The following is a 144,179-nucleotide window of genomic DNA, read 5'->3' on the forward strand; positions in this document are numbered from 1 at the left end:
TCTATTCTCTATGTTCTTGACTCTACTTCTGTTTCACAGACAGATTCATTTGGATCATAGTTTAGAGTTCTCATATACGTGACATCCTAGGGTATTTGTCTTTCTCTTTCTGACTTACTTCAAAACAATGCTTCTTTAAAACAAACACTAGCCTCTCCCAGATGTCACAGTGGGTAAGTGATTAGGTTTCACAGATTAATAGGTAGCTACGCATATGCATGCAGTCCAGAAATGTGCCAGAAGGGGAAGTTCCAAACCAGATAGAGAAAGGCAGTGGACCTTTTCTCTAAAAGGGAATGCAAACAGCCAAGGCTCTTGATACCCCATGAAGCATCAGAGATGGGGAGAATGGAAAAAGATTTTCTTTCTGGGGTTCGCTGCCAACACAATGAGCCCCTGACACCAGCTGCTTTGATTCAAAGCAGACATTCACTCTGCACTAGCTAAACTATGGACTTTGGGGGGAAGCCGCCAGAGCTAGCAGCCTGCTTTCTAATGGAAATGTTTGAACTGGGACAGTAAATTCTGAGAGTCCCCAAAAGCTGGTAACCCAAACAGCAAAAATAGAAAGACTATCTATTCATTTGAAAGTGCTTTAAAGATGAATTCCTGACTTGTGGAAGTTACTTTTCTTTCTTTTTTTCTTATTTTAATAAGCTGCTTCAGCAGCAGTGTTTCTTTTTTTTTTTTAGTAGCTCAGTCATGTCTGACTCTTTGCGACCCCATGGATTGGCTCCTCCATCCACGGGATTTTCCAGGCAAGAGTACTGGAGTGGGTTGCCATTTCCTTCTCCAAGCAGTGTTTCTTATTCAAGTATTTTCTAAAGCAAGCAAGGCTATAGATAAGGCTACTATAGTAGAAGAGGCAGACGCCAATCCAAACAGAAGTGTACATCTTTAGGATGTCTGAAGTCTCTAAAAACTTGGTTGGTCATGGGAGCCAGAAATACAGGAGACATACACTAAGAATGTGTTGAAACGACAGGCCTCATCTAAGTTTCTCTTGAGAGTGAAGAACATATTTTCCACAGGAAGTCCAAGGCAAGGAGGACCCACAGCATTAACCTGCATACTGGATTTAAAGAAGCAATCAAGCACAGACAGTCATTTCTAATTCCCAGATGTTCCCTACTTTTTTGAGAAGTAGTTTCTCAGATGGGAGCACCGGCTCAAGATTGTTTAAGCTAGTGTGGCTGGAGGGACGATGTACCCAGCATTGATTCTGGTGGGGATCTGAATTCCAGATACTCTTGTCTATTTTACCCTGAATCTGAACTGTGAACTCTTCTTCAGCCCAGTAACCTAATAGCTAATTCGCATTTTCTGCCTTTGCGTGACAATCCTGACCCCAGTTAAATGGGCGTTAGTGCTTCAGGTGTGGTGGTGCTCGGTCACTCATTGTGTCCCACCCTTTGTAAGCCCATGGACTGCAGCCCACCAGGCTCCTCTGTCCATGGGGTTTCCCAGGCAAGCATACTGGAGCGGGTGGCCATGCTCTTCTCCCGGGGATCTCCCTGACCCAGGGATCAAGCCCACGCCTCCAGTGTTTCCTGCATTGGCAGGTGGAGTCTTCACCCCTGCACCACCAGGAAAGCCTGCTTCTTGTGCCTTCATATTGTCTTTTCTCTGCATGTGTCTGTTTCTCTTCACATAGTGTATTTTTTTTCATCAGTACACCAGGAATACTGAATTAGCGGTTCATCCTATACCAATGTGGCTTCATCTTAATCAGTGACCCCTGCAATGACTCTATTTCCAAATAAGATCACACTCTGAGGGGCTTGGACTTCAACATATGAATTTCGGGGAGAGCCTAATTCAACCCATAACACTACATAGAGTTCTATCACAAAGCACTCATTTAAATACATTGAAATGCTCTCAGCAAAGAACTATAAAAATAAGAAGAAAGGAAAAACACAATTTGAATAATCTGGGCAGTTTTGCCCACTATTTTACAATACATTATGCTACCCAGGGGAGACTGAGATGGAAGATGAGATTCTGCTGTTCACTCAGTCAGATGCAATTTCCTTTAACCTCTTGGGAACTCAGCATGAAGTCACTCAGAATATGATCTAGTGTTTAAAAATACGTATTTGATAATATGTGATATTTTCCCTAGAGGCTGGCTTTATTATTTCACTTTGGATGAGAGGCTATTTCGTATTTTGCTGGGCTGCTCTAGTTTGCTCTACAGGGATGGTAGGAAAATGCTTTTATACTTCATTGAATTCTTTCACTTTTACCTAGACTGCCCCCTCCATCCCTCTCTCACTTCAGCCATAACTAAACAAATAAGCAAAGGTGGAAAGCTCTCAGCTTTTCAGTGAAACAAAGAGGGAGTGAAAATGGAAAAAAAGGATACAAAAAATGAAAAACCTTAAAGCAAGTGTAAGGCTCTATAGGCTATATGACACAGTCTTTTGTCTTCCTGCTTACCCAGACTAAATAAAAATGTCAAAAACTAGGGGAATGTGGTGGCGTGAATGGCTGCCCCCCCCCCCAAGAGATATGTCCACATCCTAATCCCCAGAACAAGTAAATGTCACCTTATTTGGAAAAAGGATCTTAGTAGATGTAATTAAGTTAAAGACCTCGAGGTGAAGAGATTACCTGGATTATCTGGGTGGGTCCTAAATCCAGTGATAAGTGTCTTTATAAATACCACCCTTATGGCAGAAAGCAAAGAAGAACTAAAGAGCCTCTTGATTGAAAGCAAAAGGTGAAAAAACTGGTTTAAAACTCAACATTCAAAAAACTAAGATCATGGCATCCGGTCCCATCACTTCATGACAAATACATGGGGAAACAATGGAAACAGTGACAGACTTTATTTTTCTGGGCTCCAAAATCACTGCCCATGGTGACTGCAGCCATGAAATTAAAAGATGCTTGCTCCTTGGAAGAAAAGCTATGACCAACCTAGACAGCATATTAAAAAGGACAGACATTACTTTGCTGACGAAGTTCTCCCTAGTCAAAGCTATGGTTTTTCCAGTAGTCATGTATGGATGTGAGAGTTGGACCATAAAGAATTGATGCCGAAGAATTGATGCTTTTGAATTGTGGTGTTGGAGACTATTGAGAGTCCCTTGGACTGCAAGGAGATCCAACCAGTCCATCCTAAAGGAAATCAGTCCTGAATATTCATTGGAAGGACTGATGATGAAGCTGAAACTCCAAAGCTGAAACTTCGGTCACCTGATGTGAAGAACTGACTCATTTGAAAAGACCCTGATGCTGGGAAAGACTGAAGGCATGAGGAGAAGGGGACGGCAGAGGATGAGATGGTTGGATGGCATCACCAACTTGATGGACATGAGTTTGAGCAAGCTCATGGGAGTTGGTGATGGACAGGGAAGCCTGGCAAGCTGCAGCCCATGGGGTGGCAAAGAGTCGGACACGACTGAGCGACGAAACTAACTAACAGAGGATTTCCCTGATGGTCCAGTGGTTAAAACTGAGCCTTTCAACGCAAGGAGTGCAGGTTTGAGCCCTGGCTGGGGAACTAAGATCCCACATGACTCAGGGCCAAAAAACCAAAACAGAAAACAGAAACAGTATTTTAACAAATTCGATAAAGACTTTAAAAATGGTCCACATCAAAAAAATTTTTAAATCTTCTTAAAAAAAAAAAAAAGACACGCGGGAGATTGGAAGATACAGAGAAGAAAAGGTGGAGGCAGAAATGCAAGTGAGGTTGTCACAAACTAAGGAAGCCAGAGAATGCCAACAGCCACCATGAACTGGACGAGGGAGGGAAGGACTCCCCTCCAGAACCTCTAGAGGGAGCACACACAGCCCTGACAACATGCCGATTTCAGACATCTGCTCTCCAGACCCCTGAGAGGCTGCATTTCTGTTGTGGTAAGCCACCTAGTTTGTGATCATGTATAAGGGCAGCCATGGGCTTCCCAGGTGGTGCTGATGGTAAAGAACCCGCCTGCCGATGCAGGAGACACAGGAGACGTGGGTTCGATCCCTGGGTAGGGAAGATCCCCTGGAGGAGAGCATAGCAACTCATCCAGTATTCTTGTCTGGAGAATCTCACGGGCAGAGGAGCCTGGTGAGCTACAATCCATAGAATTGCAAAAAGTCAGACACGACTGAAGTGACTTAGCATGCTCGCATGCACATAACGGCAGCCGAGGAAGCTAATACAGGGAGTAAAAGGATGGAAGGGACAAAATGGACTTAATAGAATCAGTGTCAAAGCCCAGAGTCTAGGAAATCCCTATCTTCCACACCCCACTCACCAAGCCAGCAAGAGCCATACACACCAAGCGTGTGTATCCCGTGTCTAGAAGTTTTCTCAGCCATCTTTCTCCTTACTACTTGGAGAGGCTCACAGCAGTCAGTAAATAACTTGCCAATGTCAGTATGAATAACGCCTGTTTGTTTTACCCACAGAGTTTGCTTAGCCTGCAACTGATCCACCCTGCTGGCAGACCGGTAATGAAGTAACAAAGGTCAGGAGGCAAAGCGTCTGCTCCAGGAGGAGGTGAAACCACACAAAAGCAGCTCCGGACGGTCTAGGGAGCAAGACAGCTGGAAGCATTCTACCAAAAACAGCTATGCTGCTGTTAGCTCCAGCAGGGTACCTGGTGCCACCAGACCCTGGGCCTTTGAGGTTTCTGCAGAATAGTTAGGTGGCTTCTTCACTTTCCCCACTGCTGGTTGGAATTCAAAATTTTCAAGGCTGAGAAGTCAGTTTCCTGCTGCCCATCTGCTTGCCAGCCCCGAAACTTTATTGATCTCGTCTCCACGGCTGTTCTGTTTGTTCTAAAGCCTTTTAAAAAGTATCTTTAAAATTCCTTTATCATCATTCTAGAAGGATGGAGGAGGGAGGGATAGAGAGAAGGAAGCAATGAGGGAAGGAGGAAGGGAGAGAGGTTAAAGTTAATGGATACGTTTAATCTTCCATCTTTAACTAGAATGATGCAAATTTTTCATCTGAAGATGTGTACCTTGATTCAGTTCTGGAAGATTCTTAGCTATTATCTCTTCAAATCTTGCTTCTCTGCTGAGTTGTTTTTTCTCTTCCTACAGTAACAAGTCACATAAACATAGCAGCTTAAGACAATGCAAATTTATTATCTCATAGTTCTGTAGGTCGGAAGTCCAAGTGGGCTCTGCTGTCAAAATCAAGGTGTCAGCAGTCTGAGTTTTTACCTGGAGGTAAGAAAATAGAGGAAGAAATCTGCTTCCTCGTCCATTTCAGTTGTCGGCAGGCACTCAGGTCCCCGTTCCTGGGGCTGAGGTTCACGGGTCCCTGCGGGCTGTTAGCCTCCTTCAGCTCTCCTGGGATCCCCGCACTCATCACATGCATGCACCCACCATCCTCAGACCACCAACAGCTGTCAAGTCCTGTTCACACCTGTTTGCTTTTAAGGGTTTGTGCAAATACATTGGGCCCACCTGAAAAATTTAGGACAATCTGCCTATTTTTAGGCTTTTAACAACCTTAATTACATCTGTAAATTCCCTCTTGCCAAATAATATAACATATTCATAGGTACCAGAAATTTGGGTGTGGACATCTTTGGTGGGAAGGTCTGTCTGCCATAGCTGCTATTCCCTGCTGTGCCTCTTTATAGAGTCTCTCAAGTTAGTATTTGTATTTCTTAATTGTGTTCTAAATATATTTGTCTGCAAAGAAATGGGTTCTAGGTAAATTCTCTGATTCTTTTAACTATAATCTACATTTCATTCCACTTAATAATGTAAAGTTTTTGATGACTATAATTTTAATTTCCAGATTTTCTGACTGCTTCCCTCTCATATGCATCTGTTCTTGTTTCATTTAACAATTCTTGTTCTTTCTAATGGAAGTTACTTCTTCCGTCTATCTAGACCAGTGGCTCTCAACCGGGAGTGGTTTTGCCTCCCAGGGGACAGTCGGCAGTATCTGGAGAGATCTTTGATTGTCACAACTTGGTGGGTGGTACTGGCATCTCGTGGACGGAAGCCAGGAATGCTACTCAACATTTCTACAGCGCCTAGGACAGGCCCTCTGAAACAAAGAATTATTCAGCCCAAAATGTCCAAAACGCCAACGTTGAAAAACTTGGATCCAGATCACCTTACATATATGCATTTTTAAAGCTTCATCAGCCTCTTTCATCTAGAGAGAATTCATGGGTTTTTGAATTTTTATTTATTTATTTATTGTTGGCTGTGCTGGGTCTTGGCTGCTGTGCAGACTTTTCTCTAGTTGCGGCGCGTGAGGGCTGCTCTCTAGCTGCTGTTTGCGCTTCTCACGGAGGTGGCTTCTCCTGCCGGGGAGCACGGGCTCGAGGCTTCAACAGCCAGGGCACACGGGCTCCGTGGCTGCATCTCCCAGGCTCCCGAGCACAGCCTCAACAGTTGTCACACATGGGCTTAGCTGCTCTGGGGTATGTGGAATCTTCCTGGATCGGGGATTGACCCATGTCTCTTGCCCTGGCAGACAGATTCTTTACCACTGAGCTACCAGGGAAACCCAAGAATTCATGTTTTGATGTTTTATTTTGTTGGCTTTGTTAGCATCAGATTTCTTGATTGTTTTTGGTTGGCAAGCTCATTTTCAGTGAAAGGTTCTTCTTCTCTGGGGCTTCCCTGGTAGTTCAGCTGGTAAAGAGTCCACCTGCAATGCAGGAGACTGACCCCTTCTGGATTCCTGGGTCAGGAAGTTCCCCCAGAGAAGGGATAGGCTACCCACTCCAGTATTCATGGGCTTCCCTGGTGGCTCAGATGGTAAAGAATCTGCCTGCAATTTGGGTCCGATCTAGCTCTACCTCCTCCTAATTATCAATTTTGAAGGTAGGCCTACCAGGATCGACCCCCAATTCAGGGCTCCCGTCCCCTGGTGATTTGGGGAGAGCCCACAGCAAGCTCAGTTTCTACTTCCTTCTGCTTCCCTAGCCCTGTTGCTCCCCTAAAGCCTAGGACCTGGGTGGCAAGCAGCAACAACTTTGGGTGTGCACCGGGGACCCTGACCTCAGTCCAACAGTGAACTTGCTCTGGTCTTCCATATTACCTGGAGCAAAACTGGCCTATAACTTCAGTATCCCACTTAACTTTTAAAATTTCTTTGGCTTTGGTTCTTACATTTTCTAACTGCTATGCATGTGGGACAAAGAGCTATCTGGACTGGATGGCCACTGCATAGTCATTTTGCTGTGATTTTAAAAAAATATTTGTTTTTCAGGAAAAAAAATGTATTTAAAGGTACATCTTCAAGACAACAAAAGCCATCTACAGAGCCTAACTCACTTCCTCTTAGACATGCTACAAAACAACTTTTAAAGCATGCTGGAAGGCAGACAAGACACAACAGAAACGGCTAAAACAATACACGAACGGGTACAAAGTATTCACACCCACAAAGCAGTTAGGTAATATGCAAAGACAATGCATTTTCAGAATGAAAGTCCTACTTGCCAGAGCAGTAATCAGAAAGGAGAAAATTAGCTCGTCTCTGATCATCTAGAAGTTTTCACGCGAGAAACAGAATTCCACAATTTGACCATGTGTTTTCTGTTTATGAACAAGCTCTCTAAACCGAGTTGATTTGAATTTAATTCCATTCACAAATGTTTATTGCGGTTAGTGCCAGAGAAACATAACTGAGTAAAATAATCTCTGACTTCAGGAATTCACAACTGGGGACGGCAGGGAGAGACATACAAACAAATAATTACGTTTTGACGGGATGAGTTATAACTCACGGGATCAAAACATCATGATGTTACATCATCACAGCGGGTTGAGTATATTATAAGGGTCTACACATCTGGGCATGGGTGTGGGAGCAACAGTTAATTGTGTTAGGTGGCTGACACGGAAAGTTGCAATTGTGCCTGTCGTTGGAGATCAGGCGAAGGCGTCCCCCGAACGGGTGAAGGCTAATTCGCGGCAGGGACCAGGGCTGGGCAGGATTTTGACCCCGCGCCGAGAAGGTCAAGCAAGGCACGCGATCGACTTGGAGGAGTCCTATCGCCGGCAGCCGCTGAGGTTAGGGGTTCGCCGGCAGCCAGGGGGCGCCGCGGCCTCGCGCCGTGCGGGCCGTTGCGTTTCCGGGCACCGGGGCCCAGCGCCGCCATCCCGGTCGGGCGCGTCCCCGCTGCGCGCGGCGAAACGTCGGCCGCTCCCGTTACCGAGGCAACCGCGGCACCTCCTCCGCGCCGGCCCTGATCGTCTCTCCGCGCCATTTTCAAACTGTCCTAGCTCCGGAGCCGGTGTCTGGGCGGAAGGAGCCAGCGAGGGAGGCGAGGCGCGAGAGGAGATGCGACCGCAGGCGGAGGGAGCGGCGGCCGGGGCTGCGGGTGAGCGCGGCGCGGGGCGGGAGGGCTGGGCAGGGCGGCGCCTCCGCCTCCCGGGCCGTCCCCGCGGGCCGGGCCCGGGCGCTGCCGGGAGGGAGGCCGCGCGGCCTCGGGAGGAAGCGGGCCCCGGGCGGGCGGGGCGCGGAGCCCTGTCGCCTCGCCGCGGACACCCCCTTCCCTTCAGCTCCCGACAGCGGAACTGCGGCCCGGAGGTCGGCCTGGGGTTGCCAGGGCTCCCGGGTCCTCCGGCCCCGCTCGCCGCGCGTCTGTGCGGTTCCAGCAGATCCGCCTCCTACCGACTGATGGGTTGATTTAAAAGTTAAAATACCCTTTCGTATAAGAATCATACAGGCTCTTTGTAAAACAAAAGTGCCCCAAAGCCTAGGACGAGTCATTTATTAACCTTTGTCCGGCACCTTAGTAAACATCCCCTCTTCCACTCTCTACTGTTTTTAGTTCAGTGAGGGAGGATTCGCGAGATAACCTAGTTAATGATGGTTTGGGGTGTTTTGTTTTTCTAGCCCTTGTGCATATATATTATATACACAGGAGACTATACACACACACACACACATGCACAGGATACTTTTGTAAAAATAAGCTGCACTGGCTTTCAGACGTGAGCTCCCTAGAGTTAAGGAAGTGGGTAGTTCCAAACACGTATGCGTGGAGGACCTCCAAACCTTACCTTTTATGTTGTTCTGCTGGAAACTTTCAGTATGGCCGCAGTGTTTGGATGATGTAGAAGGGCGCGTTGTGTTGGTGGTGAAGGACAGCAGCCCATGCATGGGTGGGGAAAGCCTAATACGTGTGTTTTTGTCCTTCCTGAGAGGATTTTAATCTTTTTCATCTGTCGTATGTGTTGATGATTTTTCTTTTTTAATACTCACTCATATTGTCTCTCAGAAGGATGTGAGGATGTATTCTTTCTGGGTAACCAAAGTTGATACCAGACAAAAAGGAGGCATGTTTGAATTGTGAGGCCCTGCTGGTTCTTGGTCTGACAGGTGCACTTCTGACTTCTTCAGGACTTTTTCTAGAACACCTGCATCAGTCAGGTCCCTCTTGTGGAAGGAACCTGGAAAGAGCCTAGCATAGAATGGGGACGTCATTCAGAGAAAAGGCTAACAAGAATGTGAAGAAGGAGAGATTTGTAGGAAGGAGTTATCAAGGAGCAGTACTCACTTAGGAGTCGTCTAGTAAGTTGAGGCGGCATAATGCAGAAACCTGAGCGCTGGGTCAGGACTCAGGAGACCTGACTGCCCACCTACTTGGTGACCTTGTGATTTAGAAAAAGTTACTGTCTCTAGGCAGCCTTTCCTCATCTTTGAATGTGGAGGGTGTCCTTGACCTTTTTTCCCTCATTGTAGTTGTGAGGATCAAATTTTGCATATATTCATATCCATGCATGTTTTATATAAATTGTGAAAAGCAATACAGATGTAAAACAAAGTTTTTGTTTGATTTAGAAATATGAGTACCAGGACCACATTTACCTGGCAAAGGTTAGAAAAGAGAGCATGTTTTTTTAAAGAAGTGATCTTTGGATAACTCCATTTTAGGGCAGTTTGATAGATGATATATTCATAGATATTTAAAAAGACAAGGATAAAAAGATGTCCAGAGATACTTACATATTGGGGTCTTTCTTTTTTAATCTCAGTAAACTTTACATATGCTATTTGAAAAGCTTTGATAAATGTATACATTGGTGTGATGTCTGTCCCCATTACCACAATATTTTCATTACCTAAGAAAACTCCCTCATGCCCTTCCAGTCAGGCTCCAACTACCCCCATCACCCTAGGTGACAGCTGTTATGATTTCTATGTACATAGTTTAATTTTGCTTGTTTTGAACTTCATATAATTGTGGCTTCTATTGCTCAGATGTTTTTAAATTCATCCATACTTGTTGACAGGTACCAGTTTTGTTTTATTCTTGAGTGATATTACATTGTTTAAGTATAGTGTCCTTATCCTTCTTCTGTATAGTTTGTTTCCAGTTTGAAGCTATTATGAATAAAGATGCTTCAAATATTCTTGTAGAGTCTCTTTATAGATGTTTATTTTCATTTTCTTGAGTAAATACCTTGGAGTAGAATTACACAGTCATAGGCTAGAAGTATGTTTAACTTTATAAGAAACTGCCACGCTTTTTAATTTATTTTTAATTGGGGGATAATTGCTTTACAGTTTGTGTTGGCTTTTGCTATACAACAGCGTTAATCAGTTATGAGGACTTATATATCCTGTCCCTCTTGAGCCTCCCTCCCACAGACTTTTTCCACAGTGATTTCACACTCCTGTAGCAGTGTGAAAATTCCTGTTACTCGAAGTCCTTGAAGACATTTAGTATTGTACCTTTAATTTTAGCCATTCTAGTATGGACAAAATTATATTTCATTGTGGTTTTAATTTGTATTTCTCTGATGTGGTGTTAAGCATCTTTTCATATGATTGTTCTCATTCAGATATCTTTTGCAAATCTTAGCCTTGCATTTCTTATTGGGGTATATTTATTATTGAATTGTAAGGGTTCTTTCTGTATTTTATGTACAAATCCTTTGTTAGATATTATGAATATGTTTCTCCTACTCTTTTAAGTTTTTTGTTTTGTCAAATAAAAGGATATATTTTGATGAGCAGACATTTTTAATTTGAAGAAATCCAATTTATCAAGTTTCTCTTTTATATTTAAAAGAAAAACTTAAAAGAGGCTTCTCTAAGTATTCTCTGCCTGTCTCAGGCTTGGAAAAATATTCTTCTTTCTTTTATCTAGAGGTTTTATTGTTTTAACTTCTGTGTATTAAGTTTATGAGGGGATATTTATTTTAATGCAGCAACATGGATATCATTAGCATTGGATTTAAATCAATCTAAATATTCTAGAGAGCTGTCTGCCTGAAAAGAAACAAAAGAAATAATTGCTTCATGCTAAAAGAACCTTTTTTTAAAACAATAAACAATAATAATAACTGATAATAGAATGATGTTTCACTCTTTTCTTATAGGATTTTAATTTTTGGAAGTGAATAAACCTAGTTTGGAACACAAGATGACTACAGCTGCAGAAAGAAAGTATCTTAATATTAGGAAAAGATTGGATCAGTTGGGATACCGCCAGACTTTGACAGTGGACTGTTTACCTTTGGTGGAAAAACTTTTCAGGTAAAGATGGAAACACTACTGCAAACTTGTGTGACCCTGAATCCCATTTATCTAGTTTCTTGTTGAGCTTCGTGCTTTAGTACAGAAATGGGTAGACTTTTAAAGTCCTTAAATCGTCTGAAGCTTCTCTCTTCTCCACGTCGCAAAACTCCAGGGTCACCGTGCACTCTATACTGTTTAGAGTAAATGTTTCTGAGGGTTTTGTCTGTGAGTAAAAGTACAGTTTTTAATGTGATTTTCTGATCTAGTTAGGAGTTCTATAGCTGCTCTATTCACTGGTTTTTATTTTATTGAAATGCAGTTGACATGGTATTATGTTAGTTACTGATCTCTAATTGCTACACATTTATAATGCTTCTCTAAGGTGGTTGATGATGACTTTAGCTGTTAACATGTTAATTTAACTGGAAGATTCTTTGTGATTTTTTCTTTTCCACATAAATCCTATTACTGTGATTTGAGACTAACTAGAGCAGAGAAATGGTCTAGGAAGTTTTTGCAGTAGGACTGTAAGTGATAATGATGAAAAGAAGAGAGTGGATGAAAGATACTTTGTGGTCTCTAGTATGGCCTCCAGAATCCTTCATGATCTAGTTCTGGGTCAGCAATTCAGAATTATAGGGTGGGAGTATGTTTAACTTTCCAAGAAACTGACACACATTTTCCCCAGTGATTTTACATTCCCTTCATCTTCCCTGCACCAATCTCCTGAAGCTCCTGAACACATTTCACTCTCGCCCTTGGTCTCTCCGTATGCTGTTCTATCTGCCTGTAAAGTCTCTTTCTCCTCTCCTTCCTGCTTTGTCTTTATGCTCAGTTAGCTATATGGCCTGCAGCTCTCTGTCACATATACTGCACGTTACCTTAGCTGTTATTATTGTTGGAGATTTGTTTTACCTTCCCATTAGAATGCAGACTTCCAAGAAACTAGAGACTGACTGTTTCACCGCCATACCTAGGACAGGCTGAACACAAGGTCGGCACTGAAATATTTATTGAGTTTATCACATAGTACCGTAACTTTTGACAAATTGTTAGTAGGATATAAGCTCCATGTCAGTGGGTTCCCTACCATGTTCCCTGCCCACTAAATGTTGATGTAGTGAATATTCTGTTCATCTGTGTTCTTAGAGATAGGTAACTGATCCATGTTTGTTGCATCCCTGACACTCAGCATGTAGCAGGCATTCAGTAAGTGTTAAATGACCAAGTAAGGTTCACAGATTCCACAGGATCAGGTGACTAATTAGACATGGGGGGTGAGTGAGACCAGGTTTAAAGATGGTTCTGCCTATGTGTATATGTTTTATAACTTAATTACGACAGGAAAGTTTTGAGACCTTCCTAGTACCTTGAAAGACCTCTAGTGTTTGTTTTTGTATGTTAGATTTTCGATTTGATAGCATGTTAGTATTAACATTTAAGTCCTTTTAGAAGTCTGTTTTTAGTTATTAAAAGTTAATAGAATGTTTCCTTGTATTTGCATTTTCCGTTCTTTAATATCAGTGATCTAGTTCATACAACAGAAAGTCTTCGGAAATCAAAATTATCTGCTGTGAAAGCTGAAAAAGAGAGTGCCAATTTTGATTTTGTATTGGAACCTTATAAACTTGAAAATGCAAGGTTGAGTAAAGAAAATAATGAATTATACCTGGAATTAATGAAACTGAGAGAACAATCAGGTCAACATATTAAAGGTAAATTTTTGTGACTTTTGAAATTTTTGCCCTTTTCATTTTATATATGGGAAATCCTACTCCACCTTTGAAACTATTGATTAGAAAATGTGATAGTCTTCCTACTGATAGTTCCTGAAATATTGTAGGGTGTGTTGAAGAGTTTCCAAAAGAAAAATAAATTTGCGTTCCACAACTATATTCATCTTCACTGAATGTGGATTACATTTTTAGAATTAAAATTGCTGTAATGGTGGTGGTGTGCGTTCAGTTGTGTTTGACTCTTTGTGAACCTGTGAACCGTAACCCACCAATCTCCTCTGTCCATGGAATTTTCCAGGCAAGAATACTGGAGTGGGTTGCCTTTTACCTCACCAGGGGATCTTCCCAACCCAGGGATTGAACCCGCGTCTCTTGTGTCTCCTGCGTTGGCAGGCAGATTCTTTACCAACTGTGGCACCTGGGAAGCCCACAAGTTGCTGTAGAAAATATTATATGCTGGTACTGAAGAAAAATTTTCTTGTAACAACTTCTGTGTTTCTGAGAAAAAGTTGTATGTCTATTGTTCTGATTCTTTTATACCCTGTTTTTGATCTGGAAGATAGAATGATTTCAGAGGTACTAGGCAAAGGGTAAATTATGTGGCTAACTTATAAAATCTTCTTGTATTTAGTAGAAAGCCCTGGCTAATACTTGGCATGAATTGATAATCCCTTAGCTTCATATCCATTTTATTGGATCAAAAGCTCATATTAGTCTTATCACAGAAGAAAAAGATAATTCCTTTTTGTGCTTAGTGACTTATTTGCAGTTTTGTTAATCGTGGTAGAAAAGTTACAACCTTCTAACAAAGCATATAAGAATCAGGTGGAGCCTTTCAAATTATTGTGGCTTTTTTTGTTTTATGAAATGGAAGAACTTCTTGATGTATAAAATGCTCTTTAAATCTTTTTCCTTTTAAGAGTTGAAAACCACGTTGAAAAAGTGCGCACGTGAAACAGCTGATCTGAAATTTCTAAATAATCAGTATGTTCATAAACTCAAACTTATGGAGAAAGAAAGCAAAGCTAAGAACGAAAAAATTCAACAGCTTCAAGAAAAGAACTTGCAAGCTGTAGTTCAAACTCCAGGTGAGTCTGTTCCCTCTCAAAACAGATCATATACGTCTAATCTTTTAAAGATGTTAAACTGTTGACTGAAATGGGACTTTGGGTATTCATGCTTTAGACTTTAGTACTTGAAAAGATGTATTTGGATAGTCACAAAACCTTTAAAATTGATTTCTGAAGACCCAGCTTATATTCTATACATGTGCTTAGAAACTTATATAACAGTAAACTTCTCAGGTATAAGTAGTCTATCCTCAGTGCCTAGGGTTTTATTTCCTTTATTATTAATTTGAATTCTTTTTTCTATTATTATTATCATCATTATTAATTATAAAAATAATTCCTACTCTAAAGACTTTGAAAATGATATACTTTGTTGTTTCTTAGTTTATTTTGGTCTTCTTAGCCTTATGCTCAGTAGTTATCAGAGGAGAAAAAAGAAATGATGGGGCATATGCAGCGTTAGTGGTTGTCCAGGCTCAAAGTTGATGGAAGAACCTCCAGTAGTAGTAACCAGATCATGGAGGTGTCTGAACCATGAGATTAAGGTCATGGAAGTAAATGAGGTGAAGGCAGGTGCTGAATTATGAGACTTGGTAGAGACTGAGGGATTAAAGAACATGGTGAGGACCAGTAGTAATTTGGTCAGAATGAAGGTTGCCTCAGAAGAGAGTTGAAGATCTGGAAGCTGGCTCAGTTCTATCTGGTAACACAGTCCAGGCTTAATCATGTTACTATGTGTCTGTAGCTGAGTGAAGAAGAGACTCTGAGAATTGAAGAACTGCAAACTGGGCCAGGATCAGGGAGGAATCCGTGGGACTTGAAATGGCAGAAAATAAGCTGGGCGAGCAAGGACCATGAGCCAAAGGCAGAAAAGATGCGGAAATGTGGGGGAAGATCTCAGAAGTAACTAAAAGATTAAGAGAACTAAAAAAGGAGGATAATTAGATTTTCTGAGAAAAGAGTGGGCCTAAATCAAGGGTGATTTAGAGATGTAATCTCTAAAATTTAGTGATGGATAAATTTAGTAAACTTGGGATGTAGAGGAATTTCCAAGTTTCTGTTTGAAGTGAATGAGTGGATGAGTGAGGATATTAATACTATTTCTTTCTTTTTTTTTTGGCTGCACCATGGGGCATGTGGGATGTTAGTTCCTTAACCAGGGATCAAACCTGCGCCCCTAGTCTTAACCACAAGACCACCAAGGATGTCCTGGTACTATTTCTTAAGATAGGGAATATGGAAAAGAGAACAGAAGTCCACCGTCTACAAAGGGCTTGCTGAGTATGTTATATCCACGGGACATTCACATTGAAACTCCTAGTATGCAGTGGAATATGTAGATCTGTCCTCAGAAATATGGTCCTAGATGGAGAGTCACATTTGGAAATCATTGGAATATCCTGAGAACTGAAGCTTTGAATGTGGTAGGAGTTAGCTAGTGAGATTATGTAGATTGCAAAGAGAGGAGAACCAAAGACAGACCCTAGGAAATTGTCTTTTAAGGCACAGATGGAAGAAGAGGGTCTCTGAGAGAAACTGAGAAGGATCAGCCAAGGAGGAAAACCAGGAGATGAGGGAAGAAGAAAGTGGTTTGCGTGTTCAGGTGTGTAACTACAAGCAGGTCACCTAAATACTCTTGACCTGGTTTCTTCATCCTCAAAACAAGAGGTTAGGAGTATAGCAAACTTGTTAGGATTCTGAGGAAGACAGAGTTGTGGGTTGTGTTTGTTCTTTGTGAGGGTCAGTTAGTTTTTCAAGTACGTGTCTAATCTTGGCCAGGTACTGGAAAAGGTGAATTATCCTTGTGGTTTGGACCCACATGGGATATATCTAGCCATTAAAAGAAATTACTCCTGCTGGTTTTAAGGATAATTAAGAAAATTCCCCATTAATTCAGGATACATATTCTGCTATATACTGATTTTGATTCTTAAAGTTTCAGTTATCTGCTCCTTTCAGTTATCTTGCTTAATAAACATGTTTATTTTAGCTATCATTGCCTTGAAGCTTCTCATTTGACAGTTTTCTGCTGGTGATGACTTCTTGAGCTCTGTTATGTACCACAAGGCACACTCAACTTTTAGTCTTGCCAGAGTTTGGTCCCCATCTCATGAAGGGACAGATTAAATCTGGGCATGTATACCAAGCATGCAGAAAATAAAGGTTGCTTTCTAACCATGTGTTGTTGAGGTTTGCAGAAATGAGTTGTTCAGTTAAAGATCAGGTAGGTATTTATGTGTAAGGGAGAAAACATTTGGCCTGGCTCTTATGTAATAAGAGCCAGACACATACTTTATAACAAAAAGGCTAGCCTTCTGAAGTATTTAATTCTAAGACTGTTTTGTTTTCAGTTTTTTGAAATACACATTTGCTTTTTTTTTAGGTGGCAAGAAAAGAAATATTGCTTTCAGGCGCCAGCGCATGCAGATTGATGAACCAGTCCCTCCCTCTGAAATCACTTCATATCCGGTTCCTCAGCCAGATGACCCTTACATCGCAGACCTCCTGCACGTGGCTGATGACAGGTGCATTAAAGAATCCTCTGTTGGCGTTAGTCACCTCATCACTTGGTTAGCCCTAAGTTTCTTGATAGTAGGGTTTTGTCTTCTTAACTAGCCTGTCTCTGGTGTGCAGCATAGAACTTTGCACAAGCATCCAGTAAATGCTTTCTGAATATATTCTGAATATTGAAGGTTTTCACTTGTTTTTAAATTTGATTTCAAGTAAATCATATATCTGAGGTTCCTGTCCATATTTGCTTTAAAACAATTTAGTGCCACCTAGAGCCTATTTCAGTAGAGTTGCTTTGACATTCAGCTTTATCACCCAAGTAAATCTTCTACAGACTCTGTGTTAGTTCAGATTTTTCTCAAATGCCAGTAGCAGAGTAGACTTGTAACTGGCTGTGAAAGTCTTGCTTCATGATTCTCTAGGTCTGTATATTGGTGTTTCCTTAACTTGGAATCAGGTGTAAATTCTATTTTAATTCTAATTTCAATAAACTCTTTGGAAAAGGCTATCTAAGTGTTCTCGGGATGTAAAGATGCAACTTTTGAGAAACTTACAACCCGGTAAGAAGGTGAGACAAGGGGAAATACACAAAATGCCATTAAGAACATGTTAGAAGGTGCAGAGGAGTAGGAGAGCGCTAGTGATAGCCTCTCGGGTCTCGGCTGCAGAAGCAGTTTAAGTGCAGAATACACTAGTGGGAATGGCTGGTGCAGCTGGCTTTTTACTTGTAGATAATTTAGACAATATGAGAGAGTTTTCTACTTTATTATTAACCTCTATAGCAATTAAAAAAAAAAAAGACATTGGTTGGGGGACTTATTAGGGTCTTTAGCTCAGTTATTCTCACACAATGTTATGTACCTGTATTTATACACTTACTTGACTTTACCCATGAAATAGTTTGGTTTTGTTTTTCTGGTACTTATAAATTAGGACTTAGACAATATGTTAATATTATTTACTGAGTTTTAGATGGCTCCGTATGTATTCGATTCAATGGACATGAACTTGGGCAAATTCTGGGAGGTGGTGAGGAACAGTGAGGCCTGGGATGCTGCAGTCCATGGGGTCGCAAAGAGTTGGACACAACTTAGTGACTGGACAACAACACGTGTATCATTTTTCTGTCTCTTTCTTTGCCTTAACATTCTTCTTTTCTATCAAGCCGTCATAGGTAGCGTTAGTCTCTTGATTATCTTATTTGTTTTACTTTGCACATGCACTGTATTTAGAGTCACTCATGCATATATGAGTGCGGTTGCATACATACTGCTCTCCTCCTCCTAGGTTAGTGGGTGGTGTTGGTTCTAGTAATACTAACAGCAGGTACAAGCAGTGTTCAGCTGTATTCTGCCTATCCTATGGAAAATGTCTCTTAAAATTAAACCTGGCTTCAGGCTTTATTTTTCCAGTATGAAAGTGATTATGTCCTGTTTTGTTAATGCTTGGCAAAGTTTGATGTAGTACAGTACATTTAGGCATTCATACAATTCAGATGATTTAGACAAATCTTGATTCTCTTGGAATTAACAAGTTCCAGGAAAGAATAGTGTTTTTTTTTGCTGTAGTTATCTGGAAAATTGGTATTTCTCAGTATTTTTCTTCTCTCTAAGACTGCAAGATAGTTTGTTAGAAAATACAGGGTCATGTGGGGTCAGAAAACATTTAGTCCCTTATTTCACTTAATAGTATTGTGAGTTTTAGACTTGATGCTTAGTTCCCTGAACCTAAGAATTGGCAACAGTACCCAGAAGAATTTGTCTTAAGGATCAAAATGCAGTAGGAGACATAATGATTCTGAGTTTCAGATTATTTACCACTCAGTTTTGTATCTGTTCTTACAAAATTAAATCTCTAAGATGATGTAGTCTGTGCTGTGGCCTGGGAACCCTTTGGCCCAGCACCTCCTACCTCACTGAGAAACAAAAAGTTGAGGGTTTTTAAAAGGCATCTAATTTCACTTTTGTAATTTTGTATTTCTTATCAAAAATATATTGACATTACTTATAAATGTGTTTCAGAATTCAAGAACTTCAACAGGAAGTCTGCCAGTTACAAGAGAAGTTAGCAATGATGGAAAGTGGACTGAGAGATTATAACAAGCAGGTAGGATTTTTTATTTATCTAGTTGGGATTGAGGTGAGTGTGCTGTGACTGTAAATAGAATTGGGTTATGTTTAATATTTCTGATACCTGAGTTTTTAATACAGCTTTTCTTTTTAGTAAATTCGTTAGTAGAATTAATAGATGGATTGGCTTAGATGGCTTCAGAGCCTTCAGTCCATTCCCTGCACTATGCATTGAGGTGAATAATAGTTTTTTTTTTTTTTTAAGGTGAATCATCTATCTCCCCAAATATTATAACCATATTAACTGTTTCCATCTCAAGAGGTATTTTATTGAAGTGTATTATGCTTTATAATAGTATTTTTAAAAACTTGTTTTACCCTTTCTGTAGATTTTATCATTTTGAGTATGTCTTTGAAAGTTACTCTTCCGAGTGGCCACGCTTGTTGAATGTTTTCTCTATAAGCACTGGTGCTCCGTAAAGAAGCAAGGGAGTGAACAGATTCAGGGTTACATGAAAACTTTCTCTATAAGCACCAGGACCCCATAAGACGGTTTTCTAAAGAAGCAAGGGAGTGAATAGATTCGGGGTTACATGAAAACTTTGAACAACCTTTGTTCTTTTCTACTTTCTTTTTGTGTCTTGGCTAAATTCTGATTTGGGTAATTATAGGCTTTCTTTCTTAATATGCTTACTGAAGTTTAAATCAGGTAACATGTTTTTCATATTCTGCACATAACTACGTTTTTTTGGAGTGAAGAAATCTGCACATACCAATATAGATGTAACCTATGTATTGGTATAAGTGTTAAGTTTATAAAGTACTTTGAAGATCACTTGGATAAATGGAGTTAAAAGGAATTGTAGTAATGTCATCCAAAAAACTTACTTTACGGAGAGATGTTGAACATATCAAATATGCATATGAGATGAATATTAATTGATATTTTTCAATTTATATTCAGTCATTCTTTCATCACTTTTTTTTTCTAAGTACTTTATGAACATAAACTGACCAGTCTTTATTGTCTTCATGAGGTGGCTGAGGCATTTGAAGAAAATAGCCTGACCGTTCTGATTGAAATCACCAGTTTCATGTGGTTATCAGTCTTGATTGAGTCTGCTCTATCAGTTTTTTTTTTTTGGTGGGAGTTTGTTCTGTTCTCAGCATATATTCCAGATTTTACAGTTCTCTTCAAGCTCTTTCATGGCCCTATAACACCCTCCTTCTCAGGACATCAGCTTCTTTTTCATTTTCCTATCTCTACCTTTCAAATGAGCAATATTCACAGATTCTCCTTAAGACTTAATGGGTAGGATGGTATTCTTCCTGTTTTGTGCACTTGGCCCCATTCCCTCTCTTCTCCTTAGGATATTGCTTTAATCAGTTATTCTTTAACAAACTTATATGGCCATTTTAATGGCTATACATTTTTTCAGTACTGTGAGGAGATGCTTTTATCATCATCACTAATACCCCTTAAAAAATCTTTTAATTCCCTTTCTCCTCTTGCTAACTAAGGCCTTCTCCTTCATGCATATTTCTCTGAAAGTGAAAGTGAAGTCGCTCAGTCATGTCCGACTCTTTGCGACCCCATGACGGTAGCCTACCAGGCTCCGTGGTCCTTGGGATTTTCCAGGCAAGAATACTGGAGTGGGCTGCCATTTCCTTCTCCAGGGGATCTTCCCAACCCCGGGATCGAACCCGGGTCTCCTGCATTGCAGACAGACGCTTTACTGTCTGAGCCAGTCTAAAGGGTGTCTTATTCTTCTTTCTCTACTTCTTCACTTCCTATTCACTTCTTAACCTTCTGTTGGCCTCTGTCCCCCACTGTATAAGTTGGTCTAGTTACTGTTACCATTGACATTAGTTGCTGCATCCAGAAGGATACTTTTAAGTCTTCATTTTCATGACTCACTCTGCAGTATTTGACATTATTGATCATTTCTCTTTGAAACTCTTCTGTGGCTTCATTTTCTTTTTGTTTTCCTTTTCTTGCCTTTTTTTTTTTTAGCCTCTTATAATATCGTCTTTGCTCTTTTGTCTGCCTGCTCCCTAAAATATCACCAATCCCCAAGATTCTTTGACTTCTCCTCTCCATGTTTTCTCAGATAGTCTCATCTACTCTCTTAGTTTATTACCTGAATATTGATGACTCCCCAGTCTCTCAGGCTGACACTTCTCTGCTGAGTTCCATTCTGATATGCCCAGCTTGACACTGGCATTTCCATTTGGATGAATGCTGTGTGTTCACATATGCCTAGTGCTGAACTTTCCAGCTTCTGTCTGACATTTGTTTCTCCTCCTATATTCTCAACTTTGGTTGGAAGCTTCAGCATCCACCCAAGCCAGTGTTCTGTAGTCTTTATATGTCTCATTCTCTGCCTGTCACATACCACTTGCCAAGTTCTATCAGTTCTTAAACTTATGTATTCTGTTCTGTCCTGTCCCACTGTTTCTTAGGCTCTAATCATTTCTCATATATTCCTACAGTGGGTCTGCTTGCTTCTGGTCCTATTCTTATCACATTCACCCTTTAGTCCTGAGTAATATTTCTCCCTAGTAAAGTATACAGAGCTTATCATAATTAGTTCCCGCCTAATTCTTTGGCCTCATCTCCAACTATTAATTCCCCTTGCGTGTTGTAATTCAGTCACACTGAGTCACTTCTGCTCCCTTAAACATAGCGTGTTGCCTGTGCTTCTTTGTCACTGCCTGTAATATCCCTCCTTTCTTCTCTGCCTAGCATATTTTATAACTTTTTTGGACTTATTTGTTCCCTTGACTACTTTGGTACTATATACCTGTTTCTATTATTGTATCATTGAACAACATATTAAAGCAATTATTGGTTTACTTTATTGCTTTTCCTGTAAAGCTGTGTGTTCCTGAAAGTAAGGGATCATGTTTTATTCATCTTTGTGTATTTAGAACTGTGCTCAATAATTGTTTGTTAAATTGAATACTTGGTTTTTGTTTTCAATTTTTTTTAAAAGAAAACCAAAGTTTGAAAGTGTGTGTGTTTTTCTAGATTCTTGGATGTGAATTCATGGTTGGTAGTGATGTTTTTGATTGTATGTCTGTTTTTTTCTATGTAATAGATCGCGAAGCAAATTCATTCTGGCCTTATATCCTTTTTAATAATGAGTTTCAGTAGCAAATCACTTTCCTTTTTGTTTTATATTCATTTGTTTATCTCCCATTTATCTCACCAGGCACTGAAGTAGTTCAAACTCAGTTCCAGGACTTAGTTTCTTTTTGTATAAACATTGCCTAATCTTAAAGGAGGGAAAAAACAGAACGTAAAATTAGAAAGAATCTCTTCAATGAAAATACTTATGAAACCTGTGTTGACAATTCTTAGGTTGAGATTTTCTGTGTATATTTTTGCTCTGCGTAAATGGATCTCATAATACCATTTATGTGTCAGTAACATATATGAATGTTAATCTTTTGTGTACATTGTGGGACATAAGAAAAATGGAAATATATTCAAATAAACATTTGTGCAGTGTTAATCATTTCAGTTCAAAACCATATCTTTAAAAATGATAGCACAACTTTATGTTTTCAGATTGAACTTAGAGAACGAGAGATAGAACGACTGTCGATTGCATTGGATGGGGGTCGCTCCTCTGATATCCTTTCTCTGGAGACTAGAAATAAAGCCAATGAAAAGCTTATTGCTCATTTAAATATTCAGGTAACGACTTTTATGATTATTTCACTGAGTGTATAAAGTTGTAAGTGTTTTTAACAGTCTTTGGGTTTGTAAAGGTGGAAGGGTTTTTTATTTGGGTATTATCTACAGCAGAAAAAATTTCATAGAGTCAGAGTATCCAAAATTGGGTACAGCTGTTGAAAAATCCTGTTTTTATATTTAATGAGGTGTAGGAATTGATATACCACAGTATTACGTGTTTAAAAGAAGAGAATAAACTATAGGTAAAAAGTAATCCTCAATTTGCTTTAAAAATTATGTATATACATTCAGAGAGAGAAAACACTAGAACTACGCCAAAATACACTAATAAAGGTTTATCTTTGTGTGGTGAGATAGTCTTCTTTATGATTTTCTCCATTTTCAAAATTTTTATTTCTTTTATAATATTACAAATATTATTTTTAAAAATAAATATAAAAAGTAAACATACAGTTTTTATTTAACTACGTAGTGGTTTGCCTTGCCATGCATTTGACCTAAGAGTGAAAGAACAAGAGACTTCGTGAAACATGACAAATGACCTTTAGAAATTTTTTTTTGACTGAAGCACAGCTGAGTCACTGTGTGTTACTCTCTGGCATGCAGCAAGTGACTCAGTTATCCGTATTGTATCTGTGTTATTTTTCATATTCTTTTCCATTGTGTCTCTTTGTTTTTAACTGCACTGGGTCTCCTGTGCTGCACGTGGGCTTTGGTTCCAACGGCCGGGGCGACTCTAGGCAGCACACAGGCATCTTGCGGAGGCGGCTTCTCTTCTTGCCAAGCTTGAGCTCCAGGGCCCAGTCTTTAGCAGTTGCAGCGGGTGGGCTCGGTAGTTGCATTTTTTCAGGCTTAGTTGCCCCGTGGCCTGTGGGATCCTAGTTGCTGGATGAGGGGTTGAGCTAATGTCCCCTGCTTTGGCAGCGGGATTCCTAACTACTGGACCACTAGGGAAGTCCTTCCATTATGTTTTATTACATGTTAGTGAATATAGTTCCCTGTGCTATATGGTAGGCCCTTGTTTATTTTATATACAAGAGTTTGTATCTGCTGATCCCAAACTCCTAATTTATCCCTCCCCAATCCCCTCTCCCCTTTGGTACCCATAAATTTGTTTTCTGTGTCTTCGAGTCTGTTTCTGTTTTGTAAGTAAGTTCATTTGTATTCTTTTTATTCCACACATAAGTGATATCACCTGGTATTTGTCTTCTTTCTGACTTCATTTAGTATGATAATCTCTAGGTCCGCCCATGTGTCTGTAAATGACTTTATTCCCTTCTTTTTATGGCTGAATAATACTCTGTTGTGTGCGCGTGCACACACACACACTACATCATCTTTATCCATTCATCTGTCAAGGACATCAGGTTGTTTCCATAGGATCTTTAGAAATTTAGATATCACTGCTGCCTGGACTGCAGCCAGAGTAGATTAAGTCCCAAATATTAGCATAGCTCTTGAGCAGTGCTGTTCAGTAGAAATAGGCACATACGTCATTTAAAATTTCCTAGTAGTCTGATTAAAAAAAGTAAAAACAAAACAAGTGAAATTAATTTTAATAATGTATCTACTTAAATATATCCAAAATGTTATCATTTCAACATGTAGTCGCTGTTGCCAAATATCATTGGCATATTGTCCTATTTTTTTGTACTGAGTCTTTGGACTCCTCTTTGTATTTATAGCACACCTCTGGACTAGCCACGTTTTAAGTGCTTCGCAGCCATGTGCAGACGCTAGTGGCTGCTGTATGGGACCGCACTCCAGACTGATATCATCATAGTGGTAATCTTGTCGTATATTTAGAGCTCTATATTGGGAAAAGGTTCACACAGATTTCTTACTTATCCTTTCCTTCCATGCTTGAAAACTGAAGACATATATATATTTTTACGAAACCACTCATCAGCAGTTTTACAAATCAAAACAATATAAATTTGAAAATGTAAAATAGCTGGAGTTTTAAGTTTCAGTATTTTAAAAAACACAGTATTTTGAAGTATTTTGAAAGTTCAGTATTTGATAATTTTCCAATTTATTGACTTATGAATTACAAATTCCATTTAGGTTGACTTTCTTCAGCAAGCTAATAAAGACCTGGAAAAGCATATACAAGAGCTTATGGAAACCAAGGAGACAGTAACATCTGAAGTTGTTAATTTAAGTAACAAAAATGAAAAACTCTGCCAGGAATTAACTGAAATAGACCAGTTAGCACAGCAGTTGGAAAGACATAAAGAAGAAGTGCTCAAGACTGCCGACAAAGAACTGGAGGAAGCAAAGGTACGGCTGTGGGGGCGCGCGTTAATTCCCCTAGAGCGGCGGGAGCTTGAGTCCTTTTGATGTCCCGTCCAGGTCTTTTGGTTTGTTTTGTAGTTCAAGCTTTTTTAAAGTGTTATTTACATGCTCTACATGTTTGCACTTTCTCCAGTTGTTCGCGTGTCTTTCTGAAGCACATCTATTCTTATGGCAATTCTCCAGATTCCTTCCTCTTTTCACTCAAGATTTTCATCTGTCCTTTCTCTGCATTATGAGCAGGCTTCTGAAGTTTGTCCTCTAGGTCATTATGTGCTCATGAACCCTTTAAAGGTATTTTTTGAAATTATGTATGTCCTTGCACATTTTTAAGTTGGTAGCTAACATTTTTCATCTTTAAATAGATGCAAAGGATGTAATTTCTAATCAGTTGTAAACATTGAGCTCTTAAAATTGTCATATTGTTCTTATAAATATAGCCAGTAGAATCCAAATGACCCTTCTTGAAATCCCCACAAAATTGTATCTTATTGTAACATATTTTATGCTTGAATATCTTTTTATGATAACTATCAAATGTCTGTGCAATTAAAAACATACATGAATTGAAATTTTTTTAATTTAAAAATGTCCTGTGACTGTAAGGTTCTGAATGTTAGCATTTTCCTGTAAAAAGTGTTATCATTATAATTATTAGTAGTCAATGGATCAAAGTGACAGATGTAGCACAAATGTTGGTAACTTATCAGATAAAGAAGTAAAATTGTGCTGAAAATACAACTTTTAGTAAGATATAATGGGAGAAAATAGCATCTTAATAAAAGGCTTTGACCAGCCCCAACATTTCAGGTGTTGTCTGGTACTTCAGAAGTTTTTTATATGTAGAGATATTATAGTATGAAATTAGAAGCTTGCCTTTCTTTTGAAAAGTGGGCAAAAGGCAATTGTGGGAGGGTAGGTGGGAAAGAAGAATTCACATGATACCTAGACCACAGGTTTTCAGGTAGATAATTTTTAAGAAAGATATTTGCAAATTAAGAATCCAGATATTGATTCTGTAAAACTGTACGTATATGATAGTTTTGCATAATACTTGGATAATCTTTATATTATCCCAAGTATGAGTATAACCTATTAATAGTTTTAAGGTCACTACTTTACATCAAACTAAAATGAATTAATCTTATACAGTGTCATCGCCATTAATTAGTAGAATAGAAAGAAACTACGTCAACATAATAAAGGCCATATATGAAAAGCCCACAGCTAACATCATACCCAGTGGTGAAAGACTGAAACCTTTTCCTCTAAGATGAGAAACAAGACTAGGATGTCCATTCTCTCTACTTCTGTTCACATAGTACTAGAAGTCTTGGCCAGAGGAATTAGGCGAGAAAAAGAAGTAAAAGGCATTCAAATTGGAAATAAAGAAGTAAAATTTTGTTTCCAGATGAGATGATATTATGTGCAGAAAACCCTAAAGATGCCAATAAAAAAAAAAACAGAACTAATAAATTCAGCAAACTTGCAGGATACAAAATCATTGCATAGGAATCTGGGTGCATTTCTATATTAAAATCCAAAAAGAAAATTAAGAAAATAATCCTGTTTACAATAGCATCAAAAAGAATAAAGATCTTAGGGATAAACTTAACCAAGGAGGCAAAAGACTTATATACTGAAAACTATAAAACACTGCTGAAGGAATTTAGAGACAAAAATAAATGGAAAGATATCCTATGTTCATGGATTGGAAGACTTTATTGTTTGAATGTCCCCACTACCCAAAATAATCTGCAGATTCAGTGTGATCCCTCTCCAAATCCCAGGGATGTTTTTTTTACAAAAATAGGAAAAAATCCAAAAATTCATATGGATCTCAAGGGACTCAGAATAGCCAAAACAACCTTGAAAATGAAGAAAACATAATTAGTGCAATTTTAAAAAATTGTTTATTTTACCAGTCTTAGTTGGCACGTGGGATCAAGTTCCCTGACCAGGGATCAAACCTGGGCCCCCTGTGTTGGGAGCATGGAGTCTTAGCCATTGGGCCACCAGGGAAGTCTCGATTAGTGCAGTTTTAATTTTGCTTTTGTGACTTTGGTTTCTTTGCAGTATTTCTGTATCTCATTGCTCTCCTTTTCTACTTTCTTTGCATGTTCTCTCATGTGTGCACAGCATACTGAACAGTTTCACATGTCACATGGGCAGTAGTCGAGGATGACAACTTGGCTGAGTAAAAGATTCCTGTTAGGTCATAATATTTTAACCTTGGCATTCAGCACTGTTAGTTGCCATTAAGAGGGTCCAGGTTGATCGTCTCCTGGATGAGGGCATGGCAACCCTCTTCAGTATTCTTGCCTGGAGAATTCCATGGACAGAGGAGCGTGGCGGGCTGCAGTCCCTGGGGTAGCCAAGAGCTGGACACAGCTGAGCGCTGAGCACAAGCCCAGGTTGATAGTAGTGGGTGCTGGAAGAGCAAATAGGGTCGGAAAGCCAGGAAATGACAGGGCCGTAAGAGGAATCCTAAACAGCAAGGCTCAAGAAAAGTCCTACAAGTACACAGACAGAAGATTTTCAGGTGGCTCTCTTGTTGCACATGTCACAAATAGGTCCCTATAAGCATTCAGGATACCAGAAATTAAAGAGAAAGCTAAACTTTGTGTCCTCTTCATGGAAACTGAGGCCTAGAGCTGGCTGAAGCTTTGGCTCTCACTGATGGCAGGGAACATGAATTACTCAAAAATGACTTGGCCTCATCTTCACTGTCACCTAGCGTTAAGTATTCTTGACTTTTAGGTCTGTACCTAATAAGCTTTTTATTCCTAGAAAGAGATTAAAAAAAACCTTTCTGAAATGCGGAATCTTGAAGAAACAATGGGAAAACTTCAACTGGTGAGTAGGTTTTGTATTGAATTGCTAGAATTTTCATTAAAAATTTTATGTTTTATTTTACATTTTTTTGCTAAATATAATTTATCTATCATATTTACTGTTTTAAGTGTACAGCGGTTTTGGTTTAGATGCAAAGTAGTGCAGCCATCACTACTAATTCCAGAACATTTTAATCACTCCAAAAAGAAACCTCGTACCCATTAGCAGTCAGTCCTCATTTTCCTCTGCTCAACCTCTGACAGCAGCTAATCTGCTTTCTGTCTCTGTAATCTATAATTTGCCTATTCTAGATATTCTATGTAAATGAAATTATACAATATGTAAACCTTTTATGTGTGATTTACACTTAACCCATTGTTTTCAATGTTCATGCATATCATAGCATGTATCATTACTTCTTTTTTATGGCCAGTAATATCCCATTGTATTATATATTTGGTTTTTTATATTATTTTTATATTATTATTTTATATTTATATTATTTATATTTCTAGAAATTAAAGTTTATTGTAATAGAGTTGATTTACAATGTTGTGTTAGTTTTAGATACACAGCAAAGTGAGTGAGTTATAATATACATATATTCACTCTTTTTTACAGATTCTTTTATGTATAGAGGCCATTACAGAGTATTCAGTAGAGTTCCTTGAGCTATACAGGGGGTCCTTATTAATTTCCTATTTTACTTATAGCAGTGTGTATATACAGGGGGTCCTTATTAATTTCCTATTTTACATATAGCAGTATGTACATGTCACGCCCAGTCTCCACTTTATGCCTCTCCCTGCTCACCCCCGGCTAACCGTCGGTTTGTTTACTGCATCTATAACTGTATATCTGTTTTGTAGGTAAATTCATTTGTACCCATTGTTTAGATTCCATAAATAAGCGATACCATATGATATTTGTCTTTCTCTGACTTATTTCAGTCAGTATGTATATTTGTATACTTTTTTAACCTCATATATAGTAGGTAGCAAGTTACACTCAAATTTGGAAAGCCTGTTAGGAATTTTATATTACTTAAATGACTTCATGACTCGTCATTTTACTAATATTAAAAGTAAAAACTGATAATTACTTGATAAAATTGTTGACCTTTATTAAAAAGAACTCAGTTTTCTTTTAATTATTTTGCTTGGAAGTACAAACCATCTTACTAGTCATATTGTTCATTCTGGTGGTCTTCAAATGAGACAACTAGTAATCATCCCAGCATAAACCTGGATGTAGCCTAACCTAGATATAATCTTATAGCCTAGAACCGGCAGAAAGAATGTCTTGTGTACAAGTAGAAATTCCTAGGTAGTCACCTGATAGATTATTGAGACTTTTTTAATAGCCTGCTAAATTGGATGAGTCTCCATTAATGTTGGAAACAAAGACTAATACTACCTTCCAAGTTTTCTCATTACTACACTCTTTTTACAGTCTAGTAGTAATACTCTGTGGCAGTCATGAGGCAAATTAAAAAGTGAAGCCTTTTGTGATACACTGGCTCATAGTAGGTGTTCAGATACTTAACTGGTTTTTCACTGTGTTATGTTCATTATGAACAGCGTATCACAATGACTCTTCTATCCAACTACTTTATCAGGTAGTCAGTTCAGCTGAACACTGAATAATTAGCTAAACCTGCTAGATGTTGTCCACTTTTGAGTTTCATAGACACGTAAAATTGTCCCATGAAGTCAGGAAACATAAAGTAGATGTTTTGATGATGTTTTCACTATAGTGTAAGCTCTGTGAGGACAGGGAATTTTGCTGTTTGTTCACTGCTGTTTGTAATGCACACTGTTTGCAGTTGTATGTGATTTATAATATTGTCTCAGAACTGTGACCAAGTTTCAATATTGTAGCCTGACAGCAAGATGTAGTTACTTTCTGACCTTTCTTATTTTTTCCATTGGTATTACATTTTATGTATTTTTAAGATAAATGCTAACAGTATTATTAGCTAACATTTATTAAGTACTTGCCATGTCTTAGACACTGTACAGAGTGTTTCACACTCATAGAATCATCCATAGATGGATCTGTAGATGAATCATTCATAGATGACTCCTCGGTGTCCAGGTGCTGGTCTTACCCCCACTGTGTAGGTGAAACTGAGAATAACCCCGTACTTATGTATACCTGTGGTGGTCTCAGAGCACCTTTGGCACTTACGTATACCTGTGGTGGTCTCAGAGCACCGTCTTCGCTTACGTATAACCGTGGTGGTCTCAGAGCACCGTCTTCATGTACATATACCGGTGGTGGTCTCAGAGCACCGTCTTCGCTTACGTGTACCCGTGGTGGTCTCAGAGCACCGTCTTCGCTTACGTATACCCGTGGTGGTCTCAGAGCACCGTCTTTGCTTACGTATACCCTTGGTGGTCTCAGAGCACCGTCTTCATGTACACATACCCGTGGTGGTCTCAGAGCACCGTCTTCGCTTACGTATACCCGTGGTGGTCTCAGAGCACCGTCTTCGCTTACGTATACCCTTGGTGGTCTCAGAGCACCGTCTTCATGTACATATACCGGTGGTGGTCTCAGAGCACCGTCTTCATGTACTTATACCGGTGGTGGTCTCAGAGCACCGTCTGTGCTTATGTATACCTGTGGTCTCAGAGCACTGTCTTTACTTTTGCTTTTCTTTAAACATAAAAACGCTTTAAAATTTTTTATTGAGCAAGTCATATTCACTTTTTTGAAAGACAATATGCTAAACAAATTAAAAGAAAATAAAATCCAATAATTCTATTACTTTAGAAGGGAGCACTGTTGAGTTTGGGTTTTATGATGCTTTTAGCCTCAATTGAGAATTAACTTTAATTGAAATGGTATATATTCGACTGACTAAAAGTGTGTGTATGTGAATTACTCTTAAATAAGTGTGCTTTCATGTTTTGTAAAGTTTCTAGAAATCTTAATTTTAGTGTTAAAATTTTCAGGAATTAAGCTTATGTCATAAAGAAAAGGAGAGGCTGAATGATGAACTCCTTATAAAATCAGACCTGGAAACTGTTGTTCATCAGCTTGAACAAGAAAAGCAAAGACTTAACAAAAAAATTGAAAGTTTTGCAGTTACAGGTAAAATATAAAATGTTAATAACTTAAGAAGTGTGATTTCCTCTTAATGTTTTATTTTGAGTAGTAGATGATGTTTCTTTTTCATTCATTCATTCAATAAATATTTGTCGAGTGTTTGCAGTGTATCAGAAACCAGACTAGGCACTGAGATACAGTAGAAAATCTCTCTCCTTCAAGGACCTTACAGGAACCTTTTATATTCTGACTAGTTGGTACCGGGAACCCCAGTTGAATATTTTCCAATGAAAATTTATATTTCTTTGAGACACAGGATAATAGAATTAAGACTATGAGGAAGACCATTATGAAATAGTGGGGAATTGAAGTACAGAATCTTTTTAAGTAAATGCAGTTTTATCACCTTCAGGTACACACACACATGCACACACTTACATACTTGAAATAGGCTAACTTTCTGCCAGGTACCTTATCCTAAATGAATTGGTTTAAGGAACATGTAAGAATTCATTCATTCATTCATTTGACAAATGTTTATGAGCCTGTAGTTCTGGGATGTATAAAGATAAACAAGATACACAGGCCCACTGCTCTTGTGGAGGCTTTAATCTAGTTAGGGAGACAAACTGGTAGCACATAAGTGAAGGAATTAATTTCAGATGGTAAGGGTATTAAATAAAATGGGAGGGTATGCTAGAGATCATCTGATCAAAGGGCTTAGTGCTGGACACCAAGCCATATGACAGTCTGGGGCAATCTTCCAGGTAGAGGGGATGGCAAGTGCAGAATCCTGGTGCCGTCAAACTCCGTGTGTCTGAGGAAGTGAAGGAAAGCCAGCGTGCTGTTTTAAGAAGATGCTGTACCCTAGGCTTCTCAGCGTCCATGGGGATAATCTATCTGACCCCTTGTCTGCTTAACCAGCTGTTAAGCAGCATGTTCCTTAATGTTGCTTCAGCTTCCCTATCTCTGTGGTTAAGATGGCACCTAACCCAAAAGGTTGTTATGAGGATTAAATGAGTTCATATATTGTTAAAGTGCTTAGGCCTACATATGAAAGTTTGCAATTTTACTTCCTTTCATGCTATCTCTATCTTGCCGTTTTAGCATAATCTTTCAGATACCTGAAACTCTCTTGTTTCTTTGTGTTTTGAATGCATCCTCCTACCCAAAATCCAGCCGTAGATCAGCTAAAACATTTACATGTGAGCAGCTAAGCGCTGCTTGCCTGTGCCCCAGTTGAGTTCAGTTCAGTCACTCAGTCGTAGCCTACTCTTTGCGACCCCATGGACTGCAGCACGCCAGGCTTCCCTGTCCACTCCACCTCCCAGAGTTTACTCAAACTCATGTCCATTGAGTCAGTGGTGCCATCCAGCCATCTCATCCTCTGTCGTCCCCTTCTTCTCCTGCCTTCAGTCTTTCCCAGCATCAGGGTCTTTTCCAATTAGTCAGTTCTTCGCATCAAGTGGCCAAAGAAGGCCAGCTTCAGCATCAGTCCTTCCAATGAACACCCAGGACCGATCTCCTTTAGGATGGACTGGTTGGATCTCCTTGCAGTCCAAGGGACTCTCAAGAGTCTTCTCCAACACCACAGTTCAAAAGCATCAATTCTTCAGCACTCAGCTTTCTTTTTAGTCCAACTCTCACACCCATACATAACTACTGGAAAAGCCATAGCTTTGACTAAATGGACCTTTGTTGGCAAAGTAATGTCTCTGCTTTTTAATATGCTGTCTAGGTTGGTCATAAATTTTCTTCCTAGGAGCAAGCGTGTGCCCCAGACAGTAGCAATAGCACTAGAAGTTACATGGCCCCGAACCACAGCGCCCCCTTCAGTGAGGTATGGAGATCTTACTCTATATTCCTTACTGCTTGATCTCCTCCCATTCTCCGGGAACATGTTCAAGTGTTTTTCATTCTCAGTAAACCCATTCTGAGTAGATGATCTTACCTCCAGTTTTTCTATAAGAACAGAAGCCATCAGGGAGGCATTCCACGTTTCCTGTCCCCAGCTCTTGAACCTGTCCATCCTTATCTTCCCTGTTAGAGTGGGGCCATTTGGCTTTTATGATAGGCCACTGCCTCCATCTGTTCTCTAGGTCCCATTCTCTCTCACTCTAAAATGCTACATATTATCTCTTTTTGATAACGGTAACCTTTGTACTGTTTTTTCCCCAATGGTATTCAAACATGCTTTTCCCTTTTCCCATTCTAAAGCAAAAACTGTGGCCCATCCCTATCTAGCTACTCTTTCCTCCTCATTATAGCTTTTACATCTTGAAGAGTCATTCATCCCTGCTTTTCTGCTTGATCACCTTCTGTCCTTTAGCACCTCTACTGCTGCTAAGTTGCTTCAGTCATGTCTGACTCTGTGTGACCCCATAGGCAGCAGCCCACCAGGCTTCTCTGTCCACGGAATTCTCCAGGCAAGAATACTGGGGTGGGTTGCCATTTCCTTCTTCATTTAGCACCTCAGTCCACTCCAGTTTGCTTCTGTCCTCTACTTCACCAGTACAACTGCTCTCGTTAAGGTCACCAGTCACCTCCATTGTGCTAAATACAGTGGACACTTTTCATTCGTCAGTTTATTTGACTTACCGTTTAAGGCATTTGCCCATTCCTTCAGCTTTCTTGCTTTATTAACCTCTCTGGTCACCCCTTAGAATGAATTCTGCTGTTCATCCTCTGGATTGTATTGCATACTGTTCTTTTGTGACTCTTGTCCTGCTACAATTAGAATAATTATTTGACTTTGGACATGTTTTTCATACTGTATTCTTAGCTCATGCTGGACCTACAGTAAATGCTCAATAATTATCTGTCAAATGAATGAAAGAAGATGGTAAGTGAATTGGAATATGTCTTGAAAATCACTTCATGCTTTTGAATTGTAAAGAACATCAGTTAAATTAGATTGAACTATACAAAATTGCCAATATTAGGCAAATTTTGGCTTCCCAGGTGGTCCTAGAGGTGAAGTACCTGCCTGCCAGTGCAGGAGACGTGAATGATGGGGGTTCCATCCCTGGGTTGGTAAGATCCCCTGGAGGAGGGCATGGCTACCCACTCCAGGATTCTTGCCTGGAGAATCCCGTGGACAGAGGAGCCTGGTGGGCTACATACAGACCATGGGGTCGCCTAGAGTCAGACACGACTGAAGCGACTTAGCATGCATGCATGCACAGGCTACTTTTGACTCCTGAAAATGTCATTTCTATGGTAAAAGTTAATAATTGTGCTTGTGTGAGGAAAGACTAGTTGTTCTGTGTATACTATGTTAAATTTAAGCTTCGTGTTAAAGTCACGCATATCATAACCAGTTTTAACAGGTAAATTTTCTTTTAGTGCATTTTCAGGTCATCAGAGAGTAAGTACCATGTGGTAATTTATTGTTCACTGTGTAGTACTGAATAGTACCCAGACTTGTATATGACAAAAGCAGGACTTGACTTATTGGATTTTATTTAAACTTTTAATATTTTTTTTTTAATCTTTTCCTTTCAGCATTTACCTCTTTGATATTTGGCAGTTGTAGGTGATATGCAAAACAGCTAATGATTTTTAGTAGCTTTCATTGTAAAAATTATTGTTATAGTTTATTTGGCTGATTATACATTTTATATGCAACATTGTTTTAAGATTTTATTGCTTTAATTTGCAGAAAGAGAACTTACTGTGGAAATTGAGAGGATGAGACTAGAACACGGAATAAAACGACGAGACAAGTCACCTTCTCGTTTAGATACGTTTCTGAAAGGTATAGAAGATGAACGAGATTTTTATAAGAAAGAACTAGAAAAGCTCCAGCATATAGTACAGCGAAGATCTTGCTCTAGAAGTCATTCTACATGTGAAAAAATTCCAGTATTTAAAACACTAGAAAAGGTAATATCTCTTTGTGAGAGTGTTTGATAAGGCAAAAAAGAGCTTTATGAGCAAACTTTTGGTTTATTATTGTAATAATGTAATGTTATTCATACTTATTTTTAAGAAGTCTTTCTTAATTTCATTTTTGTAGTCTTCTGTGACCTTTTTGTAGTCTGTGACTTTAGGAACACTGCTGTAATTAGGAAAACTACTTAAGAACAAAGTGTAAGGTACTGATTGCTGGAAATTAAGGGAGATTGAATAGCTCATTATATATCTGGGAAGAGTGCAGGGGCATCTGAGCTTCTAGAAACTGGATCCAGGAACTCATGCTGCTGGACACTTCCTCTCTTTCTAATCTTTACTTTTGGTATCATCTGCATTTTCTCTCTTTAAGTAGAATGGCTTTGTCTTCATGGCAGGCTACGTGGCTTCAGGCCATTCCCATCCTTGGACCAGTCAGAAAGGCAGGCCACATTGTACAGACCAGGCATCTTCTATGATAACTGCAACAGGAAGGGGTCAAAAATGGCAGTGAGCACTGGACAGATCATCCCCTTTGTCCAGTCACGTTTGCACTTGATGGTCTAAAGATGTATAAGGTTAACGATGATGAATAAAAACATGTCCTCATTTTAGGTCTTAATTATTTTCAAAATTTTATGACTATCATTTGGGTTATTTAGATTTTTCTTTCTTTCTTTTTTCATTTATTTTTATTAGTTGGAGGCTAATTACTTTACAATATTGTAGTGGTTTTTGCCATACATTGACGTGAATCAGCCATGGATTTACATGTGTTCCCCATCCTGATCTCCCCTCCCACCTCCCTCCCCATCCCGTCCCTCTGGGTCATCACAGTATACCAGCCCTGAGCACTTGTCTCATGCATCCAACCTTGGCTTGCAATCTGTTTCACACTTGATAATATACATGTTTCAGTGCTGTTCTCTCAGATCATCCCACCCTCGCCTTCTCCCTTAGAGTCCAAAAGTCTGTTCTACACATCGGTGTCTCTTTTTCTGTCCTGCATATCGTTACCATCTTTGTAAATTCCATATATATGCATTAGTATACTGTATTGGTCTTTATCTTTCTGGCTTACTTCACTCTGTATAATGGGCTCCAGTTTCATCCATCTCATTAGAACTGATTCAAATGAATTCTTTTTAATGGCTGAGTAATATTCCATTGTGTATATGTACCATAGCTTCCTTATCCATTCATCTGCTGATGGGCATCTAGGTTGCTTCCATGTCCTGGCTATTATAAACAGTGCTGCGATGAACATTGGGGTGCACGTGTCTCTTTCAGATCTGGTTTCCTCAGTGTGTATGCCCAGAAGTGGTATTGCTGGGTCATATGGCAGTTCTATTTCCAGTTTTTTAAGAAATCTCCACACTGTTCTCCATAGTGGCTGTACTAGTTTGCATTCCCACCAACAGTGTAAGAGGGTTCCCTTTTCTCCACACCCTCTCCAGCATTTATTGCTTGTAGACTTTTGGATAGCAGCCATTCTGACTGGCATGTACCCCTTTTGGATAGCAGCCATTCTGACTGGCGTGTACCTCATTGAAGTTTTGATTTGCATTTCTCTGATAATGAGTGATGTTGAGCATCTTTTCATGTGTTTGTTAGCCATCTGTATGTCTTCTTTGGAGAAATGTCTGTTTAGATCTTTGGCCCATTTTTTGATTGGGTCATTTATTTTTCTGGAATTGAGCTGCAGGAGTTGCTTGTGTATTTTTGAGATTAATCCTTTGTCTGTTTCTTCATTTGCTATTATTTTCTCCCATTCTGAAGTGTGTCTTTTCACTTTGCTTATAGTTTCCTTTGTTGTGCAAAAGCTTTTAAGTTTAATTAGGTCCCATTTGTTTATTTTTGCTTTTATTTCCAATATTCTGGGAGGTGGGTCATAAAGGATCTTGCTGTGATTTATATCAGAGAGTGTTTTGCCTAGTTCTCCTCTAGGAGTTTTATAGTTTCTGATCTTACATTTAGATCTTTAATCCATTTTGAGTTTATTTTTGTGTATGGTGTTAGAAAGTGTTCTAGTTTCATTCTTTTACAAGTGGTTGACCAGTTTTCCCAGCACCACTTGTTAAAGAGGTTGTCTTTTTTCCATTGTATACCCTTGCCTCCTTTGTCAAAGATAAGGTGTCCATAGGTATGTGGATATTCATCTCTGGGCTTTCTATTTTGTTCCATTGATCTATATTTCTGTTTGTGCCAGTACCATAGTGTCTTGATGACTCTGGCTTTGTAGTAGAGCCTGAAGTCAGGCAGGTTGATTCCTCCAGTTCCATTCTTCTTTCTCAAGATTGCTTTGGCTATTCGAGGTTTTTTGAATTTCCATACAAATTGTGAAATTATTTGTTCTAGTTCTGTGAAAAATACCATTGGTAGCTTGATAGGGATTGCATTGAATCAATAGATTGCTTTGGGGTAGTATACTCATTTTCACAATATTGATTCTTCCAATCCATGAACACGGTATATTTCTCCATCTGTTTGTGTTCTCTTTGATTTCTTTCATTGGTGTTTTATAGTTTTCTATATATAGGTCTTTCGTTTCTTTAGGCAGATATACTCCTATGTATTTTATTCCTTTTGTTGCAATGGTGAGTGGTATTGTTTCCTTAATTTCTCTTTCTGTTTTCTCATTGGTAGTGTATAGGAATGCAAGGGATTTCTGTGTGTTAATTTTATATCCTGCAACATTACTGTATTTATTGATTAGCTCTAATAATTTTCTGGTAGAGTCTTTAGGGTTTTCTATGTAGAGGATCATGTCATCTGCAAACAGTGAGAGTTTTACTTCTTCTTTTACTATCTGGATTGCTTTTATTTCTTTTTCTGCTCTGATTGCTGTGGCCAACACTTCCAAAACTATATTGAATAGTAATGGTGAGAGTGGGCACCCTTGTCTTGTTCCTGACTTTAAGGGAAATGCTTTCAATTTTCACCATTGAGGATAATGTTTGCTGTGGGTTTGTCATATGTAGCTTTTATTATTATGTTGAGGTATGTTCCTTCTATTCCTGCTTTTTGGAGAATTTTTATCATAAATGGATGTTGAATTTTGTCAAAGGCTTTTTCTGCATCTATTGAGATAATCATATGGTTTTTATCTTTCAATTTGTTAATGTGGTGTATTACATTGATTGATTTGCAGATATTAAAGAATACTTGCATTCCTGGGATAAACACACTTGGTCATGATGTATGATCTTTTTAATATGCTGGTGGGTTCTGTTTGCTAGAATTTTGTTAAGGATTTTTGCATCTATGTTCATCAGTGATATTGGCCTGTAGTTTTCTTTTTTTGTGACATCTTTGTCTGGTTTTGGAATTAGGGTGATGGTGGCCTCATAGAATGAGTTTGGAAGTTTGCCTTCTTCTGCAATTTTCTGGAAGAGTTTGAGTAAGATAGGTGTTAGCTCTTCTCTAAATTTTTGGTAGAATTCAGCTGTGAAGCCATCTGGTCCTGGGCTTTTGTTTGCTGGAAGATTTCTGATTACAGTTTCGATTTCTGTGCTTGTGATGGCTCTGTTAAGATCTTCTATTTCTTCCTGGTTCAGTTTTGGAAAGTTATACTTTTCTAAGAATTTGTCCATTTCTTCCAAGTTGTCCATTTTATTGGCATAGAGCTGCTGGTAGTAGTCTCTTATGATCCTTTGTATTTCAGTGTTGTCTGTTGTGATCTCTCCATTTTCATTTCTAACTTTGTTGATTTGGTTCTTCTTCCTTTGTTTCTTGATGAGTCTGGCTAATGGTTTGTCAATTTTGTTTACCTTTTCAAAAAACCAGCTTTTAGCTTTGTTGACTTTTGCTATGGTCTCTTTAGTTTCTTTTGCATTTATTTCTGCCTTAATTTTTAAGATTTCTTTCCTTCTACTAACCCTGGGGTTCTTCATTTCTTCCTTCTCTGGTTGCTTTAGGTGTAGAGTTAGGTTATTTATTTGACTTTTTTCTTGTTTCTTGAGGTAAGCCTGTAATGCTATGAACCTTCCCCTAGCACTGCTTTTATAGTGTCCAGATTCTTCTTTCTTTTAAACGTTGGAGTTAGTGGATTCCTGGAGGCTTCTATGACCCTCACATTATCTACATACTGGATAAATTAGAGAAGTTGGAAGTACAGTCATTAAAACTCAGGACATTTGATTTTAGACTTGGCTGCATTTACCAACTCTGTCAACTTTTTGTTGAAGATCTTCTGCCTACTGCCAGATGGTTTTGAGACATTTTCTGATTAGACTGTTTTTTAACCTCATTGGCTCGTGGCTGAATTTGATTTAGAGTGTTAGTTTAACCACTGTGCTTTGTTATCTGATAAGAGCACAATGAATTGGTGGGAACATACAGTTAAGTTAATTTATGTGTTCTGAGTTGTTTTTGAAGCTCTGTATATACTTAGGAATCAAGAAAAAGAAATCACTGAATTGATCACCTTCATTGTGTGGGACAGTCTTCTTCAAAAATGTTGATTAGTTTAATCAACTTATTAAGTAGAACTGAGTGGGTAAGTGTCCCAATACTTTTAAATATTGGATTTGTTTGCTTGGTGTGAATTCATGGTTGAAAGGCAAGTTGAGATACGGGTAAGGTACTGGTAAAATTAGGAGGGTCCTTCCCCCCTTCATCTTATTTAATTTCTTGAAATGTTCTAATGATACCTGACATGATTCATTTTGTAAAGTTTAGAAAGTTGGGACCTTGGTAGCATTTTAGAGTCCCAGTAGTAAATTTCAGGCGTGGTAGGGAATAATGGGTGATGTACATGAGTGAAATGGGTGGAGTGTAAGACAGTTGTGAGTGCTGTGAACTAAGGAGTAAATTCCAGCCTAAAACTGGGTGTTTTAAACTTGTTTAGAAACAGTTGTTGGCAGACAGCATAGACCTCTCTCAAGCTCGATTTGGTACAGGCTGTGTTTTCAACCCCTGCTTTTTATAGCAAATTGTTGGGCAGAGTTTCCTGAGATTGCTGCAACTCAGAAAAAATATTGACATTTTTTTGTATCGGTAATTTTTTTTCATTTATTTTTATTAGTTGGAGGCTAATTACTTTACATTATTGTAGTGGTTTTTGCCATACATTGACATGAATCAGTCATGGATTTACATGTGTTCCCCATCCCGATCCCCCCTTCTGCCTCCCTCTCCATCCCATCCCTCTGGGTCTTCCCATTGCACCAGCCCTGAGCACTTGTCTTATGCATCCAACCTGGGCTGGTGATCTGTTTCACCCTTGATAGGATACTTGTTTCAATGCTGTTCTTTCAGAACATCCCACCCTCGCCTTCTCCCTCAGAGTCCCAAAGTCTGTTCTGTACACCTGTGTCTCTTTTTCTGTTTTGCATATAGGGTTATCGTTCTCTGTTGTCTGTGTAGGGACAGCACTGGTCTCTTTGACATTGTACTTACCAGATTTCCAAATGTGAGTTTTGGGTATAGTGTAATGGGAAATGCTTTGGAGTTGAAACCTTATTAGAAGCTTCAACTCCAGACACTGGCTTTATGACCTTAGACAAGTTACCTAACTCATGGAGCCCTGGCTTCCTCATTTGCAAAGTGAGGAATGTATCTACAACCTCTTATGAAGATTACATGACATCATTGTATAAGGGTCCAACATAACATCTAATTCCTAGTAAATGTTTTATTTCTTTATTATTTGCTGGTTTAAAGCACATCTGCTGCTGCTGCTAAGTCACTTCAGTCGTGTCCAACCCTGCGCAACCCCATAGATAGCAGCCCACCAGGCTTCTCCGTCCCTGGGATTCTCCAGGCAGGAACACTGGAGTGGGTTGCCGTTTCCTTCTCCCAAGCACATCAGGTGTAGATAGAAAGTTAGGTTTAATTCAGTAGATGTGTACTGAGAGCATGCTATGAATGTGGCATCCAGGATACAAGATAAAGAAGACCTGTTTCCTATCCTCAGTCTAGCATTGTCGGTATGTGTACATGAGTTTGTGTATGTGTGCATGTGTGTTTAGGAAAAATGGAGTGATAAAAGGGAATTATTAACACACATACATACATACAAGACACATTAAGCGAAGTGGGGAATTCATTCATTTTACTGAATTACATGCTGAGTACTGAAGGTGTGGTGAGAAGGACCTCCTGTATCTCTGAGGGCATTTGCGTTTTAGTGGTGGTGGTGGTTCAGTCTGTAAGTCACGTCTGACTCTCTGCGGCCCCATGGACACCAGGCTTCCCTGTCCTTCACCATCTTCTTGAGCTTTCTCAAACTCATGTCTGTTGAGTCAGTGATGCCATCCAGCCATCTCGTCTTCTGTCGTCCCCTTCTCCTCCTGCCTTCTGACTTTCCCAGCATCAGGGTCTTTTCCAGTGAGTTTGCTTTTCACACCAGGTGGCCAAAGTATTGGAGCTTCAGCTTCAGCATCAGTCCTTCCAATGATTATTCAGGGTTGATTTCCTTTAGAATTGAGTGGTTGGATCTCCTTGCTGTCCAAGGGATTCTCAAGAGTCTTCTCCAGCATCACAATTTGAAAACATCAATTCCTGGGCTCTCAGCCCTCTTTTTGGTCCAACTCTCACATCTGTACATGACTATTGGAAAACTGTAGCTTTGACTATACAGACCTTTGTCAGCGAAGTGATATCTCTCTTTGTAGTACTGTGTCTAGGTTTGTCATAGCTTTTCTTCCAAGGAGCAAACATCTTTTAATTTCATGGCTGCAGTCACCATCCACAGTGATTTTGGAGCCCAAGAAAATAAAATCTCTCACTCTTTCCACTTTCTCTGCATCTATTTGCTATAAAGTGATGGGACCAGATGCCATGATCTTAGTTTATTGAATGTTGAGTTTTAAGCCAGCTTTTTCACTTTGCTCTTTCACCGTCATAAAGAGGCTCTTTAGTTCCTCTTCACTTTCTGCTATTAGGATGGTAACATCTGCATATCTGAGGTTGTTGATATTTCTCCTGGCAGTCTTGATTCCAGCTTGTGAGTCATCCATCCTGGTATTTTGCATGATGTACTCAGCATATAAGTTAAATAAGCAGGGTGACAATATACAAACTTGATGTACTCCTTTCCCAATTTTGAACCAATCCGTTGTTCCATGTCCAGTTCTAACTATTGCTTCCTGACCTGCATACAGGTTTCTCAGTAGACAGGTAAGGTGCTCTGCTACTCCCATCTCTTTAAGAATTTTCCACAGTTTGTTGTGATCCATATGATCCATACAATCAAAGGCTTTAGTACAGTCAGTGAAGCAGATTCTTTTTTTTTTTTTTTTTAATTCTCTTGCTCTTCCTATGACCCAGTGGATGTTGGCAATTTGATCTCTGGTTTTAGTGATAAACGCACGTTAAACACCCAGTTGTGAAAATAACTTTATAATCTCATTTATAGTAAGTATTAATGAGGAAAGAATACAGGAAATATTCAGAATGCTATGAGAGTATATAGAGGGAGATCTAAATTAGGTTGGAGAATCTGGAAGGACTCCTTACAGAGAGTGGTGTTTAAGCTGAGACCTAGATAATAATGAAAACAGACTGTCAAATCCTTATTCATTGAGCTCCCCTTTTCTAAAATCTAGGCATACCACCTCCTTTCTGTAAAAATATTTTTATTTAAATATGGTTAAGGTCATAGGTTTTCTTTTATCGTTATTTAAATGTTAATTAAGTCCTCACCCTAATTGCTTTTATCCTGTAATACAGATACATTTTGTCCTTCAAGGTGTCCAGATAGCTAATCTCATTTATTTTCCCTTGACTTTTCTTGCTTAACCAAGAGGATAACTTATTTCCAAGTGGCAGGTGAAGGATACTTCATGGATATTTACCATTTACCAAGTGTACTTTGGACATGGTATGTGCATAGTAGATATTGAATAACATAGATCAGGATGCTTTCCAATGTAGCAAAATACCAGATTGTCACTATCTGGAGCTTCTGCATATAGTACTTGAACATTAATATGCCATAGACCCCAAGTGTACATTTACCATATTTATTTTCTACAATAACTATGAAGTTAATGGTTTTTTTTTTAAGTTGTACTGAAATAATAGGTATAATTTTGTTTTAGGAATGTTGGAAGTACTTGCTTATTCAGTGAATATCCTAATGTACACCGTCTGGTAGAAATATTTATCTGATTGCAGAAAAAATAGAGCTCACATAGGTTTAGTGCTGGGACAGTTGGGGGCTGGTATGCCTGGGAAATTGATCTTGGATTTAGTCTCAGAAAACACTGAGGAATGTGCTAGGCTGTTAAGTTACTTGTGCTGGGTGAGCAGGTTAGCAGGTATTCACATACCCGCTTGATTCCTCCTGTGGAGAGGGCTATGAACTAGTGATTCCCAGCTCCAAATGAATCAGAATCACTTGGAGGGCTTGATAAACCAGTTACTGGGCCCTGCCCCCATAGTTTCTGATTGAGTAGGTCTGAGATATACCTCAAAATTTGCATGCCTTGCATGTTCCCAGATACTGCATGCTTCCGGTCTGGGGATATACTTGAGTTACAACAGCAGCATAAACAACGGGGGGAGGGGGACACTTGAAGCATCTGATGGGGTCTAATCAAGTAGGATCAGTGGCAGCTGGGTCTCTTGCTGGGAACTCGAAGGCCTGGAAATTTGCCCCAGTATTGCCAGCATTCTCTCTCCTGCTCTCCTTATAGATTAATAATTGTGTTCCTTAATTACATTAAAGGAAGTTGTGTTCTTTTTGTCTGTTAGCATCTTTCAGTCAGTCTCATCATCAGCATCCTTGTGCCAACCATGTGGTGATAATTCTGTCTTGAATTATCTTGAAATAATATTGTCTTGAAATGATAACTTCTGTCTTGAATTATGTTTCAGGGTGATTGCGACTCAGATATCCATCTCGTCACAAGAGAAAGAGACGAACTTCAGCGTATGCTAGAAAGATTTGAAAAGCACATGGTGGATATACAGTCCAATGTTAAATTATTGACAGCAGAAAGAGATAAACTAAGTGTCTTATATAATGAAGTAAGATATTGATTATGTAACACCAGTTAGCTATAATGGAACCAGTATATATCCAGTATATGGACTTTAGGGATATTCCTTCATTGTAGTTTCTACTATCATCCTGTGCCCAAAGCAGAGATTTCTATTGTTTTTTCATATTTATTTTCCCTCTTTTCTAGCCTCTCTATGGGTCAGGTCACTTTGGGATAATTCCCTGTTTCTCAAACTACTGAATGGGTCTTAGCCTGACTCTGAGTCAAGTGTTTGCTTGGGATTCAATCATGTTGGGTTATATGTATCTTCCAGTGGGTAGCACTAACTAATTGGATACATTGAATATTAAGGACTTAGCTTTGAGAGATAGGGAGGGGAAATTCACTAGGTTGAACCAGTTACAAGCCTCAGTTGTCAGAAGGCAAAGTGAGTCTGAGCAAAGCATTGTGTTTATCACCAAACTTTGTTCTCATACCAATCTCCCATGAAATCCTATTGCTATTTTGAGAGGAAGAGAAAGATATGTGAGTTAAAAGGCCAAGTTGAAGGAGCTTTTCTTACTTTTGGAGTTTTTTTGGGATTATGCAGTACATATTGATCTACTTTGTGGGCTTTTCCTGCAGTTGGCTTAGATTTCAGCTTTCTTGGGTCTGCTTACTTTAGTAGTTGTCCATCTGCTATTTGGCTTTCAAAATTTTGTGGTTGGCACTTCTCTCCATCTTCTTGTCTTTTTGTTTTAATTATTACTATTATTGCTTGAATCCTTTTACTCTCATTTTGGTGGCATTCGGGAAGAGAGCAAAAGTAGCATATGTTTAGTTCTCCTTTTTTTAAATGGGAGCATATCCAGTGTTTTTTAATTTATATCTTTTCCTACTTTAAGGCTCAGGAAGAATTATCTGCACTCAGACAAGACTCTGCCCAAACTACAGTCTCCCATAATACTGTCAGTCTCATAGAAAAGGAGAAGGAACTTGCGTTATCTGACTTAAGAAGGATTATGGCAGAAAAGGAAGCTTTAAAAGACAAGTTAAAAGTAAGTAATTAGATTGACTTATTTTTAAAAGGTAAGTTATTGAGGAAAAGGGAGGTCTATTTTTTATGTTTTCCTGTGATATGACTATTTTGAATCTAGATCAGGAGTTGGCAAACCATGGCCCATGAGCCAAATCCAGAACACTGTTTTTATATGGCCAACGTGCTAAGAGTGGTTTTTACATGTTAAAATCATTGAAAAAAATCGAAAGAAGAACATTTCATGACATATGAAAATTGTGAAATTCAGATTTCATTGTTGATAATACTAGTGGGAATGCCCATTTATTTATGTGCTGCAGTGGCAGAGCTGAGTAATTGCAGTAAAAACTGTGTGGTCCACAAAGCCTAAAACATTTATTATCTCTTTCTTTATAGAAAAGAACCAATTCTGATCTCAATAGGCAGCCCCTCATATGGAGGGAGATTTTTTTTTTTTTCCCTTAAAAAAAAGCTTCATTGAGATATTCACATACCATGTAATTTACCCATTTAAAGTGTATAATTCATTAGTTTTTAGTACATCCACAGACTTATTCAGCCATCCCCACAATCACTTTTAGAGCGTGTTCATTATGTCAAAAAGAAACTTGTACCGGTTAGCAATCACTCTTAACATCTCCCATCCTCCTCAGGCCTAGACAACCACTACATTCCATTTCTAGATTTACCTACTCTGGACATTTCATATAAATTGAACCATTCAGTATGTGTTTTTTTGTTTTTGTCTGGCTTCTCTAACTTAGCATAATGTTTTCAAGATCCATCTGTTAGGTCATATGTATCAGTACTTTATTACTTTATATTATGGGGTAACATTCCATTGTATGGATAGGCGACATTTTCTTTATCATTGGGGTGGTTTCTGCTCTTCGGCTGTTACAAATAATGGTGCTGTGAACATTTGTATACAACTTTTTGTGTGGGTATGTTTTCTTTTGCCTTGGATGTATACCCTAGAGTCAACTTTAATCATTTGAGCAACTGCCAAGCTGTTTTTCTAAAGTGTCTGTGCCATTTTTAGTACCACTAGCAGGGGTTAGAGTTCTAATTTCTCTGCATCCTTACCAGTATTTGTTACTGTCTTTTTTGTTATCATCATGCTGGTAGAAGCAGTATCCTTTTTAATTTTGATTTGCATTTCCCCGATGACTAAAGTGTTTATTTTCATATGTTTATTTAGCCACTTATATATCTTCTTTAGAGAAATGTCTATTCAGATCCATTGCTCATTTTTTAAAATTGGATTATCTTACTTAGTTGTAAGAATACTTTCATATATTTTCAATACAAGCCCCTTGTCAGATATATCATTTGCAAATATTTTCCCTCCCTCATTCTGTGGGTTGTCTTCTCATTTTTTTAGTATTGTTATTTGAAGCACAGATATTTTAAACTTTTGGTGAATTCCAATTTATTTTTTTCTTTTGTTTGTGCTTTTGGTGTCATCTCTGGGCAGTATTTTATTTCATAATCTCTCCAAAATGTTAACATACATAAAGCACTTAACAGTGCTCAGTACGTTAAAAGTACTCAATGTTAACTATTATTGTTACTATTATGGAGTCCATAGTTTACCTCCAATAAATATTATTGAATTAATGTTTAGAAATTAGTACCTAAAGTTAAGAATAAGAACTTTTAAGTATTATAAAGGTGGTCTTTATGTCATAGATTTTCAGTTAAAGTTTTGCCCCAACAGAGTACTTTTAGTTTGGATCCTCTGGAAAATTGCCTTCCACAAAGTGCTTTTTTAATAAAAATAAGTGTCACAGTTACCAAATGGAAAACTTCTGTGTAATATGGCAACTTTTAGTACAGGCTTCTGATTTATCCTTTTCCATATCTGTTGAAATGACTAAGGAATGTAAAAGTAGGATAAAAAAGTACAGTAGTACCAAAAACTCAGAAAAAGTGACATTCATATTACCAGACTCTTTCTGGATTACAGGAGGCAGGATTTATGAGTTTAAACAGGTTTTTTACATAAAAACTCAACTAATCCGCTCAGTCATTAAGTCTCCTCTACTAGTTTCCTGTTATTTCACTGCCCAGCCAGTTTTTGAACCCAGACATCGTCACTGAGTCCTCTCTCCCTGAAAACTCCTATCTCTCATTTAATCACAAAGTCCTACTGATGCTACCTCTAATAATAGTTAACACGTGTTACGCCCTTTCCATGTGGGAAACTCTGTTCTTAGTGCGTTTTACGAGGGCTTTGTCAATAAATCTTCACAGTTGCCTTTTCAGTTGGCAATGCCTACAGATGTGGTATCTGGGTTATAGTGAGTTTAAATAATTTGCTGAACCAACAGACACATGAAAAGATGCTCAACATCGCTAATCATCAGAGAAATGAAACTCAAAACCACAATGAGGTATCACTTTATACCGGTCGGAGTGGCTGTTGTCAAAAAGACCACAAATAGCAAATGTTGACAAGGATGTAGAGAAGAGGGAATGCTTGTACACTATTGGTATTGTAAATTCATGTAGCTACTGTGGAAAACAGTTTGAAGATTCCTCAAAAACCTAAAAGTAGATCTATAATAATATATGATCCAGCAATACTACTCCTGGGTATATGCCTGAAGAAAATAAAAAGTCATTTGAAAGATACATGTTCATAGCAGCGTTATTTATAGTTCCCAAGATATAAAAGCAACTGAAGTGTCCATCAGTGAATGAATAAGGAAACTGTAGTATGTATATTCAATGGAGTACCACTTGACCATAAAAAAGAATTAAATTTTGCCATTTGCAACAACACGGGTGGACTTGGAAGGCCTTATGCTTAGTGAGATAAGTCGGAGGAAAACAAATACTGTATGTTATCACTTACATGTGCAATCAGAAAAATGAAACAAGCTAGTGAATGAAACAAACAAATACTGTATGTTATCACTTACATGTGGAATCTAAAAAATGAAACAAGCTAGTCTGAAAGACTCAGACTCACAGATACAGAGAACAAACTAGTGGTTGCTGGTGGGGAGAGGGGTGGGGGGAGGGGCAAGATGGGGAGAGGGGTGGGGGGAGGGGCAAGATGGGGTAGGGAATTCGATTTCCCTGGTTGGCCTGGCTAAGACTGCACTTTCAAAACAGCGGGTGTGGATTCGATCCCTGGTCTGGGATCTAGGATTCTATATGCTGTGATGTGGCCAAATAAAACATTAAAAAAAAAATTTTTTTTTAAGGTACTAATGAGTTTGTTTAAAATAAACAACTACAAGAATATATTGTACAGCACAGCAAATATAGCTGGTATTTTATAATCATAAATGGAGTAAATCTTTAAAAACTGTGAACTATTATGTTGTATACCTAAGACCTATTTTATATTGTGAATTAACTATACCTTAATAAAAAATAGTAATAATGACTTGCCCAAGATTACCCAGCTAATGAAGTCACAAAGACTCTGGCTCCTGAGCTCACAATGGTTTCTCTTGCATCACTTTGCTTGTTTCTATTCCCCTGCTACCATCCTATTTTGGCCATTCTCTCAACTGCACTAGTGTATCAGTGGCCTCTCAAATCTGTATTTTACACTGAAGTCAGAGTCATTGTTCAAAGATGTAAATCTGCTTACTTCACTTCCTGTTTTAAAATCCATTAACTATTCTCAGGGACTTCCATGATTGGCCCTTGCTACATCATGGTCAGGCTTAGCCTTCCCCACTCCCCACCCCTCATTTTCTCAACTCCAGGCTTAATGGACTTTCTCGTGCCCCTGTCTTTAACATAGGCTATTGAAAACTCATTTATCCCTTTCAGTCTCCTCACCTGGCTGATTTCTATTCATCCTTTAAGAGCCAGGTTAAACGTCATTTCCTTACACAGGAAGTGGACTCTGGATCCCTGATTCCCTTCCAATATGTTGCATTCAAGTTCCTTTTCCTACAAAATATTCATGAATTTTATTTTAATATCTTAAGGTTTATCTTTACTAGACTATACTATCTGTGACATCAGAGACTTTATCTGTTTTACTGTATTCCTCACACTTTATTTGGTGCTTGGTATATGATATGTACTTGGTACTGGCTGAATGATTTAGTAAATAAAAGGCCTACAGTAGAGTGACTTCTTCAATGAAATATATAGTCGAAACATCAGACGTCTTAACTTAATTTTAATGAATGGTGGTGAAAGTGTCAGTCGTGTCCAACTCTTTGTGATCCTATGGACTGGAGCCCGCCAGGCTCCTCTGTCCATGTAATTCTCCTGGCAAAGATACTGGAATGGATTGTCATTTCCTTCCCAAGGATCTTCCCGAGCCAGAGATCTGGTTCTCTTGCATTGTAGGCATATAGATTCTTTACCATTTGAGCCACCAGGGAAGCCCATTTTTAATGAATAATATGGATGGAAGTAAGAATTGGCATGAAAAATTCTCACAGAGCACCAACATATCATTTGTCCTGGACTTAGCATCAACAAGAGTCAGATAAGTTAATATAACCAAAAACAACAACACTTGTGTTTATATTATTGACCAGCTCACTCTTGAAACTTTGAACTCTTGCGTCACCCTGTAGTATTCTGTTTTCTGTGTCTTCCTGAGCCCATCTGTTGTTCCTCCTGTGTCTCCTCTCATGAGGGCATACTTCTGGGCTTACTTAATCTGCTGGGTTTTTCCCTTTTTGGTTGTGCTAATGGATTGATCTGTACAAATTTTTATAAATGAACCCGTATCAGTCTGTGGCTTCTGTCACAGTCACACATGGAGGTAGAGTGTAAAAGATGAAGAACTCTTGTTTTTGTTTTCAACCGAAAGCATCATTTTTGTAAAATTTCTAGTGATTTTCTTTCTAAAGCCTTTCTATGTTATAAAAAGACAAAATAGTACTGTAGAATTGCATTGCTTATTTTTGAAAATTTTGTTTTATTATCTGATATGAGTGAACATCGTCTATAAAATTCTCTTACAGCATCTCCAGGAAATGAGTATTTTTGGAAAATCAGAATTAGAGAAAACTATTGAGCATTTGACATGTGTTAATCACCAGGTAATTTATCAAACTGGATTTGGGGTATATTTTGTTGTATGAATGACTGTTTCAATTATATTTTAATGTACTGTATGTTTTTAAAATTACAAAATAATATTTTAGAGAAGCTGTGTATCGGTGACTGACTAGGAGTGTGTACTTTGAAGATTGACTACATGGATTCATATCAATACATCTCTGTCATCTGTTTTCTGTAGGCAAATTTCTTAAACTTTTTATCTGTTAATTTCTTTGTTTGTAAGATAGAAATAGTACTCAAACTTATTTCTTAGAGTTTTTGTGAAAATTAAATGAATTAATACACATCAAGAACCTAGAATATTCACTGCCATATCATAGGCTTTCGTTAAGTGTTAGCTATGATAGTTGTTTACTCATTTGTTTTTTTAAACAAAAAATCATGTAATATAGCCTTAGAATAAAAGTGAAATTCCTTTTCATTCCTTATTGCTCCCACTAAAGATAGGGTTTTTAACAAATTGGTAAGTGTTTTGATAGTCTTCTTTTTTTTCTCACTGTGTTTCCTTTTGACTAGTTTCCTTCTCCATGTCTTCACTGTTTTTATTCATCTACTAATTCTATCATCTGTCTCAACCAACCTTGGGCCAGTTGATTTTTTTTTCCTCTTCCACTTATGTTGTATTTTCCTGCTTCTTTGCATTCCCGGTAATTTTAGATTGGATGTCAGACATTGTCTATTTTATTTTTTTGGTTGCTGGAGAGCTTATATTCCTAGAAACACTCTTGAAGTTTGTTCTAGGATACGGTTAGGTCAGATGGGAGTAGCTTGACCCTTTTTGGTTTTGCTTTTAAGTGGGACTAGAGGAGCATTTAGTTTTGGACTAGTTTTGTTTTACTGCTGAGACCAAATCTTTTTGGGTATACTCGCTGCCTGTTGCCGCATGAATTACGAGGTTTTCAAATGACTGATGGGAAAGAAACTATTGCTGACTTGGCATGAGCCCTCAGTAGTTCCCTCTAATGCTTTGGTGGTTCTTTCCCTGGCCTTGGGTAGCTTTCTGTGGGCTGAGCTTCTGCTCAGCTGAGACTCAGGGGCACCGTTTGTAGATCTCTGGAGCTCTCACTCTATGCTCTGTCCCCTCTAGTATCTGCCCTATAAATTCTAACTGCTCTGGCCTCCCTTGACTCTCAGGCCCATAGTCTGAGTTCAGGGGGCCACCGAGTCCAGCTGGATTCCTTTTCCTGTGTCACACCTAGAAGTTCTTCCAGCGACAAGCTGGAGCAGTGATCGGGCTCGTCTCATTTATCTCATGTCTCTTAGGGGCCACTGTACATCACTGCTTGATGCCCAGTGTCTTGAAAACCATTGTTCCATGTATTTTGCCTAAATTTTTAGTTACTAAGGGTCCCTATCACTCTAGCCTGCCCAGAATCCAAAAGCATGACTTAATAAACTGGAAAATATATCTGAAGTACTAGAAGTCATTGAAAAGAGAGTAGGAGATAGAAAATATAAACCAAGTTTAAAGCCTTAGAGAATAAAGTGAAAGTGTCCAACATTTGTTTAGTCAGAATTCTAGGAGATTAGAATATGGGAGAGGCTGTATTTCATGACATAATAACTGATACTTTTCTAGGTATTATGGGAAACACAGAAATCCTCCAATTCAGAATGCACAGTGAATTACAGTAGCATGACAAATCCCATGCAATATAGATGAAAAGAAAATCCATACCATTTTTATAGCAAGAAATAATACAAGATGCCTGTGTATAATTTTGAAGGATCCTAATAGAAAATATCTTATAACCTTATTAAGACATTAAGATCTTATGGAGTGATGTATCAGGTTTATTAAAAAGGTGACAGATATCATGTTTGTAAAAAAAGGTAAATCCTCCCCAGATTCATCTGTAGAATTGATGTAGTTTCATCTGAAATCCCAAGAACATGATGTGTGTGCGTGTGTGTGAAAATTGACAATAGATTTTAAAATTTACATGGAAGCAGAGAGTCAGGAGTCAAAGAAATTTTAAAGAAGAATACACTGTGGAATTTGTCCTACTAGATATGAAGGCTTTAGAGTTAGTATTTAAAATAGGGTGGTAGTGCTCAGGGATTAAGAGTGATAAAACCAGTAGAAAGCAAACCCACAAATTATAGAAATTTGATATATAGAGGACTCAGATCAGCAGGATAAGAGAGAGTTATTCAGTAACACTGTTTCTGGGATGGGCTTCCTTGGTGGCTCAGCTGGTAAAGAATCCACCTGCAATGTGGGAGACCTGGGTTTGATCCCTGGGTTCAGAAGATCCCTTGGAGAAGGGAATGGCTACCCAGTCCAGTATTCTGGCCTGGAAGATTCCATGGACCTGCAAAGAGTCGAACACACCTGAGCCACTTTCACTTCACTTCACTTGTTTCTGGGACAATTGACTGTTCATATATATGTATTTAAAAAAGGAATTGGATCCTACCTAAAAGATATGCCAGACCCAAAAATCAGTTCAGGGTTACTTGCATCCTTGTGTTCAAGAAATAACTCCAAATTTTAAAAGAAAATACAAGAGAAAATCTTTTTTACCTTAGCAAAATAACAATAGCAGTCATTTATATAGCATTTACTGTGTGTCAGGTAATTTTCTCAACATTTTATATATATTCATATACATATAATTTTAATTCTCACAGCAACTACAAGCAGTAAGTGCTAATATTATCCCTATTTCACAGATGAGGAAAGTGAGGCAAAGGGGAGGCTTGCCGAAGATCACACAGCTAGCAGGTGTCTCATTCCAGAGTGTCTGCTCCTAAACAAGACACAACAAGTTTATTCCTTTAAAGAAAACATAGATAAATAGGACCACATTGACAGGAGTAGCTTCATCAAATAGCTCTAAGTTGAAAAGACAGCCACTAATTAAGAGAACAACTTGCTGTACGTTTAATCTAAAAAAAGCGACAGAAGTTGTGAACTGACACTTCACGGTAGAAGAAATTATGAATGGTTAATAAATATAAAAAGATGTTCTACCTCAAAAATAGAGGAAATGCCAGCTAAAACCAAAGCAAAACCATTTCACATCTTTCAAGTCATCATAAATTAACAAGTTATAGCTAGTTTTATTAGTATGTGAAGCTTCTGGGAGTGCCAACTGGTACCTCTTTGAAGAATAATTTGGCATTGTTCCAGGTTGGCCAGTAGATTACTCTTATTAGTCAACAAATCCATTGAACCCTGAATCAAAGTCAATAAACTATGGCCCCCAGACTAAATCTGGCCTCCAGACTGTTTTTGCAATAAAGTTTTTATTGGAACACAGCGATGCTCATTTGTTAATACGTTGTCTACAGCTTTTTGTGTTATAGTACAGTAGTGGCAATGGACCGTAAGGCTCAGAAAACCTAAAATGTTTGCTCACTGACAGAAAATAGAAAACAATCTAGGTGTCAGTTGTGAGGAACATAGATAAAGAGTGATAAGTCATACAGTGGAGCGTTACAGAGCAACAAAAATGAACAGCAGTAGGCACAGACATCAGCACGCATGAATCTTACAGATATGTTGAAGAGAGCGTGTAGGGGCTTCCTTGGTGGCTCAGGGGTAAAGAACCCTCCAGCCATTGCAGGAGATCCAGGTTTGATTCCCGATCTGGGAAGATCGCAGGGCTGCGGAGCAGCTAAACCTGTGTGCCGCAAGTGTTTGAGCCTGTGCTCCAGAGCCCAGAACGACAACTGCTGAGCCCGTGTGCTGCAGCTGCTAAAGCCCGACGTGCCCTGGAGCCCGTGCCCTGCAGCAAGAGAAGCCACTGCAGTGAGAAGCCCAAGCACCCCAACTGGAGAGCAGCCCCCACTCTGCACAGCTAGAGAAAAGCCCACACAGCAACAAAGACCCAGTACAGCCAGAGATAAATTATTCCTCAAAAGAAGAAGAAAGAAAACATGCCGTATGATTCTTTTATATAGAGTTTCAAAACATGGTCACATAAACTGTATGTTGTTTGGAGATTCATACAGATGTGGTGTGCTGAGGCAAGCAAGAAATGAGAGACACGAGACCCAGGATAGCTGTTTCTGTGGGCAGGGATGAAGGGGTGTGACCGGAGACTGCTCACAGTAGTGTCAGAGGTTCAGGTAGTGTTTTTTAAGCCAGGTGATTCCTGTTTTTAATCTTCACACCTTGCATGTACTTTTGTTTGTAATATAAGAATCTGGAACTTTTAGTGCAATTTTTTTTCCCTTCTCACTTCCCTATCCCACAGATTACCGTCCACAGTGGTTTAACTTCTTTTCCTGGTGTTTACCTCCCTGTTTCTAAATAACTGCTTGTGCTATTTATGGATTTAAGATTATTTAGTGAGTCTCCAGGATGGTAGTTGATCGCTTAGCACTCCCCTATTCTTCCCCCATTAGGTTAACATAGTTTAATTAGATGTTTTACTCTCTTTGATAGTTACTGTCTATATTGCTAAGACTTACCATGGTTTATGACTCAGCCAAGTGGAACAATATTACTCTTGCCTTTTTCCTTGTAGACACTTTCCTAGAGTTACTCATTGCTTTTGTTTTGTTTTGTTTTGTGTTTTGTTACTTTTCTGTTTTTCATTGCTGATTTTTATCACGGACTTTATTTCTGCCACATGCCTTTCAGTATTTTTTGTTTTCAAACCTGTCAGTTCTGGTCCTTTCCCCGCTAAAGACCTTCCTTCTTGAGCTTTCCATCTTCCTGCGTCCTTACGGACTATGTCTCTCCATAGCTGTCCTCGTAAGACTTTCCCTGTCTGCCCCTCCTACGCTGAACCTCATGTTTTCTTCTCTCTTGGTTTGTTCCTTCTTCTGGCACAGTACCTTCTCCAGCAGTTTCCTGAAAGAGAATACATGGGAGGAAATTTTGTTGCTAGTCTATTTGTTTGAAAATGTCTTTATTCAACTTTCAGATTTATGATCTGGCTTAGGCATATGCCAGTCTCAATTGGAGAATTGTTTTCACTAAAAATTTTGAATACTGTCCTTCATTTGTCTTTCAGCTTTCTTTGAGATGTCTGATGCTATTCTGTTACTGAGTCCTTTGTACATGACGTGTTTTTATTTCTGAAAAGCTTTAGGGTTTTCTCTCTTTATCTCCTGTTTTCATTTCTTTGGTAATTTACTATTCTGTTTTCTCTTTCTGAAACTATTATTAGTTGGTTTTTGACTTCCTAAAAAGATCTGATGTTCTTATCCCTTCTTCTTTATTTTCTCTTTGACTTTTTTCTCACTTTCTGGGAGATTGACCCAACTTTATCTTTTAGCCCTTCTATTTATTTTTTGTGTATTTTTGATTTCCAAGAGAACTTTGTAGAAAGAGATAACTGATAGAGGAATAAAGAAGATGTGGCGCACACATACAATGGAATGTTACTCAGTGGTTAACAAGAATGAACAGTGCCATGTGCAGCAGCGTGGATGGGCCTAGAGAGCGTCACACTGCGTACCTGGAATGCCCATGTAGTGGACACTCCCCCACCACTGCATGGCCTCATGTGCTCAGCTTCAGTGCAGTCGGCTGGCCGCTCATTGGTGTTCCTGACTGTGGTCATTGTAGGTCAGTGATACCAACTGGGGTCACTTCTGCCTCCTAAGAGAATTTGGCAATACCTGGAGGATTTTGTCTGTCACAATTAAGGAGGAAAAGTACTTGAATCTAGTAAGCAGAGGGCAGAGATAACTGCTAAACAGCCTACAACGCACAGGACCGCCCCCCGCAACAGAATTATTTAGTGTCAACATCATTAGTTCCTAAGTTCAGAAACTGCTTTAGATTGTATTTTTTTTTTCACTCTGAACCACTATTCTATCTACTCTTTGTCTTTCACAGGTTTTTTTTTTCTTCAGACTTTAAACTTTTTGTTTTATATTGGGGTATACCTGATTAACAGTGTTGTAGTAGTTCCAGTGAACAGGAAAGGACTCAGTCGTATGTATACACGTATCCATTCTCTCCCAAATCCCCCTCCCGTCCAGGCTGGCACAGAGCACTGAGGAGAGTTGCATGTCTATACAATAGGTCCTTGTTGGTTAGCCATTTTGAATATAGCAACATGTACATGACCTTCCCAAACTCCCTAACTATCCCTTCACCCTGGCAGCCATAAGTTTATTTTCTTAGTCTGCAAGTCTCTTTGTGTTTTGTAAGTAAATTCATTTGTATCATTTCTTTTTAGATTCCACATATAAGAGAAATCATACGATATTTCTCCTCTGTCTGACTTACTTAGTATGACACTCTCTCGGTCCATCCATGTTGTTGCAAATGGCATTCGTTCATTCTTTTTAGTGGCTGAGTAATACTCCATTGTATATATGTACCAAATCTTCTTTATTCCTCTATCAGTGGGAATGTAGGTTGCTTCCATGTCTTGGCTATTGTAAACAGTTTTGCAGTGACTATTCCTACAAGTTACTGAAGTCACCGGTTCACCCTTGTTTTCTTTCTTGTTCTCTTTGTCCTTAAGAGTATAATATTTAACCTTTACTGTCATTTTAGCGCTGTTTCTAGAGGAAGAGGAGATAAAAATGTGTGTGGTCAGTCTGCCATCTTAACTGGAAGACTTAAATTTATCACTAGTATTTCTTGGTTTTGAGTTTTATAGATAGATCATTATTACATCTAGAATTTATTTTTGTATATAAAATGAAATAGAAATCTAGCTTATTTTTTGTGTCCAATGAGTGGCTGTCCCAACTCTAGTTTTTAAAGAGTTTATTCTTTTCCCACTTTCTTAAAATGCTGCCTTTTTACAGTTTACATCAGGGATATGTTTGCTTGTCCATATGTGAAATTCATACTGTTTTAATTACAGTGGCTTTTAAATTTATTTTGATATCTCATAAAGCAAGTCTAGCTGCATTCTTAACCACCCCCCCAGTTTTTACTGTTTTTTTCTTAACTTTCTTTTCTCCTAAATAAATTTTAGAATGAAATATAAGTCACTTATCTAGTTTAAAAAGATTTTGTTAGGACTCTTACTGAAATTTCATGGGATTTACAATTATGTTAGGAAATTTTAATTCATCTCCAATACTGTGTTCCCCTTGAGAAACACGGTGTGTCTACATTAAGTCAGGCTGTGTTTTGTGCTCTTTAGGAAAACGTTCACTTTCTTTATACAAGTCTTGTCCATTTTGTGTTTTAGTGATAGTGTTTTCTGTCCTGATTTTTCTTCAATTCAGAACTGTCTACTTTTTTTAGAAATTTTTCCTGCTGGTATTTTCCCTTCCTGCTTCATTGCTGTTATGGACATACTCTTTCCTTCCTTTTTTGTCTTTCCTTTTTTCTTTGGTTTCAGTGATATTGAAGAGGAGAGATAAATGTGTTTACCTGCTCTTACATCTAGAACCTAAAGTGTACACGTGACTTTTAATGTATTTTTAAATAAGTCTAATTTATTTCCTTAGTTTTCTTCCAGAAATATTATTAAAGAGTGCTTAAGGAAAAGAAACTGAGACATATCCCTATTAATTTTTAAAATTATAGCTTGAAAATGAAAAATGTGAATTAAAGTCTAAAATATTTATAATGAAAGAAACAATGGAGTCTTTAGAGAAAAAAGCAAAATTCCAAGCTCAAAAACTTAGCCATGTGGCTGGTGACTCATCTCATCAGAAAACAGAGATGAACTCCCTTAGGTAAGTTTACTGAAGTTTTATTTCACTTCTGAGCATGAGCTTGTGGCTATTTATGGTTCAAAACAGTGGTTTTTGGGCTAAGTCTTTGAAAAGCAGAAGTTCCCAAAGCTGCCCTTATGACAGAATAACTGTGGGAGGCTTTGTACAGTATGGACTGAGGGGCTGACCTTGGGAGGTTTTTTTAACTGTGTGAATTTGGGTAGGTTTTGAGCACCTGTACGTTTAAAGACTCACAGATTGATATGGTTGCAGGCAGATTTTTGCATCTGCCTCCTTCAAACATCTCCCTAACAGATACAGGCATACTTTGTCTTACTGTGCTTCAATTTATTGCTCTTTACCGATGCTGTGTTTTTTACAAATTGAAGGTTTTTAGTAGTCCTGTGTCAAGCCAGTGTATTGGTGACATATTTCCAACAGCATTAGCTCACTGGGTTTCTGTGTCACGTTTTGGTAATTCTTTCAATATTTCCAACTCATTATATTTGTTAATGATGATCTGTCTTCAGTGAGCTTTGACTATTATAGCAGTTCACTGACGGCCCAGACCATGGTTATTATATTTTAGAAATAAAGTTTTTTTTAATTAAGGTATGTGCGTTGTTTTTTCAGATGTAATGCTATTGCACACTTAACAGACTACAGTATAATCTAAACACAGCTTTTATTTTTATTTACTTATTTTTTTAATGGCTTTGAATTTGAATTTTATTTTCTACTGAAGTATAGTTGATTTACAATGCTGTGTTATTTTCTGGTATATAGCAAAGTGATTCAGTGTACAATAAAGTGATTTAGTATATATATATTTATATATATGCACATATATGTTTCATATTCCTTTCTGTTATGGTTTATTATAAGATATTGAATATAGTTCTCTGTGAATATAGGACCTTGTTGTTTATCTATTTTTACATACTAGTTTGTAGGCCCTGGTTGTTTACCTATTTTAAATATACTAGTTTTTACCTGCTAATCCCAAACTCCTAATTTACCCCTCCCTCTTTTCCTTTGGTAGCTATAGTTTCATTTTCTATGTTTGTGAGTCTTAAACATAACTTTTATATGCCCTGAGAAACCAAAAATCCACGTGACTCACTTTATTGCTATATACTCTTTACTGGGGTGGTCTGGAGCCAAATCTACAATATCTCCAAGATATGCCTGTACTTCATATTATTGAGTTGGCCAAAAAGTTCCTTGGGGTTTTCTTGTGATGTCTTATGAAAAACCCTAACCGTTTTGGTCAGCCCAGTATTTGTACTCCGTAGTGTAGAATTGCTAAAATCTTTGCTACCTGTGTCATTGTTAGTCTCATTCTTCTTTCAAAGAAATCTAAAATCAGAATATTTATTACAGAGTCTAAAAGGTGATGTGTCTAAAAAATGGTAAGGAGGTCAGTATGGCCCAGGTAGACTGTATCTACAGGTTGACTCAGGTTATAAAGAACATAAGTATGATAACTAAGAGTGAATGGATTTTACTGTATAAACATGGAGAAAAAACAGAAATTTTTAACCAAGGGGTGACATGAGTAACATTCCTGTTAGGACGTGAACTATGGCAAAAATAGGGAAGGTGGATTCAGAGCCTTAAGAGACTGATGGAGAACACTGGAGACAGTGGACCAGGAGTCAAACAGTGGCAATGAACTTGGAGAACAGTGGCCAGATTTAGGAAACACTTATTACACAAAATCAGAACAAACAATGTAATAAGACCAACAGCTTGCTGTGTTTGTTTAATTAAGGAATACTATTTGGGAAGAACTAAGGTGGAAACTTCTTTCTGCCCCTCTTGTTCCCTTGCAAGGCACTATGTACATCCTAAGATGGAAAGCAGACTAAATGGAATGGCCTCTCATTCTGGTTCATGTCTGTATTCAGAATTTGTTGTTGCTCAGTTGTGTCCAACTCTTTGCAGCCCCATGGACTGCATCATGCCAGGCTTCCCTGTCCTTTACTGTCTCCCAGAATTTACTCAAACTTATGTCCATTGATTTGGTGATGCCATCCAACCATCTCATTCTCTGTCATCCTCTTCTCCTCCTGCCCCCAGTCTTTCCCAGCATCAGGGTCTTTTCCAGTGAGTCAGCTCTTCACATCAGGTGGCCAAAGTATTGGAGCTTCAGCTTCAACATCAGTCATTCCAATGAATATTCAGGGTTGTTTTCCTTCAGAATTGACTGGTTGGTTCTCCTTGCTGTCCAAAGGACTCTCAAGAGTCTTCTCCAACACCACAGTTCAAAAGCATCAATTCCTGGGCACTCAGCCCTCTTTATGGTCCAACTCTCACATGTGTACATGACCACTGGAAAAACCATAGCTTTGACTCTACAGGCTTTTGTCAGCAAAGTGATGTCTCTGCTTTTTAATACACTGTCTAGCTTTGTCATAGCTTTTCTTCCAAGGATCAAGCGTCTTTTAATTTCATGGCTGCAGTCACCATCTGCAGTGATTTTGGAGCCCAAGAAAAGAAAGTCTTTCACTGTTTCCGTTGTTTCCTCATCTATTTGCCGTGAACTTATGGGACTGAATGCCATGATCTTCTTTTTTGAATGTTGAGTTTTAAGCCAGCTTTTTCACTCTCCTCTTTCACCTTTATGAAGGGTCTCTTTAGTTCCTCTTCACTTTCTGCCATTAGGATGGTATCATCTGCATATCTGAAGTTGTTGATATTTCTCCTGGCAATCTTGATTCCAGCTTGTGAGTCATCTAGCTCAGCATTTCTCATGATGGTACTCTTCCTTTAAGTTAAATAAGTAGGGTGACAATATACAGTCTTGATGTACTCCTTTCCCAATTTTGAACCAGCCTCTTGTTCCATGTCCGGTTCTAACTGTTGCTTCTTAACCTGCCTACAGATTTCTCAGAAGACAGGTAAGATGGTCTGGTATTCGGAATATTCAGAATAGGAAGCAGAATTAAAAGCTCACTGGTCAGGATGGTCAGAATCTTGAAGGATGAGGCCATTCTATAAAAACAGGACTTTGCCTTGACTATTGGAAATAGGTTTTAAGAGAAAGAGAGTTGATGATAGAAAACTGAGAAAAGCTTTAAAACTACAAGTAAGCCTCTAGAAAAATACATACAATTAATTTTATTTTTATACTGTATTATTTTTTAGGAAGATGGAATATTTTGAAGAAAAGACATATATAATATAATGCCATTGATTATATTGAAAGAGCTTTAAAATAAGAAATTAAAGAAGCCTTTAAAATAAGCAAATTATTTTTTAAGATCTTTCATTTTTTAAGAGTTATTTCCTCCAGAGATGAATCCCGTTTGTTTTTGTCTGCTGACTCTTCAGGCTAGTAAATGAGCAACTACAGCGGTCGCTTGAGGATTATCAGCACCGACTTAACATGAAAAGAAGTGAACTTGAATCAGCCCAAGCACAAGTTAAAATACTGGAGGAAAAATTAGGTAAGTGTTCTTAAATTTTGTTTTTGCTGATCCTAATTTACTTTGTCTAAGAAACATTTCTTTTCATTTATAGGTAAACTACACCTCAGGATGACTTCGCAGAATGAAGAGGCTCATGTGATGAAAAAGACCATTGGTGTTATTGATAAAGAAAAAGATATCCTTCAGGAGACTGTGGATGAGAAGACAGAAAAGATTGCAAACTTACATGAAAACCTAGCTAGTAAAGTATGTGACTATTAAGTAATATTATCTGCCATCTGAACAGAAAATCTTATTTTATTCTGTTTCATAAATGCAGTTTTTTTTAATTGAAGGATAATTGCTTTACAAGATATACAGTTCTTATTTCATAAGAACCATGTGCGAGTTCCCAAGACCCAGAGCCATCTTTCTAATATGTTTAAATTTCATTTTATCCCAATAATTTGAATTTTTAAAAATTCTATTTCTAGAATACAATTTTATCATATATGATTACAGCAAACTCAAGGAACAATTCAGATTCTTAGAGTCGGTAGAAATATGCCAATATGTGAAATAAGATTGGTACATAGAAATATCTTTACATAGAGGCTTCTTTTATAACATGTTATATGATTGAATTTAAACTATATAAATGTGATAAATTTTAGATATTAACTGGAGATACTTCTACATGAATGGTCTGGAATCTGATATATTTTTATAATTTCTATAGGAAAAAACTATTACTCAGATGAAGATAACAGTCTCAGAGTATGAATCTTCTCTGAAGTAAGTAATTGATGGAATGGCATCCAGCTTTTTAAGAAATTTTCAGTGAATGCAGCATTATCTATTTGGATAGAAGTGTGGCAATAGGAGAATTTCTATTTTCACTTTTCCTATTTTTGTCAGTGGCAGTTATCATTTTCTCAATCTCTTACATGGAAATTGTTATCCTCTAACTTTCTCCCTCTGTCATCGACGTCTAAACAATTATGTCATATTAATTATTCCTTTACATACCTGCTTACTCCTTATTTCTATTGCAGTTAAACTGTGCAGGCCCTAATCATCAAAACTTAGATTACCTCAGCAGCTAGTACTGAATTTATTCCACATCTAAACCTTTTTAAATACTGTTGCAAGATTTTACATTTTGTATCTAGTCTCTCTACTTCAAGAAAAATGGCACCGATTGTATTTCTTTTATATACCCTACGTATTATGTGGGCCTCCGTGGTGGCTCAGCGGTGAAGAATCTGCCTGCAGTGCAGGAGACGCAGGTTCAATCCCTGGGGCGGGACGATGCCCTGGAGAAGGGAATGGCATCCCACTCCAGTGTTCTTGCCTGGAGAATCTCACGGACAGAGGAGCCTGGCAGGCTGTAGTCCATGGGGTCACAAAGAGTCAGACATGACTCAGCAGCAACAGCAGCATATTATATAATAGGAGGGACTTAAAACATTAAATACATATTTACCACTTGAATCATTTGTGTTCTACTAACACTTGAAAATCTTCTGCTTTTACTTTAATTTTATGATGATAAATATATTTTAAGACTTTATTTTCACATAATGATTGGTGGAGATCTAAAATGTCTTCGTCACCTAATTAATCAGTGTCTTAATGCAGTATTTGTCATTTCTTTTTCTGTTTTATTGAAGTATAGTTGATTTACAGTGTTATGTGTTAATTTCTGCTGTACAGGAAAGTGATTCAGTTCTATATGTATGTTCTTTATCATATTCTTTTCCATTATGGTTTACTGTAGGATATTGAATATAGTTCCCTGTGTTACACAGTAGGATCTTGCTGTTTATCCATTCTCTATACATTCGTCTGCGACTGTTACTCCCAAATTCCCAGTCCTTCCCTTCCTACCTCCTCCCACTCAGCAACTACCAGTCTGTTCTCCATGCCTATAAGTCTGCTTCTGTTTCATAAATATGTTCATTGGTGTCATACTTTAGATTCCACATGGAGGTGATATCCCATGATATTTGTCTGTCTATTTCTGACTTATTTCCCTTAGTATCATAATCTCCAGGTCCATCCATGTTGCTGCAAATGGCATTATTTCATTTTTTAAATTGCTGAGTAATATTCTATTGTGTGTGTGTGTATATATATATACACACCCCACATGTTTTTGTCTGTTCACCTGTCTATGGAGAGTTAGGTTGCTCCCATGTCTTGGCTATTGTAAACAGTGCTGCTTTGAACATAGAGGTTCATGTATCTTTTCAAATTATAGTTTTGTCTGGGTATATGCCCAGGAGTAAGATTGCTGGATCATACGATAAGTTTTTTCGAGGAACCTCCATGCTATTTTCAATAGTGGTTGCACCGCTTTAGATTCCCAACAACGATGTGAGAGAATTCTCTTTTCTACACACACTCTCCACTTTTATTATTTGTAGACTTTTTAATGACGGCCGATTCTGACTGGTGTGAGGTGGTACCTCGTTTTAGTTTTGATTTGCATTTCTCTAATAATTAGTAATGTTGAGCCTCTTTTAGTGTGCCTGTTGGTCAGCTGTACTTCTTTGGAGAAATGTCTATTTAGGTTTTCTGCCCATGTTTTGATTGGGTTACTTGATTTTTTTTGGTTGTTATTGAGTTATATGAGCTGTTTGTAGATTTTGGAAATTATGCCCTTGTCAGTTGTATCATTTGCAAATATTTTATCCCAATCCATAGGTTGCATAGTTGTAATTTCTTGCATTCTTAGTATATTTAATTCAGAGTAAAATAGTTTCCTTTTAAATGAACTAAATTTTCCAAAAAGCTTTCTTTGTTATTGCTACCCCACTCATGTAACAGCCACCTAAAGGAAACATTGATTAATCGGGACCGTGAGATAAGCAGCCTCCGGCGCCAGCTTGATGCGGCTCACAAAGAACTTGATGAAGTAGGAAGATCTAAAGAAATGTCTTTTAAGGAAAACAGAAGGTTACAGGATGATCTGGCTACAATGGCAAGAGAAAACCAGGTGTGAGCACAGTGCATAAACTTTGACAGTTTCATAATGCACAGTCTTACAATATAATCAATGTTTGCTAAATTTTAAAGCTCTAAATACTATGTCTTATAAATTTTAATTATATAAATATGAGCAACGAAAGAAATAACTCTTTAGGGAGAATATTGTTTATAAAGGTATTTTAAAATGTGGCTTAGAATACTGTATATTGTAGCAGTAATAAACCATCAGACACCATTGTAGGCTTTGTTGTGAGGAATCCTGAAGCTGGGGGCATGGTGTTCTCTCTGGCAGAAACCATTGTCAGTCTGTTGTACGAGGACCTCAGTATCACTCCCAAGGCAAGGTTGCTGTGTTTTAAAGGCCCATGATAGATTTTAATTATTTGTACTTACTTCCAGTGGCTTAGAGATTACCTACCTATAAGCTAATTAATGAATATTTTAGAATGGCAACTACTGAAAGATATTGGCTTTGTTTGTACTAGTTTTTAAAGGATCATACCAAGAAAACCAGTGATTTTCTTATTTTAAATATTTTACATTTTTAAAATCACTCATTATAGAGCACATTGCTGATATATAAATTTTTAAAAATATTAATCCCTGAGCATAGTTAGCCCTTAGTTTAAGTACCAGATATGTGGTCAGTTATATTGTGGGAGATGTATGGTAATAATTGGTTAAAAAGTCAAGATCAGTCAAAAACACATGTGAAAATAATACTTAGGAACAGTTTTCCTTTTTTCCTACTCTCTCTTAGTCCCCAAATTCAGAAAGAGCTGCTTAAATATAAGTAGAACACATTAGGTGCTACATTCATTTTATACCTGTCTTCAATTTTGTGATTTGTAGCAAATTTCATTGGAATTAGAATCAGCGGTGCAAGAAAAAGAAGAAATGAAGAGTAGAGTTCATAATTACATAACCGAAGTGTCACGATGGGAGAGCTTAATGGCTGCCAAGGTGAGGGAACATTGCTTAGGGTAAAGTTAAGACTGACTTTGTTTTAACTTTTTCATGTTTCTTTGTTCTGTCTCCTCTATTAGATATTAACATATGAAAGTGGAGATCTTGCCTGTTGTCCTTGTGTATTTTCTTACCTGTCCTATTTAGTATAGGATCTGCACAGATAGCTCATGCTTCCTAAATTAAAGCAAAATCCCAATGTGTTGTATGTTTATTACGTGGGTTTTCAGTGAGTGACCATTACTAATTTAGAAACAATTTAACTGTGATTAAACCAGGAAAAAGAAAATCAAGATTTGTTAGATAGATTTCAGATGCTTCATAACCGCGCTGAAGACTGGGAAGTCAAAGCCCATCAAGCTGAGGGAGAAAGCAGCTCAGTTCGACTGGAACTTCTTTCCATAGACACAGAGAGGAGACACCTTCGAGAGAGAGTGGAGCTGCTGGAAAAGGAAATCCAGGAGGTAATGTGTTCACTTTTCTTGTGCAGACATAATTTAGTAAAACAGAAAACATTCAAAGGCACTTTATCAAAATGAGGTTTAAACGTTGATAAAATCAAATTGAACGGTAATCTTTTGTCATTAATTCTTAGAGTACTGGAGTGGGGTGTCATTGCCTTCTCCTATAATTTGCTTAGGAGAGCTCCGTTACTTTTCTATTGCAGTAAAATACACATAACATCAAATCTACCATTTTAAGGGTACCACCGTCCTTCTTCAGAAAGTGTTCATCTTCTCCACCTAAAACTGTACCCATTGAATACTGACTTCCCACTCACTTCCCCCAGCCACTGACAACCACCATTCTACTTTCCTGTGACTTTGCCTATTTCATTTAGCGCTAAGGTTCACTTAAATCTCAAGGTTCACCCATGTTGTGGCATGTGTCAGAATTTCATTTATTTTTAAGGCTGAATAATATCCCATTTTTTGTATATACCACATTTTGTTTATCCATTCATTTGTCAATGAACATTTGGTTTATTTCCATCTTTGGCTATTGAGAATAATGCTGCTATGAACATGGGCATACAGTATCTATTCAGGTCTTTGGTTCCTGTTCTTTAAGATACACCTGGACATTGAATTACTAGGTCATATTATGATTTTTTGTTTGATTTTTTGTGTAACCGCCATACGGGTTTTCACAGGGTCTGTACCATTTTACATCTCTACCTGCAATGTTAGGATTCTGGTTTCTCCACATCTCTACCAATGCTTGTTATTTTCTCTCTGTGTGTCTGTGTGTGGTTTGTTTGTTTTTAATAATAGCCTTCCCAATGGGAGTGAATTCATTTTGGTTTTGACTTGTATTTTCTTAATGATTAATGACGTTGAGCGTACTTTTTGTGCTAATTGGCCATTTGTATATTTTTTTGAAGAAATATCTATTTAAATCCTTTGCTTATTTTTTTAAAATCAAGTTGTTTTTTGTTGTTGTTGAGTTTTAGGAGTTGTTTTTATATTCTAAATATTTCTCCTTTATTAGATACATGACTTGTGAATATTTTCTTCCATATCATGGCTTACATTATCACTCAATAAAGTTTTAAATTTTGATGAAGTCCAATTTATTTTTTTCTTTTTGCCTGTATTTTTGGTGTCATATCTAAGAAATCATTGCTAAATCCAACATCACAAAGCTTTTTCCTTTTTTTTTTCTATGAGTTTTACAGTTTCAGCTTGTATGTTGAGGTCTTTGGTCCATTTTGAGTTAATTTTTATACATGAAATAAGATAAGGTTCCAATTTTATTCTTTTGCATGTGGATTTACACCAACTTTTCCCATAAAGAGAGCCTAATAAAAATCTCTTAGTAAAATTTTGAGTTGAGTTAAAACATAGGAATCCTTAGTAAGTTAGATTGATGTAGAACTGATGGTTGTTGGTTCTCCTTTCATTTTGTTGGTGGAGTATTGTAGTTGGTCTTCATTTTTTAGAAGAAAGTATTGATTACTCGTAGTCTGTAGAATTATGCACCCCCCACCCCCCCAAAGATCAAATATATTTAGGTCCTAGCTCTGAAACCTGTGAATGTGACTTGTGTTTGGAAATGGTGTCTGTGCAGATATAATCAAGTTACAATGAGGTCCTGCTGGGTAGGGTGGACCCTCGTCTGGTAACTGGTGTTACTGGGCAACTCAGACACAGAAGGCCCAGGGGAGAACGCCACATGCAGACAGAGGCAGAGATTGAATGAAGTGTCTGCCAACGCGAGGGACCCACAGACTGCCAGCAGTCACCGTAGCTGGAGAGAGTCTCCCACAGAACCTCTAGAAGGAACCCATCCTGCTGACACCTAGATTTCAGACATGAGACCCCGGAACTGTGAGGGCCTGCGTTTCTGTGTTTAAGCTGGCTAGTCTGTGGTAATTGTCATGGCAGCGTTAGGGAACAAACACAGACTGTGGTGCCAGGAGGTGGGGTGCTGCTCTAACAAACTCCTGAGAAGGGCCTTTGGAATTGGGTAATGGACACATTCTGGAAGGGTTTTGAGTGCCTGATAGAAAAGCCTTGATTACCTTGAAAAGATTGTTCATAGAAAGGTAGACATTAAAGGTGAGGACTCAGAAAAAACAGGAAAGCTATAGATATAACTTCTATTATTTACAAAATATGTAAATCATTATGAATGGAAATTGTCCAGAAATAAGAATGTTTCTTCCACTATGGTCTCAGATGCAGTTGAGGAAGATTTTTGGATGCTGGAGGAAAGGAGATTCTTAGAAAATGGCAGAGGACTTGGCTGAAGTACTGTCTGCTCTTAGGAAAGTAGAACTTAAAAGTGATGAACTTGGATATTTAGTTGAGGAAATTTCCAAGCAAAGTATGAAAGGTGCAGCCTGATTTTTCCTGCTGTTTATAGTAAGATGTGAAGGAAAGAGACAAATTGAGGAAGGAATTGCTAAGCAAGAGAGGAGCCAGGACTCAATGATTTGGAAAAGTTCTAGCCTGTACAGATAGGGTGTTCTGGAGGCAGGGCTGAGACTGTGGCTAGACAACCTCTTGGTGAAGCAATTAGGTGAGTGACGCATAGATCCATCCAGTCACCTCGGCAGAAACACTGCCAGCTTGGGCTGAAAGGGACAGAAATAGGATGATTGAAAGGAAGGCTGAACTTCTTGGATCTTACAAGGAGAAAACAGGTCAGTAGAGTTCCAAAGAATAGCCAGGAGAGATAAGAAAGCCTTCCTCAGCAATCAGTGCAAAGAAATAGAGGAAAACAATAGAAAGACTAGAGATCTCTTCAAGAGAATTAGAGATACCAAGGGAACATTTCACGCAAAGATGGGCTCAATAAAGAACAGAAATGGTATGGACCTAACCGAAGCAGAAGATATTAAGAAGAGGTGGCAAGAATACACAGAAGAACTGTACAAAAAAGATCTTCATGACCCAGATAATCACATGGTGTGATCACTAACCTAAAGCCAGACATCCTGGAATGTGAAGTCAAGTGGGCCTTACGAAGTATCACTATAAACAAAGCTAGTGGAGGTGATGGAATTTCAGTTGAGCTATTTCAAATCCTAAAAGATGATGCTATGAAAGTGCTGCACTCAGTATGCTAGCAAATTTGGAAAACTCAGCAGTGGCCACAGGACTGGAAAAGGTCAGTTTTCATTCCAGTCCCAAAGAAAGGAAATGCCAAAGAATGCTCAAACTACCGCACAGTTGTACTCATCTCACATGCTCCAAGCGAGGCTTCAACAATACGTGAACCATGAACTTCCAGATGTTCAAGCTGGATTTAGAAAAGGCAGAGGAACCAGAGATCAAATTGCCAACATCTGCTGGATCATCGAAAAAGCAAGAGAGTTCCAGAAAAACATGTATTTCTGCTTTATTGACTATGCCAAAGCCTTTGACTGTGTGGATCACAATAAACTGTGAAAAATTCTTCAAGAGATGGGAATACCAGACCACCTGACCCGCCTCTTGAGAAACCTGTATGCAGGTCAGGAAGCAACAGTTAGAACTGGACATGGAACAACAGACTGGTTCCAAATAGGAAAAGGAGTATTTCAAAGCTATATATTGTCACTGTGCTTATTTAACTTATATGCAGAGTATGTCATGAGAAACGCTGGGCTGGAGGAAGCACAAGCTGGAATCAAGATTGCTGGGAGGACTATCAATAACCTCGGATATGAAGAGGGCACCACCCTTATGGCAGGAAGGGTAGAAGAACCAAGAGCCTCTTGATGAAAGTGAAAGAGGAGAGTGAAAAAGTTGGCTTAAAACTCAACATTCAGAACACTAAGATCATGGCATCTGGTCCCATCACTTCATGGCAAGTAGATGGGAAAACAATGGAAACAGTGGCTGACTTTATTTTTCTGGGCTCCAAAATCACTACAGATGGTGACTGCAGCCAGGAAATTAAAAGACACTTACTCCTCGGAAGGAAAGTTATGACCAACCTAGACAGCATATTTAAAAGCAGAGACATTACTTTGCCAACAAAGGTCTGTCTTGTCAAGGCTATGGTTTTTCCAGTGGTCATGTATGTATGTGAGAGTTGGACTCTAAAGAAAGCTGAGCGTCAAAGAATTGATGCTTTTGAACTGTGGTGTTGGAGAAGACTCTTGAGAGTCCCTTGGGCTACAAGGAGATCCAACCAGTCCATCCTAAAGGAGATCTGTCCTGAGTGTTCGTTGTAAGGACTGATGTTGAAGCTGAAATTCCAATACTTTGACCTCCTGATGCAAAGAGCTAACTCATTTGAAAAGACCCTGATCTTGGGAAAGATTGAAGGCGGGAGGAGAAGGGGTCGACAGAGGATGAGATGGTTGAATGGCATCACTGGCTCAATGGACATGAGTTTGGGTGAACTCTTGGAGTTGATGATGGACATGGAGGCCTGGTGTGCTGCAGTCCATGGCGTCGCAAAGAGTTGGACACGACTGAGCAGCTGAAGTGAACTGAACTGAACTGAGTTACGAACCTATGTTCTCCTTCAGGAAAAGGGAAGAATATCTCTGAGAGTGACTGGGAGACCAGCAGGGCTGCTCAAAAGCTGGTGGGGCTGTTGCATTGCCACCGGCCCAGAGGGCATAGGCCCAGGGGACTGGACTGCTTCCTGCTTGACTCTGTAAGGCAGCACCACTGCCATGTGGCCAAGAGGTGTGGCTGCCCTCGCGGGCCCAAAGGACAGAGCATCAAGCTAGAGATCACTCATTTTAGACTTTCAAATCTAATGAAATTTGCCCTGCTTGAGTGCAGACTTATTCTGGACCTACTTACTCCTTCGATTCCTTCTGTTTTCTCCCTTTCTGAATGAGACTATTGTATTTCTGCTCCACCATTGTATTTTAGAGGGAGGGAGGTTGTTTTCTATTGGAGAAGGAAATGGCAGCCCACTCCAGTGTTCTTGCCTGGAGAATCCCAGGAACGGAGGAGCCTGGTGGGCTGCCGTCTATGGGGTCGCACAGAGTCGGACACGACTGACGTGACTCAGCAGCAGCAGCAGTTTGTTTTCTAGCATCACAGATCATGGAGGGAGAGGAATTTTGCCCCAGGATGGACCATTCCCAGAATCTTACCTGTTCTGATTTAGATAAGATTTTGGACTTAAGAGTTGATGCTAGAAATGTTGGTATAGAATGAATGTATTTTGCACATGGGCAGGACTCGTGAATTTGGACAAGCCAGATAATTGCTAGAATTATGTCCCCTCCAAATATATTAAAATCCTAACCACCAGTAGCTGTGAATGTGACATTTTTGGAAATAGGGCCTTTGCAGGTGTAGTCAATTTGAGATGAGGCCATACTGGACTAGGGCAGGCCATAACCCAATGACTGGTATTCTTATGAGACAAGAGAACTCTGGACACAGAATACGCGAGGGAGAGTGCTAATTAAAGATGAAGGCAGAGATCGGAGTGGTGTGTCTGCAAAGCAAGGAACACCGAGGATTGCCAGCAGTCATAGGAGTTTGGAGAAGGGCTTGGAATAGATGGTTCCTCAGAACCTCCAGAAGCCAATTCTGCCAACAGCTGCATTTCAGACTTGTAACCTCCAAAATTGTGTGGGAATAAATTTCTGTTGTTTTAAGCCATCCAGTAATTTGCAGCAGTTTGTTACAACAGTCCTAGGAATCTAATACACTATTTCTATGCTTTTCTCTTATGAGTATGTAACTAAAGCAATGTTTCTCAACCTCCTAATTCTCAGAAGTTATTCTTTACCTCTTTTGTTCTTTGTCATTGTTCCTATCTTATGTGGTATATGAAATTGCCTTATGTATATTTGGGGAAATTTGACTAATTCATTAATATTTGGAAAATCCAAATATTTTTCTGCAACTGTCGAAATATATTAAATCTTCACATCACTGCATTAGATTTTTAATGTTGATGATTTCAGTAAATCTTGTGTAATAATTTAATTTTCAAATGTGGAATTCTTCCTAAATTCTAGAAGTAGAGCTTTATATTTATTTTTATTACTCATTTATTTTATTACTCATTTATTGTAATAATTACTAATTTATTTATTACTCCATTTTAAATATGGATCATTCTAGGAAAAAGGGTCTTATTTCAAATTTTGCTCATTATTTCAGTGATTAAACTCATAAAATTGTATACTATTATTAGTTTAAATTTAATTATGACTTTAGGTATGTAATTTTAAAGCACATTCCATTTTTGAAACTCAAAATTTAACTCAAGGCAATTGAGGAGTGATAAGTATATATGTTATTGATCATTTCAGCTCAGTCACACAGTTGTGTCCGACTCTTTGCGACCCCATGGACTGCAGCATGCCAGGCCTCCATGTCGATCACCAACTCCTGGAGCCTACTCAAACTCATGTCCATTGAGTCGGTGATACCATCCAACCATCTCATCCTCTGTCATCCCCTTCTCCTCCCACCTTCAGTCTTTCCCAGCATCAGGGGCTTTTCAAATGAGTCAGTTCTTCGCATCAGGTGGCCAAAGTATTGGAGTTTCAGCTTCAACATCAGTCCTTCCAATGAATATTCAGGATTGATTTCCTTCAGGATGGACTGGTTGGATCTCCTTGCAGTCCAAGGGACTCAAGAGTCTTCTCCAACAGCACAGTTCAAAAGCATCAATTCTTTGGTGCTCAGCTTTCTTTATAGTCCAACTCTCACATCCATACATGACTACTGAAAAAACCATAGCTTTGACTAGACGGACCTTTGTTAGCAAAGTAATGTCTCTGCTTTTTAACATGCTGTCTAGGTTGGTCATAACTTTCTTCCAAGGAGCAAGCGTCTTTTAATTTCACGGCTGCAATCACCATCTGCAGTGAATTTGGAGCTAAAAAAAATAAAGTCTGTCACAGTTGCTATTGTTTCCCGATCTATTTGCTATGAAGTGATGGGACCAGATGCCAAGATCTTAGTTTTCTGAATGTTGAGTTTTAAGCCAACTCTTTGACTCTCCTCTTTACTTCCATCATTGTTTTAACAAAGAGAGTTTATAAAGGAAAAATTTAACTTCAGAGATCCCTAGGTTCACAATCCTAAAACAATAATTTTCATCTTTGCATCTTTTAGATATAAATGAGATAGTTACCATGATTAATGATTATGCATAATTTATTTTTTAAGCTTTATATAGGCCATCTTTAAATAGCAGAGAACTTCCTGAGTGTATCTTAAAATTGCAAAGTTTTTTAAATTGCAAAAATTGGCTCTTATAGTTTTATAAAGTGACATTGTAGCTATACAGATTCAAACCTTTAAAATTATTGGGTTACTTTAATTTTGTACTTACTTCTTTTCTATTTTCAGCACATGAATGCACATCATGCTTATGAATCTCAGATCTCATCAATGGCAAAAGCTATCTCTAGATTAGAAGAAGAGCTGAGACACCAAGAAGATGAGAAAGCAGCAGTGTTAAATGATTTGTCATCTCTTAGAGAACTTTGTATTAAGCTTGATTCAGGAAAAGATATTATGACCCAACAATTGAATTCCAAAAATCTTGAATTTGAGAGGGTGAGAACTTAAGAAGATTGTCTTGTAGCATACTATTTTATTTAGCCCTACTCTAATTGTTTTACTTTACAATTCACTACCCAATATATTTGTTCCCCTTTAGAGCAGTGACTTCTGACTACAGGAGTTTGACAACTAGATTTGACTGTTAGATTCATTGCCAAGATTTCTTTGGCAAATATGATAATGAAGTTAGGTGCTATTTTGAAGCAGATGGGTACTTACAACATGAGTCTTCTAATTATAGAATAGGAACATATCCCAGTGTATTTTCTCTGTTTAAGACTTATGTGAAGAATTGAGCAGCTTATTCCTCCCTAAGTGGAATATTTTTCCTGATAAAAATTTTACTCTAATTTGAAAGTTGAGTAAGCTGGAACTTTGCATTCCTAAACTGAAGCACTACTTTAAACAACCCAATGTGTATTCTTAAACATGAGTGTTTCTAGTTTTCACTCATTTAGTAGTAACTTTATTTTCAGAGACAGAGAAGCTTCAAAGCTGGTTTGGCTGTGTAATCAGAATATATATATTTAATAAACCAGAAGGGCCTCCTGGCTGATAAAGTGGTCATATTTTAGAGTTTTATGTTAATTACCCTTTCTTGACAAAATAATGCATAGAAAATTATTTGAGGGTTGGGATAGGTCTTATGGTCAAAATAAATCCTAACTAAAAATAACAAAGATTATTGTGAAAATAAGATGTTTTTATTATACTTAATAAGTATTTTAGAATCTTTCATCAGTACCCAGAATAAAGCAACTGATGTGTGTATAGCTCTCCAGATAATATTTCAGAGTAACTCTAAAATTGTATCTTACTTTGTTCTTGTAGGTTGCAATGGAATTAGAAAATACAAAATCAGAGTCAGAGCTGTTAAAAAAACAACTGTCGAGTGAGAGACATACAATTAAAAACCTTGAATCATTGTTGGCGACAAATAGAGATAAAGAATTTCATTCCCATTTAACTTCCCATGAGAAGGATACAGAAATTCAGCTACTTAAAGAGAAGTTGACCCTTTCAGAAAGCAAACTGTAAGTGTCATAAATCAGCTTATGTGAGGGAAGTAGTCTGTCACAAATAATTTTTCAATATGAGTAGTTTTTTGTAGACTTGTAACATAAAGAAAATGATAGAAAAATACTGGAGGAACAAGAAAAATTTGTTTTTCAATTTTTGGGGAGAGGAGGATGGGAGTTGGAACAGTGGTAACAAACCAAAATATTTTGCTTATGTAGCAGCTCCTGTTGGAAATTCAGAAGAAACATCACGTTTGGAGTTGTAATTTGTGTATGTTCACTACAGAAATGGTACCTATGAAAGTGAATGAGTGACCTTTAGAAAAATGTCTACAGTTGAGGAACAAAGAGGAAAATCAGAGAAAGGGAGAGCATTTCAGAATGGGGAGAGTTGGCTGTGTTTCATGCTATGGATTAGGAAAAGAACTTTGAAAAGCGTGAAATTTGACCCTCATAAGTACATGGATTACTTTTTACGAGATTGATGATGGTGGCTTTTTAGGATGGAGAAGTTTGGACATATTTTTGGAAGAGGGAGTGAAACCCAGGATAGATAGTATAAGTAGAATAATTAATTAACTTTATTTATCTGCTTATTTTTGGCTGTGCTGAGTCTTCAGTCCTTTGTGCAGGCTTTCTCTAGCTGTGGCCGGCAGGGCTGCGCCTCCTTGCGGTGCCTGGGCTTACTGCAGTGGTCTCTGAGAGCGCAGGCTCGCGGTGCGCGGGCTGCATCAGTTGTAGCACGTGGGCGCTAGAGCGTTGGCTCAGTGGTTGCGGCACGCAGGCTTAGTTGCTCCGTGACATGTGGGATCTTCCTGGGCCAGGGATTGAACCCATGTCTCCTGCATTGGCAGGCGGATTCGTAGCCACTGCACCACCAGAGAAGTCCCAATAATTAACTTTTAAAAGGAGTCAGAAGTATTACTCTTCCCGAGGTAGGAGTCAAGAAAGAGCCAATAAAAATACTTTACATTTCAGTGTTGCAATTCATGTCTTCTCAAATTTGCATCTCCAGCATTGCTGGAGTGCCTAGCCCATATTAGAAGCTCAGTAAATGTTTGTTTATAAATGAGATGAAAAGAAAACTTCGTGATGGAAATCCTGACGATTATGAAGTTATTGTTGAAAAGTCTCTTTTTATCCTTATATGTCACCTCCATTTGTTTTTATTAATAACAGAAACAAAATTCCATAGTACTTGACTCTAAACAGAGTATCTATTACTTACTTACTTGATTTTTTTAAATTTATTTTTAAGAAATAGTCAAGGCCGGGAAAACACCATGCTCCGGGCTAAAATGGCACAATTACAAACAGATCTTGATGTTCTGAAAAGGCAGATTTCAACTGAAAGATATGAACGGTAAGAAAATATTTTTAACATCGGACAGTGTTTTTATTTATTCCCTATTCTACTCCAAAAAGCCTTTTATATGGCTTATAAATAGCAAACTTTTCTTGGCATTAACATGGAAGATAAATTCCTTTGGTAATTTTTTCTAAAATGGCAATACGTGTTGTATAAGATAATATCCCCATAATAAAACAGCAGAGTAGCAAGTATTGTATAAATAGCTATAGCGTTCCTCAGGGCAAAATCAGGACATTATTTCAAAGGATATAGTTAGGGAATCAACAAAGTAGTAAGGATTCTACAAGAGCCAAAACTTTATGAGCCAACAGGAAATTCTAAATACAAATTATCATATAAGTGATGATCATAAGGGCCGTTAACAAATATATACCATATACTATGTATGTATCCTATTAACTATCTAGTATTGTGCCTATATTATTATTAGAAACTAATGTCACACAAATAGTAAATAGCAGAGCCAAGACTAAAATCTAACTGTAAATCCTGTGTTCTTAATTTTTACAGGGTAGTAATTTTCACACTCACTTGTATTTCAGTTCATTAGCTTTATTATGTTGAAAAATTTAATCTCCAAGTGTTACAAATAGAAATGAGACCTGGTTTAACAGTTAAAATCCAAATCTAATTTGTGAATCAATTTGTCAAGTTAACTTTTCTTCCATTATTCTTTTCTACCATATTAATACCATAGACATGGATTTCATTCTCAAATAGTGGTCAGATTGCTTATTTAGGTCAGCTTTCTGGGTTCTCTAATCTTACTCTTAGCTATTTACATCAAAAATTTTTAAGTCATATGCAATTTAGATTATAGATGAAATTTGCTAGGAAATGAATATTTATGATTTCAAAGAGAGATGAAGCCTAAGATTGCATCTTTGAAAGCAATGTTATTTTCTTGTACTTTAGAAGATGGCATTTCTGAGCGTGCTAAACTGAATGTATATGATGATTTTCATTTGTTAATGACAGTTGAAATTCTCTTCAATTCAAGGGTCCTAAACCAAGCTCTGTATTTCCTTGGGTTAGAGACCCCCTAAATTCCTCTCCTTTTTCTTACCCATGGTCCCCAAGGAAACATCTACCCATGAATCTGTGTCTTTCCTTCTCTTTATCATCCAGCTAGACCATGCATTCTTAAAGAGTCAATATCATTACCACAGGGGACAATATGGATTCTTGGAGGAAGAGGGAATGGCAAAAAAACCTTAGGTGTTACAATGATTTGTGGCCCTCTGAAGGGCCACAGTACATTAACAGTGTATCTGTGTATTAAAATTTGACAGAGGGTAGGACATCTAAGGGGACATCTAAAAATAAATTTTAGGGGATTATAAGGAAAAAAAAGTTTATGAAGCACCTATCTAGGTAGAAATCCTAGATCTTGAAAAGTTCAAGTCAGAAAGTCTAATCCAGGCACTCTGAAAAGCCCACAGTAGAGGTGGCAACATAGTCACTATGCTTTGTGGGACAGACCCAGACATGGGGAAGGAAAGCATAAAAGAAAACATGATTTTACTTCTAACATTTGGGCATTTTGATACAGGAAGAAGGAGGAGTACTAGATTTATGTGCAAGAAGTGGAAGAACTAGGAGCAGTCTGTGTATTCAGAGGAGCTTTGAACAGTCTCTTAAAGTACATATTCCTTTAATTGAAATCTTTTATCCACAACTTAAAAATTATATAAAGACATATGATTTAAATTTAGTAGAAATACAGATTAATTGAATAGAAATTACATAACCTATAGCAGTAACAGAGCCTTTTATTTGTATACCACTTTTTGTTATAATCTCTTGTTTTGTCTTTACTGACAGAGAACGAGCAATTCAAGAGATGCGTCGGCATGGTCTTCGCACGCCACCCCTTAGTTCTACTATGAGGTCTCCTTTGCATTCTCCTGAACATATAAACTGATTATCAGAAAGGTATCTATATAGCACCAAGCACAAGCAAAACTATTAATAATCTCTGGTTATAAAAACTGCAAGAGTTGTTTTCTGAGTCGGTGGGGAAGAGATTGCCTAGAAAGATAGTCGAGAACTTTTGGAAGTAATGGAATGTTGTATAACATGGGTGTATACCATTATAAAGTCTCATTGAACTGAACATTTATAATCCATGCATCTTATTGTATGTATATTATACTTTAATCTAAAAATTAAAGGACAATATGAAATCTCACAGAGTAATATTTGATAAAGTCCCAGACTCAAGGTACAGATAACAGATAGTGGAAGTATAGACAAAGACAGAAAATATTATTTAATATTGAAAGCTAGGACAGATTTTTTTAAGTAAATTATAGTATACATACAGAAATAAATACAGAAAAGTGCTGTGTCATAGTATCTACAGCTGAGTGAATTTTTACAGATTGTACACACCTATGCAACCTGCACTCAGATCAATAAACAAAATATAACCTCTCTTTTGGGCTTCCTTCTGGTCATAATTGGCTCAGACAGTAAACAACCCATGCCTGCAGTGCAGGAGACCTGGGTTCGATCCCTGGGTTGGGAAGATCCCCTGGGGAAGGGAACGGCTACCCACTCTGGTATTGTGGCCTGGAGAATTTCATGGACTATCCATGGGGTCACAGAGAGTCGGACATGACTGAGCAACTTGCACTTCACTGCTGGTTGTGATCCCTGCTCTGAAAGGAACTGTTTTGGTTATTCAAAGCATAAATGCCTTTTCTCTGTTCTGGACATTTTATAAATGAAGTATATTTCTGACTTTTTTTCCTCAACAGTACTTTTGTGAGATTCGTTTATACTGCTGTGTACTTGTAGATGGTTCAGTCTTGTATAATATTCCATTATGCGGACTTACCACAGTCCATTTACTCGTTCTGTTTTTGATGAGCATTTGATTATTTTCAGTTTGGGCTATTATAGATAGAAACATGATGAGCATTCTAGTACCTTATGTTGGTGAACAGATACCATACATTTCTTTGGGGTATACTCTTAGGCATGAAATTGTTAGGTCACACTGGACACACATACGTTCAAGCTTGAGTAGTTTTGGCAAGTCAGTTTTCCAGAGTGATTGTAAAGAGCTGGAGTATATTTGAGGAAGAGTCAAGGTGATGTGCTCATACATTGGACATGGGAATGAAGGGGTCAGATCCAGAGTTTAAAAGGTAGGTAGTCAAGTCTTACCTTGAAGAAATAGTAAAGTCAATCCTCAGTCCTTTTAAAAGTTATTTATTTTTTGGCCTCTTTCAGTAGAAGTATATAGAAAATAATTGTTTCCTTAGTGACTCAGGATCCTCATGACAACATTAGTTATGTTCTATTCTTTAGTATACTGATACCCCAGATTTATCAGTATTTGTGAGGCCTTCATTTAAATGACTTCAGATTGCTGTGCTTTTGTGTTTATTTATTTGATTAAAACATGTGTTTTCTTCTTTCATTTTGAGGACCACTTCCCAGTGCTGGCTGCAATTACCGTGTCCTTAAAACTTCTAAGCCGCTGCATTAATTTGAATGTGATTAGATGGAGCTTCAGCTTTTCATTATAAAGCCTCTTGGCAGTTGTGTCACAAACATTTTTTTGTGCTTGAGTCACAGCTGCATTTTCGATCAAGGGTTGGTAAACTAGGGCCTAGGGGCCAAATCCACCCCACTGGCTATTCTTGTAAATTAAGCTTTATTGGACCAGAGCCATACCCAATTGTTTGCATATTGTCTTAAGATTGCTGTTCCGCAGCGGCAGAATTGAGTATTGTGACAGAGACCCTGGGGCCCAGAGATCTGAAATAATTCTTACTAACTGGCCTTCCACATCATGTAGCCTCTGGAAAACTTATCTGTACACTCATGAGATTATAAGAGTGAAAAAGCAAGTAATTCCCTAGTTTTAAGAAAAGAGGCTTCACTCCAGGGATCTCCACACTATACTTAGAACCACTGATCTAGAACATAGTGGATACCAGCAATCTCTAAAGCTGGGAAGAATTAGAAAACTTTTTTTTAGCTTATGATAAAATATAAATAACATGAACTTCGCCTTCTTAACTATTTTGTAAAGTGTGCAACTCAGTGGCAGTAAATTCACAATGTTATACAATCATCAGATAAAAAAAAAATTTTTATCACCCCAAATAGAAACTCTTTATTGATTAAGCAGTAACTCTCCAGTCCCGTTTTCACTTCCCCTGCCCCGGATTAATCTACTTTCTATATCTAAAAATTAGCCTATTCCATATTTTCATCTAAGTGAATTTATACAGTATTTATCTTTTGCATCGGTCTTATTTCATTTAGGGTAATGTCTTCAAGGTTCATCTGTGTTGTAGCCTGTATCAGAACTTCAATCCTTTCATCCCTAAATAATATTCATTTGTGTTTATTCTACATTTTGTTTTCCATTCATCAGTTGATGGACACATAGGTTGTTTTTACCTCTTAGCTATTCTGAATAATGCTACTGTGAGCATTTGTGTACAAGAGTGTTTTAGTCTGTTTTCATATCTTTGGGAGTACCTGGATTTGCTGGGTCATAAGGTAATTCTATGTTTAACTTTTTGAATACCTGCCAAACTTTTTCCATTTTTTGTTCTAGTAGATGTAGTTCAGAAAACATCTGCAACCATTAACAAATTCCCAAAGTATCCTAGTGATGTTGTTAATTGCTAACACATTTCCATTCATATTTTCTAATGTTGTCACCAAAGCTAATTTTAAGGGGTTTCCCCATAATACACATAAATGAATAGAAATATTCATATTAAGCCATGTTTATAATTTCCTTAATTATATAATCCAGTTTTGCTTTTACTGTTTTGATTATTATGTCTAAAAAAATGCTCACTGAGAAAATATAAAAGTATAAAGAAAACCAAAATCACTTTTTTTTTTACATTTTTTTATTGAAGTAAATGTACATAAGATCAAATTTATCATTTTGACCATTTTTAAGTATACATTTCTCTGGCAGTTAGTACATTGACACTCTTGTGCAAAAATCAACTCCACCATCAATCTCCAGAACTTTTTTTATCTTTCCCAAGTGAAACTGTACTCATTAAATGACTTCCCAGTCTTCCCTTCCCCCAGCCTTTGGCAACCACTGTTACAATTTCAGTCTCTGAATGTGACTACTGTTTGTACCTTATGTATTTTTCTTTTTGTGACTGACTTATTTCATTTACTATAGTGTTTTCAAATTTAATCCAAGTTGGGAGTATGTTTTAGAATTCCCTTCCTTTTTGAGGCTGAATAGTATTCCATTCTACATATATAACACACTTTGTTTATCTGCTCATCACTTGGGCTGCTTCCGCCTTCTGGCTGTTGTGAAAATGCTGCTGTGAACCCAGATGTACATGTTTAATACTATAACTCAGAGAAAATAAGCAATTAGCGTTTTTGTATATACTTCTCTCTTATATTTGATTTGTAATAAATATGCACACATGCATAGACATACGTATATAATTCTAATAGAAATTATCTTCACAATAAGTTTTTATCAGTTTTTTGTTTTGTTCTGGGGGGAAATTCTAAGATAATTGTAAAAATATTTGACTCTCCCTAAAACATGCTATTTTAAGACTCAGGCAACATAATTTACAGTACTTGTTTGTAATTTTAAACCTAGACATCATATTAGCTCTTGTTTTGAGTGATTTTTCTCAATTATCATTCTCTGTGACCCCGTTCTTTTCACTGCGGATCATTCTTTCAGTACTCATGCTTTCGTAATTTAAGAAGAATATCTTTTAAAATAGAGAACAGTACTTCTTAACTATTAAATATAACTTGATTGTGGGCAAGTTTTTATTAGAGACTGTAATTTCAGTTAAAACATTACTGAATTTCAGTTTTTCATGAGTGTACTAATTTTATCATTTTTTTCTTACCCCATCTTTCCTCTCCCCCCTTTTTCAGAATGATGGCTTTCCGTGAGTTGGAAAGGACAAACAGTAATGAAATATTTGAATTACTTGTTCCTGAAAATCATGAACATTGACACAGATCCTACCTCTGTCAACTTTTATTTAAATCACTGAATATTTTTGTAAAAAATTTGGTTTAAAAGAGCTGTACTGTGTGTAAATTTTTATATGTATGACAGAACAGAATATATATTCATAGTGCTAACTGATGTTATATCTGTATTTTTATTATTCCTGACTTAAATTACTCCTCAAAGTGTGTTTATACTGTGAATTAATTTATTGTTCACATTATGTTTTAATAATCTTTTTCTTTGTGAGCCATAATATGTGTGTGTAAATATTCTTACAGTACTTGTTTTTAAAGTGTATTTGGTTTCTGTGTCTGTGTTTATAACCCATATTTTTAATGCATTCACAAAGGATGAATTCACAAAGCCTGCTTTGATGCTAGGCTGTCATTTTTAACTTTTTTCTTCTAAATGTAATATTAATTGTTTGCCAATTTGCTGTCTGTCATTGAGGGAATTATATTCAGGTCTATTCTTATAATAGCAGAGGTCTTGATAAAATAATGGTTATCATATATAATTTGCTATTACCAACTAGAAGAACTGTGATGGCAAAGATACATTCATATATTACATACAATATTATACTATTTTGGCTATCAGATGGACTCTTCATGTAATACAAATGCTATCAAAATTAAACTAAACGCTGTATTTAGAATTTTATAGAACAGAAATTTGGGATATTTTTCAGTAAATAAAATTCCTCACTGTACTAATCTAAAATTTTGAGTGCAAAAGGATATGGGGTAAATACAGTAAAACATTTTGTTAAGATTCCAATATACATTCAATAATCCTCAGTTTTCTGCTTCTAAATCTGTGTGTTGTAATTATCAGTCTTCCAGAATAGCATGTAAACACTGACCTATTGTGGCATATTAAATAGAAAGCAACTTTTTACAATCAATTTCAAAGTTGTAACTTTAAGAATTTATATATATACAGGTACTAATATAAGAACATAAGTAAAAAAGAGATTGTCATACAAAAGCGAATCGTGTTTGAACCATACACATTTGAAGAAAATCCTGTTCTTAATAGATTTCATTATGATTAAAAAAGAACTTAAAAACTAACAAAAAAATGGAAGACCAATTATTTATGATACATTTTATTTCTTCCTCTGGTTTAATAAAGTGAAGTTTGTAAATGTTTGTGTGTACCTAGGGGTGAGCAGTGCTCTTTTTATGAAATTAATATTCCTTATATGTTTGGATTATGCCCTTTGCAATAATTCAATATGTGTTGGAGAGTGATGTGGCTTTTCTGCCATCTATGTAGTTTTATATATTCCATCTCCTCTGTGTGAATTCATGTATTACACCAAACTACAATAGAAATGGGACTATTTACAATGTCATATGAAAAATTTTTAAATAAATATATGTAAATAATATTTAAATATTTGTCCCCATTTTCCCCAAAACAACAGCAAGACATATTTTATTGACTTTTATTTTTAATGTTTTCTATAATTAAAAATGTATAGCTTGTCATAATTGTTATTTTCGTAACCATGATATTACAGTTTTTTAAGTAGTTTTATCTTAAAATACTGAATGTATTTTATAGATGTTTTTAATTTGTCTTAAAAATTTTTTAATTATGGAGCTTGACATAGATTTTCCAATAAACTTTCCAGTCAATTTATTTTCTCTTTCTTACAAATAATTTTTTATAATGATAGCAATATTCCTAATTCTAAAGTTAAGTACAATTTATTTATTCAAATCAAATTTTATCATGTTGGGATTTGGAGAAATTTCTGAACTCAGATTTGCAGGCCCTTTTTTTAGCTGAGTTACATTTATTTCCACTTAGTTCAAAATATAAGAAATGAAGTCAAAGTTTCTGTTTAAAATCCATCTACAAAATGGTTAACATGCTTTGTGTGTATGTGTACAGTTTTCTCTTGTATATATTGTTTGTTGACTACATTAATTATCATTGAATATGCCACCTGCTACCTCACCTAATTACAACCTATCAGACATCTGATCTCATACCCCTCTCTTTTTTCATCTTAGAAAATTTTACTTCCTGGCTTATGGTCTTAACTCCATTACTTCTACCCTCGGTCTTTATGTCAATATCTTCTTGGAACAGTGGTTATTAACCAGGCTTGCATATTGGAGTTACCTGAAATTTTCTAACAAAAAACTAATTTCTGAATCTTGCATCAGCCCAAGTAAGTCAGAATCTCTGTGAGTGAGGTGTTGAGCTCCTTTTTTAAGCTTTAGTTTCTCTAGATGACTCTCATGTGTGGCCAGGATTTAAAAATGTTAATTGAGAAACTGACCCACCATATTGACTTCATGACTCATTAATGGGACTCAACCCGTAGTTTGAAAACACAGCTCTAGATCTTGTCATTACCTCCAAAACTCTCGTTAACTATTAGCATGCTACTTCGTCCTCTTCCTAGGTAACTCTGTTTATTATGTCTATCCTGACAGTTGTTGTGGATCCCTCATCCACAAGTCCATCGCTCACTTTCCTCTTTATATAGCATAGGCATTATTTTCCTTGCATATACTCTCAATTCCCTTGTCCCTGTGAACGGAAAACTCAAATCTTGTGTATATGAAATTACTTCAACTACTCTGCACCTGTACCTAAGTTGCCGAAAATGCCTGCAGAAAAAAACAATGATGCTGACTCTTTTCACTTGAAATATGGCCCTGAAAATCAAGGGCCCACAACACCCTGTAAGAATACTTAAAAACATTTTCCTGACCAATTCGCACCTTTTTTTTCCCCAACAAGTATTTCACACCTTCTCTTTGCTCAGACCTTCTATCCTCCTTCCATCTCACTCTCAGCTTGTTTCTTTTTTCACTGTGTCCATATAACTTCCTTCTCTCGTGTTATGTCCATGAACCATCTCAATCCTCTAGCTATTCCATCTAGTTGTGACCAGTGTTCATTCCTTCTACTACTCGAAAGACTCCTGCAATAAAGCCCACATTCCTAGTCATTTTTGCTCTATTGGCTTGTTCCCACTTGTATACATACCTCTCATTTTTAATCTCTCATTTTAAATCCCTTGGGAACCCTACCATTCCATTTTTTGTACTCTTTATAGCAAAAATTCCTTGAAAAGAGTCTTCTGTAATAATTCCATCCCACTTTTCCTTCTTGACCTATTCTAATCACTTTATTCCCATTGCTCCAGTCAAACCATTCTCGTCAAGGCACCAACAATCCCCATGTGCTCTTTATTTCACTATGAACTTTTTCATACCTAATATTTCCATTAGTGCTTTTTTGTTACATTTTGTTATCTGATACTACTATTTTTCTTTGAGGAAGGATTGGGCATAAATAAAGCTTTAAAATAGTGCACTTGAAGGTAAGATTGAGGATTCTTCCAGAAGGTATCAGAAAAAGAGATAAAAAATGTAAAAAGACCATTATGGAGGGTATGTACAGGAGCGCCAACATACAGGTAATAATGAGCCTTAGAAATGAAAAATAGTAGAAAGAAATGTAGAAAATAGTTAAATTATTTTACATTATTTTGAACCCCTAAGAAATAATGGAAATAAATGTCCCCAAATTAGGGACACAGTTTGAGGTCTTCAAAGAGCTCAGAGAAAGCCAAGTAGAGAAGGGAAAACCCACATTTAGATACAATACTGAAGACAGAAGAATTTTGAAAGTTTCAGAGAAAACCACAAGTCACCTAAAAAGGATTAAGATCAGATTTACATCTGTTAGGGACTGAACATATCCCCTGGGATTCCTATGTGGAAACCCTATTCCTTAATGGGATGAGAGTGGGGCGGGGGGCCTTTGGGAGGTAATTAGGTCATGAGGATAGGGCCTTCACGAATGGGATTAGTGCTCTTGTAAAAGGAACTCCGAAAAGCTCTCTTGCCTCCATGCCACATGAGGATACAATATGTCAGTCAGTAATCTATAACCAGAAAAGAGCTCTCACCAGAATCTAACCATGCTGGCACCCTTATGTTGGACTTCTTGAGAAATTTCTATTGTTTACCAATGATAAATTATTGGTAAATTATTTTAGCAATTCAAACAGACTGAGATAACATCAAACTTCTCAATAACTACCCTGGAAACAAGCAACATAGTATTTTTAGAATATATAAAGAAATGAATTGTGAACCTATTATTTTTTTTTTTGAACCTTTTATGGCTAGCTAACTGCTACCATTCAAATCTGAAGGTGTAATAAAGATGTTCTTAGTCATATAAAGTCTCAGAAGGTTTGTTGAGTGAAGATCAACATTGAAAAACTTTTGGAGGAAGTAATGAATTGGAAAAGTACATACAGAATATGCTGCAAGAGATGTGAGAATTAAAGATAATCAAATAACTTGGTAAAGTCTTATTTTACTAATAAAAGGAAGAGGGATAAGAAAAGAAAATATATAAAAATGAAGGCTAAAAATTTTAGAATGTGTATAACACCAATGTTCTGGATAGGAGAGAAAGAGAAGAAAGGAACATAAGAGGCAAAATACTTGTTAGGAGAAAATTCAAATCTCAATATTTCAGAAATCAGCGAGAAAGGATAACACAAATATGTGTCTTAAGAGCAACTATCCACAAAAACAGAAATATAGACCAATGGAACAAGATAGAAAGCCCAGAAATAAACCTGTGCACCTATGGGTATCTTATTTTTAACAAAGAAGTCAAGAATATACAATGGGGCAAAGACAGCCTCTTCAACAAACGGTGCTGGGAAAACGGGATAGCTACATGGAAAAGAATGAAATTAGAATGCTTCCTAACACCATACACAAAGATAAAATGGATTAAAGACCTAAATGTAAGACCAGAAACTATAAAACTCTTAGAGGAAAACATAGGCAGAACACTCAATGAGATAAATCAAAGACCCTCTATGACCCATCTCCTAGAGTAACGGAAATAAATACTAAAGTGAGACCTGATTAAACTTAAAAGCTTTTTCACAGCAAAGGAAACTATATGCAAGGTGAAAAGACAATCCTCAGAGTGGGAGAAAATAATAGCAAATGAAACAACTGACAAAGGATTAATTTCCAAAATATACAAGCAACTCATGCAACTTAATGCCAGAAAAACAAACAACCCAATCAAAAAGTGGGAAAAAGACCTAAACAGACATTTCTCCAAAGAAGACATACAGATGACTAACAAACACATGAAAAGATGCTCAACATCGCTCATTATTAGAGAAATGCAAATCAAAACCACAATGAGATATCACCTCACACAGGTCAGAATGGCCATCATCAAAAAGCCTACAAACAATAAATGCTGGAGACGGTGTGTAGAAAACGGAATGCTCTTGCACTGTTGGTGGGAATGTAAATTGATACAGCCACTATGGAAGACGGTTTGGAGATTCCTTAAAAAACTAGGAATAAAATCACCATATGACCCAGCAATCCCACTCCTAGGCATATGCCCTGAGGAAAGCAAAACTGAAAAAAATACATGTATCCAATTGTTCATTGCAGCAGTGTTTACAATAGCTAGAACATGGAAGCAACCTAGATGTCCATCAACAGATGAATGGATAAAGAAGCTGTGGTACAAATACACAATGGAATATTACTCAGCCATAAAAAGGAAAGCATCTGAGTCAGTTCTGATGAGGTGGATGAACCTAGAACCTATTACACAGTGAAGTGAGTCAGAAAGAGAAAGATAAATATCATGTCCTAACACATATATTCAAAATCTAGAAACAGGTACTGAAGAACTTATTTACAGGGCAGCAATGGAGAAACAGATATAGAGAATAGACTTATGGACATGGGGAGAGGGGAGGAGAGGGTGAGATGAATGGGAAGAGTAACCTGGAAACTTACATGACCATATGTAAAATAGATAGCCAACGGGAATTTGCTGTATGGCTCGGGAAACTCAAACAGGGGCTCTGTATCAACCTAGAGGGGTGGGATGGGGAGGGAGATGGGAGGGAGGTTCACAAGGGAGGGGATATGTGTATACCTATGGCTGACTCATGTTGAGGTTTGACAGAAAACAACAAAATTCTGTAAAGCAATTATCCTTCAATAAAAAAAAAATTTTAAAAAGCAACTATCAAAATGATTAACAATACACACTTATAAAGAACTTTATTTTAACCAGACACTTTCTTAAGAGAGCTTTACATATATTAAATCATTTAATTCCCACAACCACCATATATTCCTTTTATTCTCATTTTATTCTTTTTTTTTTTTTAGGCAAATATTGTATTTATTAACTATGACTGGAAGATACATTCCTGATTTATTATTTCCAAATTCAAAAAGAATTTCAAAATAACAAAATAATTCTATCCACCGTAGAATCCAGAATAGGGCTGGGCTCTGGGGACCAAATTCATTGTGCACAGGGTGGGCAGAACCCTCTGCCTCTAAACAATTTTTTTGAGTTAGTTTAACTTTCAGCTCTGAGTCCTGGTCAAAGTCTTGAAATCACGGAAGGTTAGAGACTGGAATTACTCAGCCAGAGGCATGGGTTTCTGGTTCAGACATGAGGAGAGGGATTCTTGGAAGTGATCAATGAAGCCTCTGCAGCAGAAACAGAAGACAAGGGCAGAGGGCACGGGGGCTGAACCAGAGGGCCTGGCACTGGGGGGAGGGTGAGGAGCCCTCTCACCATTTCCTTGTTTTCACCCGTGTGTCTCCACTCCATAGCACAGGGGCTGCATTCAGTCAGTAACCCTGATGTAAGAACGTTCTTCTCGTAGTTTCTCATAGAATTTAAAGACAAGGCCCAGTAGGACCCTTGACTGGACCCAGGAGAGATCCCAGGATGCCGGGAGCTACGAGCTCTTGATTATTGAGGTGGTCTGGCCAATGGTCGCAGCTCCTGGAAGGCACGGTCAGGTTGTCTCACAAGGACAGCCTAGGGACGGATCCGTACGATGACACTGGGCCGGGGCCTGGAGACTCCACACTGCTCAGGCCACGAGTCATAGCCCTCGACACTGTGGTCAAACAACACAAAGCAGACGCCCTTCTTGATGTTGGTGAACGCATGCATGATCCGAAAGGAGAAGCTGCCTGTCCGCGGACGGAAGGGAAAACGTTTATGTAAGAAATAATGCAAAGTGGCATAGTTGGCATCTAGAAGCTTGACGACTAGCTGATACATCCGGTCACTGCCTTGTTGTTCTGTCCAGCGGCGACAGACAGAAATCCAAATCTTTCCACTATCCAGGAGTTCCCGCCACAGGCCCTCCTCCTCCAGATCCAAAATTTCTCCCTTGTACCAACACCTGTAGGCAGGACTGTAGCTCGTCTCCCCAGAAGTCTTCAGCCTGACCCCCAAGTCTTCCTCTTCCTCCGAGTCATCGCGATCGCTCAGCATCATACAGTTCCAGAGGTCTTCTTTCTCCGGGGGGGTTCACGGTGAGCTTGCGCCCTATGGGTCTGAGCTCGCAGAAGCGGCCCAGGATGCAGGGCCCGGGGTCGCCAGCAGGGGGCAGGCAGGTGAGGATGACGGGCCACAGGTCGGGGTGTTTCCAGGGCAGGATGCTCAGCCACAGGTCCCTGCCGTCCACCACCTCTCGCCAGCGCCGGCACACCAGGCGGCACTGCCGGAGCAGCGTGCTTGGGGGCAGGTAGCTCAGCACCTCCCGGAGCAGCTCGATGGGCAGATGGTCCGGGCCCGGAACCTCCTGTGGTTCGTGGTGCGGAGCTGGGACGCGGGGGAGCAGGCCCCAGGAGGTTGAGGCGCCCATGGTCTTCTCGCCAGGCCCCGCGGCTGCTGCCTGCATCTCAGCCAGTGTTCCTCACCAGTGGGCCTTCACCTTGCCTCACCTCTCATTTTATTCTTTTATTCTCACTATAATTTAAGTATCCATGGTCAAGTCTTGTCTGTGCTAAAATAATTTAGACTGATAATCATGTAATAAACCACTAAAATATGTGGGACACAGCTAAAGTATGAGTTCAGTTCAGTTCAGTTCCGTTCAGTCGCTCAGTCGTGTCCGACTCTTTGCGACCCCATGAACCACGGCACACGAGGCCTCCCTGTCCATCACCAACTCCCAGAGTTCGCTCAAACCCATGTCTATCAAGTCGGTGATGCCATCCGAACATCTCATCCTCTGTCGTCCCCTTCTCCTCCAGCCCTCAATCTTTCCCAGCATCAGGGTCTTTTCAAATGAGCCAGCTCTTCGCATGAGGTGGCCACAAGTATTGGAGTTTCAGCTTCAACATCAGTCCTTCCGATGAACACCCAGGACTGATCTCCTTTAGGATGGACTGGTTGGATCTCCTTGCAGTCCAAGGGCCTGTCAAGAGTCTTCTCCAACACCACAGTTCAAAAGCATCAATTCTTTGGTGCTCAGCTTTCTTTACAGTCCAACTCTCACATCCATTCGTGACCACTGGAAAAACTATAGCCTTGACTAGACGGACCTTTGTTGGCAAAGTAATGTCTCTGCTTTTTAATATGCTGTCTAGGTTGGTCATAACTTTCCTTCCAAGGAGTAAGCGTCTTTTAATTTCATGGCTGCAATCACCATCTGCAGTGATTTTGGAGCCCAGAAAAATGAAGTCAGCCACTGTTCCACTGTTTCCCCATCTATTTGCCATGAAGTGATGGGACCAGATGCCATGATCTTACTTTTCTGAATGTTGAGCTTTAAGCCAACTTTTTCACTCTCCTCTTTCACTTTCATCAAGAGGTTCTTTAGTTCTTCTTCACTTCCTGCCATAAGGGTGGTGTCATCTGCATATCTGAGGTTATTGATATTTTTCCTGGCAATCTTGATTCCAACTTGTGCTTCTTCCAGCCCAGTGTTTCTCATGATGTACTCTGCATTTAAGTTAAATAAGCAGGGTGACAATATACAGCCTTGACATACTCCTTTTCGTATTTGGAACTAGTCTGTTGTTCCATGTCCAGTTCTAACACTGTTGCTCCCTGACCTGCATACAGGTTTCTCAAGAGACAGGTTAGGTGGTCTGGTATTCCCACCTCTTTCAGAATTTTCCACAGTTTATTGTGATCCACACAGTCAAAGGCTTTGGCATAGTCAATAAAGCAAAAATTGATGATTTTCTGGACTTTCTTGCTTTTTCGATGATCCAGCAGATGTTGGCAATTTGATCTCTGGTTCCTCTGCCTTTTCTAAATCCAGCTTGAACATCTGGAAGTTCATGGTTCATGTATTGCTGAAGCCTGGCTTGGAGAATTTTAAGCATTACTTTATTAGCATAAAGTATAGGAACCTAGCGGAGAAGGCAATGGCACCCCACTCTAGTTCTCTTGCCTGGAAAATTCCATGGATGGAGGAGCCTGGTAGGCTGTGGTCCACGGGGTCGCTAAGAGTCAGACACGACTGAGCAACTTCACTTTCATTTTTCACTTTCACATATTGGAGAAGGAAATGGCAACCCACTCCAGTGTTCTTGCCTGGAGAATCCCAGGGACGGGGGAGCCTGGTGGGCTGCCGTCTACGGGATCACATGGAGTCGAACACGACTGAAGTGACTTAGCAGCAGCAGCAGCATAGGAACCTGGAATGTTAGGTCCATGAATGAAGGCAAATTGGAAGTAGTCAAACAGGAGGTAACAAGAGTGACCATCAACATTCTAGGAATCAGAGAACTAAAATGGACTGGAATGGGTGACTTTAACTCAGATGACCATTATATCTACTACTGTGGGCAGGAATCCCTTAGAAGAAATGGAGTAGCCATCTTAGTCAACAAAAGAGTCCGAAATGCAGTACTTGGATACAATCTCAAAAACTACAGAATGATCTCTGTTCGTTTCCAAGGTAAACCATTCAATATCACGGTAATCCAAGCCTATGCCCCAACCAGTAACGCTGAAGAAGCTGAAGTTGAACGGTTCTATGAAGACCTACAAGACCTTCTAGAACTAACACCCAAAAAGATGTCCTTTTCATTATAGGGGACTGGAATGCAAAAGTAGGAAGTCAAGAAACACCTGGAGTAACAGGCAAATTTGGCCTTGGAGTACAGAATGAAGCAGCGTAAAGGCTAATAGAATTCTGCCAAGAGAACACACTGGTCATAGCAAACACCCTCTTCCAACAACACAAGAGACGACTCTATGCATGGACATCACCTGATGGTCAACACCGAAATCAGATTGATTATATTCTTTGCAGCCAAAAATGGAGAAGGTCTATACAGTCAGCAAAAATAAGACCAGGAACTAACCGTGGTTCAGATCATGAACTCCTTATTGCCAAATTCAGATTTAAATTTAAGAAAGTGGGGAAAACCAATAGACCATTCAGGTATGACCTAAATCAAATCCCTTATGACTATACAGTAGAAGTGAGAAATAGATTTAAGGGACTAGATCTGATAGAGTGCCTGATGAACTATGGATGGAGGTTCATGACATTGTACAGGAGACAGGAATCAAGACCATCCCCAAGAAAAAGAAATGCAAAAAAGCAAAGTGGCTGTCCGAGAAGGCCTTACAAATAGCTGTGAAAAGAAGAGAAGCGAAAAGCAAAGAAGAAAAGGAAAGATATTCCCATTTGAATGCAGAGTTCCAAAGTATAGCCAGGAGAGATAAGAAAGCCTTCCTCAGTGATCAATGCAAAGAAATAGAGGAAAACAACAGAATGGGAAAGACTAGAGATCTCTTCAAGAAAATTAGAGATACCAAGGGAATATTTCATGCAAAGATGGGTTCAATAAAGGACAGAAATGGTATGGACCTAACAGAAGCAGAAGATATTAAGAAGAGGTGGCAAGAATACACAGAAGAACTGTACAAAAAAGATCTTCATGACCCAGATAATCACAATGGTGTGATCACTTACCTAGAGCCAGACATCCTGGAATGTGAAGTCAAGTGGGCCTTAGGAAGCATCACTACAAACAAAGCTAGTGGAGGTGATGGAATTCCAGTTGAGCTATTTCAAATCCTGAAAGATAATGCTGTGAAAGTGCTGTACTCAATATGCCAGCAAGTTTGGAAAACTCAGCAGTTGCCACAGGACTGGAAGTCAGTTTTCATTCCAATCCCAAAGTATGAGTAATTAGAGGAAAACCTGTTATTTTAATTATGTTAATCACAAAATAAAACTATTCTCAAATAAGCAAGCATTTAACTCAAGAAAATTTAAAATGCTGTAATTTGGTACAAGAATATAGAACTCAATGAGAACAACATGTGTTAAAGATATTGATGGACAGTCAAATACTATGTAAAGGTCGTTATTTTATTCTACCTTAGTTGCAAGTGAATGTGTATGTGTGTGTGTGTGTGTGAGTCACTCAGTCATGTCCAACTCTTTGTGACCTGATGAACTGTAGCCCGTCAGACTCCTCTGTTCATGGAGTTTCCAGGCAAGAATGCTGGAGTGGGTAGCCATTCCCTTCTCTAGGGGATCTTCCCAACCCAGGGAACAAACCCAGGTCTCCTGCGTTGCAGGCAGATTCTTTACCATCTGAGCCATCAGGGAAGCCTCAGTTGTAAGCTAATAAGTTAACCTACTAGTGTTTCCTCGATGCAGCAATTGCCAAAGAATGCTCAAACTACCGCACAATTGCACTCATCTCACACGCTAGCAAAGCGGTGCTCAAAATTCTCCAAGCCAGGGTTCAACGATATGTGAACCATGAACTTCCTGATGTTCAAGCTGGTTTTAGAAAGGGCAGAGGAACCAGAGATCAAATTGCCAACATCCACTGGATCATCAAAAAAGCAAGAGAGTCCAGAAAATCATCTATTTTTGCTTTATTGACTACACCAAAGCCATTGACTGTGTGAATCACAATAAGCTGTGGAAAATTCTTCAAGAGATGGGAATACCAGACCACCTGACCTGTCTCTTGAGAAATCTGTATGCAGGTCAAGAAACAACAGTTAGAACTGGACATGGAACAACAGACTGGTTCCAAATAGGAAAAGGAGTATGTCAAGGCTGTATACTGTCACCCTGCTTACTTAACTTATATGCAGAGTCCATCATGAGAAATGCTGGGCTGGATGAAGCACAAGCTGGAATCAAGGTTGCCAGGAGAAATATCAATAACCTCAGATATGCAGATGACACCACCCAAGGCAGAAAGTGAAGAAGAACTAAAGAGCCTCTTGATGAAAGTGAAAGAGGAGAGTGAAAAAGTTGGCTTAAAACTCAACATTCAGAAAACTAAGATCATGGCATCCGGTCCCATCACTTCATGGCAAATAATTGGGGAAACAGTGGAACAGTGACAGACTTTATTTTGGGGGGCTCCAAAATCACTGCAGATGGTGATTGCAGCCATGAAATTAAAAGACGCTTACTCCTTGGAAGGAAAGTTATGACCAACCTAGATAGCATATTATAAAGTAGAGACATTACTTTGTCAACAAAGGTCTGTCTCGTCAAGGCTATGGTGTTTCCAATAGTCATGTATGGATATGAGAGTTGGGCTATAAAGAAAGTTGAGCGCCGAAGAATTGATGCTTTTGGAGTGTGGTGTTGGAGAAGACTCTTGAGAGTCCTTTGGACCTCAAGGAGATCCAACCAGTCCATCCTAAAGGAGATCAGTCCTGGGTGTTCATTGGAAGGACTGATGTTGAAGCTGAAACTCCAATACTATGGCCACCTCATGGGAAGAGCTGACTCATTTGAAAAGACCCTGATGCTGGGAGGGATTGGGGGCAGGAGGAGAAGGGGACAACAGAGGATGAGATGTTTGGATGGCATCACTGACTCGATAGACATGGGTTTGAGCGAACTCTGGGAGTTGGTGATGGACAAGGAGGCTTCGCGTGCTGCAGTCCATGGGTTCGCAAAGAGTCGGACACGACTGAGCGACTGAACTGAACTGAGACACAGAAGTAAAATAGGAGGCTCTTGGATAGAAACAAAGGCCCTCATTACTCATGGCAGCAAGCAGCAAAAGCATCATGTTTTCACAGTTTCTCCTTACTTGCCCAAGTCACATGAGGTAAACAGGGAGGGGCTCAGATGAATGCTAAACAGGCAGTTTGGGAACACTGAACTTAACCTCTCTCTTTTATAGGAGCAGGATACCAAGGAACACTTAGGAACACGCTGAACTTAGTTATCCCGTCTCTTTTATAGCAAGCAATTGGTAAGCCTGTTCTTTGTTCCAGAAAGATACATCACTTCAGCCCCCTGTGTTGCTGTAAACACAGTGCTGAGAAATGGCCTGGGTCAAGATTAATCAAGGCCACCCTCAATAAGAATGCAGAGGGACACACGGGTCCATGGCAAATTTCCTCTCCCAGGGTATTCTATCCCTTGACCCTATATATTCTTGGCCAAACTTGAGTATGCCACTCCTTTGACCACCTACTTAAACTGCCCAACAGCCCCTGGGACCAAACCTGCTCAATGTGCCTCAGATAGCATTAATTAAGGCTAATATCAATAAGATTCCAAAAGCGGAAGAAAGAGGCTAAACAGCAGTGCTGACCTCAATCATGCCTCCCGGGATCCCAGACACAACTAACTGTTAACTATTATAAGGAGCAGAGGGTGTTATTTAAGACATGGAGGATGTAGTCTAAAGTCATTCTGTTATCCATTATGAATCATGCAATTTTGACTGGCTAATCTCTAGTGTCATTGCCACTGGGGCAATAGAGGAGCAAAAAACCAACCCTCATCCCCAATGGAGAGGCCATGGCTCTCTCTCCGCTACATACAAACAGCCCAAAGACCACAAGCCACTCCCATCTGGGGATTGTTATTAACCTTGATTTGGATCACATTTGTTTGGCTGAGAACCGTGGCCTCTGTCCCTGGGTTGTGGTAGACTTGGGAGTTGTACATGGCATAACCCAAGGCCGCTCAGCTGTCAGGAGAAGCATATGAATTTGTATCAATCTCAGTTTTAAAGGCTTGTGCTCGTCTGTGTGTTCATACGTGTACAAGGCAGAGTTCATGCCTGGGGGCTGCCATCAATGCCATTAGGCATAGCAAAATAACTGCTTCAGGAGCGGGCGAGTTTTCCTGTTTTCACAGCACGTGGACAGGGGTGACAGGCACAGCGGCAGGCCAGATTGCCAGCCACTGCAGTTTCTTGATGCAAGCAGACCATATGATTTTTGTTGCCAGGCTGCAATGTAGCCTCTTTGTAGGGGACAAAGAGAGCATTCATTGTTATTGGTTTGGGCCTCACTCAAAAAATGCTGATTTGTGGGTTAGCTGATATAAAGGACCAAATAGAATGTCCAAGTGAAGCACATACTGTCTCTAGTTCCCCCAAAGTCTAAGAAGCGAAATCTCCTTTTTGGCTGCAGGGAGTGGGGAAGTAGAGCAGACACACAGCACTTTTTCCTGGGGGGCCAGAGAAATAGAGGGTTGTGAATCTGCGCATTTAAGTCCAAGAAACTTCACTTAGAAAGCAAGCCTCTGAATTTATCAGCCACCTACTGGTGTGTATGATAGTCAGGGACCTTAAAACAGAGGCTTCTGACTTGTGAAAACTTTGAAATCAGAGGGTAAAGGCACCCATGCGAAATCCTGGTTCACCCACTTGTGACAAATGATAGGGAACTCATATCATAAGCATGTCTTTATTTTCTGCACTTTTATGATTGGGATAATCTCCAAGGACCCTTACAAGTGAAAGTGTTAGTTGCTCAGTCATGTCCAACTTTTTGCGACCCTGTGGGCTATAGCCTACCAGGCTCCTCTGTCCATGGAATTCTCCAGGCCAGAATACTGGAGTGGGTAGCCATTCTCTTCTCCAGGAGATCGTCCCAACCCAGGTGTCCCGCATTGCAGGCAGATTCTTTACCGTCTGAGCCACCAGGGAAGCCCTTGACACTTATAGGTTGGCAGTATAAGCATATAGCATCTCAGTTCCTACTAGTCATTCAGATGTACAAGCATCAGCAACACACTGAGTTAGTTCCACCCATAAGGTCAAATTAGCTTTTCTTCCCCATTGAGATCCCGGCCCAAATCCCATCAGTTAAACCTGAGCATCACTGGACCAGATGGGATGCTGACTTGGGTGCCTATATTCAAAGAAGCTAGAGAAATGTGAGTCCCTTCACTCCCTGAAGTTCCTGGGTATATTTGTGCAGAGTGTGTATGGCCTTCAGTCCTTCTTGGGGACCATGAGACCGTGACGCAATAATTTGGTTTCTTAGAGTATCAGGACCTCCCTGAGGTCAGGAAAAAGGGCAGGGTGGGGGCAGGGGGGTCAGAGGGCGCAGAGGGATAGAGCGGCTCCTCCCTGTAGACGAGGAGTGTCACGTGCCACGTGACAGTAAGCAAAGGATGTCATGGCCATCGAGCCATCCGCCACTGCAGTCGCCCTGGACGGTGCACCCTCAGGGGATTCAGGATGGACAAAAGCAGGATGCTGGCCCTAGAGAGCTGAGATGTACATCAGAGGAATAATTCCAGTGAGCCCAGTCTCCTGCGTCTCTTCATACACAGAAAAGCACTCAATTCATTCACTTCCGTCAGGTTTTCCTTAATGAATAGGAACCTTTTGATGTTCCAACTACCTGCTTTTTGTTGCAAAAACTTATATATCGTGGCACTTCTCTTACCTCTGTGGAGCAATCCCTACAAGTTAGGAGGCTGTCTTCTGGGTGTAAGTCCTCAGTTTTGTCCATCAAATAAAACATAATTCCCAATTTTTAGGCTGTACTTTTTTTTTCCGTCGACATCCCCAGTAGGTGAAGCTTTGCCCTGACTTCTGACTTCATGTGGCTGAACCAAAGCTCTGTGTTCTTACCACCAACAGCATCTATTCCAGCAGCTACAATGTACTGGCTTTGGACTGGGCCACAGGGCTTGCCGACCCATTGTCACAAAGACATCTCTTTCTTGTTCCAACTGAGGATGAGAATACCGTCCCACATCTTGTTTCAATCCCACCAATCATTGTGCAGCTTCTAAGTATTAAGAGGTAGGGCAATCCAGGACTCCCATTTCCTCCCCTTCACCCAGCACTTGGGGCTTCCCTTGTGGCTCAGCTGGTAAAGAATCCGCCTGCAGTGCAGGAGACCTGGGTTCGATCCCCGGGTTGGGAAGATCCCCTGGAGAAGGGAACGGCTACCCACTCCAGCATTGTAGCCTAGAGAATTCCAAAGCCTGTACAGTCCATGGGGTCACAAGGAGCTGGACACGACTGAGCGACTTTCACTCACTCACTCACCCAACACTTGGGTGAGAGCATTCCCCATCAGTTCCTGCGCCATCTCTCCTGTCCCCTGACTTCACCCTGTCTCTTCAGAGAGCCAAGTCTGTCAGCTCTCCTTTTTTAAAAATTTTTTCTGTTTTGGCTGCACTGCCAGCATGTGGGATCTGTGTTCCCCAACAAACCCGCATCCCCTGCATTGGATGGCGGATTCTTCCAATGGGTCCCCAGGGAAATCCCAGCTCCCTTCCATCTGTTGCCCAAACTGGAGAACTGTGAGTGGTCGGAGACTGTCTTGCTCACAGCCTGCTACGTGGCCTATCACAAGTTCCCTGAGTGTCAGCAGACGGCATGAGACTCCTGGGTCAGGAACAAAGGTCTTTATTCGTGCACAGAAGGCAGCATGAGGTTTATACCAAACCGTCGTGTTCCCAAAACCCCCAGGAAGCATGCAGGCAGACCTAGATGGCTATTGCACATGCAGTTGACAATATATCCCAGCGGAGAAGTGGGAATTTAGGAAACGTCTTCTATTAGGGGGCTTCAAGCAAACCTGTCAACCTTTGTCCTGGAAGAAGATGTTATCTTCCTTACATAGTTGTTTAGTTGCTCAGTCTTTTGCAACCCCATGGACTGTTTCCACCTGGCTCCTCTGTCCGTAGGATTTCCCAGACAAGAATACTGGAGTGGGTTGCCATTCCCTTCTCCAGGGGATCTTCCTGATCTGAGGATCAAACATGTCTCCTGCATGGGCAGACAGATTCTTTACCACTGAGTCCCCAGGCAGCCCAGTCTTCCTCATATTGGATGGAGAACAAAGCTGCCCTGTGCTCTGGGGTGACACCGTTTCTACCATTCAACCTATACAAGCATCCTTGGAAAGACTGTTCAGAACAAAAGCTGTCTGTGCCTCAGTGAAAAAAGACATGCAGAAATGACAGCTGTATAGAGAATTGTCTCCAACACTTGTAATCCTATTTTTTTTAATTTTGGTAAGATATACAGGAAATGTAACAATTTTTAAGTGTATAATTCAGAGGCATTAAGTACGTCACAATGTTGTAGACCTATCACCACTATCCATTTCCAGAACTGTAATATTACTTTTAATGCACTGCTGGTCTTAATTTTCTAGTATTTAATGTGGATTTTTTATCTGGCTTATAGTCATCTTTTGTGTGAAAGCAGCAATGTCTGGCTCTGAGGTCATAGTTATTCTAGCTTCCTAGAAGGGGTAATGAAATTGCCTTTTTCCCATGCCCTGGAAACTTTTGGATTACACGGCAACTGTTGGCTCCCTGAAAATTTGTTAGAACTGACTCATGAAATCACCTGGGTAGATATCTTTTTTAGAAGAAGACATTCAGTTCAGTTCAGTTGCTCGGTTGTGTCCAACTCTTTGTGAGCCCATGGACTGCAGTACGCCAGGCCTCCCTGTCCATCACCAACTCCCGGAGTTTACTCAAACTCATGTCCGTGGAGTCAGTGATGGCACCCAACCATCTCATCCTCTGTCATCCCCTTCTCCTCCTGTCTTCAGTCTTTCCCAGAATCAGGATCTTTTCAAATGAGTCAGTTCTTTGCACCAGGTGGCCAAAGTATTGGAGTTTCAGCTTCAGCATCAGTCCTTCCAATGAACATTCAGGACTGATCTCCTTTAGGATGGACTGGTTGGATCTCCTTGCAGTCCAAGGGACTCACAGGAGTCTTCTCCAACACCACAGTTTAAAGGCATCAATTCTTTGGGGCTCAGCTTTCTTTATGGTCCAACTCTCACACGCATACAAGACTATTGAAAAAACCATAGCTTTGACTAGACGGACCTTTGTTGGCAAAGTAACGTCTCTGCTTTTCAATGTGCTGTCTAGGTTGGTCATAACTTTCCTTCCAAGGAGTAAGCATCTTTTAATTTCATGGCTGCAGTCACCATCTGCAGTGATTTTGAAGCCCAAAAAATAAAGTCTGTCACTGTTTCCACTGTTTCCCCATCTATTTGCCATGAAGTGATGGGACCAGATGCCATGATCTTACTTTTCTGAATGTTGAGCTTTAAGCCAACTTTTTCACTCTCCTCTTTCACTTTGATCAAGAGGCTCTTTAGTTATTCTTCACCTTCTGTCCTAAGGGTGGTGTCATCTGCACATTTGAGGTTGTTGATATTTCTCCTGGCAATCCTGATTCCAGACTGTGCTTTATCCAGCCCAGAAAACACTGGGCCACGTTTTTAATTTCTCCTACAAATACTCATCTATTTTTCTAAAAAAAAAATTCAGCTATTCTGATGTTTTCCCCCTTCTCAAATCGGTTTTAGAAATTCAGATTTTTTTCTGGAAAAATCTATTTCATCTATATTTTTAAAAATCCATACTGTAATTATTTCTCTTTTCTTGTGAAATGCCTATTTTTTGTGTATCTCTTCACTGATTGACCTTTTCCTAAGAATCAATTTTTTTTTTTTTTTTTTTACTGATCAAATCTATTGTTTGATTTGTTTTTCATTTCATTAACTCTTGCTTTCACACCTACCATCTTTCTGCTTTCTTTGCTTTTATTTGTTTTTCATCCTGGAGTTATATACTTAGTGTACTTTTAATCTTTCTTAAATTTCTTCTAAGAACCCTGAGCTATACCCCTCAAGGTATTTTGTCATTTCTTTTTGTTATTGCTTTCTAAATAGATTCCAAATTCAGTTAAGGATAATTCATAAACTGCAATTATTATATGATTCACCATCCAAATTGGGATACTTTCACAGTGAAATATACATATTATGTCCAGACAGTAAGTGTAAGCTAGGACTGTTTTGGGTGAACCAGAAAGCATGATCACTCTATTTTTAACATGAATTATTTAAAAGGAAGTTTAAAAATTTTCACATTGGATTTTGTTAACGGATTTCTAATTTATTGAATTTTAATCACAGAATGTGGCCTACATGGATTTCGTTTTTTGAAATTTATTGAGATTTTGTGGGGCAGTGCTAAAACTTGGTACATTTTTCTGACTGTGCCAAATGGTTTTGTGCAGAAAGCATATTTTCTGCTCGTCGGATACACCTTTCTCGATATATTTTATATCAAGCTTGCTAGGTGGCACTAGTGGTAAGGAACCGACCTGCCAATGCAGGAGACATAAGAGACGCGGGTTCGATCCCTGGGTGGGGAAGATCCCGTGGAGAAGGGCATATGGCAACCCAGTCCAGTACTCTTGCCTGGAGAATCCCATGGGCAGAGGAGCCTGGAGGGATATAGTCCATAGGGTCACACAGAGTTGGACATGACTGAAGTGACTTACCACACACACATCTTCGTCTATGTGATATGTCAATTTCTAAGAAAGTTTTAAAACTCTCCCACTATCACTGTAGATCATTAACTTTTCCTTTTTTTTTTCAGTTTTTAAAGAATTCAAAATTTCTATTGTTAGATACATAAATTTTCAAGAGTGTTGTTTTCTGTTGTTTGCTTGTACCTTATAACATTTGATACTTTTCACCTTATAATCTCTTTTGTCAGATATTAATGTTGTTAGTTACTCTTGCTTCTCTTTTTGAACAGCTTTATTGAGATATAATTTATATATCTCTGTAAAGTCCACCTATTTAAATTGTAAGATTTGATGGTTTTTAGTATACTCACAGCATTGTACAGTCATTACCACCATTAATTTTAGAAACATCACATCTATTGAATGACTCTCCATTCTCCCCTCTCATTCCCCACCAACCATGATCTACCAATGTCTCTATAGGTTTGCCTGTCTGGATGGACATTTGATACAAATGGAATCGTAGTGTGTGGTCTTTTATACCTAGCTTCTTTCATTTAGCATAATGATTTCAAGGTTCATCTGTGTAGTAGCATGTATTTGTACTTCATTCATTTTTATTGCCAAGTATTCCTTTGTATGGCTAATAACACCTTTTGTTTAATCCATTCATTAGTTGACAGACATTTCGATCATTTCCACTTTGGCCATTCTAAGTAATACTACCACAAACATTCACATTTTGTGTGATTATATACCTTCATTTCTCTTCGGAGTGTACCTGGGAGTGGAATTTCTGGGTCACAGGCAACCTCCACATTTAACATATTTCAGAACTGCCAACTATTTCCCAAAGTGGCTAAACCATTTTATATAACACCACTGATGTCTGGCGGTTCCAGTGTTTCTACATCCTCACCAACAACTGTTATTATCTTTTTTATTATTGCTATCTGGTGGTATAAAGTGGTATTTTATCGTGGTTTTGATTAGCATTTCCCTGATGGTTAACAACATTGAGCATATTTTCATGTGCTTATTGGCTGTTTGCTTATATTTTTGTCAGAGAATTGTCTGAGGTCCCTTACCCATTTAAAAATTGAGATATTTATCTTTTAAACTATTGAACTGTACAAGTTCTTTATATATTCTGCATACAGGTCCCTTATCTGATACATATATAATTTGCAAATACATGTATCCCCTGATTTTCAAGTTTGATTTATGCCACTTCATTGTATCAGTTCTTGCTTTTGGTGACTGAAAGAAATCCAAAGAGGATTTTCACCTTTACAAAAAAAGGCAAAGGTAAAAATAACATTCCGTGTTTTCTTACAGCTGTTACGGAAAAGATGTGCATTCCAAGCAGTGCGTGTGGCACTGCCAAGTTCCTTCCCCAGCAACTACACGCTGCATCCTGGCATCAAGCTGCATGAGTCTGAACTGCTTCTGTGATTATCTGTGCTTTATCTTTTTCACTGAAGTATAGTTGGTTTACAGTGTGTTAATTACTGCTGCACAGAAAATTGCTCAGTTATACATGTTAATATATATACATTCTTCTTTAATATACTCTCCCATTATGGCTTATCATAGGATAGTGAATAACGTTTCCTGTGCTATAGAGTAGGACTTCGTTGTTTAACTCCTTTATCTTGATTTATTTTGTGCATCCGTTAGCAAGATGTGTCCTAAGGTATGTGCTGCTTTGCTTTACACCACTGTGGCATATGTAAGCTTTCTTAAGAATGCTCTGCTTTCAGACAGCAGAGGAAATCTTTTTACTTTGCCACCTTAAGGGCCATATTTTCACTCTCTTGATATGATTTGCTTCAAAAATTTTTTTAAAAAACTTAAAAAAAGCTTTACATTTTGATGTAGTCTAGTTTTATTTTTTCCTTTTTGCCTGTGCTATTGGTGTTTTATCTAAGAAACCATTCTCTAACCCAGGGAGGTGAAGATTACTCCCTATGCTTTGTCTGAGCAGCTTTATACTTTTGGTTCCTACTTTTAGATCTATATCTTGAATTAATTTTTGTATATGGTGAGAGACAGTGGTCTAGCTTCGTTGTTTTGCTAGAACTATTAATATTCGGTTGCCTTCATGTGCTTTCTTTTTATTAGTATTTGCCTATCATACTTTGTCATTAGTTTTGAGATCATTATAACTTTGTAATTTACTTTTTATTTTATTGAAATATACTCAGTTCCCCAACCAGGGATCAAACCTCTGCACCCTGCACTGGCAATGCAGTCTTAACTGCTGGACCACCAGCGGAGTCTCTGAAATATAGTTGATTTACAATGCTGTGTTGATTTTTGTTCTATAGCAAAGTGATTCAGTCATATACATATATACATTCTTTTTCATATTCTTTTTAAAATATTTATTTATTTGGCTGCTCTGGATCTTAGTAGTGGTATCCAAGATCTTTAGGTGTGGCATGGGAACTCTTAGTTGGGGCATGTGAGACTGAGTTCCCTGATCAGGGATTGAACCGGGGCTCCCTGCCTTGGAATCGAAGAGTCTTAGCCATTGGCACTAGGGAAGTCCTCTTTTTCATATTCTTTTCCATTAAGGTTTGTCACAGGAATAACTTTGTAATTTTGATGGAAGATGTGTAACATGCAATAATTATCTTCAGTTTTGCAGACTTGTGGAAAAGTCTGAAATCAAGTGGATTACTCACAAACCCATGCACAGAACAGAAAGTCAGTACCATAACAAAGAGTTGGACACGACTTAGCGACTGAACAACTATTGATGGGATAGGCGTTTTCTAAGTCTCACCCCATCCCAAGAGTCACTGCCTGCCCTTTGAGTCATTTAAATATGTCCCCCTGAACCCTGAAATATTCACAACAGCCCTTGACCTGGAGTGGTCAGGAGGGAATTACTAACCTTATGCTTGAGTAATGGAAACTTTCAGAACAATGGGCTGTTGGGAAGATGACAAGGCTCTGAAGAAGTTGTCAGGGACAATCAAGACACTTTCTTTTTTTTTTTTTTTAGTAGAGTACAGTTTATTACACCGGTGGGCCCAAGGCAGTCTCTCCTTTTAGCTAAGGACCCCAATCAGTTTTTGTGAAAACCTTATACACCCTAAGCATATGTGCCCAAAACCACCTCCCCAAATTCCCTGAAACCAGTCTGAACAAAGGAAAAAGAAAGATACAATCTTAGTCAACCCGTGATTCATATGCCTTAAACCCAGGTAGTTAACAGCAGACACTTATCAATAGGCTTATGGTCCTTCCCCAATAAGCATAATGGAATGTATGATTCTATTCCGTTACACAGATAATTAGGGTATTCTTTTAGGTGATGGAGAGCCCCAGGGCTCTTCCTTCTGGGGCCTGGTTTCCCAGTTGGTATGCAAGACACTTTCTACACCACAATATTTCTACTAGTTTAGCTTTTTCCTATCTTTATTTGTTACCTGTATAAATTTTATTTGCACAGTTGCTTTTTCTCCCATTCATTTCATTGGTCTCTTGAGTGAAAGATTTGACTATTGTACTCATTTCTTGAGCATTAAGAAAACTCCATGTAAACACACAGGAATAGGGAGGCTAAAACAGAAATGACGGAATATGAAATCTTGAGGCTCTGGAAGTCCATGGTCTACCTCGGGGTTTTCAACCTTGGCACTGCTGACATTTCACCAGAGAACTCTGGGCTGTGGAAGGTTGCTCTGTGCATCGTAGGAGGTACAGAAGCACCTCTCCTTCTAACCACTAGATGTCAGTAGCAGCGCCTTGAGCCAGTCGTGACGACCAACACGTCTCCAGGGACGGCCAGACGTTCCCGGAGGAAAAATTACCTGCAGCGGAGAGCTATGGTGGTGCGGGGTCGGAGAACACTCTCGAGAGTCCCTTGGACTGCAAGGAGATCCAACCAGTCCATCCTAAAGGAGATCAGTCCTGGGTGTTCACTGGAAAGACTGATGCTGAAGCTGAAACTCCAATACTTTGGCCACCTGATGCAAAGAGCTGACTCCTTGGAAAACCTCTGATGCTGGGAAAGATTGAAGGCAGGAGGAGAAGGGGACGACAGAGGATGAGATGGTTGGATGGCATCACTGACTCAATGGACATGAGTTTGAGTAAGTTCCAGGAGTTGGTGATGGACAGGGAGGCCTGGCCTGCTACAGTCCACGGGGTTGCAAAGAGTCAGACACGGCTGAGCAGCTTAGCTGAACTGAGAACTATGGGTTTAACTATATAATATCTTTCTCATATTCTTTAACCTATAATCTCTAATATAGCAGTTAAATAAATGGTTAAGTATTTTTAAAATTCTTAGTGTTCTGCATCTTTATTTTGTATCGCATTATGAAAATCCACGTGTCACATGTCAAAAGTGGAACAGCAGACTGATAACCCTGTTTGATGTTCCACTGTTACTATAACCCTGAGTGTAGTAATTAGGAAGCAGTGTGTTTGAAAAGTGAGGGAAAAAAACAGCACCCATCAAAAGTGGTGCCTGATAGCTTCTGATTTCTGAGGCCTATGAGACACAAAATCCATTAGAGCTAAGAAAGCTCTAATATTAGTATAAATTCCCTAGAATGCTTTCAATAATTTATGAATGTATAATCTGGTGTTCCTTGTTCTGCAAAATTAAAAGACATTAGACCTACACTTGATTTATGTACATTTGAATTTTTATAGCATGTGTATTCATGTCCTTGGCAAGATTATAATATGTCAAGAAAAAGACCCCAGTTACATGTTCTACACAGACTTGATTTTTGGCTTCTGAGAGCTTCTAGTGCTACTAGATCAAATCAAGGAGAACCTGCTCAAGCCTTCACAAAACTCTTCCTTGTGCTTATTTGGAATAAAGCAGACATCATTTGGGAGAAGGAAATGGCAACCCACTCCAGTATTCTTGCCTGGAGAATCGACAGAGGAGGCTGGTGGGCTGCCGTCTATGGGGTCGCACAGAGTCGGACACGGCTGGAGAAACTTAGCAGCAGCAGCAGCAGACATCACTTAGAATTATCAAAATACTGAATATAGATATCAAAATATCTATATTTACAAAAATGCACAACCATATTCTGGTAGTTAATTAAAATGTTCATCTAGAAAAACCCATTTGGATCAGGCAGTATGCAGTAGATTTTTCCACTGTCAAAGCTGCTGCTTTAAGTCAGGCACCCATATCAAAATTAGTAGTCCTGTTTTTGGCACTGGGACATCTGACTCAAGATTGAGCACCTGTTTGCCTTACTCCTCATCTTTTGCATCTTTTGTCACAGAGGATTTATTTTTTGCCCTGTTTTCAATTTCTTTATTAATAGTGATACAAAATTGTTTTTGGCATCTCTGCATGCATTGTGAAGGAAAAGATCACCAGAAACAGATTTCCAAGTTCCGTCGAAATAGTCATAGCAAAGCATACGGGGAAAAAAAAGTCTCAGTGTTTCCCGTTAAGCCACAAAAGGAAAATAGTTTTCTTAAAATATCAAAGTCAATGTTTAATTTCATTCTGGCTGGGAACAATAACACCCAATGTCAGCGTCACACTGTTCAGATGTACAGCCACTCAGCAAAGCAATTTCGAGTCTTTCTACTTTTGTGTGTTATCTTTCAACTTGTTTGACTTTCAGGAGTCCCCATGCCATTTCTCACGGTCGGGGCTCTGCAGGGGAAAACTCCCTCGGGAGTCCAGGTCGCTCCCCCAGTCTCTAGCTCATCCCGGTACCGGGAGCCGGATTTGCACCCGGTGGAGGGTGCTAAGTGATGGTCCCGAGTTCTCATCCCACATAAGCCTCCCTGTGAGCCCACCACAGTACCCTCAGACCCCACAGGTCAGCCGGGCCATCCCCGGCGGTGGTGGAGAGGACACTGACCAATCCCACGCCCTTGCCCGCGATCAGCTCCGATTTCTGGGCACCACCACCCCCAGGGGAAGGGAGCCGTCCCGCGGCTTCTTTCTCGGAGGGCTCCAAAGGAAACCGGGCTCTCCAGGTCGCGTGGCAGGGCCCGGCGGTCCAGGGGCGAGGCCGGGCGGGGCCGCGGCGGGCGCGGGTCCGAGCGCCCGAGGCGCGGGCGGAGCATGTGACCGCGCCGCGCGGGGCCGGGCTCGCAGTGCCGCGCGGCGGCGGCGGCGGGGAGAGCAATGGAGGCCGTGGCCGCCTGAGAGGCGGGTGCGCTGCCGGCGCTGCTGCGGAGGCTGCCGGTGCGGCGGGAGCGCCGCGGGCATTGCATTGGCGCCCGCCGCCCGCGCGGGATCGCCGTCGCCATCTAGCCACTTTCCCAGCCCCGGCTCCCGGCCGGGACGTCAGGTGAGCGCCCTCCCGGCCCGCGGCCGGAGCCAGACAATGGGTGCAGCGGGCGGGCTTCTCCCGTTCGCCGGCGACCCCCGGGCCAGGCCCCCGCGGCGGCCCGGGATCCCCGACCTTGCCCCTGCCCTGGGTTAGCGGGCTCGGCTGGGCGGGTCGTGGACTTCGGGGCGGTGTCCCCGCGCGTGCGGCGCGGACCCTCCCCGAGGCACCCGGCGCGTGGTGCGCGCGGCTCTGGATCCCACGCGAGGAACCTGCGGACGGGCTGCGCCCCCGGTAACTTGCCGAAAGCGTGGGACCTTTACATTGCCTCTGCCCTTCCCGCGACGCGGCATCCGGTCCTGGGGTCTCCGGCTCGGGTCCCGGCTGTGGCGGGGGTCAAAGCGAGACCTCGCCGTCTGGGATCTCGGGCGCTGACCGGGCTCAGCCCTGCCTCCCGCCGCCCCCACCCCCCAACTGCATTGCTTTGTTTAACCTCTGCCGAGCCATTTCGCACAAACTCTTGTTGTCCCAATTCTGATGAGCCACCAGTTTGATGGCTGAGGCAAGACAAAGGTTTTCCCTGTTTACAAGGGCTGGAGCCGGGAGACCGCACGCTGCCAGTGATGTAAAAATGTGTTTTCCTTATCTTCTCCCCCGGGTTCTTGCGATGGTTTTCCTGGTTCTGTAACCGTTCTTTCTTGCAGAGCTCTGTAGTGGCGAGATTGGACCTCCTAACCCTACCGAGACGGTGGGTGGGGAATGGCTTTTATTCCTGCTTATCAGTAAACAGAAGGGCAGAGGGTTACGTTTGAGGTGTTCTCAGAATAGAGGCATCGTAATCGTTTTCTGAATTCTACATTTTAAGAGACAAAAAAAAAAAAAAAAAAATGTTTAAAGACACATGGATTCAGTGGATGGGCGGGGTGGCAGGGGGCAGAAAACCTAGTAACTATGAACATGTGTTGTGAAATTTTAATATGGTTTTAAGAATAATGGCCCGGAAACTGATCTGGTGTAGCTGAGGGAGTGCGTGTGTGAGGGGGGGGTGGTGTTGATGGAGAGGGAGTGGTTAGAATACAAAGGATAAGGCAATTTCAGTAAAAGGTTCTTAGTCAATATCCTGTAGCAAATTTTCAGTTCATCAAGTTGTCATTAAATCATCATTCTTCTGTAAAAATCACCTGTAGTAGTTGTTGAATTATATATAAAATGGCTAACAATTATTTGGCATTGTAATGTGACTCAGGAATCTGAAAACAACAGTCAATTTTGAGTAATTTTAAAAAATCAACAAAGGAAAGATGCTTCCACCACTCCCTCTATTCTGTGAGAAAACTGAATCCTGGTTGACTGTATTCAACAGAAAATTAGCCTGTAAGAAAAAAAATTTCAAAGGCAGGTTTTTTTAAGAAACATTTTTGAAAAATGCATCTTATGTAAGTGATATGGTTGGTTTCATTACTTCAACTCAGATATGTGAAGGGAAGAAAATCAAGGCTACTAGATTGTCCTTTTCCAGTGTTAAAACGTAGTTTCTTCCAAACCCCTATATTTACAGTCACCTTTGAAATGCAGAAACTTTCACTCTAAAGACTTAACAGTCACTTAGCACTGAATTTGGAGTTGGGAAGATAATACTGACTTGACATACTTAGGCAGTTGGTGTGAGAAACAAAAGCTTCCACTGAGGGAGGGGATGTAAGTATACTTATGTCTGATTCACCATTGTACAGCAGAAAACAGCACAACATTGTAAAGCAATTATCCTCCAATTAAAAATAAAATTTAAAAAAGTAAAAAAGAAAGCTTCCACATAGTTCTTTGCAAGCTATAAAGCACTGTAATAAATGTTAAGTTATTATTATTGCTAGGTGAGGAAGTTGTATTTTACAATTTTCCCTTACACAGTTTCAGGAAAATTAATTGAAATTAATATGAAATTCTCCAGGGTAGGGGACTTCCCTGGTGGTCCCGTGGTTAAGATTTGGTGCTTCCACAGCAGGGGCACAAGTTCAGTCCCTGGCCAGGGAACTTGAGATTCTGTAAGCAGTGAGACATGGCCAAAAAAAAAAAAAAGAAATTCTCCATGGTAAGGGACGGTCTGGTACATACTAGGTGTTCAATAAATAGTTGAAGAAAGAATGAATTAATGAAAAATAAAATGCAAATAGATAAAATATGCATACAGATTGAATTGGTTTACTTCTTTTAGTTTAATGAACATTTACAGAAGGCCTGTTGTGTGCCAAGAACTGTATGGACTGTTTGCACACACAGTTTATAAAAGCCTGGTCACTTTCCTGTTTTGATCTTGTGTGATGTATGTTTCTGTGAAGACCTGGGCCCCTTGGGTCATGTTAATGATCATCTCATATAACTGAGTAGCACAGTAGAACATTTCACTCGTTATATGTACAAATACTTTCTCACAATGGCCTGTGGGAGGCAGGACAGATACTATCATTCCTGTTTTGTAGGTGAGGAAATCCAGACACGGCAAGATTAAATGACTTGCCAGCTCCTCACCACTGAAGCAAGAGTGCCAGGGACAGAAGGGGACCTCTGTCCCCTTCTGCCTGGTGTTTTCATCTCTGAATCCTGTTGTCTTCTGTCCGTTACGCTGTACCTCCACAACATCTCTCTTGAATTAGACCTCATGAAAAAGTCTACCTCTTGATTAACTTTTACATAAGGAAAAATTATATCTTACCACCCACTAAGTGGAATGGTTGAGTGGGAAAATTCTGGAGACAGGTGACTGAATTTAAACGCTGGGTTTACCACTTGTTAGCTCTGCATCTTTGGCAGGTGACTTCATCTGAGTCTCAGTTTTATCATCTGTTAAATGGAGTAAGTAGCAGTACCTACCTGCCTTATAGGATTGGGGGCAGGATCACATTAAATAATGTGCTTAGCACATTGTCTAGTTTAGCACAATGTCTAGTAGAAACTAAGCATTCGGTGTCAGCTGATTATTTTTATTCTCATTATTGTAATGAAGCAGTGGCTTTTAAACTTTTTTTTTTTTTTTTCACAAGAAGAAATGCTTTACTTTGCCATCTGGTATACAGATACATTACAAATGTGTTTAAGTAAAAAAGTCATTAATCAATGCTTAGACTTCCTATGTGTGCAATGCATTTTTATATTTTTCATTCTGTTTTATTTAGAAATGCTGGTTGAGATACACTAAATGATTTCACATCTCATTAATGCACCAGGACCTGCAGTTTGAAAAGCACTAATGTTAAGGGTAATCAGGTTAATGAGTGCATTAAAGACAAATCTTTTTTTGAACCTTTATATTTTTCCTTCTAATTATTTACAGCATCTTCTGAAATTTGAATGTTAAATTACACTGAAAACAGATTCTTAAACATTTCTTAGTAATTATAACCATATATTGAGTATTTATTACTGTCTAGATACTGTGCTAAGCAGTCTATTTTTGTACGTTATCTAATTTAGTGCTTGTAACAGCCTTGTAAGAAGGTCTTCTGTTTCCATTTGATAATTGAAATTAAGACTCAAAGAGGTTTTATGAACTTGCCCAAGGTCATAAAGTTAGTGAGAGATGAAGCAAGAATTCAGAGTTCTTTTTGACCCCAAAGCTCTCTGTTCTTCCAGCCCCAACCCTCTGTTCTCAGGCTCTCCCAGTGATTTCTGAAGATATATTATTCCTTCTCTTAGATAAATTTGAATGGCAATATTGAGAACTTACCTGTTGTGGTACATCTTTTGCAGTTTCCTTTGAAATGACTCATTTGAAGAAAATTTTCAAGTTAGTAAGTAAGAAAGCATACTGCATAGACCAGTATTTCATTTTGACTTTGGCTGGTCTTTGATGTAAACATTTTGGAATAGCTTCTCAGGTTTTTATGATAGAGTCAATTAATTGGTCAGTTTTATTGAGCACCCAAAGGTTTAATATATCTTTGGAAGAGACATGAAATAGCTGTGTAACTATAAAAAGACTTCATTACAAATGAATGTCTGCTTTTGTTAAGGCACAAAATGAAGACTTAAGAGCTACAAAGAGTACTTTATAGTATATTGATTTGTTTCAAACTCACCAGGCAGTTGAAGTACTTATTTTGTAAAGTGCTTGTAAGAAACCACCACTAACTGTACTATTAATTTTTTTGTTTTTGTATTTCAGTTCCTTGCAAATGTTTCTTAAAATTTTAGTAATATTTTAATCTTTTTGGTGGTCCTGGGACTTTTCTCCTTTTTTTTTTTAACTTTTCTCCTCTTTTAAAAATATTGTGAGAAAGAATTAAGGAAATATATTTTATAAATAGTACTTAGAAACACAAATAGATAATTCACATGACAATGGAAAGGCAGATCTCACTGTTTCTTTGCCATTTATGTCTGACAGATTCAGGCTCTTTTGTTGTCTGGTTGGATGCATAGGATTGTATCTTATAAATAAGATAATTACAAGGTGCTTCAAGATATATAAATACACTCCTGCCTTTGCAGTATGGCTTCCATGTGCATGGAGCTTTAAACTTTCACTGGTATGTTTAACTAGTTTGCTTGTTGAATTAAGGTTGGTGTTTTCAAAACTGACAGGTTTTTAAAATCAGAGTTTGTATATAGATCATGATGATATTTTGGACAAAGAACAGCAATTTCCTGGTTTTGTGAAACCACATATTTTCCTCAACCATCATTTTCTGTTAAGATTAAAGTGAGTATATTGTTTCAGTTATTGTTGGACATCAGATTTTATCCCTAGACGAACCCTCAAAAATTCCTTTTGCTTCTGATGAAATTGTGTATAATTGTCATAAGCTTATATTTTATGCTTATTTTATTAACTTATAACTTTTGTCTAACTCTTGACTCTTAGTGGATTGGCATAGTTTTTTAAGCATCAAGAAACATTCTAGCTATTTTTTTCCCTAATTTTTTTATGTTCAGGCAAGCAAATTGGGTTCTCGTTACATTTTGTACTACTATTATTCTTGATCTGAACATTCTTAGGGATAAAAAGAGGAAAATCAATTTAGATGTGTACTTGCGCTAGTGCCTTTGAGGCAGATACATATGCAAATTTGGACCTACATATATGTATGATTTCCAGTTACATGAGAAGTGCATGGTTACAAACTCTTAATCCATAAATTTAAGAATAATCTTAAGTAACTTTGTGGAAATGGAAAACCTGAGTAAAAACCTTTAAGAGATGTTGAATGCCTCGTGTGTGTGTGTGTCTGCTCACTTGTGTCAGATTCTTTGTGACCCTGTGGAATGTAGTCCGCCAGGCTTCTCTTTCCCTGGGATTTTCCAGGCAAGAATACTGTAGTGGGTTGCCATTTCCTTCTCCAGGGGATCTTCCTGATTCAGGGATTGAACCTACATCTCCTGCATCTCCTTCATTGGCAGGTGGATTATTTACCACTGAACCACCTGGGAAGTGCATTGAATGCTTTGGTCACATGTTATCAGAAATATTTAAGAAAGCAAATAGAACAACCATATATAACAGCTTTTTTATTGAGTTTGCATGTGGAAAGGTGATTCTGTATAAAGTGTCAAAAATGAAATGTAGAAATAATTATTCAATCCGATTTAAAAATCTTCAGCAGCTCTTCCAGATGTTTGTAGAAGTTTTGAAACAGCATACTTTGAAGTTTGCATGGAAATTTTAATAAAGATACTTCCGAAGCTGGTACTATTTTAAAAATGTGGCTTTGAGGAAAAGATACAGAAGCTACATCCCTGAAACACTTTGGGAAATATTTAAATTGGAAGTAAGCACTCAGCTCACTAGGGACAGGTTGTTAGAATTTAGAGCAGATACCAGCTGCTAAGAAGAAGTATTCTCAGTAACAAGATAGGAGGGAACACTTGCAAAAAAAAAAAGAAAAGGCTTTTTACTAGGTAGGGTAGGAATACCCGACCCAGAGGTCCACTGGCCTCACCCCACTCCCCTGGAGAGGGGTTGGCTGGGACTAAGGGGGAGAAGGGGAGCATGTGGGGTCGGGGGGTGGGCAACAGAGAATCTCAGTTATTGTTTAAATCTGAGATAAGCCGGATTCAATAAATAATCTGTGAAAATTCGTATGTGTAATTGTTAACCCACAGTTTCCCCCGCTGGGGAGAAATAAAAAGGAAAGCCCATGGCCCCAAGACCACTGTTGTTGGCAGAGGAAACATGAGGACCCCATTGTCAAAGCCATTTGTGGCCTCAGGCCAGGGCCACAGCTGATAGTCTTAGGGAAGCTTGTGATGAATTCCGCCGAGCTGGTCACACACTGCTGATGAATTCCAGCTGCCCTCAATGACTGCATTTTGTCTTTTCTTCATTTTGAAAAGTTCTTAATAAATGTAGAGTGACTTTTTCTCTTCCACGGTATCATTGTGACAGATGCTGTGGGCTTGCCTGGCACTCTTTAAGATGCAGCTGCCCGGGCATGTTTGTGATGGGTTAACTGTTTTCTAGAGTTAATGAGGTCAGGGTCACAGGTTCAATTCCTGGGAAGGCCAGTTAGCTTTGCTTTGTTCTCTGATCTCATGTTGTGCTCTTAACCCGGACTAGCCATCTGGCGAAGGCAGATCGCTGACCACAAAGGGACTAATAAGCAGGACAGTGTGGGAGGAGCAGCAGGGCTCTTCCTCAGTGGATGTTGAGTAAGTAGAGAAACAACTACAAAAGCATGTGTACTTTGGTGTTTCCTAGCAGTGTCTTAATATGTGGACGATAACGAGGTGGTCGCATCATTTTCTTTGTCATTTCTGTTGAACTCCCATTTTCAACAGTTGTTTTTTCCAGGTCTGAGGTTTTGGAAGTCTCATTCAGTCAGCAGTTCTACATTGTCTTGAATGCTGTTAGCTTCCTTGTAAGTTTGTAGGACAGTGACTCAGTGAGAAGAGGGTAAGGCTGACAGGAGAACAGACCACCTACTCAGTCATTTGCAGATCTAACCCCCTTTGAGTTAAAAAATAAAAGTTAAAAAAGCAAAACACCATTTTGAATGGGAATGAATAGACTGAGAATATCCAGGAGAACACTTTAGACTTTTTCTAAGCCTACTTTATCTATAAATCTCTTATGCCCTTTGTTAAAATTACATCTAGTGTCAAGTGAAATATCTGAGATAAAGCATTTGAAATGTGGTCTGTTCAAATTGGGAGGAGCCCTAAGTATAAAATACACACCAGATTTCAAACACTTGGTATGAAAAAAAGGTGCAATGTGTCATTGATATTTTAAAAATATTTTAACATGTTGAAACAATGTTTTAACTATATCAGATTAACTTAAGCATTATTAAAGTTAATTTACCTTTTTTTTTTCGAAAATGTGTTTACTGGAAAATTTTGTGTTTTGTGTTTACTGTAAAAGCTACCACTGTGGCTTGCATTATATTTCTGTTGGGTGGTGTTGTTCTAGACTAGCCCTTCATTTTACAGATGAGAAGCCCAAGTTCAGAGGTTAAGTAACTGAGCTGAGTTCTTTCCATTGCCTGTAACCTCTCCCTGTTAATAGGTTAGGTGTTCAGGAAGATGGGAACTCTTTGAACCATTGAAAGACCATTTAGTGCCTGACAGTTATCATATGTTGCAAGGTCTATGCCTGAGTCATTGCATATTTAGGTATTATGCCAGGGGTGTGTGTGTGTGTGTGTGTCTGTGTGTCTGTGTGTGTGTGTCTGTGTGTGTATCCGTGTGTGTGTGTGTCTGTGTCTGTGTCTGTGTGTGTGTGTGCCTGTGTGTGCCTGTGTGTGTGTGTGTCTCTGTGTGTGTGTGTGTGTGTGTGTGTATCTGTGTGTGTGTGTGTCTGTGTGTGTGTCTCTGTGTGTCTGTGTGTGTGTGTGTGTGTAGGAGGGGGGCTTTGTTTTGTTTTAATGCTGACATTTAGGCTTTATTTTACCTTCCTGTATAGATCAGAGGCCATATAGCTTTATTTAGTTCTGAGAAAAATACATTAAATTGGACATTAACAGTTGTAACTCTGGGATAAAGAAGATATGGTGATCAGTCACATGGGTACTTCGTTGTGAATTTCTCAGGTAGTTTTGAATGGCCCTTGAGGACAGAGTAGCGAGCTTTCAGGGCTGTCCCTTTCGTGTTCCAAAGGAAGAACTTACAGCCTGTTAGCTTCCCTCTCTTAATTATGGATGTGCCTGATATTCCAATTGAACGAGAAATAGCCAGGATTGGGTGGTGTTAAGGCTGTGGCCTCCCATCGGGGCTTTCTGTCAGTTTTATGACATAATAGTCTTTAATTGGCAAAGATAGAAAGGAAGAAACCTGGGGGAAAATTGGAAGGTTGAGATTGACATGTACACACTATTATATATAAAATACATCACTAATAAGGACCTACTTAACACAGGGACCTCTACTCAATACTCTGGAATGGCCTATAGGGAAGAGAATCTTGAAAAAGAGTGGGCATCTGTATTTGTGTAACAGATTGACTTTGCTGTACGCCTGAAATGCATGCAACACTATAAACCAATATACTCCAATAAAAATTTCAGGAAAAAAAAAAGAAAAAAACCCTCAGGACCCAATTTGTTATTTTTAGTTGAGATTTTTATTTTCCTAATCAACATAGCAACTCTGATTAACATCTTAAAGAAGTTTACATTATGCAGCTTCCGATCTGTTCTCCCCCACCCCGCCCCAGCCCACTCAGAGTTGTAAGTCACTATCAGTTTGTTATCAGTGACAACTTGCTAACAACAACTTTGTCAGGCCACCTCTGACACTTCGATTACTCTGCTCATCCATACTGGGTAGTAATGTGCATGAGCTTACCCTTTTAATAGGGGCGTTCTGGAGTTTGAGAGAAGATAACGCAATTACTTCCAGAAAGGTGGTTTATAAAAGTAATTCCAGATTATCATTTTCCTGTGCTTTTTGTCTGTTACAAACAACCCAGGTAGATGGTAAGTACCGAGAGAATCAAAACAGGATAGCGACCTTTGAATGGTTACCTTGGAGTAGGCCAAAAATAAATAACTATGTCCTGCAGTATGAAGTTTAATGAAAAGTCTCATAACCACCCACATTCTGTGCAGCCTGAGTCACTGTATAAACTCAGTTTATCTCACGTCAGCAGACGTGTGTTGAGTGTTGCGCCCCAAGGGCTGGGCACTGGGAACTAGGCACCGTGGACATAGCATGAAAAGAACAAAGGTTGAGGGCATACATGTCACTTGAATGAGGACTTTTGTTGTAGTTTCTAGCTTGAGAAAAGAATGTAGCATTGCTGCAGAATGAACACACCGATGAGTTATGTCCTACAAGTCTCTAGTTGATTTCACGTGTCGTATTTGATGTCATGTCCCATCTCTAGCAGTAACTGATTTTTCTAAAATTTGGGTCATTGGGACAGTCGCTTGGTAGGCCAGAAGGCTTGTTGTCATGTTGACCGTCACACTGGACATGGAAGGGTAGCACACATCCCCTGTGTTCCTCCTCCTTTCCCTGACCCAGCTGTTCACACCAGGTCCTGTGGAGATGCTAGTGAATATAAATGTGAAGAGTTCAGTCTAGCAGAGAAGAAAGGCAAGAATGTAAAATGCGCTGTGAGAGAACGTCCCAGTGCTGTGGGGACTCTGATGAAGGGGTGACTGTTTGGTGAAGGAGGACGGAATGAAGAAAGATAAGGAGGTAGCTTACAGAGGAAGTGATATAGGAGCTGGGTCTTGAAGGAGGGGTAGAATTTTGGCAGATGGAGAGGGGTGGAAAGGTATTCCAGGGGTTGGGAACAGAATGAGCAAAGATACAGCAAGCATGGAGCCATGACATGGAGGTGGCAGGAGCATTCAGGCATAGAAGGGAATGGCAGGAGACCAGACCAGACCAGACATGTGGATCAGGCAACATTTGGAGAGATTTGAGAGCAACAGGGAGCTATCAAAAGCAGGGAGTGGCATAATTGCATCTACTTTGGGAGAATGACTGGGAGTTAAGCTTGGTTCTAAAGCCAACTTTCCCTCTAGCCTAGTGACCACAGGCGAGTCACTTTACTCCTCTGAGCCTCAAATAATCTCGTGTAATACTTTCGCCACCTGATGCAAAGAGCTGACTCTTTGGAAAAGACCCTGATGCTGGGAAACATTAAAGGCAGGAGGAGAAGGGGGCGACAGGATGAGATGGTTGGATGGCATCACCACCTCAATGCACATGAGTTTGAACAAACTCTGGGAGATGGTGAAGAACAGGGAAGCCTGGCGTGCTGCAGTCCATGGGGTCTCAAAGAGTCAGACACAACTTAGCAGCTGAACAACAACAAATAAAAGCATAGAGCGAGAGTTACCAGTCAAACAGTAAACAAAGACAGCGCTTCCGAGGGTTTGGTCTATGCCAGGTCCTATTGTTGGTGTTGGAATATGAGAGCAAACATACGGCCAGGGCCCCTGAACTGCAGAGACATTCTGGTGGGAGAGAGGGACAAGAAACAGTACACAAATATGTATATAACAGTGTCAGGTTGCGATAAGTGCTAAAAGGAAAGTCATGCTGAGTGCGTGGAGTGAGAAGTTTCTAGACAGAGAAACCTAGAGAACTTTGAATGAAGTGGAAGAAGCCTTGGAACAATATGGAATTTCTTCCAGATCTCAAATCATCAGTATAATTAAGTGAAAAGTTATAGCTCTTTAACATTGATTAAAGTCAGTTTCCAAATAGATGTTGTTCTTACGGTTTCATTTAGGTCCACCAGTACGGCTGTTGATGGGCAGACTCTGTTTAGCATTGCATCTTTGAAAAAGCTTGACTAAGCACAGCATAATCTCATTTTAGGAAACAGTTTTCTTCATATTCTGGAAAAATGCCTGTTGTGTGGGTGGGTAATCCCGAATGTTATCCCTCAGCCCTTTATCTATCTCCAAGCTTGTGGCTTACGGAAAGGGAAGATGCTTGGCGTTTAAGCCACTAGATTTAGGATGGCTGTTCAATATATCGAATGACTCTTCTATTTTAATATAAATTAAAATTAAGTGAGAGCCCTGGGAAAGCTCTGTTTTAATTAGAGTTGGAATGCATCTTAGGAGACCATTTCTGCCAGTTATAATCATAACAGTGGCGTTATGATTTTTTTTTTTTAAAGAATCCTTGCTTAATAAGCTGGGTCTTTCCTGAGGTCTTCAAGTTTATTTTATAGATGATTTTTGTTGAATCAAGTGAAAGGCAGAAGAATGCAAACATTCTTCTTGGACCCTAAACCTTTTTCTTGGAGATGTGAAACAGCTGAACAATAATCTGCAGCTGAGGGTGCTTATGACTGTCTTGTTCTTGAACATGAACCATGAGGTTGGGAAGTCTGGATTTACCATGTATTGAGGACCGTTCACATAGAGTTTTTTTTAAATTTTACTCAAGCATAGTTGCGTTACAGTATTGTGTTAGTCTCTGCTGTCGAGCAGAGTGAGTCAGCGATACGTGTACACACGTCCCCTCTGTCTGTGGATTCCCTCCCGTTAGGTCACCGCAGGGGATTGAGTAGAGTTCCCTGCGCTGTAATGTAGGTTCTCGTTAGTTATCCGTATCATACATGTCATCAATAGCGTGTACATGTCAATCCCAGTCCCTCAGTTCATCCCACCCCCTCCTTTTCCCCTGTGATCACATAGAGCTTTGAACTCTACAGTGTTGGGTCGCTGGAGGGATAAACCGCACCTTCAGGGATGGTGTAAGATGTGATCCATGAGCTCCGCTGGCGTGGAATCCAGGGCGTTGCTTGTCTGCCTCATGGTTCACAGCCAGTGAGACTGGCCCCACCTGAATTATTTAACCCATCTTATCCTTAAGATAATTGCAAAGTGTTGTTCTAGAGCTAAACGACTTACAAATTTGGGGCTTGCACATTTTTGTCTTTTCCTCATTTTCTTTTACTGAAGATAGAAATATCTCCTGGTCTTCGGTTCTGCCCGATGATTGTTTATAATCCCTGCTCTGGATTACCTCATTCTGCCAGTCCCTTACAATATGATTTATCTTTTTAAAATTAAATTCTCATTATACTTCCCTATGAATCTTTCTTCCTTAGAATGTTTAGTTGTTTGGTATAGCTGAAGAAAGAGGAAGGAAGGAAAGGAGGGAAAGAAGAAAGGAAATTGTATTTGCACATTGTACTCATAGGTCATGTATATATTTGATTTGCTCATTATATTACATTAATTTTCAATATTCTATTTTTTCCCCTCCAATGTTAAAAATACCTTTATTATGGTAAAATATTTACAACAGAATTTACCATTTTTAAATGTGCAGTTTACTAGCATTACATACATTCAGAATGTTATGCAACCATTATTTTATCCACATCCAGAACTTTTTCACATTCCAAATGGAAACTCTGTATCTGTTAAACAATAACTCTTCATCCCCCCTTTCTCCTGGTAACCTCTGTTCTACTTTCTGTCTCTGAACTCTCTGTGAATTCTAGGTACCTCACAGAAGTGGGATCACACAATGTCTGTTCTTTCATGGCTGACTTCCTTCACTTAGAATTATGTTTTCGAGGTTCATTATGTTGTAGCATATATCAGATCTTCATTCCTTTTTATGGCTAAAGAAGATTCCACTATGTGCCTGTGCGTGTGTATAAAATGTATGTAAAATTTATTCATCTGTTGATGGACATTTGGGCTGTTTCCACCTTTTGGTTATTGTGAATAATGCTTCTGTGAACATTGTTACATAATAATCTGCTTGAGTCCCTGCTTTCTATTCTTTTGGATATGTAGGTAGGAGTGGAATTGCTGGATTGTGTGGTAATTCATTGTTTTTTTTGAGGACCTGCCAAATTGTTTTTCATGGGGACTATAACATTTTATTTTTAATTAATTTTTTTGGAATATTGTTGATTTACAATGTTGTATTCCTGGTGGCTCAGATGGTAAAGAATCGGCCTGCAGTGCAGGAGACCCGGCTTTGATCCCTGGTTTGGGAAGGTCTGCTGGAGAAGGAAATGGCAACCCACTCCAGTATTCTTGCCTGGGAAATCCCATGGAGAGAGGAGCCTGGAGGGCTACAGTCCATAGGGTCACAAAGAGTCAGACACGACTGAAACGACTAACACTTTCTTACTTACTTACTATACCACTTTATTTTATTTTTAATTAATTTTTATTGGAGTGTAGTTGGTCTATAGTGTTGTATTTGTTTCTGCTCTATAGCAGAGTGAATTAGTTATATACATACACATATGTCCGCCCTTTAGATTCTGTTCCCATATAGGTCATTACAGAGTATTGATTAGAGTTCCCAGTCTATACAGTAGGTTCTTATTGGTTATTTTATATATAGATGGACAGGGAGGCCTGGTGTGCGTGCTACAATTAATGGGGTTGCAAAGAGTCGGACATGACTGAGCAACTGAACTGAACTGAGTGTGTATGTCAGCCGGAATTTCTCAGTTTATCCTCCCCCTATTTCCTCTTGGTAATAACCCTGTTTGTTTTCTCCATCTGTGACTGTATTTCTGTTTTGTAAATATGTTCATTTGTACTAATTTTTTAGATTCCACATGTAAACAATGCCACATGATATTTATCTTCCTCTAACTATACCATTTTAAATTCCCACCCACAATGTACAAGGGTTTCAGTTTCTCCACAGCTTCACTGGTGATTGCGTGTTATAACAATTAATATTCCATTGTATATATATGCCACATCTTGTTTATTCATTCATTTGTCAATGAAAACTTGGGTTCCTTCCATGTTTTAGCTATTGTAAATAATGCTACTGTGAGCATGGGTGTACAAATACCTCTTTGAGAACCTACTTTCAATTCTTTTGGATATATACTCAGAAATGAACTGCTGGATCACATGGTAATTCTATTTTTAACTTTTTTGAGGAACAATTTTATTGTTTGACACTGTGGCTATGCCATTTTACATCCCTAGCTATAGTGAACAAGGGTTCCAATTTCTCTACATCTTCACCAACACTTGTTGTCTTTTATTTTTTCACAATAGCCATTCTGACAGGTGTAAAGTGATATCTCACTGTGGATTTGATTTACATTTCCCTAATGATTAGTTGAACACTTGATCAAGTGCTTATTGGCCATCCCTGTATCTTCTTTGGAAAAATATTTTTCTCAAGTCCTTTTCCCACTTTTGATGCTTGCTTCTTGGTAGAAAAGCTATGACCAACCTAGATAGCATATTAAAAAGCAGAGACATTACTTTGCCAACAAAGGTCCGTCTAGTCAGAGCTTTGGTTTTTCCAGTAGTCATGTATGGATGTGAGAGTTGGACTATAAAGAAAGCTGAGAGCCGAAGAATTGATGCTTTTGAACTGTGGTGTTGGAGAAGACTCTTGAGTGTCCTTTGGGCATTAAGGAGATCCAGCCAGTCCATCCTAAAGGAAATCAGTCTTGAATATTCATTGGAAGGACTGATGCTAAAGCTGAAACTCCAATACTTTGGCCATCTGATGTGAAAAACTGACTCATTTGAAAAGATCCTGATGCTGGTAAAGATTGAAGATGGGAGGAGAAGGGGATGACAGAGGATGAGATGGTTGGATGGCATCACCAACTCGATGGACATGAGTTTGGGTAAACTCGGGGAGTTGGTGATGGACAGGGAGGCCTGGCGTGCTGTAACCCATGGGGTTGCAAACAGCAGGACATGCCTGAGCAACTGAACTGAACTGAACTTGCCAACTTTTGAATCAGATTGTTTGCTTTTCTGTTGTTGAGTTTTGGGAGTTCTCTGTATATTCTGACCATCAGTCCCTTATTAGATACATGATTTGAAAATATTTTCTTCCGTTCCATGGTTGTCTGTTACTGAGTGGATAGTGTCTTTTGATGCACAAAATTTAAAACATTTTCATGAAGTCTAATTTGTCTGTTTTTTCTTTTCTTACCTGTGTCATTGGTGTCACATCCAAGAAATCACTGCCAAATCCAATATTGTGAAGCTGTTGTCCTATGTTTTCTTCTAAGAGTTTTATTGTTTTATGTCTTAACATTTTGTTCCTTGATTAATTTTGAGTTAATTTTTGTATATGGTGTTAGATAAGGGTCCAACTTCATTTTTCTACATATGGTTATCAAGTTTTCCCAATGGTCTTCTGTTCTTTTCTCATTGAATGTTCTTAGTGCCCTTGTCAAAAATCACTTGCCCCTACATACAAGAGTTTATCCCTGGGCTTTCTATTGTATCCCATTGGTCTGTTTGTCTGTCTTTGTGCCAATACTACACTTTTTGGACTACTATAACTTTGTAGTAAATTTTGAAATCAAGAATTGTGAATCTCCCAATTTTGTTCTTCTTTTTCAAGATCTTTTTGGCTATTTGGAGTTCCTAGAGACATGAATTTTGGTATGAATTTTCTATGTCTGCCAACAAATGCTGTTGGAATTTTGATAGAAGTTGCATTGAGTCTGTGGATAACTTTGAGTAGTATTGACATCTTAACAATATCAAGTCTTCTTATCCATGAACTTGGGATGTGTTTCCATTCATTTTATATCTTTAATTTCTTGCAGAAGTGTTTTATAGATTTCATGGTACAAGTCTACACCTCCTTAGTTAATTGTATTTTATTCTTTTTGATACTTTTGTAAATGGAGTTGTTTTTTAATTTCCTCTTCATATTGTCTTCATATATGTGTATAGAAATACAACTGATTTTTGTGTTCTGACTTTGTATCCTGTGACTTTGCTCAATTTGTTTATTAGTTCTAGTAGCTTTTAGGGTGGGATTTTAAAGGGTCTTCTACGTCTAAGATCACATCATTTACAAAAAGATAATTAAAAGAATATTTTTATTTATTTTTTTGGCTATACCAGGTCTTAGTTGCGGCACACACGATCTTTTAGTTGCAGTGTGTGAACTCTTACTTGTGGCTTGTGGGATCTAGTTTCCTAACCAGGGATTGAACCTGGGCCCCGTACATTGGGAGCTTGGAGTCTTAACCACTAGATTACCAAAGAAGTCCCCCGAAGAGATAATTTTACATCTTTTTTTCCAATTTGGATGCCTTTTATTTTTTTTTCTTTTTCTTGCCTCATACTCTGGCTAGAAGTTCCATTAGAACTAGAAGTGAATAGAAGTGAATCCAGTTGAATAGAAACGGTAAAAGCAGACATTCTTACCTTGTTGCTGATATTAGGGGGAAAATTTTCAGTCTTCACCTTTGAGTGTGATGTTTGCTGTGGTTTTTTAATATATAAATTTTATTATGTTTAGATAGTTTTCTTCTCTTCTATTTTTATTTTGTTATTATTTTTTTTAATCATGAAAGGGTGTTGTATTTTGTCAAGTATTTTTTTTCTTTCAACTGAGATGATCTCATAGTTTTTTCCTTTCTTCTTTTTTTTGATATGGCATGTTACATGGATTAAGCTTCATATGTTGAATCATTCTTGAATTCTAGAAATGAATCCCACTTGGTCATAGTGTACAGTTCTTTTAATATGCTACTGAATTCTCTCTGCTGGTATTTTGTTGAGGATTTTTGCATCACTGTTCCTAAGAGTTACTGGTCTATAGTTTTCTTGTAGAGTCTTTTTCTGGCTTTGGTATGGGTTATGTTGACCTCACAGAATGAGTTAGGGAAGTGATCCCTCCTTTTAAATTTTTTGGAAAAGTTTGAGAAGGAGTGGCATTAGTTCTTCTTTATATGTTTGATAGAATTCACCAGTGAAGCTATCAGGTACAGGACTTTTCCTTTGTTGGGAAATTCTTGATTACTGCTTCTATTTACTTATTTGTTTCAAAACAAACTTTTTGGTTAACCCAATAGAAAGCAAACAAAAAGTATAGTTACAAACCACTGTTACAGTAATACTAGATTTTATAATTGCCTATATGGTTTCCTTTATTGAGATCTTTATTTCTCCATATGGCTTTAAGTTACTCTCTAGTGTCCTCCCATTTCACCTTGTAGGACTCTTTTAAGCATTTCTTGCAGGTTGGGTCTAGTGGTCATGAGCTCCCTCAACTTTTGTTTATTTAGGAATGTCTTAATTTCTCCCTCACTTTTGAAGGACAGTTTTGGTGGATATTGGATTCCTGGTTGAAGTGTTTTTGTTTTAGTGTATTGAATATACCAGTGCCCTGCGTCTGGCCTCCAAAGTTTCCCATGAGAAGTCTGCTGGAAATTTTATTGAGGATCCCGTGTACATGATCCTTTGCTTCTCTCTTGATACTTTAATGTTTTTCTGTTTGTCTTTTGAAAGTTTGATTATAATACGCCTCTGAGTTCATCTTGTTGTTGTTCGGTCACTGGGTTGGGTCCAACTCTTTGCAACCCTATGGACTGCAGTATGTGAGGCCTCCCTGTCCCTCACCGTCTCCAGGAGTTTGTCCAAGTTCATGTTCATTGAATCAGTGATGCTCTCCAGCCATCTTATCCTCTGCTACCCTCTTCTCCTTTTGTCTTCAGTCTTTCCCAGCATTAGGGTCTTTTCCAATGAGTTGGCTGTTCAGGTGGCCAAAGTATTGGAGCTTCAGCGTCATTTCTTCCAATAAGTATTTAGGGTTGATTTTCTTTAGGATTGACTGGTTGGATCTCCTGGCAGTCCAAAGGACTCTCAAGAGTCTTCTCTAGCGCCACAGTTTGAAAGCATCAATTCTTGAGCACTCAGCTTTCCTTATGGCTCAACTCTCATGTCCACACGTGACTACTGGAAAGACTATAGCTTTGAGTATCAAACCGATGTCTTTGCTTTTTTAATACACTGTCTAGGTTTATCATAGTTCAACTTACTTCAAATTCATTGAACCTTTTGGATTTTTATATTGATGTCTTTTATCCTATTCATATTCTTCATCAGATTTGGGTAGTTTCAGCCATTATTTCTTCAAATATTCTTCCTGTCCCTTTACCTTCTCACTCTAGGATTTCCATGATGCATATTTATTGATATTTCCATTTTGTTCACACATCATTTTCTTGGCTTTCTCCATATCTTCCTTTAGTTTCTTGAGCATCTTTAAGTTAGTTTTAGAGTCTTTGTCTAGTATATCTGCCATTAGGTTTTTTTCAGGGACCGTTGCTATGTTAGTGATTTATTTTTTCCTCTGAATGGACCTTGCTTCCTGTTTCTTTGTCAGCCATGTTTTTTTGTTGAAGGTTGGACATTTGAATCTAACTCTGGAAATCAGATTCTCCCCCTTCTCCAGGATTTTCTGTTTTCTGTAGGCTGTCCCTGTGCTGAGAATTAGCCTGAAGTGTAAACTCAGTATCTTCTGAGGTCCTTTCTGAACCTTTCCCAGAATATATATGGCCACTTTCTTATTTTGCCCGTATATGCAGTTGTTTTAGAATGTTGTAGTCTTCAATATCTGGCTCCCCAGAGGAGAAAAAGTGAAAAATGGCAGGGGAGTGGGGGAAAGGGCACTGGCCTTATACATTCCCATAATTTCACTTCAGCCTCGGGGAGAGGGCTTGCAACAATGGGGAGAGATAGGCCGCTGACCGCCAGCCCCTTTGTTTTCACTTCTGTGCTCAGGAGCAGCTGTCAGCCACCATAGCACAGCTCTCGAGTACTTGGAGGACAGAGTAGTTTTTGCTCACCCTGCCTCTCAGGTTGTGTACAAGCTGCTTCAGAGACCATACACAGCTGTCTGCCATGTGGCTGGGGGGAGTGATAACTGCCATGGTGCTCAGAGCGGAAATTGGCTTAAATTAACCATAATTTACAGTTTAGGTCTTCCCCTGGAAATTGCAAGCCTTCAACAGACCAGAATTCCAGATATTTATGTCTCACAGATTCTGGCAGTGTAGTTGTTTTCTAGATGGGGAGACCAATTCTCTGCCATCTTCCCCAGAACCCCTCTTACTTTTGCCCATTAAAAATTATTTATTTATTTATTTAGGCCATGCCTTGTGGCTTGCAAGATCTTAATTCCTCAATCAGAGATCAGACTTATGCCCTTTACAGTGGAAGTGCTGAATCTTAACTGCTGGACTGCCAGGAAAGTACCTCGTTTGCCCATTTTGGAATTGAGATGTTTGTTTTAATTTATTGTTGAGTTTAGGAATTCTTTATATATTCTGGATATCAATCACTTATCAGATGCAACATTTTGTAACTATTTTCTCTTATTCTAAGGGTTGTCTTTTCACTTTCTTGATGGTGTTTACATGTTTTCTTAATTGTAAAAGTTAATACATGGGTGTGAAAGAGGATTAAAAAGCAAGCGGCAGACACAAACTCAGCTATTCAAGTAGATGGTAATATTGATGCTGTTCGATGAAGGCTTCCAGGAGAAGACAAGATGAAGTCTCTGCCTCATAGTCTGTGTTCAGTTCCCTGAGAGTTTGGGAACCAGTTTCCAGTTCTTCTGGGAAGCCATTCGTGACCAAAGCCACAAGTGAATACTGAGGAATGTAGGCTTCTTATAGCCAGGGCATTTGACACAGAGTGGAGTTGGCTATTGGTCATTCATATATGTTTCCTCCATGTTTCTTCCCAAACCTTTGCTGGTAACCCCATGTTTTGGTTTTCTTACATATTTTCATCCACTTTGATTCAGCAGTAGTATTCTGACCATGGTGTTCACCTGCTTTTCCCTGTAATATCTCCTTCTGTGCTATTAGCTTGGTACAGAAGTAACTGCAGTTTTGCACTGTGAATTTAAAATCATAATAACTAGGCTCAAACACATCTTTATTAATCAAAATAGGAACCATTACAGTCAACACATTTTTGCCAATGAGAAATAAGTTTGTTTATTTCTGTAGCATAAAAATTCATGCTTTAGGATTCAATGAATTCTTGGAAAGCATTGTCTGCCTCCTGCTAGTTGTGGAAGTGTTTTCCCTGCAAAAAGTTGTCGAGATGCTTGAAGAAGTGGTAGTTGGTTGGCAAGAGGTCAGGTGAATATGGTGGATGAGGTGGAACTTTGTAGCTCAATTCTTTCAACTTTTGAAGTGTTGGTTGTGCAATGTGAAGTTGGGCATTGTCGCGGAGAATTGGGCCCTTTCTGTTGACCAGTGCCAGCTACAGGTGCTGCAGTTTTGAGTGCATCTCATCGATTTGCTGAGCACGCTTCTCAGATGTAATGGTTTCCCTGAGATTCAGAAAGCTGTAGTGGATCAGACCATAGCAGACCACCAGACAGTGACCATGACATTTTTTTTGGTGCAAGCTTGGCTTTGGGAAGTGCTGTGGCGCTTCTTGGTCCAACCCCTGAGCAAAGTCATTAGCAAAAGAATAAAAAGTGAGAAGTGTGCATTAAAATGATGTGTAACATAATCACATTTGTTTAGAATGTATTCCAACATCAAATGGAACATTTCAACAATGCAAAAACCATCATTGCTTTTGTACCAAATCTAGTAATTGTACATTTGTTCTAGTGTCTCAGGTTAGTGAGAGAAAATCTCCCCACCAGTTCAGTGAGTAACCAGAAATAACTCTGGATATTTCTTTTGGAGGCAGGTTTATCCATTACATTTCCACCTACAAGAGTTTTTAAATTATAAATCTGTTTGCAACTGCTGTCTCCAACTTTCTCAAGCAATCAGCCTTTTTGACTGGAACTGTCATTGTTTGTTTACCAGCTGAAGCTTATAGTGGTAACACTTATGGTTTTCATTGTTAAAATGAAGCAAAATTGCCTTTATTACTCTCCCCAAACTCATACATAGGACAAGGAGAAGAAAACACAGTTGTGTTCTTATTGATTCTCTTGGTCTGACAAAGACTTTGGGGTGGTATGTGAGGCTGAGTAGGTAACAAAAAACTTGCAATACATATTTTCAGGACATTGTCCTTACAGTGTGATAGATGGAGAAACAGTATGAGGAGATGGCATAAGGTTTCAGTATGTGATCCTGTGTCTTTAAGTCTAGTAAGTAAAATCGAAATAAAGCAAATAGTTTGGTTGTTAAGAAGTTTAGAATTAGTGATGTTTCCTGACATGTCTCTGTGGCGATGCACAGATGCTAACCATGAATAGTTCCATCTTTAATTGAGAAGAGGGGTGCATAGAGGAGCCCACTTTTATTCATGAGATCAGCTCCAAGTATAGAACTCGCATTGACATATAGGTTAATGTCAAAGCGGGAATAGATAAATCTGTATATCCAATAATCGTGTTGTCTTTCCACCCCCAAGGTGCTACCTCAGTTCTCAAGAATTTCATGTCCCCAGTACTGCACAGATAGTTTCACCAGTATAGAATTCGGGGGTGACACTTTTTGTCTTTTTGTAAGATTACAAGAGTTGTTCTTAGATGCAGTTGAACCTTTATTTTTTAAAAAAGTTTTATGAAACATCATAAAACTGCTTTGCTAGAATAATTTGAAGGTTATTGAATTTTTTATGTGTATAAATGTGTTTGTACCTTTATATGTATGACTTTGTTTTTATGCCGTCTTATTTATAAATAGTTTCTCCAAGTAGAGTATTTGTTTTTGATTGGTTAGAGAGCCAGTATCATTAAAAAGGTAATAAGGAAACAACTATTTCCTTAGAGGATATTTGGGAGTTTTACTGCATCGAGTAATGTTTCAATGTAAAAGAAATGAACCGTTTCAGTCCCTAGCCTCAGGTTGTAGAGTCCTGAAGTATTTTTTGGCCTCCTTCCTTAGGTTGCAGTAATGTGTTAGCATCTGTCCCAGAGCTAAGAATTATTTAATATAAATTCCAAACCACCCACCAACCTTGCAACAAGAGAAGTAAATAAAGACTTGCTCATTCTGAGTAGATTCAAACTTTCAGACCCTGGCCTTAGTGGATCTTATTTTGTGTACTTCTACACATCTTTGTGCAATTTAAAGGGTAGAGACACCCGGGTTCAGGATGGAGCATTGAGCTCACCCTCTCGCAGGGCTCTGTGCACTTGTTGCTCTGAACCTTGTGGACGAAGCCTCTTCTCTGACCATAATCTTCCCACTTTTCAGTCCCATCCTTTCCCCTGAGAGGTAATCTTTCTTTATTGCCTTCATTCTGAGTTTTTCCTCTTTTTAACCCTGTTCTGATTGTCCAGTGCATCGGTCTCCTTGTTTTATCCCCTCTCATGCCCAGGCTGGCCTCTGTGGGCAAGCATGTCATTACGCACTGGTACTCCCCTCCTGGGACCTGAAAAGACCCCCAGCCCCAGCTGTCGCACTCCCGGAGCACTCCTCTCTGCCCCCAGCCCTCTTTGTTCTGTAACACGTTCATATTGTCAGCCCTTGACTGACCATCAGTATTTGTCAGAGACATTCCTTTGCCAACAAAGGTCTGTCTAGTCAAAGCTTTGGTTTTTCCAGTGGTCATGTATGGATGTGAGAGTTGGACTATAAAGAAAGCCGAGCGCCGAAGAATTGATGCTTTTGAACTGTGGTGTTGGAGAAGACTCTTGAGAGTCCGTTGGACTGCAAGGAGATCCAACCAGTCCATCCTAAAGGAGGTCAGTCCTGAATATTCATTGGAAGGACTGATGCTGAAGCTGAAACTCCAATACTTTGGCCACCTGATGTGAAGAACTGACTCATTTGTAAAGTCCCTGATGCTGGTAAAGATTGAAGATGGGAGGAGAAGGGGATGACAGAGGATGGGATGGTTGGATGGCATCACCGACTCGATGGACATGAGTTTGAGTAAACTCTGGGAGTTCATGATGGACAGGGACGCCTGGCGTGTTGCCAGGTCTCAAAGAGTCAGACATGACTGAGCAACTGAACCGAACTGAACTGAAAAGGTTTGCAATAAAATAATAATTAAAAACTTCAGTCACTTACTTTATTGCCCTTGACTACTTTACACATTTTATTTTATTTTTACTTTACACATTTTAAAAGCAGTTATTGCAAACCTTTTCTGTACATATCAAGGTGAAAGTGAAAGTCATTCAGGTGTTTCCCACTCTGTGACCCCATAGATTGTAGCCCACCAGGCTCCTCTGTCCATGAAATTCTCCAAGCCAGAATACTAGAATGGGTTACCATTCCCTTCTCTAGGGGATCTTCCCAACCCAGGAAATGAACCCAGGTCTCCAGCATCGCAGGTGGATTCTTTACCATCTGAGCCACCAGGGAAGCCCAACGCCTTCAATTTTGGATGACTTAACCTCCTGCTTTTCTCAGGAAATTCAGCGTGAACTTGCTTTTCTTCTGTTTTTCTAAACATTTCAAAACTCATAACTATCTCACTAAGTTTTCCTGTAGATCTGCTATTTAAAAAAAAATTTATTTGGCTGCGTTGGGTCTTTCTCAGCTGTGTAATTCAGGGTCTTTGTTGAGGGGCACGAATTCTCTAGTTGTGGCGTGCGGGCTTCAGTAGCTGTGGCTCATAGGCTCGCTAGTTGTCTGGATCCCAGGGGCTCAGTATTTATGGTTCGCAGACTTAGTTGCATGCGGGATCTTCCAGACCGGGGATCAAACCCAGGTCCCTGCATTGCAAGGTGAGTTCTTAACCACTGGACAATCAGGGAAGTGCCTAGATCTCAGTTATCTTAACAGACTTTTTGGTGTGTTTTTGTTTGTTTGTTACCAAACATGTTTTGAATGCCTGCTCTGTCGGCATTTGGTGAAAACTACACTAGTGGTGAAGGACCCGCCTGCCAATGCAGGAAACGTTAAGAGATGTGGGTTCAGTCCCTGGGTTGGGAAGATCCCCTGGAGGAGGACAAGGCAACCCACTCCAGTATTCTGGCCTGAAGAATCCCATGGACAAAAGAGCCTGGCGAGCTATAGTCCGTAGGTTCGCAAAGAGTTGGCCACAACTGAAGTGACTGGGCATGCACAGTATAATAACTAATGTCAGAGGGGTCAGTACACATCACGGGGTGCTCGCATATACGTCTCTCCCTTAATCATTACCCCAGGTCCTCTTCCTTAGTGTTCTGGAGGAGAAACTTGGCTTTTTCCAGAGGCAAGCTTTGTGTTTGTCCTCTTGACCTTATTACCTCCATCTTCTCAGAAACTTTGGTTTCAGATTATCTCCTTTTCCTCACTGATTCTTTCCCTACTTAATACAATATCCTTAGGTCCGACTTACAATGTAAAACAGTGTTTTAAAACCATATTCTCGAGACTCACCTCCTCTTTGAGATGCCATTCTATCTTTATTTCTTCACTCACTCACAGGTTTTCCATAAGTGCAGCCTCAAGTCTCCACTTTCACTTTTAAATTTAAAATTTTCACTTTTAAATTTTCCACAAATTCCTTATCTCATTCTTTCTGGCTTCTTACTCTCGTCTCCACTTTACAGATTCACCAAAAGTTTAAATTACAGCCAAAAAATTGCAGCACCCTTTTTTGCCATCTGTGTCTGGTCACAGGCGTTGGAAATGATCCTTCACCCTTGAAGACAACTGAAGTCATCGCGGGCTGGCTTCGAGGCTGGGGGCCTGCTGTGGTTGGTGGGCCATGGGTGGAGGACGTGATGCAGGGTGGAGGACGTGAGTGAGATGCAGGAGGCTCCCCAGAGCTCCAGGTGACTGCCTCTGGAACTGCTTGACACAAGCCTTTATGGTCACACTACCAACTGGGATCTGTTACTTTCTATGATGGTTTATTGAGAGCCTCAGTTTGGAAATGAAGCTTAAGTCATGAGAATGGCTGAAACGGAGCAGGGCCCTGTGGCCTCTGCCCCCTGCCTTGTCCTCTGCCTGCCTTGTCTGTGGAAAACTTTAGTCAAAGGATAAGTTTAATGAGAGAAGTGAGAAATGTGGAAACAGAGGAAAACAGTCAAAGGAGACTAAATGATCGTAATGTAGTCATTAAGCACAGTTAGGGACCTTTAGTCCTTTCTCAAGGACTATCGGGAATATTCTGAGCCATATCCTGTGAAACCCCAGGTGGGAAAATTTAACTCCATGGTGACTAGGCTGTGCCCATGACATAAGCGGCCACAGTTCTGAGAGTTGGTCTCAAAGAAACGGGAACACGTGGACCTGGAAGTGAAGATGAACTGTACGTAAAACAAGCAAGATGACGCTGGTCACACCATCGAGGACCACTTTGCAGATGACTGTCAGAGCTGACTGTGCTGTTTCTGCGTGTAGCTCCCTCCATCTCGCTGTAAAACCTCTTGCCCCGGGCGGGACCGGGGGAGGGAGTGGGCCTTCGGACAGACGTCCACCACTCTCCCCCTGCCCAGTTGCTGACATCTGAAATAAAGTTTCCTTTCCACCAATCTGGCCTGTTTATTGGCGGGGAGCATCTGGACACCACCACCATTTGGTAACATGGGGGAAATCCCCAGGAAGAGTCTGTCAGGAGAAGAGAATAGGTCCATTGACCAAGTCCCAGGGCTCTCCTATGTGCAGAGCTTGGCTATGAGGGAGATTTAGGATGATCAACTAGTAAGCTCTTTCTGATCGTGGTCTGGGAAGGAAGCCCTGTATCTTTCTCTGTTTCTGAGTATCAAGGGGAAAAATGATGCATTGATTTAGAGACCTCCTACGTTTAACGTGCTCATTAGCTTTTGTTCTGTTCTAACCTCAGATATCTTCCACCAGGGAACACTTTATGTCAGAGCAGGAATAATGGATGGGGGACCCTTTACCCTGACAATGAATGAGCCTGTGTCGAAAACGGCCCGAATACAACTGGAGCAACAAAGAGGCTGTGTCTTCTGTTTTCTCCTCTCCTACTCCAAAGAGAGAATATACCAGAATATAAAGAGAGAATATACCTCCTCATATCAAAGGAGGAATTAGAATCAATTAGAGAGGCAGACTCTTTCCAAGAGTCTTAGCAGGTTGAGACTAGCAGGGGCTTAATTAACGTGACGGTGTGTGTACAAGTGCAGCACGCAGCCCTGGATATAATGGGTGAGCGACTTATGTTAATTATTGTTAGTTAATAGCTGCCTTCTAATCCTCAACTGTCACTTTATAGATAAGGAAATTGAGACTCAGATGTTCAGGACCTAACAGTGATTCCCTTAAGCTACGCAAAAAGAGAAATCAGCGAAAAGTCACTAGCGTGGCACCTCCGGCTGTCTGCTTTCTGGCTCCAGCTCCATTTCCATCCCAGGGCCTCCCCCACTACTCGCTCTCCTGCCGGACCCTCCGCTTAGCCTCCAGCCACCTGCCCTGGGCCGCCCCTGGTCCCTGTCGGCTCTATGCTTTCTACACGTGTGCTCTGCCTGCAGCCCCTTCCGCTTCCCCCTCCTTGTCCGGGTCCTGGCCCATTTTCAGGGTCTAACACCACCTGCCACTTCCTTCCTGACCTGTCTCGTCACATTACCCTCTTCCTCTTTGAGATTCTCTAGCATGATTCCCAGGACAGTATCTGGGTGCTGCAGTTGAGGTGGTGGTGATGGGGGGTAAAGTGCTATTAGCTTCAGTCCCCCATCCCCATCTGCACGTTTATTGCCTCTGTTGCAGAGCAGAACCTGCTGGGTAAATACGGAGGAGAGCTGCCTGGGGGCTGTGCGGATGTGTGTGTGTGTGAGCACACATGCGTGTGTGCATGCATGCAAGGCACCCCCATGGGCAGGTGTCCCTTTGGGCTCCCAGGGAGAGGAGAACTGTCCTTTTGCTTGGCGGTTTCCCTGACGAGTCCCTGCTCACAGAAGTTGCATGCTTTGTCTGACGTGGGCTGTGTGACATTGTGCCAGTCTTTATTACCTTGTAAAAAGACCTTGTGAGGTTTTAAAGTTGGATCCCTCTCATGTTAGTGTCTGGATTAAAATAGCTAGCTAAATAACCCTATTTGTACTGACGGTTTCTAAGAATCATGTAACTTCTTTGGTAAGACTTCTATTCCCCTGAAGTTTTTGCACTAGGATAAACTTAGGATAACCCAGGAAAAGTGAAAACTGCTTCTTTGTAAGAAAGATACTGAGGACAGTGATGTGTGCCCACTGTGACTGGCATCTTTTCAGATAGACAGTTTCTTGCTTCAAGGTCAGAGAAATACTAGAGTTTCCCTGGTAACAGTAATGAAGGGTCAGTTCTCTTGTATTTACCTTTGCTCTTCTGTCTAAAATTGTATTTACCTTGTCAATAGAAGATCTGGGTTCTTTTTCTCTACCTTAATATGTTGTGATGGTAACAATTACTATTAGTGGAGGTTGTATTTATGTATTTCTTTAATTCATATAAAAGTTTCAAAATTGGAATATCTGGGTCCAGAAAAAGTATGAACTCTGGCTAAGGTTCATAGTATGTTGTTTAGTTGCTAAGTCCTGTCTGACTCTTTGCAACCCCATGGACTGTAGCCTGCCAGGCTCCTCTGTCCATGGGATTTCCCAGGCAAGGATACTGGAGTGGATTGTCATTTCCTTCTCCAGGGGATCTTCCCAACCCAGAGATTGAACCCACATCTCCTGCACTGGCAGGCGGATTCTTTACCACTGAGCTACCTGGAAAGCTCAAGAGACATAAATTATGCTTGTTTATACTTTCATTTTCATAAATATATATAAGTTTATATATATAATATATTATATAATTATATATATATATTTTCAATTATTTTTTTTTCAGTGGGTTTTGTCATACATTGATACGAATCAGCCATAGAGTTACACATATTCCCCATCCCGATCCCCCCTCCCACCTCCCTCTCCACCCGATTCCTCTGGGTCTTCCCAGTGCACCAGGCCCGAGCACTTGTCTCATGCATCCCACCTGGGCTGGTGATCTGTTTCACCATAGATAATATACATGCTGTTCTCTCGAAACATCCCACCCTCACCTTCTCCCATGGAGTTCAAAAGTCTGTTCTGTACTTCTGTGTCTCTTTTTCTGTATTGCATATAGGGTTATCGTTCCCATCTTCCTAAATTCCATATATATGTGTTAGTATGCTGTAATGTTCTTTATCTTTCTGGCTTACTTCACTCTGTATAATGGGCTCCAGTTTCATCCATCTCATTAGAACTGATTCAAATGAATTCTTTTTAACGGCTGAGTAATATTCCATGGTGTATATGTACCACAGCTTCCTTATCCATTCATCTGCTGATGGGCATCTAGGTTGCTTCCATGTCCTGGCTATTATAACATGGACATGGGATTTCCCAGGCAAGGATACTGGAGTGGATTGTCATTTCCTTCTCCAGGGGATCTTCCCAACCCAGAGATTGAACCCACATCTCCTGCACTGGCAGGCGGATTCTTTACCACTGAGCCACCTGGAAAGCTCAAGAGACATAAATTATGCTTGTTTATACTTTCATTTTCATAAATATATATAAGTATATATATATACATATATATAATTTATATTATATATTATATAATTACATATAATTATAATATATATAAATATATAATATAAATATATTTTAATATATAATATAAAATATATTTATGTAAATATAAATAAAAATATAAATATAATATAAACATATATAATTTATAATATAATAATTTATATATAAATATATATATAAGTTTTTCTATTGGGTAAATAATTTATATTATACTTTGTATATAATGAACATTTGCGTGCAGGTTTTTGAGTGGATATATGTGTTCAATCTCTTGGATGTATTTCTAGGAGTAGAATTGCCGGATCATGTGGTAATTCACATTTAATATTTTGAGGAATGGCCAGGCTTTTCCAAGGTGGTTGCCACAGTTTACATCCCCAGCAGCAGTGTATGAAGGTTCTAGTTTCTCTGTGTCATTGCAATACTTATCTTATTATGAGTGTTTTGGATTATAACTGTCTTAGGGCTATGAAGTAGTATCTCAGTATGATTTTGATTTGCATTTCCCTGATGCCTAATGAGGTAGAGCTTCTTTTTGTATGTTTATGGACCCTTTGTACATATTCTTTGGAAGAGTGTCTGTTGAGATTCTTTGTCAAGTTTATGTTGGGTTGGTTTTTCTAAAAATCATTTTGTAAGAGTTCTTTCTATATTCTAGATATATGTTTGCAGATATTTTCTTGTTCTGTGGGTGGTCTTCTCTCTTTTTTTTCTTCTCACTTTCTTGATAGTGTCCTTTGAACCACAAAAGTTTTACATTGTGACATAGCTCAGTTTATTTTTTATTTTACATTTGTGCTTTTTATGTTAAACATAAGAAACTATTGCCTAGTAAGTGGTCATGAAGGTTTGTTCCTGTGGTTTCTTCTAAGAGCTTCGTGGTTTTAGCCCTCATATTTTAAGCTTTGGGTCCACTTTAGTCCATTTTTGTGTAAGGCGGGACTCTAAGTTCATTCTTTTGCATGTGGATGTGGAACCGTCCTTTCCGTCTCCCATTGGGTTGTCTTGACGTCCTGTTGAAGGTTCATTGGCCATAAATGTGAGGGTTTACCTCTGGGCTGTCCATTCTGTTCGCTTGTTCAGTATGTCTGTCCTATGTCAGCGTCACGCTGTCTTGATTAATATCACTTTACTCTTCTCCTTTTAATACTCACATAGTAAAAAGGGGCATTTAAATTGTATACAGTGGCATCATCTCCTATCGGATAAGGTAATAAAGCCAATGGGAGATGCACAGAACAAACACAGGAGCAGTTACCCTTGACAGTCCTCGGGAAGGTGCAGCGTTGGAGGTCGGGTACTAGTTTTCATTGGTTCATCGCAGCCATTTTTTACTCGTTTCTTTAGTTGAGCACCAGCTGGAGTCAGCTTCCATTTAGGGGCCCTGCTATTTGCAAAATACTGACCTTTAAGCATTAGAATTTCAGTGCAAATTCACATTTCCTTGCCCCATCCCTCATAGTACAGATGCTCATTGACTGGGGAGCTGGCAGAATTTTTTACACTGTTCATTTCAAGTGTTCCTCCCTTCTCTACCACTCTGCCTTTGTTTTCTTCCTCTTTCTACCTGGCTCTCCTCTTCCCTGTTTTTTTTCCCTTCTTTTTCTCTCTTTCTTTCAGTACCCCCATCGCCTCCCAGCACTCCTTGCTGAATTTCTGTATCTTCATGTGGCTGCGATATGACCTGAATTTCAATGTATAAAAAATGAACCAACCTCTGTCTCTCACAGTTTTTGTGTGTTTTTAATTTTTTGGCCACACTGCACGGCACGTAGGATCACAGTTTCCTGACCAGGGATCGCCCCCTGCAGTGGAAGCACAGAGTCTTAACCACTGGATCACCAGGGAAGTCTCCTCTAACAGTTTTGATTACAGCAAGGTGAAATTAACCTTGTGAGAAGCACTCAGAGGACAGGCCGTCCTAGATGCTTCTGGGGGTCGCAGCTGCGGGTGGCCTGGTAGTGAAAGTGAAGTTTGAATCCTCGGAGGCTGTTAAAGAAATAAATCCTAAGACTTGTATTCACACAATGAGCTGGAAGGGGTTGCCCTTCTTCAGTACTAGCCCCGTGTCCTCTGGTCTGCTTGTTGAGGACTTCCTTCACAGTTAATGTCCTTGTTCATTTGTCTTGATTTCACCCAAATGAGGGTCTTTTGAGGGGGTGGGGGCAGGGCACGAGACCTTTCTCAACACAGCTGTTACAAACAACTTGTAAGCAGTTCTGTACTTGAACAGGTCTCTAGAGTTTAGATTTGTTCTGTTGACGTTTACTGTGCTACATCACATTACTAAGATCTTTGGGAAGATCACTGGCCAGTGGGAGATGAGTGAACAGATAGATAATAAGGATAGTTTGCTTGGTTTCCTGAACAAAGAGACAGTGACCTAATCGTGGAAAATATATGAAACTCAGAACTAAGTATTAACAAAAAAGTGAAAATCATTCATGTAGCCACATTGAGGTTACAAGTTATTTTAGTTCAGAATTACTTACCATCTCATGCTCTTTAGCTGGACATTGATCTGCTTGTTTTTAAGGGGGAGTATGAATTCTCAGTAGGGAGGATACTGCCTTCAAGGGCACCAAAATTGGTTCTTGGAGAGGCTGAAATCTTGGCCATAACAATGGTATGTGGCCTTCCAAAGGGCCAGAGTATATAAACAGGTATTTACATTTTGTGAGTGAGGGGATTGATTAGGGAAGAAAATAACTTAAAAGGTTCCTTGGAGGGTGCTTCTCCCTCAAACGGATGTGTTGAAGTTCTAATCCCTTGTACCTCAGGATGTGACTAGTTGGGAGATAGGGCTTTGTAGCAGTAACTAAGGTAAAATGAATTCATTAGGATGGGCTCTAATCCAACATGACTGGTGTCCTTATAAGAAGAAGAGATTAGTACAAAGCCGAGCATAGAGGAAGGACTGTGTGAAGACAGGGAGATGATGGCCATCTCCAGGCCAGGGAGGGAAGCCTCAGAAGAAAGCCCCGCTGACACCTGGATCTGGGACTTCTAGCCTACAGAACCGTGAGAAAATAAATTTCTGTTGTTTAAGTCATTCAGTCTACGCTTTTGTTTTGGCAGCCCTAGCAGGCTAATAAAGGGAGGGAGGTGATAATGACAAAAGGTTTGAGAAATACCAGTGTAGAACAACCTACTCTCTTTTATGTTCTTTTAAATTTAGATCTATTTTTTCCAATTCTCTATGTTACTAAAAAATCACAACATTGCAATTTTATAATCTTATTAATAAGTACCATTCACAAAGGAATCTATCCTTCCACATCAGTATCTAATTTGAACCTCGAAATTGCTCTGTGCAGGGCTTAGGTATTCAGATTCCTATTTTATAGATGTCTCTGGGCATTTAAACATGTCATTCCTGCTTCCTGGCAAGACACTTCCCTGCCCCCTGCGTACCTCCCTGCCCCTTTCCTCTGCTGAATTATTTCAGGACTTAGCTTCCTTCAGGAGACTTTTCTCTGACCTGCTGACATGCTTCTTAGCACTGCTTCCCCACCGTGGTGCCAATCACATGAACGGTGTTGCCTGTTTGTCGTCTGCTTCCTTTAGCAGCCTGGCAGCCCTATGAATGGGAGCTCTGTCTCTCATCACTGAACTTCCAGCATCTAGCAGAGTGCCAGGATATTTTATTTATGGAGGTATCAGATCCTATTGCTAATAATTTGGACTTAGTTTTCTAGCGTCTAAATCCAGCTCTTCCTCAACGATATCATGCCACTTCTCTAAGGGTGCATCTGAAGTGTGTGTCACAATGGGTGTGGTTTTGTCTCTAAGTCCAAAAGAACACAAGTGGGGTCTGCTCTGCATGTGCTGTGGGCCCCTGTCCCATCCTGCCGGTGTGGCGTGTATGTGTGTGTCTGCGAGTGTGTATAATGGACTCAACCTTGGCTTGTTCCCAGGGGATTTCATGCTACCTATCACATCAGAAAAGGCTCATTTGTCCTTTTATAGTTTCCTGGTAACTTCTTGGGAAAGACCCTGATACTGGGAAAGATCAGGGTGGGAGGAGAAGGGAGCAACAAAGGATGAGATGGTTGAATGGCATCAGTGACTCGAAGGACAAGAATTTGAGCAAACTCCAGGAAATAGTAAAAGACAGGGAAGTCCATGGGTGGCAAAGAGTCCGACACGACTGAGTGACTGAACAAAAGAGTAGCTTCTTATTGGAGACCGTGATACAATCAGTTTCCTTCTTCCTTCTAGCTGTTGCTAGAGATGGGAACTAGACAATGTTTATGATACAACATGAAGCTGACAGAGCTGAATCCAGCTTATATGTACAACATGATTGCAGTTATTTCATTCGTTCTCATCACATACAATCTGCAAGTGGCAGGCTAGGTCCTGGGATATGAAGGGGACTATGGGAGGCCTCTCCTCTAGTCATGAAAACAGATGGATTCTACAGGGTTAGATGAATTCAGCAGGGACAGTGTTTCAGCAGAGATAGGAGGAGGATGCTGTGAGGTCTGATGAGCCCAGCAGATCCTTTGCCTGAAGATATTTTGGGAAGATATTGTACATGAGCTGGTTTGAAGGGGGAAGAGTGGGAATTTGCCAGATGAAAAGTGGGTAAGAAATACACAAAGGCATCAACCTCTGGAAAGGTCTGGTCCAAAAATGAACGTGTATATTGGAAAAAACTGAAAAGGAATAGTTGGTGTTTCATGGTTGTGGAATTATCGGTAGGTTTCTTTTCTCCTTTTTTAGAATTTCCCTTAACATTTTTACTCTATTCTTTTCATAACTCAAAATAAAATGGAAGAAAAGCCTGTGATGATTGTATCAGACCATTAGAGTGAATTAGTTTGTCATTGTCTGTGTTTGTACTTAATTTAACATCCAGATGAAAAACCTAGTATTGCCCATTTGACTAAATTGTTACTGTTTGTTGTTGTTGTTGTTACTAGATTTTTTAGGAGAGAACACAGACAGGGATACCATTTGGTTCTTTTTTTTGATAACAGACCCCAAGTTTCTTTTTCCTTGGAGTGCTTAGGTCTGGCTCTCATTTGGGCCACAAGAATTGGCCTGGAGGGGGTTATTTGCTGAAGTCCATGGGAAAAACGTGTCTTTTAGCTTGGTTGGCAGAGCGAGTTGACCCTGGGTGCAATTAATGGAACGCGTTCGACCAAGAAGGTGAGGCAGCAGGGTGGCTGAGAGGGCCCTGGGACAGACTGGGTGACTTTAGTGACGGGGGAAGAATCCGCACATGGAGCTCTCGGAGGCACAGCAGGGCCGGGGAATGGAGCGAGAAACACAAGGCAGGTGAAGCCGGGCTGTACAGGAAACGAAGTCTGCAGACACTTGGCTGGTGGTAGAAGGCTCCTTTTATGTGGAGTCCAGCGTGTCTTGCCAGGGCAGGGAAGCCATTTAAAGGCACCATGCCGGCCCAGTCACCAGGCGCTGGAGGCTTTCCCAAAACAACTTCAGAGCGAGGCTGAATAGACTTTTCAGCGCACAGCGTATACTGAAGGTTACCGTCGACGGACGGTCTATATGCAGAGATGTCTCCTTTCTGACTTTTTATTTGTGGAAGGAAGACTTACAAAAAAGATTTTGATTACTTCATATTTGAATTATCACACTGTCCCCCCCACCCCCCACAGCCACTTTCAGATAAAGTAGGAATAGACATGGCTTATTAGGTAGCTGCTTAAAACTTTTTTTTTGTCTAATAATTGTTGATTGTGCCTGGGTCCAAACCAAACTTATTTCTCATGTGCCCCTAGTAACTTTTTCTTTTAATTCTCTTTCTCCTCTTTAAAAATGAAAAAGCCTTAACTTTGTGCAGTAACACATTTGTCTTTCCCCCAGTGACATAAGGCAAGACAGAAGTTGGTTTACCATTTGAGCAGTTTAATAATTTGAATGATGAGAACCTGAGCACTGGAAGAGTGAGATGCATGGGGGTGTACGAGACAGGATAAGGAAAACTGTCACTCAGAAGCACTGTTTTCTCATGGCTCTTGTGTTATTAGCTGAGTATTGAATATTTTAAATTACCTTTTGAAACGATGTTGAAAGATATGGTGGTAAAAAAAACTGGAAGAAATTATTTCATAATAGCAGCATTTGCTGGATGTATGATCATGGGTTCTGGCCCATAAAATACAATATATATATGTTTTCAGAGGTGGCTTAAACAATTCAAAGTTTGATTTCCACAAATCATCTTACATTATTTGTAAGCAACCACGTGTGCTGGATCAGATATTAAATTGCACCGGATTTTCCCTCTCTTGACATGCATCCAGAGATCAGCTGTCACCTCTGCCTAAGAAGCCCTATATACATTTTCAGTTTTTTACAGTAATATTATAACACACATGCATGGTACTGCATGGGTGATTACAGAAGTCTTGTTTGTCAGATAATCCCTGCTTATAAACTAGAGAGTGGCTCCCAGTTCTGTGGAACCTCGTCTGAGCTGGAGAATGGCACATGCTGTGGTAGGTGGTGGTAGCCTGCCAACTCATTAGTAAGGTCAGTTTTCTAGAAGATATAGTTACAAAATAAAGGCCCCTCTCTCATCAACAGATAGTTTCAGTGGCAAAGTCAAGGTGACAAGACTTAAAATATTTATTACCTTTAAAGGCATCCACCCTTTTATGAGCAGCAACCAGGACACCAGACCTTTATTAACAAAGATAAATGATATGTTTAGAGCAGCAACACCTCTCTAAAAACAAAATTCTGAAAATGTCTCATTTCTCAAGCTGTATTAGATCTGTACATCTGTTTTCTCTTGCTCCAGTTATCTTGTTATCATAGATCAAATTAAACACCTGCATGATGTCTTCTGTTTAAATTCTTTCATATCCACACCACTTAATACTTTGTACTATTTTGCTGAAGACCCATCTGGATGGTGTATGGAGAATGTATCACATATAGTTTTATTTTTAATGATCTGAGCACGTGTATAGCAGGACTGCCAGAAATCCAAAGATCTCCTTGTGGTAGAATGCTCAGGCAAAAGGGCTAATTAATTTTCTGACCAAAGTATTTTTTGTTTCCTGCCTCTACTCATTCAACTAGAGGAGGTACATATTTAATATTTAAGTTAATTAATATTTGTGGTTGATAATGGTGACATCATGAAAAGTTAAATAATGTATTAGTTGAAGACATCAGTTAAGAGATGCAGCAAAACATGAAAAGTCAAATGAACGCTCTGAAGTCGTAAAGGAAAAATACCATTTCAGGCTAGAGTGGTAAGAGAGAGCTTTGGAGGACCGTGTGAATTTATTCATTCATTTGTCAGGCGAGTGTAAGCTCCTCCGTTTTTGTCTCGTCACACTGTTCTATTTTCGCGGGCTTTTCCCTTCTAGGTCTTTTAGCCACCGCCATTGTGGACTCCTTTTCCCTATTCTAACTGCCTAACACATTCAATAATTGATACTGGGAAAGCTGGACAACTACGTGTAAAAGAATGAATTAGAACATTCTCCAACACCATATACAAAAATAAACTCAAAATGGATTAAAGACCTAAATGTAAGATTGGATACCATATAACTCCTAGAGGGAAACAAGAGCAGAATACTCTGACACAAATGCAGCAGAGTTTTTGTGGAGCCATCTCCCAAAGTAAAGGGAATAAAAGCAAAAATAAACAAATGGGACCTAATTAAACTTAAAAGCTTTTGTACAGCAAAGGAAACCATAAACAAGATGAAAAGACAACCTACTGAAGGGAGAAAATATTTGCAAATGATGTGACAGATAAGGAGTTAATACCCAACGTTATGTAAATAACTCATACAACTCAACATCAAAGACCAGACAACTCAATTGAAAAACAGGCTGAAGGCCTGGATAGGCATTTTTTTCCGGAGAGGAAATGCAGACGTCCAACAGGCACATGGAAGGATACACATCATTGCAATCATCGGGGAGATGAACATCAAAACCACAGTGAGCTAGCACCTCACAGCCTTTCAGAATGGCCATCTTCAAAAAGAACGCAAGTAACAAGTGTTGACGAGAATGTGGAGAAAAGGGAACTCGTCTACATTGTTAGTGGGAATGCAAATTGGAGCAGCCACTGTAGAAACAGTAGGGAGGTTTCACACGAAAAACAACCTAAATTGCCATATGATCCAGCAGTTCCACCCTGGGCATGTATCTGAAAGAAACAGCAACACTAATTTGAAAAGATACATGCACTGGTGTTCATGAGTGAGTGAGTGAATGAAAGTCACTCAGTCATGTCTGACTGCGACCCCATGGACTATACAGGCCAGAATAGTGGAGTAGGTAGCCTTTCCCTTCTCCAGGGGATCTTCCCAACCCAGGGATTGAATCTGGGTCTCCCACATTGCAGGTGGATTCTTTACCAGCTGAGCTTCATAGCAGCACTGTTTACAGTCACTTAAGATATAGAAGCAACCCAAGTGTCCATCAACAGATGAATGAATAAAGAAGATGTGACCTATACACAGGCACTCACAAACACAATGAGATACTACTCAGCCACAGAAAAGAACAAAATGTTGCCATTTGCAGCAACAGTGGATGGACTTGGGCATTATGCCAAGTGAAACAAGTCAGAAGAAAACAAATACTGTATGGTAGCACTTACCTGTGGATTCTAAAAAGTATAACAAGCTAGCAAATATAGCAAAAAAGAAGTGGACTGGCAGATATAGAGAACAAACTAGTGGTTTGGGGTTGAGTTTGCAATATAGGGATTGGGGATGGGAAACACAAACTGTTGGGTGTAAGATAAGATTCAAGGATGTATTGTACAACATGGGAAATATTGCCAATATTTTGTAATAACTAAATGGAAAGTAACCTTTAAAAATTGTATAAAAATATGGAAAAGTTAAAAAAAGAAGGTTTATTGAGATCTTACTTAATTCCTGGAACCTCTGTAGGTACAAGGCATACAGTAGTGGACAAGATTGACCAGTTCTCTGTTCTTAAAGTGCTTAAATTCTGGTGGAAGAACAAGGCAAAAAATCTATTTAAGAAGAAATACTTGATAATGGTTCTGCAGAACTTTCATGTAAGGTGGTATGCTAGAACATCTTGGGAGATTGTTTTAGATTGTTGGCCTGTAGGCTGCTTGAAGTGGTGGTTTTAGCTGAGACCTGAATGACGAGAAGGAAGCAGCCCTGTGACATCTGGGCCCTCTAGTCAGAGGGGCAGCCAATAGCAAGGAGCTTCATTTGTTTGAGGAACAGATGATGAGGTAAGAAGAGTTGGTAGGGATCCTAGATCACATGCACCTATGGGGTTTTGGATGGTTTTGGATTGAATGCTAATTGCAGTGGTAAACAGGAGGAGGCTTTTAAGCAAAGGAGGGCCATGAGCTTGTTTCTGTTGAAGAATTTCATTGTGGACACTGGGAAGAATGAATTTGAGGAAGGCAGGAGCAGAAGCAGAGATACTAAGTAGGAGGCGACTGTAGAAGTCCAAGCGAGGGACTGT

The 144,179-nt window shown here is 39.3% G+C and overlaps 3 protein-coding genes across 6 annotated transcripts in view; 2 read left to right on the plus strand and 1 right to left on the minus strand.

Annotated features, from left to right (window-relative positions):
- Positions 1-8,087: 8,087 nt before the first annotated feature.
- Positions 8,088-82,053, plus strand: CEP135 (centrosomal protein 135). 3 transcript variants are annotated; one of them, XM_043448064.1, is made up of 26 exons: positions 8,090-8,309; positions 11,320-11,476; positions 12,983-13,173; positions 14,115-14,282; positions 16,648-16,789; positions 18,797-18,881; positions 22,419-22,547; positions 24,615-24,830; positions 27,633-27,698; positions 30,638-30,776; positions 34,393-34,616; positions 43,446-43,598; positions 44,458-44,610; positions 49,544-49,621; positions 57,103-57,254; positions 60,570-60,685; positions 60,759-60,913; positions 61,386-61,441; positions 63,479-63,647; positions 64,493-64,603; positions 64,885-65,070; positions 72,379-72,588; positions 73,426-73,628; positions 74,872-74,976; positions 76,810-76,920; positions 80,896-82,053. In XM_043448064.1, the coding sequence occupies exons 2-25, from the start codon at positions 11,364-11,366 to the stop codon at positions 76,907-76,909; spliced, it is 3,420 nt and encodes a 1,139-aa protein (XP_043303999.1). In that variant the 5' UTR covers positions 8,090-8,309; positions 11,320-11,363; the 3' UTR covers positions 76,910-76,920; positions 80,896-82,053. The 3 variants fall into 3 exon arrangements, with proteins under 3 accessions (XP_043304000.1, XP_043303999.1, XP_043304001.1); XM_043448065.1 differs by lacking the exon at positions 72,379-72,588 and having other exon boundaries at positions 8,088-8,309; XM_043448066.1 differs by lacking the exons at positions 8,090-8,309; positions 11,320-11,476; positions 12,983-13,173; positions 14,115-14,282 and having other exon boundaries at positions 16,733-16,834.
- A 5,803-nt stretch (positions 82,054-87,856) lies between these two features.
- Positions 87,857-88,730, minus strand: LOC122428001 (F-box only protein 27-like). The gene is made up of 2 exons (XM_043447615.1): positions 88,327-88,730; positions 87,857-88,229 (listed from the first exon to the last, which is right to left on the minus strand). The coding sequence occupies exons 1-2, from the start codon at positions 88,728-88,730 to the stop codon at positions 87,857-87,859; spliced, it is 777 nt and encodes a 258-aa protein (XP_043303550.1).
- Positions 88,731-106,460: 17,730 nt separating this feature from the next.
- The window catches only part of CRACD (capping protein inhibiting regulator of actin dynamics), a 292,820-nt gene continuing 255,101 nt past the window's right edge, over positions 106,461-144,179 (plus strand). For both annotated transcript variants that reach the window (XM_043447891.1, XM_043447895.1), the window contains exon 1: positions 106,461-106,634. The gene's annotated coding sequence lies outside the window, so the exon portion shown is untranslated. The remainder of the gene's footprint in view (positions 106,635-144,179) is intronic.

The sequence above is a fragment of the Cervus canadensis genome, chromosome 26 (genome assembly GCF_019320065.1).
Source record: "Cervus canadensis isolate Bull #8, Minnesota chromosome 26, ASM1932006v1, whole genome shotgun sequence".
Classification (NCBI taxonomy): Eukaryota; Metazoa; Chordata; class Mammalia; order Artiodactyla; family Cervidae; genus Cervus; species Cervus canadensis.

Coding starts and splice junctions, on each gene's coding strand:
- CEP135 (XM_043448064.1), top strand. CDS start 11,364: ATGACTACAGCTGCAGAAAGAAAGTATCTTAATATTAGGAAAAGATTG. Junction 16,790..18,796: donor CTGCACGTGGCTGATGACAG/GTGCATTAAAGA, acceptor AATGTGTTTCAG/AATTCAAGAACTTCAACAGG. Junction 18,882..22,418: donor TGAGAGATTATAACAAGCAG/GTAGGATTTTTT, acceptor TTATGTTTTCAG/ATTGAACTTAGAGAACGAGA.
- LOC122428001 (XM_043447615.1), bottom strand. CDS start 88,730: ATGCAGGCAGCAGCCGCGGGGCCTGGCGAGAAGACCATGGGCGCCTCA. Junction 88,230..88,326: donor GAAAGAAGACCTCTGGAACT/GTATGATGCTGA, acceptor TCCTGCCTACAG/GTGTTGGTACAAGGGAGAAA.